At 45.3% G+C, this 144,179-nt stretch overlaps 1 protein-coding gene across 1 annotated transcript; it reads left to right on the top strand.

The window, feature by feature from the left end:
- The first annotated feature begins 29,116 nt into the window (after nt 1-29,116).
- LOC138246355 (dentin sialophosphoprotein-like) lies at nt 29,117-116,412 on the top strand. The gene is made up of 6 exons (XM_069200876.1): nt 29,117-30,205; nt 80,162-80,232; nt 85,505-85,573; nt 89,160-89,214; nt 98,833-98,869; nt 114,916-116,412. The coding sequence occupies exons 1-6, from the start codon at nt 29,440-29,442 to the stop codon at nt 114,950-114,952; spliced, it is 1,035 nt and encodes a 344-aa protein (XP_069056977.1). The 5' UTR covers nt 29,117-29,439; the 3' UTR covers nt 114,953-116,412.
- The last annotated feature ends 27,767 nt before the right edge of the window (nt 116,413-144,179 follow it).

The following is a 144,179-nucleotide window of genomic DNA, read 5'->3' as shown; positions in this document are numbered from 1 at the left end:
TGCAATGTCAACACCGTTGGCGGAGAGGACAGACACAGGAGCCTCATGCACTAAGCCGCGCATTCGGGGTACACTACTCAGTACTACTGACTAGGACAACAGGCCAAGAGACGTCATACGCGCACATGGGTGATGCTGGACCATCAATGGCTGTACTTGTCACCCTACAGAGGTGGGGGCCGGGGGCACAGGGCCATGCCTAAGGGAGAGGACTACACTACAGAAAGCGCCCTGGCCTAATGTCACCCACAGCCCTCCTCCCCCACCCAGACGCCTCCACTGCGCAGAAAGATAGGAGAATGTGCTGATACTCACCCCCTTGTGTCTGCTGTGATGTCTTAAAGCGCCCATCCAATTCAGGGTAGGCCACCGCCAGGATCCGGGACATCAGGGGGGTCATGGTGCGACTGGCACCCCTCCTAGGTTGGGAGGCCATCCCCAGCAGTGTTTCTGCGGTCTTCCTTGTTCCGCGGCGGATGTCCTCCCACCTCTTGCGGCAGTGGGAGCCCCGTCTGTTGTGGACCCCCAAGTTCCGGACTTCCTTGGCGATGGCACGCCAAATCTCGATCTTCTGATGGGCGCTGACCTATTTGACATGTACAGGGTGGAAAGGAGGAAATCATCAATGACCTGCATGTTAAATGTGATTGGCCCCCCCCCACCAACTTTGCCATATGGCACATGCTCTCATCTGTCGTGCGTTGCACTCCTCATTCGCCCCCCACCCCACCAACTTACATCCACCCCAATCCACACAGGCATAGCCCATTCCATGTGCACCCGGTGTACTCACTTGTTGGTCTGGAGGACCGTAGAGTAGCGCATACTGGGGGAGGACCCCATCCACGAGCTTCTCCAACTCTTCAGACGTGAAGGCAGGGGCCCTTTCCCCAGTCGCAGCAGCCATTGTCACTTCCAGACCGAGGTCACAGCAGCACTTGCAGTATAGGTCCTCTCCTGTGGATGATCAGGTCTCGAGTGATCAATCAGCTAGGAAATGGCGGTCACGCCCGCGGCGGTGCGTACCGCGGCGGTGCGTACCGCGACCGCCGGCGCACATCGTCATTGGCTCCTGAAACCCATAGGGTTCAATGTTAACCAATGCGGCTTTGCGCCGCGGTCTTCGACCGCCTACCGCCACGGTGTGCCCCGCCAGCGCATTGACCTCACATCCCATTGTCCCACTTCACAGGTCAGGCAGCCGCCATTTCAAGGGCCTACATGGCTTAATTTTGACTGCGACACACAGGCCTAGGCCTTGCATTGCCACACATACACGCCTTTCAACCCATTGCCATTCTTTAACTGTGCAAGCTGTCTGTACGTACCTGTGGTTTGCCTGACTCTGTGCTCCATGTTGTCCTTCCTAGGCACCGTCCGCTGGGACTTGCGAGGAGAAGGACGAATCCTCGCGTGTACCGACCGCTGGTGGACCTGTCGACAATGGAAGAACGCCATATAATACTTCGATACAGACTTGACCGTGCCACTATCCATGAACTGTGTGCCCAGCTGGAGCCAGCCCTGATGTCCCCCATCCGCCAACCCACAGGGATTCCCCCTCTGGTGCAGGTTTTGTCAGTCCTCCATTTTTTGGCAAGTGGGTCATTCCAGACAACAGTGGCCATGTCATCTGGAATGTCTCAGCCTATGTTTTCAAAGATTTTGAGCAGAGTGTTGTCTGCCCTGATGAAACTCATGCGGAGCTACATCATTTTCCCAGAGGAGGGTGACTTGCCTACAGTGAAGGGTGATTTCTATGCCCTTGGACATATCCCCAACATCATTGGTGCCATTGATGGGACCCATGTGGCTTTGGTACCCCCAAAAGACGATGAGCAGGTGTACAGAAACAGAAAAAGTTATCATTCGATGAATGTCCAGGTAGTCTGTTTGGCTGACCAGTACATCTCCCATGTAAATGCCAAGTTCCCAGGGTCAGTGCATGACGCGTATGTTATGCGAAATAGCAGCATCCCCTATGTGATGGAGCAGCTACAGAGACAACGTGTGTGGCTAATAGGTGACTCTGGTTACCCCAACCTGCCTTGGCTACTGACCCCAGTGAGGAATCCCCGGACCAGGGCAGAGGAACGGTACAATGAGGCCCATGGGCGAACTAGGAGGATCATCGAAAGGACCTTTGGCCTCCTGAAGGCCAGGTTTAGGTGCCTGCATATGACAGGGGGATCCCTGATGTACTCACCAAAGAAGGTGTGCCATATCATCGTGGCCTGCTGTATGCTTCACAATCTGGCATTGCGACGTCAGGTTCCTTTCCTGCAGGAGGATGGTGCAGATGGTGGTGTTGAAGCAGCTGTGGAGCCTGCGGAGAGTGAAGAGGAGGAAGACTCAGAGGACGACACAGACAACAGGGACAGAGTAATAGAACAGTATTTCCAGTAGCACACAGGTAATAATCACCCATGCCATTTTACATTTCCTGAAAGCCTCCAGCATCTCAACTTTGTCGATTTCCCCCCAGAACTATAAACATGATGTTTGATTTTCCCTTCCCTTTTCTGTGCTGCATGAGCCACTGCGTGACCTCGGCTTGGTTGGCCCATGGACTAATGCTAAGTTACCTCGGTATGTGTAATTCACAATGTTAAAAATACGTAATTGATATGTAATGTGTCATACATTTGTAAATAAGACAGGCTGAGTCCTGATTGATTTCAGTGCAATGTGTGATTGATTATTAGTGCATAGATATTGGTACATGATAGTGAAACAGTGATGGGTGGGGGTGGAGTAATGTCCATGGCAGAGTCCAGTTCTCAGTCTCACAGGTGCATTATCCATATGCCTGTGGCAGGATGGAGCAGGGGCAGTTCAAGGTTTGACAGGGTGGCAATGTTGAACAGTGGGAGGACTTCAGGGGGTATGTGATGCTGGCGGGGGTCTTGACATCCTACTCTGTCGTTTTTTTTTATCTCAGGCTCCTTTTGCGGGGTGGTTGTTGTTCAGCAGGAGGTGGGGTTCTGGTGGGCTGTCGTTGTGGTGGGGCCTCCTGTCCACTAGCGCCGGCGGAGGTGGTAGGCTGTTCCTGTTCCTGGCTAGTGACAGGGGCCCTGTGTGATGCCACATGGTCCCGAAACGTGTCCTCTATACGGTTCAGGGCCTGGACTATGCTCCCCATAGCGGTTGAGATGTTGGTGAGTTGGTCGCTGAACCCCATGTAGCGTTGCTCCTGCTGTGCCTGGATCTCCTGGAACCTGGCCAGTACCGTCGCCATCGTCTCTTGTGAGTGGTGGTAGGCTGCCATGATGGTGGTGAGGGCCTCTTGGAGAGTGGGTTCCCTGGGCCTCTCCTCCCCCCCCTGTCGCACAGCAGCCCTCCGACTTGTCCTGTTTCCCTGGGCCTCTGTCCCCTGGACGGTGTGCCCACTCCCACTGCCCCCAGGTCCCTGTTGTTGTTGGGTTGGTGGGTTACCCTGGGGGCCCTGTAGTGGTAGACACACCGCTGCTTGACCTGTCCTAGAGACAGAGGCATGGGCCCGCTGGGTGGGAGCTGTGCTGTTGTTCCCAGAGGGGGTTGGGTCTGCAGTGGCCTGTGTCTGGGTGAGGGGAACCGACTACCCAGAGGTCCCCGATGGTCCGGGCTGGTCATCAGGGTCCAGGTCGACAGAGCTGCTGTCATCACTAGGTGCCTGTTCCGGGGGTGTGATGGACATTTCTGGTCCCTCCTGACCGGTGTGTTGTCGTTCGGGTCCTGCATGGGGTAAGAGGGTATGGTTATTGTTTCTGTGTGTGCATTAGCTTGCGTTTTATGGGTGCCCTTGTCCCCCAGTGCTGGCATTCCCTTGGGGGAGGTATTGTGAGGGTGTTTTGTGGGGGGGGGGGATGGGTATGTGCAGTGGTCATGCTTAGGTGATGGGTGTCCATAGTTTGGGGATGGCATGCAGGGGTTGGTGTTGGGTGGGTTGTGCTGCAGAGACATTCTCAGGGAGGATGTGTGCTGGGGGGTTGGGGGTGAGGGTGGGGGTTAGCATGCTGGGGGGGGGGGGTGAAGTGGTTCGCCTTGTACTTACCAGAGTCCATTCCTCCGTGTACTCCAGCGAGGCCATCAGGATGCAGGATGTTTAGTACCTCTTGCTCCCATGCTGTGAATTCGGGTGGAGTGGGTGGGGGTCCCCCGCCAGTCTTCTGCACTGCGATGTTGTGTCGCGAGACCATCGATCGCACCTTCCCCCGTAGGTCGTTCCATCGTTTGCGGATGTCGTCCCTATTTCTGGGATGCTGTCCCACCGCGTTGACCCTGTCCACGATCCGCTGCCAGAGCTCCGCCTTCCTTGCTATGGTGGTGTGCTGAACCTGTGAGCCGAAGAGCTGGGGTTCCACTCTTATGATTTCCTCCACCATGACCCGGAGTTCTTGGTCCGAAAAGCGTGGGTGCCTTTGTGGTGCCATGGGGTGGTGTGTATGAGGTGTGGGGTGGTGTATGTGATGATGTGTGTGTTGGTGTGTGGTGCTTTGTGCTTCTATGTGGTGTGTGTGATGTTGTGGTGTGCCTCTGTGTGTCTGGCTATCTATTCTCTGATGTGTCTCTCTCTCCTTCGTCTCTGGTTTTTGTTGGTAGGGGTTTGTGGGTGATGTGGGGGTGTGTTTTATATGGTATTGGATGTGTGGGAGTGGTGTGTGTATGTGTTTCAGGTGTGTGCCTTTCAAATTGTCCAATGTGGTAGGGGTTTGTAAAGGTGTGTGTATTTTGACCGCGGCGGTGTGTACCGCCAATGGAATACCGCGGTTGAATGACCGCCGCGTGGATTTGCGGGTCATAATGGGATGGGCGTATTTCTGTTGGCGTGGCGGTGGAGGTTTGGTCTTCTCCAGTTTACCGCTGGCCGCTGATGTGGCGGACTGCAGTGGAGGGCGGATTTTTGGAGGTTTTGCAGTTGTGGGTCAGAATGTCCGTGGCGGCTGGCCGCAGCGGTATTGTGGCGCCCTTCTGACCGGCGGTAAGCGGCTTTTACCGCCGAGGTCAGAATGACCCCCTTTGTGTCCTCATTGAGCCACCCGGTCACACCTCCTGTGTTTTATGATGTTTGCAATGTGTAGGTATGCACCTTGTAGGTCCATGGCACACACCCAATAATTCCTTTTATTAAGGGGTTTATTAGATGTACACCTTGCTGATTATTTTTTTGTTTGGCGATTTTAAAGTTACTGTAAGCCAAAATTCCTGCTTTCACCTTTATTTATCACCAAAAACACTAGTTGTCTATTCACTTGTCAGTCTGCTGTTACCACGCTCATCTATATCTGTATCAAAATCTATACCACCTGCACAGAGCAGTTCTGGTCCCCAAAAATATTCCTGCAGGGCTTAGGTTCCAAGACGAGCTGTCCTCTACTGACCAAGGAGGGTATGTGAGCTGGGAATGGCAGGCCTTACATTCTTCTTTTGTTGAACAGAGTAGGTCCCGAGTTAAAAAGGAGTTCCCGGGATGACTCTGACAGCTAACTTCCCAGCTCAGAGTGCCATTGCTGCCATAAGCATGAACATGAAGGAGAGACACAAAAGGAAAAAGACGTTTGCTCGCAGTCAAAAGTTTTGGCAAATGTCCAATTATCCATATAACAGGGTTGGGGACCAAGGCAGTAACAAAACCGCCCCAAGGAGGGACAAATGTAAAGCATTTACCAATGATAACAAAGGATTTTTGAAAGGTAAGTCCACAAACGAGTGAAAGTGATGGCCGTGCGGTTTGGCGGGATTAAAAGCCCACAATACTTACAACAGGTCAAAGCGCTTGCACGCGCGACCTAAAAATGGTTAGGTATGCTCCTACCTATCAAAGACCTGTAAGGTAGAGGCAGGGTACTGAAGTGACCCTGTGGGTTTTCACAACACTTATAAACTGTTTTTTCGTCTTTGGCAGGTTCTTTTTTGCTCTTGTTGATGGAAGGCAGATCTCTAATGTTGTTACTGCTATTGGTGTTGTTGCCTGTGCCAAAATGTGGCATTTATCTACTTGTGGGAGAAGCCTCTGCTTCAAGTCTTATGTTGGGCCCGGGGAAACCCTACTTCCCTAGTCTAAACAAGTCAAGAGTCTCACCTTTGTTTTTCATTTAATAAATCTCCTTATCTGAATAATATCCAAAGAGCATGTCTGTAGGGAAATGGGGATCATTGTGAAAGTGAGGTGGCATGCAACCATAAAAAATGCCTCCCAGTCACACAGTGTCAATAACCATGTGCTGACAACTCACTCTAGTGCTGCCTCCAAATTCACACAGATCTGCAAACTGATCCATTACATCACAGAGTACCAGGTTTCAGCAGACAAGGAGCCTGTGGAACAACAATGATGTTAGTCTTACAATATATCTACAGAGCCCATATGTCTGCTTTCTTCATCAGTGGTCAGTGATGTGGAGGAAGTACAATGGAATCCTTCTGAACGGTTGACACTATGGAAAAACCTGCAGGTGGACTCTCCTTCGAGAACAAATGGTCTCTGTCTGAAGACTTGACTTTTTTATCCTGCCTCTTCACAGCTCTGATGGAGGAAAGTGTCAGAAACACCTCTGTGGCATGTTACAAGGTATCAAGTATTAGACATACTAGATATCTTACCAGGTATAGGCTACAAACTCTAAAACATCTTGAGACTGGTAGTGGAACCTGTGATACAGAAGTGGCCATATTTACTTTCCTCGTCTCGCCTCTCCGTTGTCGATCTTGTAAAAGACCACAACATCATCAAATAGAGAGATTCTCAAAGGAACAGATTCAGGAATTTGAGAAGCTAGTCGTTATCTGGCCTCAACCAAGAATTAGTGTAAAGCCTCCCTCAATGAGATCTACCTTTTGAATGACCTGTCCCTATATGGTCGTATTTCCTGGAACTGTGGGACCTCTGCCCGAGGGTGTCTGCATGGTTGAAGCAGTGCTATGGGTTGTGGGTGCAGTGTGGCACCACCATTGGCTACAGCTGTAGTTGCTGAGGGGGAGGAGAAAGGTCATCATCTTGGAATTTGTTTATCATGCTATGATGATGGAGACAAAATATGTCTACTGTTAAAAGACTCCTAATGGCAGAGCCCAAATCTACGACAAAGTCTTCACCTTCTAAAGAGAACTTTATGGCGAAAATTGCTTTGATATCAAACAGACTACCAGCAAGGCCTTCAAAGTAAAATACATGAATGTCAAACTCCTCCATGTCGTATGTTTCAGAATCAAACAGAAGCAAATATAATGGCAATGGCACCGTGTTGGACTGGGCCCCTGTTACAGGGTCATCCCCAAACATTTTTCCTTCCTCCTCCTATTTTTCTGACCCTTTGGATTGACGTTAGGATTCTGGGCACTTTACCACTGCTGGTCAGTGTCATAGTGCATGTGCTCTCCCTTCTAAACTTTCTATGATTGGCTTACACCTAATTGGCACATTTAATTTACCTCTAAGTCCCTTGTATAGTGGTATCCCCTAAACCCAGGGCCTGTACATTAAATGCTACTAGAAGGCCTGCAGCTCGACTTGCGTCACCCACAGAAGTAGCCTTTCCAACCTGTCTCAGGATTGCTATCACAGGGCTTGCATGCACAGTTTACTGCCACAGGGACCTGGAATGCAAATTTACTTGCCTTCTATGGTTGGGCACTTGGAAAGTGGTATAGCCTCTTTTAATTTTCCTTTGGAAGCACTGTGGGCATCTGACCAGGAGCATGAGGAGTGCTCCAGTCCTTCAGCCCCTGCGCGGAGGAAGCGCTGTGTTCACCTAACCAGTGCATGAAGAGCACTTTCACCCCTTTTTTGCCTCAGTTCTTGAGAAGCTCTTTATGTGCATCCACCCCCCAGGTGCAGGAAAAATGCCCCTTTGTCCTCGTGGTTGGGCCCTCCCATGAGAAGCCATGAAGCTAGCACGGTCTAGCATGCTCCGTGTCGTGCCCCGGAAGGGGCACAAGCAGGAACTTAATTGTGGGAAGAGTTCACCACCGATACGCCAGGAGACTACTTCAGGAGAGGTCGGTAGAAGTCTCTAATGAGAGCATAGGTGGAGTGCGCTTCCCCTGGTGCCCCTGGAGGGACAACCTGGCTCCCCCTTTGCAGCACTGGAGTCCAGCAGCAAAGCTGCGACTCATCGGATGCCATCACTGCCATCAAGGACATGGCTCCCGGGTCGGAAGATACCCCGGGGCACCCAGAAAGGTCCCAGGCTTGAGGGCTGCACCGCGTGGTTGTGGGCAGCTGTGGTTGAGCCCTTGTGCTGTCCGGTTGGGGTTGGATCTTCAACGGAGATCCCTGCCGTCTCATCACAGAGTTTTCTTTTTGTTACCATAATTACAGGCACAGGAGTGTGGGAGCTCCAGTGCCTGATGGGTGGGAGAAAGGGGGATGTGTGCCTTACTTGAGTGACAGGGGAAGAAACCTTGACAGAAGTCCCAATCACTTGGCAACCCGCTCAGTCCTCACAAAGCTGCTGCAGAAAATTACTGTAAGATGTGTAGAAAGGTACTCTGGTGTTCCTGCAGGCAAGTATCGGTCAAATTACCATATTACCCATTATCTAACATGCACTGTGATTTCACTGTGAGTAATATATGTGATGTGCCTTGTTTAGTAACACTTGTATGGCATGCCCTGATGATGATGATGATGTGTACTGTTTTGTTTTGGTGCTTGACACATGCCGGATGGGAATGTTTCAATGTAGGTACATTCATGATGGTGTCTTGGCATCGCTGATATTGTATTTATGCTGACATGTGCATCGTTGGTGATAATGACAGCCTGATCACTGCTTGTGTTGCAGATACCAGTAACCTATATGTTTACCTGGCTAGTAACCTGTGTAGTGTTCTGACTACTGCTTGTGTAGCAGGGTATTACTGATACATGTCATGTTTGGTCTAATGATTTATAATGCAATATAGTTTATTTTTATATAACTTCTTGTGTTTTCTTTGTGGTATATTTATTGTGACACGTGTTTCTTTTGTGCAAACGCTCTACACATTGCCTCTGGGATAAGCCTGACTGCTTGTACCTAGCTACCAAGGGGTGAGCAGGGGTTATCTTGGGTGTGTAACTCCCTCGCCCTGACTAGAGTGGTCGGTTCTGCCTGGCTGAGGTGCATACCGCAGCCAACCAGAACCCCAATTTCTAACACACTGTTTCTTAGGTGGACACCTCAAGACGTCGGAGTGGTTCCTATTAGTTTTCTGTGTGGAAGTACAGACTGCATTGGCCCTTGGCTCGGGTTGAGACCCAGTGGCAGATGAACCCCTTCCGCAGAAGGTACAACTTAGCTCTCAAATGAGCTCCGTCTGTCTTTCAACTTTTTATAAAGTATCCTTAGGCATAGGTTGCACTCCTTACTGGTCTTAGATTTCGTATCATTCTGTTGCTTGCCAACTAGGGCCACAATACAATACACATAAATACATACAGACCAGAAGACAGCTATAGAAAAGATGTGCTCTCTCTACCAGGATTAATTCCACCTCAGGAAAAGCCATAATAGTGACTTAAAGGTCACTGAGCAGAGACTCTCCTTCGTAAATAAATAAAAATAAATACACAAGTAAATATGATAACAAAGGTGCTTTCTGACCCCCCAAAACGTGAAAACATATACCTTAAACGTTACTCAAGTGAAATAAATCACCTTGAATATATTTTATTAGTGAAATACAGGCCTACTGGGATCCTTTACATGCATTCCGAGAGAGTGGCGGTAGTGGATTCTTTTGAGAATCTATTCAAAATTCTTTAAAGTAACGAATGATGCTTTCATGAGCTATTTCCAGTTTTGTTTTTCTCTTTTTGGAGAACAGAGAAGTATTTTGTAGCATATATTGCTTGATTAATTCCGCTACAGGAAGGTCACTTATCAAAAAGAGCCACCCTAGTGCCTAACAGGTCGCTGTGGAGAGACTCTCCTTGTAAACAAAAACAAATAAAGAAATAAGAGCAAAATGCACTTTATTCCTTACTTTTATTCATTTGAAGTCCCTGCGCCGAAAGCATGGCTATGCATATTGCTGTCCCAGTAACTCCATCGTCTCAAAGTTATTTTAGGAAACATAAGAAAGGCAAAATGCGTAAGCATGTCTGATTGAGTTTTCTAGGGACACTGTAGCTTATGTAACTCTGACACCTTTGAGTCACTTTTTGGGACCCCTAGGAAACCTAATGAATCTCTATCACAGAAATGATCAGTTATGGGCAGTTTCTATTTTGCTGCGAGGTCTTCATTGTCCTGAAGTTCATTCTCCAGAATGCAGGAGATCCTGGTGTTCAGTGAGAGACAGTCAGTGTTCAAAATCACTTGATTTAGTTAGAGGTCTACTGGTTTTGGGGTCTCAATGCCATGATGGGTGGAACCCACAGGGGGTTCTCAAAGGCCTCTGAACAACCTCAGTACACAGATGAGGGAGCTGCAGCCCATGGGACCCAGGAGGCAGAGTCCTCCGACGCCAATAGGACCAGTGGGATGGAGGGGAGCTCCATGGGGGAGACAGGAGCAACTACATCCAGCTCAGATTTCTCCTCCAATGGATGATCCCTAGTGGTGGCGGTCCCCTCTGGGACCACCCCAGATACTGGTTCGACCGCCACCCCCTTACCAGCACCACCCTCCCAGTAGCCCCTCACCGAGTTGCCCGTGCCCCCTCACCCAGGAGGGGGGCGTTTCATCACCCCAGGCACCTCAGGCCCTGCTCCAGTTAGCCCTGCTGCCCTCAGTGAGGAGGCTATTTACCTCCTGAGATCCATCTCTGTAGTGCAGTCAACGATAGTGAATGCCATCAAGGGGCTGGCATCCCAGATGCAGCAATGCAGTGCCTTCCTGGAGGGCATTCACGGTGGCTTGGCGGCCCTACAGAGATCGTTTCATGCTCTGGTCTCCTCCCTGATGGCAGCCAGTGTCCCTGTTTCTTCCGTCCCCCCTCCAACTACCACTTCCTAGTCTCCTCACCCCAAGCCCATCCCATGCACACATTCTGACAAGCATGCACACAAAACAACAGACAAGACTCGCACAAACATAGGCAGCACACTTCACTCTACAAGCACTCACACAGCCAACACACAGATGCTCACACAACATCATCCACTGCCTCCACTGTCTCCCTCTTCTCCTCCTCCCTCACAGTCACATCTACACTCACACCTGCATGCACTGCATGAATAGTCCCTGAACCTGCCACCTGCACAGCCTTGCCCACAGTCAGCACAACAGCAGACCCGCAGACATGCACCCTACACACCACATGCGCAGTCACCATCACCACCACCTCATGCAGCACACCCACCTCACTTGCAGGCACCACCACAACATCCATCCACAAGACCTGTTTGACCTCCCCCACCGTGTCTACCCCACTCCAAAGACACACAAATGTTCGCATTCAGACCCCCAACAGCCATCTACCTAACACACGCACACTGTCCATGCACCTGCACCCAAGTCCAGCACACCTTTACCTCCTACAACCACTCCCTCTACTTCCACTACAATCCCTCCTCCCACAACCCGCCCCATTGGCCCTAAGAAGCTTTTCCTTTCCTGCTTTGACCTCCTCCCGTCCTGCCCGTAAGAGAAAAGTCCCACCCCCCAGCCCAGTACCTCCAGCACCAAGTCTGACCCTGTTCCACCCCCAAAGACTTTGGCTGCCACTAAGGGGCACATGATTGGGACTCCGGCCCCCCACCCCAAGCCCACTCCTCCACCCCCAACACGGAAGGGTAAAGTGCTGCCCCCTCCCAAACCGAAAGCCAAACCCAAGGAGACCCCTCCTAAGGCCAAACCCAAGGAACCCCCTCCCAAACCAAAACCCAAAGAGACACCTCCCAAAAGAAGCCCCCCCCCCACCTCCCTCATCCCCACCCCCTGAGGGCTTGGACTTTGCCCTGTGGGCTTATTTGAACTTTGGGCTGGCCACTGACCCTGCATGCGAATATGCATTGATGTATAAAATTTGGATTTGGGCTCTTCATCCAACAGGATTACAGTGGTTGGAACAGAGGTATGTGCCTTGGCTTTCTTTGCTCCTGGGTTCTGTTACTGTTGTTTAAATCTACAGATGGTTCTAGGTGTGTGTATGGTGTGTGTTGTGCGTGTCACTCTCCCCTCCCTCCCACCTTCACTTGTGTGCTAGGTGGCTGTACTCACCGTCGTCATCTTCGTCAGCGTTGGTGCTCCAGGATGGCCATGGCGTGGTACAGCATCAGGAAGACTTGCAGTTCTGGTTCCATGGCGGCAGCTGACTTCTCTGTGTCCCTGGAGGTGACTGTCTCCTTTTATATGATGTGTTTCTGCCAGGCTTTTGGTGGCGTTGCTACCGCCCCGGAAATCCTGGTGGTGTGCTATGTCATAATATGGTGGGCGGATCCTTGTCTTCTGCCTGCCTGGAGATTGCTACCACCGCGTTCAGTGTTCATACCGCACTGGCAGTTGGTATGGTGCATTGGCTGTCTATGGGAGGGATCACAGCCATGGTCATTATTTGGCAGTAATTACCGCCGGCCTGGAAACGGTACTACAGCCATCACCGGCGTGGCGGTCACCTGTCCGCTAATGTCACAATGACCACCTTAATCCTTAGAAATAAACAGTTGTCTCTTTGTTACACACAGTACCTGGTATGCGTCAAGAATAACAACGAACAGAGACCGCAGAGGAGGAGATGCATGGAAAAATAGGGTGTTGCATTGAATTTCCCAGTGTGACACAGACGATACATTGTTTCTTTCCACGCTGCAAGCGGTTTGACACCTAGGGACAATGCAGGAAAAATCCTTGACGCGCTGGAAGGCGGCACAGGTGCTGCGTCGATCTGGTAGGCAATAGGTCAAATTTTCTGTCGCAAGCCAGGCGCTGCGTCACATTTCCAGTTGGGGCTGCATCGTTCCAGTTGGCTGTGCGGCAATTTCTCAGTAGCAATGCAGGCTTTGCATCAATTTTGGCAGGTGATGCACTGATTTTCAACACACAAGGAGTTTCCTGAAGAGATGAAGTCTTTTTGGACCTCAGACTTCAGAAAACATGAGCCAAGCTCAATCCAAGCCCTTGGAGAGCACTTTTGGGGAAGGCAGAGTCCTTCTCAGCAAAGTCAGAGGCCAGAAGGGCATTAGGGCAACAGTGGGCCAGCAGACCTTCTCAGCAAAACAGTCCAGATGAGTCCTTTAGGCAGCCAGCCAGCTCTTCTGACATGGTGCAAGTGTAGGTCCAGAAGTGTCTGAATTGGTGGGGTAAGAGACCCAGTTTATATACCCAAAAATGCCTTTGAAGTGGGGGAGACTTCAAAGAGTGGTTTTGAAGTGCACAAGTTCCCCATTCAGACCAGTCCTCTCTGCCAGGGTGCCAGTGGGGGGTGACTAGTCTTTTGTGTGAGGACAGGCCACTGGCCTTTGAAACGTGTCAGGCCCTTCACCCTTCCAGCCCAGGAAGACCAATTCAGTGTGTAGATGAATGCAGATGTGACTGAGTGTCCTGTGTTTGTGGTTGTATAGGTGAGATGCTCAAGGGAGATGTCAACCAGCATTTACCAGACATTGATTGGAGACAGGCTGTAAGGCACAGATGGTTTTAAGTGCAGAGAAATGCTCACTTTCTAAAAGTGGCATTTCTAAAATAGTAATATAAAATCCAACCTCACCAATAAGCAGGATTTTCTATTACCGTTCTGGCCATACTAAATATGACCTGGATATCCCTTTCAGATCAGAATCTGCCACTCAAAAAGTATCTGGGGGGGCAGACCTAATGCTCGTCTATGAAAAGAGCAGGCCTCACAGTAGTGGAAAACAAATTTAGGAGTTTTTCACTACCAGAACACATAAAACACATATGTACTTGTCCTGTCTTTTACCTACATATCACCCTGAAGAAAAAGGGGAGTTCAAGGCTTGACAAGTACTTTTAAATGCCAAGCCAAAGTCGCAGTGAAACTGCCCACACAGGCCTTGCAATGGCAAGCCTGAGACATGGTTAAGGGGCTACTTATGTGGGTGGCACAATCAGTGCTGCAAGCCCAGTAGTAGCATTTAATTTACAGGCCCTGGGCACATGTAGTGCACTTTACTGGAACTTACAAGTAAATTAAATATGCCAATTGGGTATGAACCAATTTTACCATGTTTTAGGTAGAGAGCACACATACTTTAGCAAGAGTTAGCAGTGGTAAAGTGTCCAGAGTCCTAAAGCCAGCAAAAATGAGGTCAGAAAAAAAAGAGGAGGAATGCAAAAGGTTTGGGGTGACCCTTCAGAGAGGCCATTTTCAACTGTCTTTTTGTAGAAGTCCCTCTGGGCTTTACTTTCCCCCCTATTCTGCTCTTTGATTGCAGAAAAAAAGAGCAAACCTAGCTTCCTTGCATACTTTATTACACCAGAAAATGTAAGTCCTAATTCCAAAAGACTTATTAGTAGCCACAAAAAAGCAATCCTTTAACTCAGTAAACAAATATTGTGGATGGAGCAAATCTTATCTCAGCCACCCCCCAACTGTGATCCCTTCCCTCGATAAGGAGGTCCTTGATACTGCTTGCTACTGGGGTATACATTTGTCCCAGCAGTGACTGCCAATCCATCAAACTAGCCCATTTCACTCTGCGCCTATTGCTGGTCACTAGCAGTCTACAATTAAATAGTTCTCCAGTGCTAACCTTCATACATAGGGCAGGGCGGTCAACCTCAAGAATCAAAGCATTATGGTCACTGTCTTGTTGTGTCACAACCATCAAATTAATCAAACAGGGCCAAACACTTACATCCACTGGGATATAATCAATAAGGCTAATACAACTGCTTTTTCAATGACTTGCCGATGAATGGTAGGTGAGTGATGGGCCAGTAGTTGGCGAGGTGATCTGGGTACTGCAGATTCCTTTATGAGTGGGAAGATCTGACCAGTCCTGACAGCTTCTGGGAAGATGTCTTGTGTGAGGGAAGTGTTGACAATGGTACGTAGCTTTGATGAAAGACAATGGCAAGACATCATATTTATAAGAAGTGGCTTTGGGGGACTTGAGTATGTCAGCCAGATCTGGGAGGGATAGGGCTTTGAAGGCTGACCATTGCAGGATTCTATGGGTAGAGGTGGGTATGAGAGATGATGCAGGTTGATGGCATTGCACTTTTCTGTGGAGTGAAGAATAGGAGGGCCTGGCAGGGGGTTCATGCAATACTTGTATGTCTTGGACAGCATTGTGCTTCTGTTGGTGGCTTTATTGATGGTATAGTACTTTACTTTAGCCTTCATTATCAAGAGGTCATTTGAAGTTCTGTTTTTCTGCCATTTTTTACTGTCTGTGAATGAATTGTTTATTGCCTGCAAGGTCTTTAAAATGCCAGGGAGCTTAAGATTTTGGCTTGCACCTGTGTGTTGTAAATTGGGTGTTGACGTTCACATACCTTTCCAAACCTTTGTTGAAGTTGTTTAGAAGGACGTTGGTAGCAAACATGGCATTGATAGGATGAGCGATAAGTTTGAGCATTAGGTTGTCTATGGGGAAGTCTTTGAAGGATCTGAAGGTTTGTCTTCTCTTTTATGTTGACGTTAAATTGTTGGTAGTACATTGAGCAGGGAGATAGGTTGGGATGGCAGAGTGGGCAGACCAGTACAAATATATGGGGGGTTTGCATTGGATTGTTGGTGTTGTTGAGAAGACAAGCTCGCAGATATGGCCTATGGAGTGTGTTGGTTGTGTGATATGCTGTTTCACTCTGAGTGTAAAGGGTGAAGAGGGTGTTTTTTTAGCTCGCGCTGTCTGTGAGGTTGAAGTCACCCAAGAGGGTGGTATGCGCATGTTGAATGGATGAGGTGATGAGGAGCTCTGGAAATTCATTAATGAAGTCCTTTTTCTGGCCGTGTGGCCTGTAGAGGAGAAGGAATGTGCCGGTCTGAGTTGCAGAAAGAGAGAAATGGTATGTCAGCAGCTCCAAGGAGTTGAGTGTTACTTGCTTGCCTACTGTGCAGGACCAAGCGGATTTATGGATGACAGAAAGACCTCCTCTCTTCTTATGTGCACCATGGGAGCTGTAGCCCATGGGAAGAACGGTGTTTGGGATGTACATAGAAGTAGAAGTCTACCATGTTTCTGTGATGTGGAGCGCATCAAGCTTGTGACAGGTGATGGTGTCTGATGTGACTGATAAGTGGAGTAATGCAGAGCGAGTATTAATGAGCAAATGAGCTGTGTGTTTTGTAGTCTGAGGGTGCATGATAGTTAGTGGGTTGTGTATGAGGTTGGGTTCATGTATTGTGTGAATGCTATGTCACTGTGGGTTGTCTAGATCTGGATGTGATCATGGGACTGGCAGTGCTGAGTGATAGTGGCCCAATGCAGGACTCTGAAGTGCATGGGGGACCCAACCCTTTAGAGGCCCCAAACTCTTCAGGCGGGTGCCATTCAGTGGAAGCCAATACATACCTGTGAGATAAGGGAGACTCAGAGGCTCCTAATCACATTCTGCTGGGAACCCCATCATTTTGTGTTACACCACTACTGTGTAAGGCACTTGCTTATAACCTTATCTTGTAAGTTTCAGTGGAACAAGTGTTCTGGCTCAAGCGCTTCCAGGCCCTAACAGGACCAAAAACATCTGTGACCTACCTTTTGCTGGGCACACAGGGGTAATGTGATGCCCTGATGTGTTGATTGAAGTAGGGAAATTGGAGAAAGTGATGTCACTTCCTGTGCATATGGATGCTGGGAAATGAAGTCCTCTTGCTTGACTTCTTCATTTAAAGATGGTTTTGGCTGGAAAGCAAGTAATGCCACTTCCTATGTAGATGAGTGGTGGGAATTCCAGTGATTTCACTTCCTCTGTACATGGATGACAGAGAACAAAGTCCTCTTTGCTTGTCTTCATCTTTTAAATGAGGGTTTGGTGGGAAGCCAATGATGTCACTTCCTGTAGAGATGAATTATGGGAAATCTAGTGATGCCACTTCCTCTCTGCGGATGGATGACGGGAAATAACATCCTCTTGCTTAGTTTCTTCTTTTAAAGAAGGTTTTGGTTGAAACAGCGATATCACTTCCTGCACAGGAGGATGATGGAAAATCCAGCGAGGGCATTTCATGTGCAGGTAAATGATGGGAAATGCAGTGATGTCACTTCATGTGCAAACAGATGTCCTCTCATGCATGCACCTTGTTCCTTGTCACAACATCATCCCCATCAAAGCCCTGCCTAGCCCATGACTCTACTGCAACCCATGAACAATTGTATCCATATAACGATGGACTTTATCACCCTACATCCAAGATAGAAGTTCTAACGGAGCAATTACAATCAAGTCTGTCCATCCCCCCAAAAACTGTGACATAAGTACAGGCAAACAACACTCAACATTTTGCATTCTCATCACTCAAAGGAATCGCTGAACCTATGCACTCCACAAGGTATGATGTGATCCTCATGATTAAACCCAGAACCACCTTGCCTGCAGCCTGATCAATGTGAGATCCTTAAGTATGACCAGAACCCCCATATGTGACTTACCATTGGACCTTCACTTCATCATGGAAATGTGGCTTGGAGAGGACGCCTTTTCGTCACAAATACATTCCTAAGGGGTATCTAAACCGATTCAAAAATTACCAAAATAAGAAAACTGTTGGAGCAATTGCAAGATTCCTTAAAATCACTCTATAAATTGTCATCATAAAAGATCACACAGTATAGAGTATGTGTGGTGTTTATCCAATGCAACTTTCTCTGTCTCCTTCTCACTAATCTACCAACAACACTTTTCTAGATGCCCTTCTGGACTCTATCTCAAACATTATCACTGACGACCAAAATCTATGCTTTCCGTAAGCTTAACACCTGGTTTGACAACCCAGAAATGCATAAAACCACATACCTCAAGAAGTTACCGGACCAGCTCATTTGGCAAACACTATTTCTGATTAACTCAAAGTCCTTAAGGGACTTACCTTAGTAACAGAAAGCGTCTCTACCACCTAGAGTGATCATTACATCACTGACATTGACTTCAGCCTTTCCTTCGCAACCCATCCCTACCATTCTTTTACACACATATATTGGTCATGCTATGGAAAACTAAAAGGAACTTTTTTAGAAAACTAAAAGATCACACTAACTACAGTATATCTTGGATGCTCCAAGCTAAAACAAAGAGTTATTCAAAATCATCACTGAGTTCCATAACTAAGATTGCTACTACTCGCAGTAGCTCTGCAGCTCGCTATATGGCTATTTCAATAAAAAGCTAATGACTTGAAATCTAATTTTCAATTAGGAGTTGTCAGTGGCACTTCCTTCATGCATTTACCAAGCCCAAAACTACTCAACCAAAATTCTGCAATTTTAATGCTCTCTACAAAAAAAGATGCTATTGAAGTGATCAAATCCATTTTTAGTGCAGAGCCCCAGCTGATCTATGACCCCCAAAGATATTAAAAGATGTGCTCCTAGAATCACCTGCCAGTAGCCCAATACTTAAGAAACAAGACCTTAAGAAATAGACACAAATTACAGACCAATAGCCAATGAACCCATCCTAGGTCATCGAACAGCCTTCACACAAATCTCTGCTTTCATTAACCAGAGACTGGTTTCCGAGCCAGAAGAGAATTCGAATCAGCACTAATCGCAATTTGGCATGATCTCATGGGTACAGTCAGTTCTCATAGTCCTGCTGCCCTCAACCTGCTGACATTTCTTAAATTTTAGCACAGTAACCCATATGCCATTGCCAGTGGCGTAGCGTGGGTTGTGAGCACCCGGGGCAAAGCAAGTAATTTGCGCCCCCTAACCCATGGATTTTAGCACTCGCGAGCGCGCCCCCCCCCCCCAGATGTTGCGCCCGGTGCGGCCGGCCCCCCCTGCACCCTCCACGCTACGCCACTGGCCATTGCACAAGAGGCTGTTAGATATGGAACTGAAAGCATTGTCCTTAATTGGAATAAGACATACTTCTCAGAAAGTTCACGAATTGTCAAACTTCTCCATTTACTAAGCAGGTTGGCGTTCCCCAAGGCTGAATGACAACCTCTCCTTTTTAAAATATCCCAAGCCCAGAACCTTTGAGTCCTCAACTTTACTTGTTACAACCACGCTGATGACACCCGGATCATCCTCACGCTGTAAACATCATCAGACCCAGCCATGTCAAAATAGCCAATGCCTGAGGACAATAGACACTGGATGTGTGCAGAATCATCTGAAACTAAACTCCTCTGTAACAGACATCCTCACCTGCGGAGCGTGGCATAACTATTAGTGTTGGGCATAACACAGGTAATTTGCTGTAGTGTGATTATGTGAAAATGCAGCAAATTTAAGCAAGATTACAAGGAAACATGCAAGGATCGTAATCCTGCAAAATGCACCTTCACGTCCAAAACGAACCTGAGGATACGTTCTGCACTATGAACATAGTGTTAAATGCTGATGCTGATGCTTCTGCTCTGTTCCTGAGGTCTTGGGTAGGTATTTGCCCCCAAATTACACAAACGGATAGAATCGCATAATTTTCTGTAATTTTGTGACATAACAATAACGCCAAATTACCAAAATTACTCTGATTGCTCAGGTGTGATTCAAATTTCACCTAGGGTTCATAAATATGATCTCTACTGTATCACATAAAGAGATTGGACCGGTCTTATACATTTCAACACAAGTGAAGCATTTAGGAGTGAACTCCAACCTCTCTCTCAACGAAGTTTGAAGAAATAAGAATTTGCCACTAGAATCTTATTCAGGCTCTTCCCTCATGTCTTGGCCTTTACATTTCTAGTGTTGTCATGTATTGCATAGGCTAATTTGCTTTATATTGGACTCGAAAGACACCAAACCAACAAATTAAATCAAATACAAAATGGTTTGTGCATTACAGACAAGTGCTAAATCTAAGCAGGCACAACCACGTCTCATATGCCCTAAGACATTGCACTGGCTACCAGTGGTTAGAAGAATCACTATCAAATCTCTCAGCATTACCTAGTAGGTTTTCTGGCAAACTGGGTACATCTTCCTGAATCAAAACTCAGACTCTCCTGACTCTCAGAGCTAACACTGTACTGCTGTTGTTCCTCCTATTCATTAAAAAACCTCCAATAGGCAAGCAATCCTTCTCTGTACATATGTACATGCTTTGGAACTTGATCCAGGGCAAAATTAGAATAGTCTGCAACAACTTTGTGTTTAGAAGAAATACACCTCAGTATTTGCAAGCGGTGATTCTATCTACAACACCCCCTATATATATATATATACTCATATATAAAGCAAATATGTAGTAAATCCACTAGCAGAAAACAAACAAGCGACTTGTTTCGGCACTTCACCTTAGAAAAAGGCAAAGTGCTGAAACATGTCATCTATTTGTTTGCTGCCCCAATAAATATAGGGATTGATATAACCTTTTTGAAGTGCTGCCTCTCCAGTGTATATTCTGCAGTTTTGTTTTATACTGTTGGGGAAGTCGGGAACCCTATAAGAAATTTGCTGAGCTAAAAGGTGTTTGCGATGCTCCTGTGAAGTTGTGGTCGTGGAGATCTATCTATCTATCTATCTATCTATCTATCTATCTATCTATGAATGTATATATTTCAAATATTTATTGTGAATTATTTCCCATAATTCACAGTTCATATGCAGGATATTTAGCTTCCATAAACAAATATAAATATAAAATGTAAAAGTTAAACAGCATTTTACTAGTGGTAAAAAAAAATGCTTTCACTATGCTAGTGGTGCTCTCAGACCATTAATCAACCTCACAAGCTCACCCTTGCAGCCCCTTCCTTGATGCCATCTCCCAATGAATCCTCCCCTCTGTGTAAAAATAAACACTGTAACCGCAGAACCTGGTCAGCAGAAAATAACATGCCTAACACTGAAACACACTACTTTCATAAATGTCTCATCTTTATGTTGACAATGTACTACAAAAAAGCATATTTTAGAATGCATGTTTAATTTCCTTACAATGTGCTTTACATACAAAAAAAATGATTTACAACAATGCACATTGTTGCATAAAGCACAATATTAGTACATTATCCCAAATAAAAACACGTTTCTAAAACCATTGACAGATATTTCTTTACTCTCCGGCAAACAAAAAATACTAAGCAGGTGACACTCGAATATTCTAAATCTTTCTTAAAGAATACTGAAAGCAATAAATAAATCATGTATTACATTTTTTTTTAAAACAGAACAAGTAATGTGAACATATATTGCAGTCTTGGAGTTCAAGAGATAAGAAAGCTCCAAACAAATACCAATGCAATACATGGCACTATAATTTGTAATATGGCATATCAGAGTTTGCCAGATTGCTATACATAAACAAATTACTGTTTATTCAGAAATAGGTTTCCCTTTGACTAATCATTTAATCAATTATGACAGTACATTTGGGCCCAGTGTCAACTAAGACTACGACTCTGAAAATGCACTCATTTGTGAAGTGAAAACCCAGCACTGAAAATCTGGGGCATGATTGGCAAAGGTATTTTTCATCAGCAAAGTACTTTTAAAACCAACCACAGCTGGATATTTGCCTGTAAGGGCTTTAATGGTGATCTTCCAGGAGAAGATTGTTTTACTTATATGAAAGATTACCCCATTGTTGCATAATATTACTTGGGAGTAAACTTTTCTCAGACCTGTAGGGAGTGGGCAGATCAAGATGTGGTTTGCCATGTAGGTTTGTGAACATCCAAAAGGGCATCAATTTGTGAACATTCACATGCATCAATCTAGCACTCTCCTACTCAAGAGATGAGATTGTGATAGATTTACATTAGTAAAGGCAGAAATAAATCATTGTTCACAGTGGTAAGAGGAAGAGAGCAGAGGAAGGGACTTCTTCACATGTGAAAAGTCTTCCCCTAGTGAAAAAAACAGGAAAAAGAAAAAGCGTGCACTTTCACAGCAGAGCTGGCTGTTCCCGGCGTGGAACTGTACTGTACGGACCATTTTGCATTGTTATAAAGGTAACGCATACATGAATTCACAAGAGTGCACTTGGGCTATTTTTACAGCCTATTGGCCTATTTTGGTGAGCTGACAAAGAATAGGTGCTCAGTTCACTCTGAAAGTGAATGAGCAATAAAGATGTCTTAAAATCTTGTTTTCATCTTGTCACATTTGCTTTGTTTTCAAAGACAGCCATCAAATGTCAGCTTATCTCTTCTTACAGTTTGATGCCTATTTTATCCTGGAGGTTATTATTCACCTTTTTTTCCTCAGGCTGCAGTTAGAGGATTTTGTAAAGTGAACTGTCTGATTTCAGTTTTTTTCTAACACACACAGAAAGAAGTTGTAAATTAACAGTACAGCATTTCAAAATACATTTCAGTAGTTAGGAAAGCATATTTTTTATAAGTTTGGGTGGAGTTGACAGAGTCCTACTCTGCAGAATTCTGCAGAGTTGAAAAAAACTCCGTGCAGTGCACACGGGACAGGCTGGTGCACAAGAGGCCTGAAACGGCAGCTTTCTTTCGCTTCCTACGGCCCTGGTCTGAATTCAGGCTAGGGCCGTAGGCCGTGAAAGCTGCCTGGCCTGTTGTGCACCGGCCTGCCCAGGAGCAACCCGCAAACCCCTAATTTTTTATAATTCTAAGTGATGGAAACGAAGGGCCTGATTCACAAAGGTAAAGTTAGACCAAAAGTCTAACTTAGACCAAAGGTCTAACCTTGTTACCTTTCGGTATTTACAAAGGTAAAGTTAGACCAAAAGTCTAACTTAGACCAAAGGTCTAAACTTGTTACATTTCGGTATTTACAGAGGTAAAGTTAGACCAAAAGTCTAACTTACATCAAATGTCTAACTTTACCAGTTTTCGGTATTCACAAAGGTAAAGTTATACCAAAATTCTAACTTAGACCAAACATCTAACTTTACTACTTTTTAATATTCACAAAGGTCAGCTACTACCAGTAATTGTACTACTAGTACAGTTAGACTTTTGATCAAAGTTTACATTTATGAATTCCAAAAATTATTAAACTTAGACTCTTGGTCTAAGACTTTTGGTCTAACTTTACCTTTGTGAATCGGGCCAAAAGATTTTAATAGGATGAAAACAAAGCTGAACACTTCGCTTGGTGATGTGCAAATGATAAATATTTTTGTTGAAACCCAGTTTCCACATATTATTGTTCATATGCTATATAATTTTATCAGCAGAACTGCATGTTAGAGGGAAAGATTGTGGCCATTTCAATGGAAAATGTAGTCTGCTTCAGTAATATATTTATTAAAAGTGTGCTTTTAAACATGAACTCAGAAACATTTCTGCCCCCTCCCTAATGACAATGCTATTGGTGACCTAAGAGGCAGGTCATGTGTACCATATATATATATAGGCTTGGAGCAAAGGTTTAGTCTATTAAATCAACAAAAGGGGTTTTGTGCAGCAGAAATGCTGAACTCACATATTCGAAGGTGCTTTCATATGTGAGAATGAAGAAAAAGGTGAATATGTAAAATAAAATATCTGCCAAGGATCACACAATTTGAGACTAGTTTACTGGTCAACAATATTACAGGTAGGTCGAGTAGATTTTCTGGTCTGGTAACCTTTTTACAATTTTTTTAGACCTAAAAATATGTGCGGACATTCTTCATGGTTGAATGTTATAGCTGGCTCCACCATTTTTAAATATGCTCCTTTGTGTGCCCCCCAAAAAAAGAATGTTTAAAGATACCACTGGAGATCCGCTATGAGCATAGATAGGAGCCTCCATTCATTCATCGATTTCCTCCTGCAACCCCTGAGGTCAGGTCTGCCATGACCCTGTGATCATACGTGCATGCATTGCCTCTTGCAGTCCCTAAGGAAAGGTGTGTCATGAATCTTTGATCCTGTACTCATTGGTAGCATACTTTATTCCCTGTAGGCAGGCGTGTATTGAATATGTGATCCTGTATTTGTTGATTGCCTCCTGCAACCCCAGTGGAGAGGTCTATAAAGACTCTGACGGCCTCTTGCATCCCATGAAAACAGGTGTGTCATCACGTTTTAATCTGCCATATCACAGGCAGAGGCCTGTAAGAATTGTGTGATCACTGCATTCCTTCAGAGACCATGTTAATTTGATTCTCGAGGCAGAGGTCGGCTGGAGCATTATGATGCCTGCATTTATTGATCACACCCTACCATCCCATGCCTCAGGAAGGGGCCTGGCTGGACTGTAATACATCCCTTCAGTCATCATGCCCTGCATCCCATGTTTTGTGGAAGGTCCATCAAGTCTCTCCCTTCCATTCCAGGCATTGAGGAGAGGTGTTAGGATTTGCTGACTGCATCCACTGATCACACCCTATGGTCCATCCCTCAGGCAGACATCTGTCAGGACTTTTGAACCCTGCATTCAATAACAGGCCAATAATCTTTCATATCTCAAAAGATGCCTGTAGGGACTTTAAGAACCCTGCATCCATTGACCACTCAATATACCCCATGCTTCGAGCACAGGCACGCATCCACATACAGATGCTGCAGCCAGGGTATCTTTGACAGAGCTCTGTTGCGACTTCATGACCCTGCAACCGGTGATCAAACCGTGCACTTTTATAACCGAGGAAAGCATCTGTAATGGCAGAATAATTAATACATTCAATAATAATACCCCGCCCACCCATTCCTCAGGTAGAGGTGTCTGAGGGCTTTGTGATAGTTACATTTGTTAACACACCATGCACCCTATGCACCAAGGAACGATCAGACTAACTTCTGTGACCACTGATCACCCTCTAACCACCCCTGGCTCAGGAAGAGGTCTGTCAGCATTTCATGACCCATGCACTCCATAACACAATACACTCTCATGGCCAGAGCAGTAGTTGGTTAGGATGCGGTATTCTCTGCAAACACTGAAGGCAGTCTTCACCCGTACATGGATCAGATACAGCAGAGGTCTGTCAGCAAAACGTGACCCCTTCATTCGCTGTATGTCCCATGCACCGACACGTCTCAGGCAGAGGTTAGTCAGGATCCCTGCATTTACTACTCCCTGGCTGTACAGCTATGTCTCGGGTAGAAGTCTGACAGCACTCTATGATCCCTTCATTCGCTGCCCTCCCTGAGGTAGAGGTCTGTCAGCACTGTAAGCTCCCTGCGTTCACACATCGCGTCCCGCAATGCCTTGTCTCAGGCTGAGATTTGTCAGCACTCTATGATCCATGAATTCACTGCTTGTGGTTTACACTACCATGTCTCAGGTAGAGGTCTGTCAGCACTCTGTGATCCCTTAATTTGCTGCCCTCCCTGAGGTAGAGGTCTGTCAGCACTGTAAGCTCCCTGCGTTCACACATCCCGTCCCTCATTGCCTTGTCTCAGACTGAGATTTGTCAGCTCTCTATGATCCACGGGTTCACTGCTTGCTGCCCACACCACCATGTCTCAGGTAGAGGGCAGTCAGCACTCCATACCCCCCACCACTGCTCTCCACCAGTCAGCGGTCTGTCAGAACTGTAGGATCACTGCACTCACTACCCGCTGCAAATACAGCCATGCCTCAGGTAGGGATCAGCCAGCACTCTATGATTCCTTCATTCGCTGCTCTTTCCTGGGTAGTGATCTCAGCACCGATCTCCTCCTGCAATGCTGTGTCTCAGACTGAAATCTGTCAGCAGGCTTTGGTCCATGGATTCACTGCTTGCAACCCACCTGCACTGCCATGCATCAGGTAGAGATGTGTTGGCACTCTATGATCTCTGCATTCGTTGTTTGCCCCTGCAACCCCGTGTCTCAGGCAGAGGTCACTCAGCACTCTATGGCCCCTGCATTTGCTGCTCTCCCACAGTTCCTGTCAGAACTATGGGATCATAGCGTCCACTACTCTCTGCCTCCACCACCATGTCTCAGGTAGAGATCTGTCAGCATTCTATGATCCCTGCATTTGCTGCGCTCCCTAAGGTAGAGATCTGTCAGCCTCTTAGGGTCCCTGCATTCACTTATCCCCTCATGCAATGCCTTATCTCAGGCTGAGATTTGGCAGCACACTGGTAGTCATTCCAGGGATTTACTGCTTGCAGTCTACACTACCATGAATCAGGTAGAGGCCAGTCAGCACTCTCTGATCCCTGCATTCGCTGCTCTCCTGCAGGTAATGCTCTGTTAGGACTACAGTATCCCTACATCCACTACTCGCTGCCTGCACCACTATGCCTCAGGTGGGAGGTCTGTCAGCACTTTATGGTCCCTGCATTCACTGCTATCCCTCAGATAGCGGTCTGTCAGCACAGTAGGATCCTGCATTTACTACTCTCCCTCAGGTAGCGGTCTGTCAGCACCGTAGGACCCCTACATGCACTACTCGCTACCTGCACCACCATGCCTCAGGTGGGAGGTCTGTCAGCACCCTATGATCCCTGCATTGGCTGCTCTCCTGCAGGTAATGCTCTGTTAGGACTACAGTATCACAGCATCCACTACTCGCTGCTTGCACCACCATGCCTCGGGTGGGAGGTCTGTCAGCAATCTATAATCCATGCATTCACTACTATACCTCAGATAGCGGTCTGTCAGCACAGTAGGATCCCTGCATTCATTACTCTACCTCAGGTAGCAGTTCTGTCAGCACCGTAGTATCCCTACATCCACTACTCGCTGCCTGCACCACCATGCCTCAGGTAGGAGGTCTGTCAGCACTCTGTGATCCCTGCATTCACTGCTATCTCTCAGATAGCGGGCTGTCAGCACAGTAGGATCCCTGCATTCATTACTCTCCCTCAGGTAGCGGTTCTGTCAGCACCGTAGGATCCCTACATCCACTACTCGCTGCCTGCACCACCATGTCTCAGGTGGGAGATCTGTCAGCACTCTATGATCCCTGCATCCTCTGCTATCCCTCAGATAGGGGTCTGCCAGCACAGTAGGATCCCTGCATTCCCATTCTTCTCTCTCAGGTAGCCGTCTGTCAGCACCATAGGATCCCTACATCCACTACTCGCTGCCTGCACCACCATGCCTCAGGCGGGAGGTCTGTCAGCACTTTATGATCCCTGCATTCACTGCTATCCCTAAGATAGCGGTCTGTCAGCACAGTAGGATCCTGCATTTACTACTCTCCCTCAGGTAGCGGTTCTGTCAGCACCGTAGGATCCCTACATCCACTACTTGCTGCCTGCACCACCATGCCTCAGATGGGAGGTCTGTCAGCACCCTATGATCCCTGCATTCACTTTGTCTGTCAGCACAGTAGGATCCCTGCATTCATTACTCTCCCTCAGGTAGTGGCCTGTCAGCACTGTAGGATTCCTGCATTTAATACTCGTTGCCTGTACAGCCACGCCTCAGTTAGAGATCTGTCAAAAGTCTACCGGGCATTGGCCATCACAGTATGAGAGGCTGGAATGGTGGTGGCCTGCTTTTGTTATTGGGGGCCAGATTTGTAGCAGTGCAGCCCTTTCAAATGCACTGCTGAGTTTCTTCTATATCCAACAGTTTTCATGCAACAATAAAAGTGCCAAGATAACTGCTGATTAATGTACCTGCTGGAGAGAGGTCGTGGTATTGTCTAGTGGCAGTTTTGACTCACCTAAGGTGGAGCAGAAGGTTAGTATTCCTTCTGCAAAGAACGTGTACTATGGAGATCAAAGAACATTGTTTTATGTACATAGCTGAGTGGGATACTGCTTTAGTCACAAAGCTCCTTTTGTTGCTGTGCAATTCATAAGGTACAATCAAAATCTGGCACAGTGAGTTATGAACTGCCATCAAAGAGCTGCAAGCAAACTGCGTAATACAGGTTAGAATGCTATGTTTCTCCCAGTCTTTGATTATCCCAATTTTGCTAAAAAGGGTTTTTTTAGGTAGAAGCAAATTGTAATTAGTAAAATCAACCATAACCATTGTGTTATGTTCTGAATCTTGGGTTTATGCATTTCAAGACCAAGCGCTCTTAAAAGATGCCTACCAGCATGGATGACGTGACTACAACACCTTGTAGTTCCCTTTGTCAACATTTTCTATACATGTATTTACACATGTATGATTCATTGGTTCTGTGTCTGTGTGTGATGTAAAGTGCTCCAACACACAACGCTGGTAAGAGAGGGGATATAAAACAAATTAAATACATGTGAGGGAGCGGTTATGGAGAGATGAGAGGCAGTGCTAGAGGGTGATGGTGAGGGAGTCATTGAAGGACCCCACCAAAGATTGCTGTATCCTGGTGCAGTGTAAGGTAATCATTTTCTATGCTTTAAAAACGAATACAATTTAATATATAATGAATGTGTTGTCGAATACCCCGTTTTTGCTATTTTCCCCCAAATTTCTTTTGGAAGGGGGGGGGAGCGATTGTAGTGGTCAGGCTCGCTATGCACCCCATGGGAGGAGGCCTGACAAAAGTTGTCAGGGCTGCTTTGGGTTCCCACTCCGGCATTGACTCTATGGTTGGTGCATTTGAAGCCCTTCATACCTGCGCCGACGTGTCTCGGGCAGAGGTCTGTCAGCACTCTATGTTCCGTGCCGCTCATCTCTGCAGTGCCACGCCTCGGGCAGAGGTCAACCAGCACTCTATGGTCCTTTGTGTGCCTTCGCGTGAGGTCTGAGAGGTAATAAGTGAACTCAACCCCCACCTTACTCACATGTAAGCCCGTGAAATAACTGACTACGTCCTATAAAGGGGTTTATCATCCCTCGGCTCTTGTTAAATGAACTAGTTGGTCTAGGTAAGCGTTTTCTACTAGATGAAACAATAGCCGACTGTTTTATTCAACAGTTACGTACTTCGCCAGGTTTCCTAACTGCAGCTTGGGCAGCTCTGGCCGGTAGGCCACGCCTCCATCCCGTTCTACATTCGTGCACCTGTCTGGTGGCACATCTTTGAGGTAAGTGCAGAAGGGCAGATTTGGGAAGAGGGACTGTGAATGCACTCGGTAACTTGCTCTTTCTCTGGTTACAATTCAGTGCACTGTACTGGGACCGGCGAGATCTAAATATAGTTATCCAATAGCGACGTGGCGTGCTTACTATTAACGTCTCCGAGGGCTGCCTCCGATAACCTTTCACACAGAGTGAGATTCAAATATGGTCATGCAGGGGTGCGTGTCATCACTGCTTTCTAATTTGGAGATATGGAAAAGTTGGGAAAACTCCCACCCTTGCAGCCATTGGCTGGGAAGAACGGGCTCTCTTGTTCGCAGCTGGCACCATCAATCATAGACAGATCCGTGCATGGGTCTGGCGTTCAGAAGGCTCTTTCATTCCTCACTTTTGTCTGTCTCGGACAACTTTGTCTCCCTCGCTCCCGTGTGCTCCGCACTGCTGGATATTTTCCTGTCAAGAACGCTGGACCGATAGGAAATATACGTATGCTTCTTGGAACTGGTGTACTCTGCTGGATCTAGCTAGACCTTGCCTCGAGGATTTGTCTTCACTGTTTCTGGGCTTTGGAGTGATTGTGCTGAACAGTATTATTTGGAGCAACATAAGTTTTACTTGGTGAAGGGACGCGGGCAGTCCGCACATTTATCCAGGATGGCGTCCCAGAAAGTCTGGCTGATTTGTTTACTTCTCACATTCGTATGTTCACTTCAGGTGAACTTAATCCCTCAAGTTCAAGGACAGGCCACAGGAACACATGATGATGATGATGATGATGACAACAATGAGGAGGGCCATGAAGACCAAGGTGGAGCTGATGATGACGATGATGATGGTGACAACGATGATGATGATGATGATGATGATGATGATGATGATGACGATAATGATGACGATGATAAAGATGATGATGATAAAGATGATGACGATGATGATGATGACAAAGATGATGATGATGACGACGATGATGATGACGATGATGATGATGATGACGACAATGATGATGACGATGATGACGATAACAAAGATGATGACGACAATGATGATGATGATAACAAAGATGATGATGACGATGATGATGACGACGATGATGATAAAAATGATGATGATGACGACGACGATGATGATGATGATGATGATGATGACGACGATGATGATGACGACGATGACGATGATGATGATGACGACGATGATGATGATAAAGATGATGATGATGATGATGAGGACGACGATGATAAAGATGATGACAAAGATGATGATGACGACGACGATGATGACGATGATGACGATGACGAAGATGATGACGACGATGAGGATAAAATTGTAAAGAAACTTGAAGATGATGATGAAGATGAAGATGATGATGATGATGATGATGATGATGATGATGATGATGATGATGATGATGACGACGAAGAAGGTAACGATAGCTAAAACAATGCATACATTTGGAATAGGGATCAGTTCTCCTGAAGGTATTTATTCCTATTTTGAATTAAGGAACTTTGGTGGAAGAACTAGAACTGTTGTTTGTGTTTAAGAAAATGTCAGTCACCGTGTTACCTTGTGCTTACATTAATATCAAACATTTGCTGCTCACAAAAGCATACCAAACCTCTGGCTATTAAAGCAACAGTATGCCGCTGTCAGGAACAAGATGGCTCACAGTATCTCACATCTATCCATAGTGAGCTTTTCAGCAACTAGCCTCTAGACAAAGGTGTGCTGCCTGCTATTGTTGGTTACGATCTAATAAAACAATCTGGAGAAAGAAATGGAGATAACCTTGATATGAACTGGACTGGACTGGATGTCTACTGGAATGAACTGGTTCTGTGATGGCATGTACCAGGAGACTTTGCAACTGAACCTTAAAATGTGTCAAAATCACTGGGGAAAATAAATAGAACTGGAAATAATTCCAAAGGACAACTAGGGGACCAAGGCACAGAAACCAACACAAAAGGGACGGGGTATTCTGGGTCAACTGCAAAAAATAGAAGGCAAAAGAAATGTGGACATTTTCAAAGACTTCTCTGTGTACACGCCAGTTCACAGACAACCACTTCACCAGTAGACCAGTTGGCCAGATCTATCAAGTCTCAAATGATTCCCAGGGTTGCCTAGTCACCCCGTCCCGTGCCTAAGCCTTGTTTGCTGCAGAAGCGCCTTGTGTTTTCTTCACATGCTACCGTGCTTGTTGGTCCCCTGCAAATGTCTGAACCTGCTGGGTCTGCCAAGTAACTTTTCCTTCCATTGGGTTAATGCGTAACTTGCCTTCCATCCAGACTCTGGACTACTTTGTACAAAATGATTTTTACAATATTGAGCCATCCCATCATCTCTCCCGGAAACCTGTGCTAGAACTATAAATCTGGACTTAAGATATCAGGTCCCGCTTACTGGGGCACGTGTTCAAATTCTCAGGGATTTTTCAGCCCTGTGCTCTGGTGCTGATGCCTGAAACTGCCCTTGTGCAGCTGTCTTAGTCAATGTCTACTGACCATTTTAATAAATGCTTCACAAAGCATACCTTCCACCAAATCTGGATTCTCGTGTTTGTGCTTGCAACTGTTTTGGGAAAGCCCAACATAAGTTTTTACTAAAATTGTATCATTTTACTCTTAGCCTGGAGTCAAAGTGTTTTAGTGACACGGACTGCATTCATGGTGCAGTGCTTTACTTCTGCCAGAGTGAGACTTGTTAACATTTTTAGACTCAGCTAGAATGAACACCATGAGATAATCTGGAAATGCGCAGAGTGCTACTGAAGTGAACTAGCTAGAAATGGGGTCTACCTAGGTGACAATTCCAGTTGACCAGTTACAGACTGTTATACTGGCAGCATTTGCAGCATATGGGTTTGTGGACATCTGAAACATCATGTTAAATTCTGCTGATAAAATACAAATAACTAGCAGGCAGCATTGGAACCATGCATCAAGTTGAGCTGCAACAGAAATTGTCTGGAGGTTTCTTCGTAGAATTTCTGCAGATGTCCAAAAGCCAATATGTTGTCAACTGGATCAGGAGGGAACTATGTGGAACTGGTGAACTAGAATGCCGACACAGTTGGGAAATTAGAAAATGCAAGAGAATAGGAGTGTATCAATTTCAGGATTGATGTTCGTGTAAAATCTTGGGGGGGGGGGTGATAGAGGGGGTACAAGTAGTAATATTTAGGATACCTGCAACTTAGAAAGCATGCACAGCACTGCACCTCTCCATTAGATCTGCCTTGTGCCTAATGCTAGTTGCAATGACACTGGTCTGTCCACCACCCGTGGTTGTACAGGGCATTCACTTTAGAAATGCAGTGTAGTGGGACAGGATGGTGAATGTCATGTGTGTATGTGCGCGTGCGGAGCACTGTGCAGGGTCTAAGGCAAGGAAGCAGCCTATGAGTCATTGGGAGGGTGGTTGAGTTCTGGAAGCAGAAGCTCTATTCTTACTACGTCACTATGCTTTGTTGCAGATGCAGATGCCTGGTCAATGAGCGCATATTGTAAACAAAAAAAACTTGTGGTTTTAGGTAAAGCCTGCAGGATTAAGAACGAAAGGGTAGTCCTGCTAGTAGTCTGTAGCCACAGAAAAGTCTGTGTAATATGTACAGTCACGCAGAGCTTCGTGGTATTGTCAAAGTGATGAAAGAGTTACAACATAGAGATGAAGCTGTTGCTGTTTTGGTCTTGTGCTGGCTTGGCTCCAGGTGCCTCCAGGGCTTACTAGGGGCCTACTAGGCAGGAATGGCACTGGGGGGTGCGAGAGGGTGTGCACTGCTGCCACCCTGCGAGGCACATGGGCAATTGTGCTCCAATAATTAGTTAAAGGGACAGTTCCAAGTCAAGGGTACACTCTTTAGTCAGCATATTCTCAAAGAAGAAGTGCATCTAGGCGCTTTAGTGAAATCTGATACAAATGTTAACAACAGTTGACAATATTAAAGGGGCTCAGTTTTGAGGGATAAACCTCCTCTACTCTGGGCGAGGGAGCGAAAAGACGCATATACTGTTACTATTCTTGGGCTAATTTGGTATATCTAATTACTCTCCAGGCTCTGCTGGGGCAGTTATTTTCGTACATTGCTCATGTCGAATTTCCTTTTATTCGTGAGTACTCTGGAGTTCGGGCACCGCGTGGCACCCAGGCCCTGGGGAGGCGTTGAGAACCAACATGCCATTTTCTATTAGTTTTTTAAAAATCGTCAAGCTGGCCAGACGCTGGGCAAGTGCTGCCCCGCTCTGTTCGCAGGTCTCCTTAACTGTAAGGAATGGGTCGCCCTTTAAAAGGCACACCGCCATACCACTGAGAGCCAGTCAGTAAACCGCAGCCCTGCGGTAGTAGACACATATAGCGCCTAGGTCAGCGGCCGGAAGGCCCGGAGACTGCATTTCAGCATTGCACTATATGTTAGGCTAGAACCTTATAACATAGACACGAGGCACGCTCAGCAAAATATAAATCATCACCTCTTAAAAACCGATGCCTGCTGACTCGCACTGGGTGTAAACGCGCTGCTTCAGGGAACTATAATCGCGTTCAGTGCACTTACAGACAACTGAGATGGGAGGACAGCGCCACCAACAGTCGTCTGCAATGTTGTGCCCATTTCTAGAGAGTTCTTTTGGGGTGCTGTGATTACTTCCCGGGACATTATTTTCAGGATTGTGATACTTTCTGGAGATATTATATGCAGCACTGTGTCCCGGCAGCCCCTTGTTTCGTGTGCTCTCTAAGACACCATTTTGTGTCCATTCTTAGGGCCTTCATCCTCAGTATTATGTCTTGTTCTGGAGGCTCTACCTCCAGAATTGTAGCATATTCTAGATACTTGATTTGCAGTATTTTGAAATGATTCCTCTGACGTATGCCTGGGGGCCCCATCTGCAGTACTTTGTATTTCAGGTGACCTCGTTGGCAGAATCGTGTCTATTTCTGGAAGCCTTGTCAGCTTCACTGCCTTAGAACAGTGGGTTACCTCGCTAAACAGAGATGCGTGTCAGTCAAGATGGTGCAGACTCTAAACTACGGTTTGGACGGGAAGACGTTCAGCCACGCATACGTGTATCAATTGGATGGTGGGGATGAGAGAGTTCTACACCCGGATACAAACCAGTAGGCACGGGCAGTGTGTTTCCCCAGATGTGTATCCCAGTAGAGTGTTTGCATATCTGTGGGACGGGACTTTGGTAGAGACATGATGTAAATAGGGGAGTAGAAAACTGGGAGAGGCCCGGTTTACCTGATGTCGATTTAATGTCACTTTTTTTTTTTACCATATCAGGGATGCTATACACTGCTGCGCTTCAGGTAATGAAGGAACATGGTGTTCTGTTAATGAAGGTTCGAGAACTCATGTTTAAGACAGGCTACAAAGAAAGGGCTTGGCATATACGGAGGAGAAGAGGGTAAAGATCGGGGTGGGGGAGCCCTGTAAATTTGGCCTCATTTCCTATATTTCAGTTGGCATGCTGGCTCACAACTTCAAGTCCAGACAGGTACTGAGTGGCAGAATGACTGACTCAGCCTTCCATCTAACCCAGGGTAATAAAATGTGCCCACTCCCCTTTTGACTGATAAACGATGTTATTATTATTCAAGGGCCAAGACATTGGGATCCAAAAAGTAGCACGTTTGCACCCGAATCAGCCGCTGTAGATTTACGTTCTACTTGCAGATTTACTGCATTTTGGGATTCACAAATGTTCCCAAAAGTACACCTAGAAAGCTGCACCAGGAACAGCTTTCCGGGTATACTTCTGGGAATGTTCTATGGCTCTTCGCAAGGGTTCTTGATCCCACTTGGATTGAGTTGTCCACAATAGAGCATGATGCACAGAGGAAAAAACGAAGCCCTCTGCACAAACACACATTTTTCCGCTCCACCACACTGAGGGTGATCCCTTCCCTTTCCCATCCTGGAAATTGAGTTACTCCATCCTCTTGCTGGAGTAAATCTCTGACCATTGCCAGTGTGGCAAGGGGACAGAGAGGAATTTTGAATGCCCCCAGAAATACATGTGTCTAAACTCTCAAGGTAAACCACACCTTCAAACGCTGATTTTCTGCCCCTTCTTAGGATTCACAAGTGCTGATTTCTTAATACTTGTGGTTGAGAATTCCACACCCATAAACTTGTATACTCCTGACACTTCTTTCAGCACTTACTCTGTCCATCCATTCCTACCTCCCTTCTGCCATCCATACCTTACTTTTTGTAGCATGTCAGTGTACCGAAAAATTACAGAGCTCCTAGAACTTTACCAATGACCCTCTTTTAGACCTTGACACTGACAAGCACCTATGTTAGACTCTGTGGTCCACATTATATCCAGGGGCACTGGAATTATGCAGCATGGTTGAGTAAATTATGCAGCAAGAAAAAGGCAAATTATGCGGTGTAATGAGGCCCTTTTTCAGAAAGTATTACTACATTATTTTGTCATTTTTACACTTGTTAACACTGTTTGGGCATTGGTTACACATCATTAGTACAATTTTAACACCCAAATATAGCAACAAGCAATAGAAATGGGACCTGTGAACCTTTCCGAAAGGGCCTTCTACTCTGCAGCAACTCATGTCACTGCATTATTTGTCATTTTTCAACCGTTTGAGCAAGACATTTTTTAATTAAACTCTGCAGATTATGCAACAGGTGATGAATTATGTGGCAAATGCAACAAATATATAATTATGCGAATAACGCCGCAGCCGTACAATCTCATAATTCCAATGGCCCGATTATATCCAATCCTCCCATTTTCTTTAGCTTAATTAGCATCAGATCTCCATGAGAATTAGGGCTGCTGGCACTCAGTTTTCATTCCTGAGAACATTTCTACTTTGTGTTAAACTTAAGTAATTAAATATTTTTTTTTATAAAGTGATGTAGTCCATTTAGACCCAAGAATTAACATGCAAAACAACATCTATTTGCATATTGAGGTGAGCCAGGTTGCCTAAACCTTACAGAACATCCAGTAGCATTACCAAAGATCTTCCTTAGCGCTACAGAACCATGAGGCTCAGATGGCAAAAAACCTGAATTTAGACCCCACTGACTAGAATAGTTATTGTCATCATTTTATTAAATGCGCCCGTTTTGTTTAACATACTGTGAATCAGACTGTGAGATTGTGCAGTCTACCTGCCCTTAGTTTTAATTTTTGTACATATTTTAAACATGTGCCAATTCTGTTTTGTAAATCAATGCTCAACATTTGCGGGGCACCATCAAATATGGCTCGCCTCTGAACAAAACTAAACACAGACATACAATTTAGACAGACCACCATAACTCTAATGAATAAGCATCTCACAATCATAAAGGGCATCCTGATTCAAAAAGTCATGCAAGACAACACAAATGGTTGGAATTAGTTATACAAATGCATGCAATGTTGCATAATATTTTTTTCAAGGCCGATTTAGCTCAATTTATAGGAGGTGAGTTCTTCAAACCTTATCCTCCAAGACGTGGAACACTCTTCCCACCCACCTGCAACAGACACAGGACCTACTTACCTTCAGGAGACATCTCAAGACATGGCTGTTCCAGCAGTAGCAGCCCCCCCTCCCTTCAGCGCCTTGAGACCCTAATGGGTGAGTAGTGCGCTTTACAAATACTCTGATTGATTGGTTGGTTGATAGAACCTTACCAAACTACAGGGCGTCCAAATTTGTCAGCACATTTCAAAATATCTACAGATAGTCTTTCTTCAGTTGGCAGAAATAGTTCAAATCTGCAGCCAAATTCAGAAAATCTGCATAATCGAATGTGGATAAATGTAGATCCCAATTTTTCTATTTAATAGAGAAATGAAGAATTGAAACAGAATACCTTAGACAGCAGTCACTGTAGTTCTTTATTTTCTACACTTGCTTACAAAGAAAGAAACATAATATAAATATTTCTGATTCAAGCTAGCTTTGAGGCAGGCAAAACACGTTTGCACGTCATGGGTGCTTTCAGCCAAACCTCATTTCCCAGCTTACTCCACTGAGCATGCTGGGATTGTAGTTTCACTTTATATATAAATATAGGCATGCAACTCACAATATACTGAGTGCAACTGGCCGATTTTAACCTGCTGATTAGAAGTATATATACCTACCTCGTGGCAATCCTCTAAATTAACATACCTTTTCAAAATAAATGTATTTTTTTAATGTCACATTGTTTTCCGCAGTGCTTAATTTGAAAAAAAAAATGCTGGCGCCTAAATTTTGCCTAGTAGCCCGCGCGCAGAATAACGAGGCCGCATAGTCTTGATTCCACCTCATGCCTCTTTAATTCAACACTAAATGGTCCCTATTTCCCTATCTTACTCTTGAAGTTTGTTTTCGTTCCTGCTTCCCCCCTTATCAATGCTTTTCCATCTTTTTCCCCTTCTTTCTTCTTTTGTGTTTTTCTCTCTCTTGATGTGGGCCAGAGCCTGTTGAGAAAATATAAGTCCTGGTCCCCAAAAATGAGTAGTAGCGTGTCCCACTTGCAACCACCGGCTCAAGTTAAGTACTGGTTTGGCGTCTTTAGGGTCTAAGGGCCAGATGTAGTAAGCTGTTTGCATGGTGCAAACTGCGAAAATCGCAGTTTGCGCCATGCAAACAGCCTTCTGCGATGCACATTCACAATTTGTGAGTCGTACCGACTCGCAAATTGTGAATGCGACTCACAAATAGGAAGGGGTGTTCCCTTCCTATTGCGACTCGCCTCGCAATGCAGAATTGCTTTGTGACCACGAATGCGGTCGTAAAGCAATTCGCAGTTACCACCAGGTTCACACTGGTGGTAACTCATTCTTAAAAGGGAAGGGGTCCCAAGCAATGTTCCCTGTAAGGCGCACGCGCGAGCGCGCGCGCACCTTTCCTTCCCCCATCGCGCAGGCCCCTTTGGCAAGCGCGCACGTTGTGCTGTTATCCAATGTTCCACCATTCCTATACTTTGTGGTAGTTTATATGCGTTATCACTTTCTAAGCCTAAATAAGCCTTTTAGAGCGATATACGTGCTCCCCTAAGGCAGATAATGCTCATATTTGAATCTGGATTGAAGTCAATGAAAATAGCGTTTAAATGCCGCGGGGAGTGTTTCAAACATCTTTTGGCGTGCTTTAGCATACAAGCGAGCAAGTGATATTTGTCTTGGAAATGAATGGTTAATGAGCTAGGAAATGCTTCAGAACAGTAGAAAATGTGCTGTTATCAAATGTTCCACCATTCCTATAGTTTGTGGTAGTTTATATGCGTTATCACGTTCTAAGCCTAAATAAGCCCTTTAGAGCGATATACGTGCTCCCCTAAGGCAGATAATGCTTATATTTGAATCTGGATTAAAGTCAATGAAAACAGCTTTTAAATACCGCGGGGAGTGTTTTAAACATCATTTGGCGTGCTTTAGCATACAAGCGAGAAAGTGATATATGTCTTGGAAATGAATGGTTAATGAGCTAGGAAATGCTTCAGAAAAGTAGAAAATGTGCTGTTATCAAATGTTCCATCATTCCTATACTTTGTGGTAGTTTATATGCATTATAACTTTCTAAGCCTAAATAAGCCTTTTAGAGCAATATACGTGCTCCCCTAAACAGGTCATGTCCTTGGGGTGTGCAACCAGGTCACAAAACTGCCTTGATGCCCTATTGCATGGAGCAATGATATCCGTTTTTTGCTTTAGTGGTATGGAGAGGCTAATGCCAAAGATCTTGGCTAGTTATGCGCTGCGCGCGCGTGAATGGTCAGTTTCTTGGCGCACGTATCCTTGGCTGCAGCGCACAGAGACCACACACTGCCGCACACAGTGGAAAAAAATTAGAGGGAACATTGGTCCCAAGGGGACCCCTTCCCCTTTGTGAATGTTGCCCAAAAGGTTTTTTCAGAGCAGGGAGTGGTCTACTCTGAAAAAACGAAACCAAATGGTTTAGTTATTTTTTTTATTTTGCAACTCGTTTTCCTTTAAGGAAAACGGGCTGCAAAATAAAAATAAAAAAAATGCTTTATTTAAAAAGCAGTCACAGACATGGAGGTCTGCTGACTTCAGCAGGCCACCATCCCTGTGAGTGCAGGGACTCGCTATGGGGTCGCAAAATGCGACCCACCTCATTAATATTTATGAGGTGGGTCTTTGCGACCCCATAGCGAGTCGCAGACGGTGTCTGAGACACCGTTCTGCATCCGCATTTGCGATTCGGAAATTGCGAGTCGCACAGACTCGCAATTTCCGAATCGCAAATGCGGAAGTTGCTACATCTGGCCCTAAGTGCTTTAGAAAGCAGATTTTAATTTAAGGAAGCTCTGTTCTGGAGCCACTAAAAAGGCACAATTGTTTGAAAGTGGAGTTTAACAGCATGCACCCAATGGTAAATCGACCATGCAGCTTTAGGGCACTAGACTGAACAGACAGGACATTTACCTTTATTGATTTAGTAAAATATTTCAATTTTTAGGGACGTTCCAAGTCCCATCATCACAGGCTGCTGCTCTGTTAAAGTGTTATTTCTGGCCCAAATCAGCAATAAATCTTCAATAATTTGTTTGAAAAAATAATGCTAGGTAGGAAATGCTAGCTGGGATCAGCAACCCACAAACTCTTTGTGAGTGGAGAAAATCTAGGAGTATTTGGAGCTGTAACAGCAAATAAAGGAAACGTTTCAGAGAGGCCTTTATGTGTATGTGCAGTAGTACTCCGGCAGCACCACTTCATGGACTCATAAATGCCTTTGAGAATTGGCGCCAACTGTTCTAAAACTGGAATAAAATGGGAAGATTCAGGGATTATTCATATACAATAAGTACACATAGAAAGGCGCGTGCAATCCTTGCACTTTAACACACAGGGAGTTAGACATTTTGGAGCTGCCCCATAGGCTCCAACGTATAGGTGAAGATCAGTTCTCTTTTTGTCCAGTGGGCGCATGTGCACACCTTAGTGTGTCTTAGAACATGAAGACATTTGTGTCTACCGGAAACTAGTTTTCTTCTCTGTATCTACCTCATGCCAGCTCTGATCTACCAACAGGGGCAGTGAAAAGGCAGCAACTGTTTCTATAGTGACTTATGTCAAAGTCACAGAACCTGTACAGCAGTGATACTCAAAGTACAGCCCGGGCAGTTTGTGCCCCTCCTGACTTTTACATGTGGCCCTCTGGTCAACAGCACCATTGGGCTGCTGTTTACTTGATTTAGCACTAACTTTCAGTAAAATGTTAAATACAGGGGCAAGCATTTATTTACTGGTTAACTGAAGTTAGAGAAAGGAAGTAACTAAGGTGTCCTGCACCAGTTAACTTTAAGAACACCTTCATTTTAAAAGACATCTTGCAAACACTTGTGTAAAAATATGATAAAGTCTCTTCAAAATTCAAAAAGTGCATTTCATTAACATGCACAGGTGTTTCACCTTAGTGCATCACATCAGTGCATTGAGACATATTTTTTAAAGAGGTAGGTTTCAAACAGGAATTTAGAAACTTTCATGCCCCCCGCCCCTCTGACAACAATACAAATGGTGAACTAAGGGGGATGTAAGTTGTTATGTGCACCCTCTGAGTGGTCTGTGTTTCTATTATAGATGGAAAATATTTTAGTTTATTAAATCAAAAACAAGAGGTTTTGTATAGCTACTTCCTGACACCATGTATTTCAAGGGCCTCTTGTATATGTTAATGAAGAAAAAGGAGGCAAATTGAAATAAAACAATTTGTCACACAATTTGGTCAAGTGGGAAAGCCGGGATTGAGCTCAGATTTTCTGGCTTCACATTGTGCCATTCACCCTCTACACGTGCATGCTTCGCTTTCACTACGCCTGCCTAACACACCTCGCCGGTCCTCCACCCTGCGGCCCTCAGTCACACCACAGACCAACGTTTTTTGCGCCTAGGAAATTGTTTGTGAGTGCCCATGCTGCAGGGCTTCAAAAAAGAACTGTTATGCATGGATGCAAAAAGAAAAATATAGCCTCTACTGCCTAGCATAGTTTTTCTCCTGAATTGTCTAGTGCCCCACATAATCTCCTACTGACTCCAATCTTTTTAGAGGGTCACATTTGAGAGACAGGAATTTATCATGCAAGTTCAAGCCTGTTTTTCACGTATTAGATGATAAGTCACAGGAAGCGCATAGATGCCATGACCACACAAAGGACTTGGGGAACAGCCCCTACCACTTTCTCACACCATCCAGTTCAGCAGAAGGTTATAAGGAGAATCATTGCTGCCCCTCTTTGGAGCAGCCTCCACTAAAACTATCCACAGCACAAAACAAACCTAATGGGACATATCAACAGAGGCCATCGAAGGCTCGAGACAATTTTTACCAAAGAAGTATGCTTCAATGTTCAGACTTACTACTCGCAGAAATTACTTACAAAAAGGCCATTAGCAGTGCCAAGAGGCCGAGTCATTTGCGAATGCCGGGCTATTCAGAAACAAATTGAGCAATATGGCATACAACAAGGGGAAACTAAATATGATGTGTTTTGTTTGGGCATGATGGATGTTCACAGTAAGACGATTTGTACTCTATCAATAATTTTTAGGTCTTGCTTGCAAGTTCTGTCATCGAAAGTCCTCTTGTGGGCCACTGGAAAAGCCAACACTTTCCTAATGCTTATTTATATAGAGCTTAAGGTCAGCATTTATCCATTTTGCTTTGGTAGGTAAGGGAAGTGATGATACACAACACAAGATGTCCAGCATCACACAGTGTCGTTGATTGGGGCTATGGCCATAGAGGTTACTATGCTCAAAGTTTCTCAGTTCTCCAACTTAGCTCCTAATACACGTCTTTGCCATTTCAACGAAATGTGTGTAAAGCAGCAGAATCCCACATCTGCAGATGGTGTGCACGAACAGCTACATCATCTGACAGGCTGTTTGTATTTTGCCTGATGCATAGGAGCATGACATACAAAGCACATACATAGACTTATGCAGAAAGAGCTTCCGTGAACACAAACACCAAAGCCCCTACTGTCGCGTATGCATACTGACAACATAGGGGCATGCACACCGGTGCAAGCAAAGATGCAGACACAACTCATATACATGAACACACGCCCACTTGCAAAGCTGCCATGTGGCCCAATACCGTGTTTTTAAGCTAAGTCTTATAATGTATTGGCCTACCTGGCTGATGTTTTCACATTTGACATGGGTTTCGTGGCACCTATGTCCATGCATAAATGCATACTTGAATGGCAAAACAAATTGGCTGTTAATGAGAACTGTCAGGTTCAATTTTCTACTCAAAACATATGTTTAGAGTTTGTTATGTAGGCAATCAATCAATCAATCAGTCAATTTATAAAGCACGCTACTCACCCGTCAGGGTCTCAAGGCGCTGGGGGGGTGGGGAGGGAGCTACTGGTCAAATAGCCATGTCTTGAGTCATTTTCTGAAGGTCAGGAGGTCTTCAGTCTGGCGTAGTTGGAGCGGTAGGGAGTTCCAGGTCTTGGAGGCGAGGTGAGAGAAGGATCTTCCTCCGGTGGTGGTGCAGTGAATGCGGGGGACGGAGGCGAGGGCGAGGCTGGCAGAGTGGAGCTGGCGGACGGGGGTGTGGAAGGTGAGTCTGTCGTTGAGGTAGGCCAGACCTGTGTTGTGGAGGGCTTAGTGTGCAAAGGTGAGTAATCTGAAGGTAATCCTCTTCGATACAGGTAGCCAGTGTAGTTCTCTGAGGTGGGCAGAGATGTGGTTGCGGCATGGGCCGTCAAGGATGAGTCGGGCGGAGGCGTTTTGGATACGTTGCATTTTCTTTTGTAGTTTGTAGTTTTGTAGTTTGTAGGCACGACAGGGGGCACAGGAGAAGGAAACCTCTCACCCCCATAACCTCATCCTCTTTCTTGCAGACACCCAGCAGGTCTCGGTCCATCCCTCAGCCACTATTGCCTCCCACCCACCAAAAGTTTTCCACCCTCTGCTTATTTCTGCCTTCATCGCCCTATGTTCTATGCCCCAGATAATCATGTGATTTATATTCTTCTTAATTGGTTAGTGTTGCAGCCAGGTTCACAATGTGCAAATCTCTAATTACACATTTTGGCAATTTCACTTATTTCTGTTAGCTTCTTTCCTAGAAATTACATGTGTTTTGCATCTTGAAACAAAGTAGACGAAGAGCAAGCTTCCCAAGCTGTCATTAAGAGTGGCCTGGTTGGAGGAGTTATGTATCAGTTGGAATGAAAAAAAACCATTGGCATAGCCAATACGTCTCGCCTTTGGAACCATAGAAGTGTTCAGCCATGCAGCACATTATCCTGGTTAGTTCTATTATAGCTTAATTCCTGAATATGTGTAAGGCCATATTAAGCCAAAATTGAATCCACTTACATATAAAAGTAAACTGCACACAAAATAATACGTATATGCCAAATTACAGGCACGTGACATGTACCCCTCAGTTTGCACTACTGTCAGTAGCCCCTGGGACAGCAGAGCTATTCTTAGTTTACATACATCCTGGTAGTGCGAGAGTCAGCAGAGCTACCCCACAGTCAATGCAGATCCGCATCAGGTTATACTGCTCTTATCAAGGCCTTAGACAGAAGAGCTACCTCCTTGGTTGCACTCCTCCCAGTAACATTTCATACAACAGAGCTATCAATTGGGTTACATCGATCTCATCGATGCCTGAGCCAGCAGACACTGGAAGTCCTTCCAGAGCTCTCATGAACATCTGGGTCAGCAAAGCTTCCTCTTAGGTTACACAGATGTGGGCAAAGCCATGGGCTGCACAGCTGTTTCTTAGTATATATACATATCTCAGTAGCAATTATGATAGCAGAGCCGTCGCTCAGGTGACACACCTAAGGCCTGTGACAACAGAGCTACCCCTGGGGTTACAATGCACTCTGTGACTGCCAAGACTGAAGATCTGTCCCTCAGCTTCCATTGTCATCACAAACAACTGAGAGAGCAGAGCAATACTTAATTTCCAGGTAGGTAGTACGAGAGTCAGCAAGACTACCCTAAATGCGTCACAGCTCTCATTAATGTCTGCGTCGGCACAGATCTACCTGAGGCTACACTGCTCTCATCAGGACCTTCAATAAAAGTTCCTTCTCTGGTTGGTAATCTCTCAGTAATGCTTAAAACAGCAGAGCTATCGACTGGGTCACGTCACTCTCATTAATGTATGAGACAGGAGAGTTCTATCAGAGACCCCAAAGCTTGTGTCAACAGTTGGGACAGCAAAGCTATCCCCCAGGTTACATGGATTTTATGATTCCAGCAACAGCTGTCCCTCGCAGGTAGGCGTCAGGGTACACAGCTGTCACTAGGCCGTAAAACAGCAGTGCTATACCACTGGATACTCTCGGGCTACACATCTATGAGTAAGGGTTGAGATTTCAGAGAGGTCCCTCAAGCGAAACAGCCCTCATAATGTCATGTCCTCATTTGTAAAGCGCTCAGAAGCACCTAAAGTGGAGTGTTCCTTCAGGTTACATATCCTGCGCTCAATGGTTAGATTCTAGAAAGATCCGCAAAGGGACCCAGTTGCCAGTAACACTTGAAACAGCAGAGCTGCTTGTTAACCAATGCCAAGGCCACTGAAAGTAATAAATTTTGTGTCCACAAAGTTTTCCACATAATTATGTAATTGGCCATTCCCACATGATCCAGCAACCGCTGCATAATCTGCAGATTTTTACAAAACATGTTTGTAGCTCAAAAGGATGAAAAGTCTCTAAAACGACAGGACACCAGGTGTGACGCAGTGGATGGCCCTTCACAAAGGTTGAATGGTCACATTTCAAATTCTTGTTGTATTGTTGTGTTAAACTACTACAAATGAGGTGAAGCCTGCACCCGGACACTGATGGTAATGTGCAGACATGACAAAATAATTAAGGTAAGCTATCAAAAAATTGTCGCACAAATGACACATTATCTGGTCTCATATGTCACAGCTAGCCTGTGTTAGATTAACAATCTCTCTCTAGCAAGCCTGTCTGTGCCCGTCCGCGCCCTGCCAAGACCAGAGTCCAGGAATGCAAAGCAGGTAACTCCCAAAAGGCTAGTTTATTCAGCCCCTCAACTTTCAGCCTTAAGAAAAAATATTTTGCATCCCTGTAAGCACACTTTAAATTTGGATACCCCCACTATATCCTGTAATATGTGTCACTGGACTCCTCAGCTTCATTCCCTACCTAAGCTACGGAATAGTTTAGAACAGGTTGGCAAACTTCTGTTAGTCAACTGCTGCTCCTTCCCTGCTCATAAATTCCATATTCACTCACTATTACCTGACTTTGCCCCTGAGGCTATATTTTGAACATAAGCCTGGATATCTGAGGAGTCTTCTCCCAACATAGCCATGGCTCTACCCCAGGACTATCTAATCCTTCGATTAGATAGACCCCAGGACTATCTAATCCTTCGATTAGATAGACCCCAGGACTATCTAATCCTTCGATTAGATAGACCCCACTCCAAGGGAGGGAGAATTGCAATTATTTATAAAAACACTATCAAATACTTCACTCAAACTCTGGCTATTTCCGATTGTGAAAGTCTATTCTTCTCTTTAGCAATTAATACCATCTTTACTTTTTCTGGAATACTGATTTATCGACCTCCGGGTCCTGACAGGAAGTTCCCAGGAAGTTCCTTCAGGCTTTACCAGAAGTGATAGACGATTTTGCTTGTAGGAATTCTAATTTCACCATGTTGGTTGTTTTTAATATTCATGTAGACGATGAACACATAATTCATGGAAAACTTTGCTTATGGATCTGGCAGCCTTAGATTTGGCACAGCTGATTCTTGGACCCACTCACATTAAGGGCCACACTATTGACCTAGTGTTCAGTAATCTTTTAAATCTATCAGCCCTGCCCCTTCTTCCCTTGGTGTGGTCTGATCATTTTTTAATTTCGTTCACACTTCCCACAATCTCTGCACCTTTACAACCTCTATCTAGCAACTCAACCAGGTGTTACTGGTCCAAGTTAAGTCGTAAAGACTGGACAGACACTCTAGAACTTTATCGCCCTTCCCTCTCTAACAATGAGCCTCGGTCAGCAAAGCTATCTAATAAATGGATATCAAACTCCGTTTACACCATATTAGCGGCTAAGACTGTTCATAAAACCGTCCGCACTAAGAAACCTTCCTGGTTCTCCCCAAGCTGCAGCAGTTAAAAAAGGAGTGCAAGCAGCTAGAAAGGAAATGGAGGAAAACCTATGACGATGTCTCTAAATGCGAATATAGAAGAGCGATCAGATCTGATCATGCGGAAATCAAAGCCGTACAGGGAACATTCTATTCCTCTAGAATAGTACAATCTTCTAACTCCCCTGAAGAGATCTTTTTAATTTTTAAAGAACTGACTTAGGATCCCTCTCTAAGCATTTCAGTTCAAGCCTCTATAGAGCATAGCAACAACTTAGCAGGCTTCTTTCAAGAGAGAATTCTTGATATTCTACAAACTTTTCCCCATAACCTTTCCCAAGAGGCCAAATTGATTCCCCAAGATGCATTCTATCCTCTGAGAGCCACTCTTTCAGTCCCTGATGAAGGATCAAGTAATGAACCATCTAAGTACTATAAAATCAGGCTCTCCCCTTGATCCTGCTCCACTGTCTATATTGGCTTTAGGCTCGGACGTCATAGTGTCTGTCCTAACCAAGGTTCTTAATAACTCTCTTACATCTGGTCAGCTTCCACAGTGTTGCAAACATGCTGTTATTAAACACCCTACTCAAGAAGCCTCGGCTTGATCCGACTTTATTGAGTCATTATAGACCAATTTGCTCTCCTTCCGATAGAATCCAAAATCATTGAAAAACATGTCAATAAACAAGTTACAGGTTTTCTTGAGGATTATAATCTTTTGGACCATACACAGATGGGCTTTAGACCTTTACACAGCACTGAAACTGCTGTTTTGGCTGTCAGAAAAGATTTCTGTCAATGCCTGGATTCAGGCGGATGCGCAGTAATCATTCTATTCGATCTGAGTGCCGCATTTGACACTGTAGATCACAAGATACTGCTACATAGAATATCTAAGGAGGGATTTCTAGGGACCTCCTTTGAGTGGCTTTCCTCCTTCCTGAAGGATAGGACCTTTCAAGTATTGGATCGGTCTTTCTTCTCCAACTCTTTGCCCCTTAGTTGTGGAGTGCCGCAGGGCTTCTCCTTAAGTCCCACTCTTTTTAATATCTATATGTCCCTTTTGACAAAAATCATTGAACCCTATGGACTATCCTTGGTATCCTATGTTGATGACACTCAGCTGGTCTTTTCCTTTTCTACCAAGGCTAACTTAGAACAAGCCACTTTATCCTCCTGTCTTCTATATGTTGCCAGATGGATGGCAGATAGCAAACTCAAGCTCAACCATGGAAAGACAGAGGTTATGATGGCTGGGAATACCTCCTTACTCAAGTCTTCTCCTCTAGTTACGGATTGGTTTAAAGAACTTCCCCCACCAAAAGAAAGTATAAAGAGCTTGGCTTTCTGGCTAGACTCACATCTCACAATGGAATGTCATTCTAAAAAACTTGCAGCCACCTGCTTTAGTCTTCTAAAAACTCTTAGAAAAATGTTCAAGCTTCCTTCTTTGTCCGCCAAAAGACTCTTTATCTAGGTCCTCATACTGTCACTTTATGACTATGGGAATGTTTTGTTCCTGAGTTCCCCTTCTTATGTCCTAAAGAGACTGCAGGTGGCGCAGAATGCTGCTGCTCGCCTACTTACGGACACCCCTAGACATCTGTGTGCTTAACCCGCCTTGGCCACTCTTCACTGCCTTCCTATTGAACAGCGCACCATCTTTAAAGCCATGTGTTTTGTGCACCGAGCCCTTCAAAACAAGGGCCTGGTCTTTCTCAGACGAATTGTTACACCCTACATCCCTCTGAGAACACTCAGATCTTCATCAGCTTTTTTAATCGACTCTTCCTGTGCTAAGAAATCCAGGTGGGGAGGTAGATCCTTTGCCTGTAGAGCAGCCAATTTATGGAACTCCCTCCTCCTTAGAGCTTCGCCAAGACACTTCCAAATTCTCCTTTCGTAGGAAATTGAAAACTGCACTGTTCTATAGCCTTGATCCCATCATCTAGTAATCCCTCATCAGCACTGGGAGGCTTTCTGGTAGCCATGCGCTTTAGAAATTCCATAAACTAAACTAAACTAAACTAACAAGTGAACAGCAAACCCATCCACAGCACTAACGCCTTAGACAGCAGAGCAGAGCTATCTCTAATGTTTGATGGCTCTCACTGACATCATCTTTGCCTTAACACTCAATTCCATTCAAATCAATCAGACCTGCTTTGTTGACACTTAGGCCTTCTTCTGACCAGCAGGGCCACGGTGGCGGTTTCACCGCCAACGGGCTGGCGGTGAAGGCTGCCACATAATGAGTATGGCAGGTTGGCATCTGCCAACCCGCCACATCCTCGCCTGTACCGCCAGGGCGGTTGGACCCGCCGGGCGGGCCAATGAAGACTGCCAGTGGTATTTGGAGCCGACTTTCCACCAGGGTTTCCACCATGAAAATCCTGGCAGAAAGGCTACCGGTGACAGAAAATTTCTTTCCTGTCACCGGCAGACGACTCGCCCACCACCACCCTGCAAGCCCAATATCCCTCCACTCCCCTCCATACCAGAACACCCCCCATCAGAACAGCATCCCCACCACCCTTCTAGTGCAGTTCCCACACCCCCCTTCTACGGCAGCACCCCCCACCACCCACTCCGCATACACTCATTCACACAACTCACACTCACAAGCATCCATACATGCATACACTGACAAGCATCCATACACGCATACACCGACAAGCATCCTTACACGCACTCACCTCAACATTCATACATGCACTCGCTTCAATATTCATACTTGCACTCACTTCAACATTTATACATGCATTCAACCACGCATACACACATACATTCACACACCCATACACACACACACACACACATGCATACACACATGCATACAGGCTCACATGCAGACAACACCCACGCACACACAACACTCCCCACCTGCCCACCCCCTTCCCCAGTTGGACACCCGACTTACCTTGTCCGGCGAGGAGGTCGTCCGGCAGGAAATGGGCGCTTCCACCGCCGGCAGTGCCCCGCCATCAGGACACTGCCAGGCCCTATTACTGCTCGTAATACGGCTGGTGTAGTCCTTTTGGCGGGCGAGTGGTAGAACCGCCTATACGCCTCCAACTGCCAGCACGACTACTGGAGGATTTCCGCCCAAAATGTGGCGGAAATCCTTCAGTACTCGTGATCTGGTGGGCGGAAGACCGCCACCACTGGCGCTCTTCTGGCGCCCGAGGCTTTGGCGGTCTTGGAAAAAGACCTCCAAAGTCAAAATGAGGGCCTTAATTCTGTTTCTAACCTCTCCCACTTCTTGAAGGAAGGTGGATCTGAGCATTTCGAAAAAAGCCCTATGCTGCTGCCTCTGGGAGCCTCCCGTCTCTGGAGCATCAACGCTCCTGAAGCATGCTATGCTACTTCAGGAGTTCAAGCCTATCTGAAGTATGTTAATCCCTTTCTTACACATACCAGTGTAGTGATGTCCAACTCTGGAAACAGTAAGCACACGCGCACACAACTTTAAACAATCAGACACACACGAAAGGGTGCACACAAAACCCACACAGGCACACGCAAACATAAAAGACCCCCTACGCAACCGACACAATACAACTCCACCCAAAGCATACATAATTTATTCAGATTTTAACCCTTAAGATATTAACCTTTAAGAGCACATCTGTAAAGGAAGTCAACAGACAAAACTATTTAGAGACAAGAGCTGGGAAATGCCAACTCTTCTGTCTCCTGCCTGGTCTAACATGTAAAGTGTGTTCATGTCATTCCTACAGCAAAACTACCTGCTATCAAAGTCAAGCCTGCATTGTATCACTGCAGAGGACGCAATTAACTGAAAAACACACTTACTTCATACTTGGGAGTGCAGTAAACCCACACAGAGAAATCAGTTACTAAAATGCGTTAAAGGAAGGTACATTTTGTCGTTGCGTCACTTCGGCAAATACTTTTATAGTTGGCCTTGATTTCAATAAGGCCTCAGCCCAAAAATATATATTTTATAACGCAGTTAAAATGTGTTCACTTTTCATACTTTTTTCTTGACTCTCACTTCACAAAACGCAAATTTGCATTTCAAGACCACTTCAAAACTACACACTGCCACATCAACACTGCATCGACTAAGTACATTCTTTGCATGATGTCAACATTACCCAAAAGATTAGCTTTAAACTATGATGTCATGTTAAGGCACTTATATTGTCAGAAAAATAATAGTTTAACAACATTTATTGAAACAATTAACCGTCTAGTTCTTTATACAACGTTGTCACGTCCTACAAATACTGCAAACAGACATACAAATGTAACATATGTCAGTGTGAGGCCAAGGCTGAACGAACTCATAAAACTTGTTGATGTTTTGGCAGGACGCAACTTTGCCACAACTCATAAAAACATGTGTTGGCTTTGTCACGACATGCACATCTCCTTACATCAGACACATGAAGTTTGCGCCTTTAATGACACAGAAAGCATGACCACAAAAAGTCATTTGGATTCTTTCACATCAGTAATACTGAGCAATAAAAATAGGTTTATTACATAATCACCCTTCCCTCACCTCACTCACCAGAGTAAACACTTGGGCGTTGCACCAACCCGCCTCCTCTAAATATACATTGTATGGTTTAATGTGACTTAGAAAGAAGTCTCACATTTCTAAAGGTTTTGAAAAAAACATTTTGTATCCATATAGCGCCTGTAATCACCATTAACTCGCAGTAACGCTTCTTTGCGTTTCACCTTGCCTCTGAAGGAACACAGAACTGTCCCAACTGTTTGATTCGACTTTCTGGCAATGTTTGCATCAAATGCTTCCAATTTAGGTCACCAAAATATTAATTTATTCTGACTGTGGCAAAGGGCTCCTCCGGGGAATGGAACGGAATGGGCCCCTGTATAATACAGATCCTGATTACCATGAAGCGTGTCTGGGGGGAGCTGGGACTCCCCCACCCCCTTCCCATGGCAATTGCTGCGTTTGACATAAAGGTGTAGGGTAGGCTGGGGCGGGGTCACATTGCACTTCATGGAATCCAACCTACATACCACTTCTGTGCGAGCAGCTCGCACGGGCAGGCAGACGTCAATACTCTGTTGCATTCAAGTCATTTCCTCCCAGGAAAAGTGTCTGTGTTTCATGATTAGAGCCAAGATCCATGGCTGTTTTAATTATATTTAGAAGAAAGGCCATGAAGTGAAGAAGAGCTCTTTTTAAATACCATACAGCGTGGCATAACGCACATTCAGCATTTCTAAGACTGCGAACAGCAGAAGTTTCTGAGTGGGCCAGATGTATCAAAGGGTTTTACCCATTCTATTTCTATGGGAAAATGTGTTGGTACATATGGCCCACTGTTACCCGGGTTAAGGGCGCGTTATGTTTTCTAAATGTGCAGTGAGATTAGAATGAAATACACCGAAGTGCAGTTTAAAAACCCAGGGGAGCGAGACCCAGCACCGTGGACGGAAAGCAACACTGTCACCTTAGAATACACCCAGCTGGCGATTCAAACAAGCACTGTCAAAACCAGTGAGCGGCACCTGAAAATCATGAAAACTGGGTCAAACTTTATTGGGTCTGATAAATAATTGTAATCACACGTTTTCCCATTGAAAAGGGTCATAATATGCGCATTCTGGCACAAAGATCCGCAATTAGGAAATTGCAAACATGAAGGGCCATATGTACAAACACATTTTCCCATAGACACAGAATGGGCAAAACTGCTTGCTACATCTGGCCCCAAGATAGGTACATCCGGCCCTTGGTTTCTAATCTGCTAATAATTTATAACTTTGTTGTGAATGATAGTCTCGTCTCCCCAGTGAGATGCTAAAGTAGATGCGCCGCTCACTGCAGGTTGTACCATGAGGACCTGGCTGTTGATGTGAGGCGGTCTACTGAAAGGCCTACAAGGGGGGGCAGAAGGGGCATTATCCCTAATCTCGAACTCTTTGAAGGCTCTATGCTGATACTGCAAAAGTTATCCATAGATTCTGAACCAGGCCTGCCCTGTTTATTAATGATGTGGCTGCTAACAGAGGTTATGTCACCAGATGACACCAGATACTGGAATTTCTCTGTTTTCTTTTTTCCTTTGAGGATACTGTTTTGATAAGTGCTAGTGATATGCGAGCACCCCGTGAAATTTGTGACACGAGCCCCACCCTCACCGTTTGAGCTAAGAGAACCCGAGTTTGAATCCAAGATTGCTATTAGAGAATAGTGTGTGATCTTGGGCGAATCTCTTAGTTCACCTCTACCTGTGTTCTCTCACAGAGCAGCGCTGGCATGAGAAAGCCTCCTTAGTATGAATATGAACCAGGAGGATTAGGTGCTTGAAGCCTATTTGCTGAAATGGCCGCACCTCCCATGAGGTTCACCTCTGCACTTTTAGTAAGACAGCAATCTCTAAAACTGCTCCTAAGATCCTATTGTTTGGTAATTCTAAATAAATGCATTTTCCAAGGCTGAATGAGTTGTCTCTAAGCATTTTCAATAAATCACAGTCGGAGCTTGTTGCTTTGTTTTCTTTCATGGACAGGAGCCCTAAAGATGGAATGCATTTGTTACATTTACGATTTTTCTCTAAATCATTGGGTAAACACATTTCCCTTTACAAATAGAAAGAAAAGTCTTGAAAGCAATCTAAACAGAGTCAACAACTTGTCGAATAGTAACTTTCATAATCATTATTGAAGTACCGAATATTACAATTGGTCACTTATGTAGACCATGTGAAACCTTACTTTTGAACAAGCTTTCAATTGTCTATTCTGCCCACTTCCCCTTGATATCCGCACTGCCTCGAACAGCTGACCGACCATGAATCCCCACAGTGGGAGGCTGCGGGCATGACTTTTCAGATTAACACGTGCCTGGTCAGCAGGGATGGGTGCTGGATATAATCCTGGATATGCCACCCTCCCACCTAGGAGTGGGAGCAGGGCAGTCAGGTTGAAGAGGAGGAGGCTGAAAGGTTCACCTAACCCACCAGAACTCATGCCTTTGGGTCCCAAGCGTCACAACCCGGGATTAGCCTTCAACTCCATTTGCTACACTGACGTGGGTATATCATCAGTCAATAAAGAGTACCGCTGTGACGTTCACTTCCTTGGGAGTAACAGATGTTTGAAAGGATGAAGGCAGAGGAGATACAGAGAACAACCTCCTTCCATCCAAAGTTGTGGCTGTAAAATCAGGCCAGGATTTACATACAGGGATGGTTTATTGGTCAGACAGAGTGGTGCAGAATGAAGGATCTACTCTCAATGCTCATAGATATTTGTGGTGGAGGAGGAGCATTTGCTTACTTCCTAGTATGGGTGGCGCAGGCCACATCTGCAGGGCCTACTGCTACTGCTCGGAGATTCTTGGAGGGGACGAGGACTTGAGGAAAAGTGGGAATAATGTGCAAGCAGCACACCTGGGAGTCAGCAGAGTTGGTGCTGTGTGGGTTGGAAACACAAAGTTTATTTCGATAGAATAAAAACAAAAAAAACAAGTGTGAGAGACGAAGTTTAGGGAGGCTGAGGTATCAATTTCTGGCAACCTCTTTTTATAACACCATTTAAACACAGTGAAGGCTGCTATAATCCCTGGTATATCTGGTGTTATGGAGTGAGTGCATCTGTAAAATGTGTTCAAAAACTGTAAAAAGTTTATGTGTTTAAAGTCCTTCAAGTACATAAACCACGAGGAAGGCGGTACTTGGGTTTACAGTGGCAGAGGTCGGCTTTGTGGCGCAGCTCAAAAATGTTGGAAAGAGATGCTCACCAGTGCTCTGTTGGAGTGAAAAGGGAGCCAGGTCATGGCAGTAGATAAAAAAACAAAAGAAAGAGCCGCTGACAGGCTCATGGGTGTCGATAAGGGGTAGCAGAGACCGCTTTCCATTTGGTAGCGCGGGGCCTGGCCTTGCTGTCTCTGGTCACAGAGCACCACCCAGCAACAAGAAGGCACTGCTATGAGCAATGGTCAAAGGGTCTGCAATGTTGCTTCCACTGCTTCTGGATTTTTGGTAACAACGTCCATGACCAGGCGAATCGCTCTGGCTATTCTGCAGCGAAAAGTTTTTTTTTTGTACTTACAGTGTACACCAAGGACACCATTATGAGGCCCCAAGTTTTAGGAGCAGGAATACTAGAGGGCCAGACTCTCCAATGACAGCCGGAATCCCCACACCTAAATCCAGGGATCAGTTATTTACAACAGAATGGGGAATAATGTCCAGATATGGAAATTTCAGGCCTAAAACCTAATTTTTCCAACTTAATAACTGCATTGAGTAGGCGGTAAATGTGTGCGAAGCTGTCTGCAGGCCCATGTAGGCCCATGTGGCCCCTGTGGCCATAGCAGGCGAGAAGCAAGTGTTTTCTACTTCTGCATGTTGTCTTTTGAGTGGGACCAGGCCAGAGGTGGAACTAGGAGAGGTCTGAGTGGCATGACATGCCCATACTTTTTTAATTTGACAGAAACAGTTTCTCTGTTTTATGTTAAAAGGAACCTGTGTTGGGACGGTTAATTCCGGCATTTGAGTTGTTTCATCTGAAGTGGATGGAGAATAAGGGCCTAATTACGATCTGGGCGGTGTAACCGCCAGACCACTAATACGCTGATGGAGAGGCGACCACCAAGCCGCCAGCCTCCCCACTCCGTATTATGGCTTCCCTGCCGCGCTGGCTGGCACAGACAGTGCAGCAGCATTGGCCTCGGCTCTCCCTGAGAACCGAGGCCAATGATGCTGCACTGTTGGTGCCGGCAGCACACACGGAATGTGCAACGTCTGCCATGACAGTCAGTGCGCATTTCTTTTGTGCTGACAGGGGAGCCCTGCACTACCCTCAACATGGTCACGGGCAGTGCAGGTGCCCCCCTCTGGCCCCTGTTTCTGCCTTTTCAAGGCAATAACCCTGCCATGAATAGGCTGGCATAAAGGCAAGCCGTGATCAACTCAGCGGTGCCGACATCAGCACCGCTGTGCTTGACTGTGACTTCCACCGCCGCCAGCGGCAGTGGCGGCAGTCTCCTGGTAGTCTAACTGCCAGCATCATGATCTGGTGCTCAGACCGCCAAGATTACGGCGTTGGAACTGCCACCACGAGTACGGAGTCCTTAAGACCGCCGTACTCGTAATTGGGCCCTAAGTCTCCTGTGATGTGAAGCCGAGGGAATCACAGACAGTTGAACAAGAAGCAAGCTGTCTTGCCATGGTGTCTGTTGCTGGAATGAAATGCAAATGTGCACTTTTGGTTAATCCGCAAATGTAAAGGCTGCTTGCTTTAAATGCTGGAGTCACCTGAAGAGTATTCTTTTTGGGAAGTTTTGTAAGGGGACCTAATGAGCTGTGGAGTGTGTGCTTTTAATGGACAGTTATGAAAAATGTTTGCACTAGGTACAGTCTACATATTACTCAGATCTATATTTTAGAAGTTTATCTTAAACCTAAATATTTTTGTGCACTTTGTAGAAGCCTATTTTGTGCTGTGTTTAATGGAAGTTTAAAATAATGACATGCATACCTCACTTTTCTCTACTGCACAACCCGAATTCAGTCGGTGGCTCTCTGGTTACACACACAGATATCAGAATTTCTGCATTACCAATAGAGGTTTCACAGCGTAAAGTAGTGCATCTCTCCCTGATTAGTTTAACTTGCATTTAGTTTTCATTTAAGGTGTGTGTTATTTTATATGCAGTTACTTGAAGGTGAACAACTAACAAAAGACTTCCAGAATATTTTATTAATTTTAGCCATACCTTTCATCCCCCCAATAAGTTCACTGACCCCACCCCCACTGGACTCAGGATAACAGTTCTCATACTTTCTTTTAACGCACTTCGCCCTCTGGACTGGGCGCGGCAGCTGTCTGCATCCCACGCAGCTCTACTCTACTGTCTGGGCCCAGGGACTCTGTGTAACAGGTCAGAAGTTTGCAGACCTGATAATTCAGGACCGGAGACATTGGAAAACTAAAGTGCTTATATAAAGTTTGGCAGACAGGTCACTCCACCACAAAGCTAACAGATATCCCATCCACTTTATTACAAGTGCATTTTATCCTATGATACCTGTAATAAAGCAGATGGGATATGTGCCAAGTTTGTGATGGTGTAAGCCCTCTGCCAGGCTCTAAATCAGGCCCTAAGATTCACCAGAGGGATAACTGCTCCAGGCCCACAGATGCTTAAGTTGCTAACGTGGGATAAAGGCAGGCAAGCTCTGAACATTACATGCCAGACGAGTCACAAGCACAATGAATTCTATAGGACATGCTTCAGAAAATGTTAGGATGCATCAGCATTATGATGCAAATAGTTTGCCTCTACCTCTCTTTGTGTTCTATTGCAGAACTTAGCAAATAGCAAGAGAATGATAAATGGATCAGGAAAGAAAACCAAGAACAAATCGGAAAAAAGACAAATAATTGGAGAAGGAATAAAATAAGAAAATGATCTGAGAAAATATAACTATTTGTGTTTTCGGAAATTGTTCAAAACAACTACAACTCATGTGCCTAAGTAACTATTTCATTCGCTAGTTTGTTTTGCAAAATATAAAAACAAAGCACATAAAAAAAAAGACCAACATAAAATCAAACGGCAAAGAGGGTAAACAATCCAGAAAGTTAATATCAAAAGGTAGAATGCATATTTTCGACCCTCTGTTGGAGCTGACCAGGAGATTCTGGGTTTTGCAGCAGGGGACGGAGTAGAAGGGTCAGTGAAACAGAGCCTGTCATTGACCCTCTGTATAAGAAGCATGCTCTTAAAAGGTGGTGGAAGCAGACAAACAAGTCTTTCGCTACCAGCCTCAGTTATGCTGTCAGGTAACCTGTACAAAATCAGGCCATTACATTGGCTCTGCTTTGCTGTTTTTCAGCAACAGCAGAGGTTCCTTAAAATGACATACCATCGGTATGCGCATAAAACTCTGCAGCAATGGCTGTTTGGGACAGAAGCAGTGGCGGCCGGCAGCTTCAGGAGGGAGGGGGGCGGGCAGTAAGCACACACACACACACACTCATTCTTTCACACACAGACACACACGCACGTTCATTAACAACACTCATAACATTCAAACATGCACGCACGCACCAAACATTCATTTGAAAACATCACACACACACTTACCTTCAGCCTCGAGGTTCCAGGAGGGTTGGGAATGCTGCCTTCCCTCATTGGCTGACCCTAGTCAGCCAATGAGGGAAGGCAGCAGTCCCAGCCTCGTCACAGAGTGGGATGGGGTTAGTGAGGCTGCTGACTCCACCCCACTCTGTGACGAAGTGTCACTGATTGACACTCGCCCTGGGTGCTTTAGGGCTTAAACCTGAAGCATCCAGGTCGAAGTCAATGGGTGACGCTTTCCTCATCACCCAGGGGAGGGCCTCCGGCACCTTTGCTGAGCTGAGGAGGTCACGCTGATTGACACTCACCCTGGGCGCTTTAGGGCTTAAACCTGAAGCGTCCAGGTCGAAGTCAATGGGTGACGCTTTCCTCATCACCCAGGGGAGGGCCTCCGACACCTTTGCTGAGCTGAGGAGGTCACGCTGATTGACACTCACCCTGGGCGCTTTAGGGCTTAAACCTGAAGCGTCCAGGTCGAAGTCAATGGGTGACGCTTTCCTCATCACCCAGGGGAGGGCCTCCGGCACCTTTGCTGAGCTGAGGAGGTCACGCCCATAGGAGCTGTGACCTCTTCAGCCCAGCAAAGTTCAGCTCAGGCAGCCAGGAGTCTGCGCAAATCACGCATGTCTCACTCCTGGCTGTCTGAGCTGAAAATGAAGAGTGTCTGTCAGGCTGATCTTTGTTCAGCCTGACAGACACTCTTCATGAAGGGCAAAAGGTGGGGGAAGGGTGTGGCCCCTCCGCCCTAAAGGAAGGTGGCCACAAATTAAAAGTACCCTTCACTTTGATGTATAGAGCCAGTAAGCAACTATAGCCTAAAATGGCCTAGAAAGGTACTCTTACATTCTTAAATATTTACATTCTTCCTTCTGTACAGCTATCCATCCATCCTTTCAACTTCCTATCAATCCTTTCACGAAACCGTCTTTTACACTTTCATCCACCCATCTTTTCACCCATGTATTCGTTCTCCTTTTGAATTGTGCACCCTTTTATTATACCATAATTTCCATCTTCCTTTTATCCTTTTTTTGGTTTTACCTACTAGACAGAGCATGCCCTGTCTGTTGCGAGGCATATGCTGGGCTTACGAAGAACATACAGGGACTCTCCTCTGCCTGCTTCTTATTCATATCCCCAGGTGCTCCTCCCCGCCTGCTCCACACTGCTCTCCCCACCCATGTCCTCTGTGCTGCTTCTGCCTCTGTGTTGCTTCGCCCAACTGCTTTAAAAAACAAACACTCTTGCACACTTCCTCTCTTTTTAATTACCAATCTAATACGGATTGGTGATTGAACAGAAAAAAAGCACCTTCGTCATTTTTTTAGGCTTGCGCATGTGTGGTGCACGCAATGATGCAGGTGGCTGCATCAGAACTTTTTTTTTAATTCTTTAACCATTTTGACAGCATCAAGGATGGTGTGCAGCACAATTATAAAAACAATTGGCGAAGCCAATAGGTCCCAAAGACAAAATCTATTGGCTTTGCCAATGCGTGTTTATTTTCAGCCTTCTCCCCTTCAATCTTACTTTCACTCACTGTTCTTTGCTCCCCCTTCCTTCCACACTTTCCTCAAGCATTTCATGATTACTTCTTTTCACAATGCCTTCCTTGCAGGCTTCCTGGATACCTCCCTTCCCCCTTCTCTTTTTTTGACAGGCATTGTTGTTTGTCTTCTGACTTTTTGTTGCCTCTCTCTCTGCAGCTCACTCCTTCTATTTGCTGCTCTCAATCTCTGTCTCTTTTTTCCATTTTCATAGTTTTTCTTTCTCTGTCCCAGCACTGTCTTGTCCCATTTGGCAGACACTGCCCAGAGCAATGTCATGCTTTCCCATAAGGTGTTATAAATGAGCTTCCTTCTGCTCATGCACACAGAGGTGCCCTGCACAAACAATGAATCTTTTAGAAGGACCCAGCTCACCACCGCATCAGGTACCATGACAACCCCACTTTACCTGCTAAAATTGGGGCTCCCGCGCCGATGGTTTTAGCTGTGTTTTCAACCAGTAAAAGATGTTCTTGTAAAAAGAGAACCTTTACCCTTGACTCTGGTCACACCATCTCACTGTCCTTTTTAATGTGATTAAAGGTAACAGCTGCATCGCCAAGCTTATGAAATCATCCACACTTTACAGTCTGTCCCTAAGGCCATGAACATAGCCATGTTCAATTTGGAAAATACATAACTGGAAACTGTTTCTAGATTTTTTGTCTAAAGATGATTTGTTATTACCTACAAAATGAATGACATGCCTAGGCTTTCAGAGGCCGCAGCCTGATAAGGATCCTCCTGTGTCCTCATGGACCACTTTGCAGTGCTTGTGTAGAACAGCCCTTTGGAGAAACATTGAGATGGGACAGAAGCCTACCTTGCGCTACTTCCACTGCTTTGCATAGTACTCCGGTAGAGACTGCTGACACTAGCAGAGTAAGGAATTATCCAACACTGTGTGGGTCTGGTACCAAATCCGGACTGAGAAAGGGAGGTCCAACTTGTAACTGATTCCAGAAGGACACTTCAAGTAGAGACAGAGACAGACCTATTCCTGCTGTCCACGGTGATGGGCCCTAATTACTTAAAACAGCTAATACTCCAGAAGCATCTCAGTTGTCCTAAGACTCCTAGCGAAGGGAGATGATAAATGCATACATGCTGTCTAGCTGGCAGGATCCTTACCAATCATTGAGTTGACTTGGACCAGGAAGTGGCTCCCGACAACTATCGGACTGACCAGAGATCAAATATTTACAAATGTTGAATGTACTACCTCTATACATGAGGTTTACAGTGGCTTTGGAGGGATTGCTGGTGTTGATTACATTATGAGAAGGTTACTGATTGCATAAGCCATGGAAAAGTGTACGTACATTTATGATTGTGTCACCTCCATTCCTGTCCAAGGAATGAGTCCGCACAAGAGCATGAGGGGTGAGAAAGGCCAAGGGGGCGTGCAGTCCAGATTATGATAGTCCTAGGGCTGTACTGCAGATTTGCACTGGACCAGTGACCACTGCAGAACTGTAGGCAGATCTCAAGAGACCTCAGTTGGCCGATCCATTGGACTTCAGAAAGATTTGTAAGCTCGTGACGTGATAGCAAAGCAGAGAGTTTCAGCACATGATTACATAAAGACGAGCAAAGTATCTCAGCAGCATGGGATTGAAAAACTAAAGAGAGTCAAAGCACTTCAGCTTCCCAGTAGGGGTAGTAAGCACTATATAAATGCTGTTACAATGCAGTACAATACAGTGTGAACATCAGGCAAGCAGGAAGGAGCGGAAAGCCCAAACACATTTCAAGCGCTAACCTTTTGGCGCGTGGCAGCGTCTATTTCTCTGTGTGGTTATTATTCCAGAAGTCAGTCACTCCTGAAAATCACATTCATTCTGTAAGTACAGTGGTTCGAGAAGTACAACGATGCTTTAAGGTGCTTGGCTGGCCAAGCAGGTGACAAAGCCAGGAAGCGATATTACAGGAGAAACATACACTATAAGAATGCAGAATCTAGCCAGGCGTTAAGTTTGATCAAACTGGCATTTGGTTGAAATGATGCTACACATTTTGCAAGATTATCTTGTCAGAAGACCATGGACCAGAACATTTAAATTAGACTAGTGCGGCTGCTGTGCAGTGTTTTCAACGCCCTTGAAGTGGCATTTGTATCAACTAACAGGCACAAAAAGTTGTTTTGCACTGGTCAGTTTAAGTAAATAGATTTTTTCACCGGTCACCAGTTAAGTTGTCAAAGCTAAATTGCCAGGCCCCGTGCCATATTGTCCTGAACCGGTTCAGATTGCATGACCGTGCCTCACCCTTCTTAATAAAACTGTATGATTTCAATACATTTGCTAAAGGTATAATGTTCGAAAGATGCAGCTCAGTAATAAATGTATGCCTTTTAAATGTCAACAATGCATCCAGCTTAACACCCGGGTTATCACAGACATACAGAGATCCATACATATTAAAAGTCACATTGAGAGCTTTCTCTGTACGCTTCTGCCCTTCCCCCGCCTTTCTGTTTTGCGTTTCTTGGGCACTTCTATTCTTAAACCGCTAGAACTCTAGGGTTTGAGAAGCGCAGAGAAGCCAGCCTCTGTATGTGGAATGTAATGTGACGTGGTGTAAGGCATTGGGTATTATCAGAGGCAGAGCCTGCCTGAAATCACGTTTCATGAGGGCTCGTTAAGCCTGGAAGAGGTTAGGGACAATCAGTTAGTTTCACAAGTGACTGACTCTAATCCAGCTCCGCCATACTTCCTGAAGCACACTCCTATGGTGCAGGAGTGTCGCTATCCTTAGTGCAGCAAGTACAATGGAACACTAAGGCCCAATGTAGGGCAGCGAATCCCCATTGTGGGCCTCAAGAAAACGACAGCCACTGGCACTTTAGTGGAGTTTCTATTAGGGCTGCCATCACCCCATTGTAAAGTGGGCACAACGCATGAGTCCATTTAAAGATCCTGCGAAATAAGCTGCTATGCTATCATACCAGAGTAACCAATTGTGGTGTGCAGGGCTGGCGTTAGGGTGTGCGACTGGGCGCTGGGCGGGGGGCAGGGAGTTGTGTCTTGAAATAGCTTATGGGATTTAAAGCACATGCTGTACAGTTCCTTGTGTGTCCAGCAATTTTCAGACAACAATAAAAATGTCAAGATAACTTTGGTAAATAATGTACTTGCTGGAGAGGGATTGGTATTTTGTCTAGTAATGTTTTGATTCATAATAAAGTAGTGCAGAGGGTTAATATGCCTGCTGCAAAGAAGGTCTACCATGCAGATCACAGAATTGTATTTGCTGGCCTCCTGATCTGAGTCTCAGGGACATTAAAGGCTTCCCAATCAGCTCCTGGACCCAGCTGCAGCGATTTCCTGACCCCCAAGTGGTGCCCTTCAGATCCTGGTCTTATGGGGTGGCTCAGCAAGCTTAAATCAAACTTTTTTGACTTCACGTCTGCAAACTGGCCCATTTGCACTGAGACTGCACAGTTCGTACGGTCAATCACTGCCAGCTGCCGCCAGTCCACCTCTTCCGAATGCAGCATCGACCGCCCACGAGGGACCACCAATGCGAAGCTCCACCCTGCCCTTCCACAATGCCCAATTGCAAAACATTTATGAGATTACCAGTAAACCTAGGACCTGGTTAAGGCAATTGTCAAAAACACAAATGGTCATGTAGGGTGAAGTATAGCCCTAGACTTCCATGGCAATCATTATCAACACACCTTCAATAGATAGGTTACATTTAAACAAATGTCTTAATTAGAAAAAATGCGCTTCAACAAATGGATTAGTTAGACAAATATTTTCAACACATCAGAAACTTAGGGCCTGATTACGAGACTCGTGGTGGCGGTCAGACTGCTGCGTCTGTGCGGTCTGACCACCACATTACCATCCCGGCGGTTGGACCGCCAGGGGACCGTCGTCCCCGCCAGGATCTCTGATCCCGATGGGCTGATGGCGGTGTTGGTTGTGATAAGCCAGGGCGGCGCTGAAGTCAGCGGCGCCCTTCTGATTACAACCATAGTCTCCGCCAGCCTTTCCATGGCAGTTTAACCACCATGAAAAGGCTAGTGGAGAACAAGTGCTGAGGTCCCCCTCCACAGCACCATCTGAATGTGCACTGTCTGCTCACCAGACAGTGCACATTGCAAGGGTGCTGGTCAACCCCTCTATGTGATGGCATTGGACTCAACTCCATGTGTGTGTATGTATATATATATATATATATATATATATATATATATATATATATATTTGATTATAGTACACTGTATATATGTATATATACATAAACACACAAACATATATATATATATATATATATATATATATGTTTGTGTGTTTATATAAGTATATTTTTATATAATCAGTATTAAATATTACTGGGATTTATATAATTTACATTATATTAAATGCATATATTGACATATTTAGCATTTACTACTTTAATCTCTATATTACAAAACCAAAATGTTTGTATTTTTGGATAATATTCGTGTCAACAATATTTATTTTCCAATATTTTGGTACTTACCATTATAAGTATAGGTGCACCATATTGTGGTAAACCATATTTTTGACACAATATTTTTGTCAATGACATTGTTTAGCATGATTTGTGTCAGTGATCCACTTTGGCACATTTTAAGCTGCCTCATATTAATGCACAAGCTCTTGGACCATAGTGCAAAGGTGTGTGCGTGATATCAAGCATTGGCCCTCTGCGCCTCACCTTTGGCTACCTCATCTCTCTCTCTCAATATTACGGAATATACCTTACTTTAATTACCTTACCTTTCTAGCACTCTATGGGTATCCATCTATATCTATCATTCTCAATCCCCTCTCGGTATCTCATCCTTCTTTCTGTGCTTCACTGCTCTTCCATCTGAAGTCCTATATCTGTCCTCGAGCTGCTTAAATTGTCCCACAACCCCATCTCTCTCTTTGCTGTCATCTGTCTGACTCTCTCTCTGCATGTGTCTACTACCTTACCTCTCCCTGCATCTTTCTCAGCCATTAGCTCACCACTGCCACTCACCTCCCTGCCTTGTCTCTCTCTCTAGACTACTCCATCTCTCAGTTTACCACATCATTATTTCACTTCCTGACCTTTTCACCCTCTGGCTACCTCCCGCATTTTTTCTCTATTGTCAGCTCCTCTCTCTCTAGACCTCCTTCTCCATGTCAACGCACCCTCGCCGCATACATTATCTCTCTCTACCTCTTTCTTCATATATCTCTCTGCCTGCCTTTTCCACTTTCTCTATCCAACAACTCTCTCTGTCTCTGTATCACCTCTCTTGCTCTAGTTAACATTAGCCTTTCTACTTCCTGTTTTTCGCTCTGCGCCATGTCCTTTCTACTCTTCACACGCCCTACCCTTCACTCTTCTCCACTACTCTCTTTATCTGTTACCTATTCTAAACATTTCCCCATTTTGCTCTTCTCTACCTTGAATCTTTTTGTTTTTCCTCAAGTCTCTATCTACCTCTCGCTGCTTTTACCTCTCTCTGATTTACCTCTTGTTCTACATTACCTCTTTCTTAAACTTGCCCTTTGGAGTACTATACTACTCTACCACTCTCCCTTTCATTCTCCCTATCTCTGTCTCGCTTTATCTCACTCTAAAACTATACCTATTTCCCTTCCTACATCTTCCTCTCTTGATGTATCCTTTGACTTCCTCACCTTTCCCTATGTACTTTATTCTCTCCCTACCTCAAATCTCTGTCTACATCATCTACACAACCTTCTCCCTTCACTTTGTGTCTTTTACTTAACTGTTCACTTAACTTTATGCCTCTGTTTATCTCCTACATCATTCCTTGTTCCAATGCTCCTACTCAGAAGGGTCACTCCCTAGTCAGATAAGTGCACACATATGAAGGGAAGAGAGGGACAAAACATGGGAAGAGAAATTGGAAGAAAATTATCAGATTTTAACCAAAGGAATGGTGAAAATCGTCAGAGCATTGCTTTTAATGTCATTGTTGCAGCAAGATCCCTAGTAGTGAAGGTAGGTCTTCTTGTGTTTCCAAATATTCGGCAAATGGGGCTACAATTTCAAGTGCCAATTGTATGTTTTATTTTAGTATTGTGCACTAACCATCTAGCAAGTCACTCTCAGAATACGTTCCCCACACTGAGAGTAACATGGCTGATTATGCACTGAATTCCACATAAAATGTGATTGTTGCAAGCAAACAAAATCTCAAACCGATCCCCGTTCAAGCTTCCTTTAGGTACTATTTGGCCAGGCAGCTTGATATTTTGGATGTTTTTGCATATCCACTTTACTAAAGGTTTAACACATAATTTAAAATGGTTTGGTATCACAAGGGCTTAAATAAACTAAACAGAGGTAATGAAGCCAAAGTTGTTCTAAACAGGTGGCCCCGAAATATCTCTTGCCCGGGGGCCCACAAATCTAAAGATATCATCGGTAATAGGCCCGAGCCACAAGCTTCCAACATTCCAACGTTCTAATTAAAGTTATTTAATACACTGGTAATCAATCAGTGGCGGCCCATCCTTTAGGGCGAAGGGGCCACCCCCCCACCTTTTGCCCCTCATGAAGGGTGTCTGCCAGGCTGAACAAAGGTCAGCCTGACAGACACTCTTCATGTTCAGCTCAGGCAGCCAGGAGCAGACATGCGCGATTTGCGCACACTCCTGGCTGCCTGATCTGAACTTTGCTGGGCTGAGGAGGTCACAGCTCCTATGGGCATGACCTTCTCTGCCCAGTAAAGGTGCCTCGAGGCCCTCCCCTGGGTGACGAGGAAAGCGTCACCCACTGACACTCACCCTGGGCGCTTCAGGTTTAAGCCCTGAAGTGCCCAGGGCGAGTGTCAATCAGTGGCACTTCGTCACAGAGTAGGGTGGGGTCAGCAGTCTCACTGACCCCATCCCACTCTGTCACGAGGCTGGGACTGCTGCCTTCCCTCATTGGCTGACCTAAGCTCGAAAAGGAGTAACCATTGCATGGGAGGAATGGCAAGAACAGCTCTGTTATTATTATAGAGTCACCTGAATATGGTGAAAAGTTTAGTGCTGCTGCAGGTTGTAATGTTGGTTGGTGCCACGGATAAAGCTGACACGTAAAATATAGTTTTATTAAATACAGAAAAATGAAAATCTACAGTGATTGTGTATTTCCCAGAACTGTTTCTCAAAGCAGACAAACTTATCAATTTTTTTTTTTTTAAATGCACTACCTAGTAAAAACAACGTCTAATTATTATTGTTATCATTTACTGGAACATATATAAGTATAACAAGTAATAGAACTAAATTGCTGACTAGCCCTTTTTATTTGTCCTCTTTCAACCGAGGCAAAGTGACAGAGAAGGGTATCCTATGCACCTACAACCCCACATAAAGAAACAATGCCCATTTGCTATCAAGCAGCCAATGTGCTCCATGGCCACATAATGCAGTGTGGGAGCAGCTGGTTCTTCTGTTCGTTTGATGGTCCCTTTGTCTACTCTTGACTAAAAACTTCCTTATATAGTATTGGCTGTTTTGGTGAGGCATTAGGGTCATTCAAAAATGTACTGATGGTGCCTATAATAGAGAAAGGGTGTTAAGCAACATTTCCTTTTTTCATCTGCAATTATGAGCTTTGAACAGAATAGCAAGTTCATCCCTTCTCAAAGGAAGTGGTAGAGTCGTACAAAATGGAAGCAAGAGAAACACATGGAAACATGACACGTATTTGCACAAAAGGCTTAAACTCCCTGGGACCTAGACTAGACGCAGGGATCACAAAGCAAGAGTAGACCTACCATTCAGACTAAACTCCAGTCTGCCTTTTTTCTACGGGTACAGAGACCTTCCTAAAACAAAGGAAGGTAAAGCTGTATGTGTGGACTTGTGGAATTCAGTGATATTCTGGGGCATCCTAAGGTATCTTGACCCTGTAGTGCATGCAGCGCATTTAGTGACACTGTGTAGAATGCCTTATATTAATGTCCTACTGACTTACTGATGTATGGAAGGAATTATACATAGCCCAATCCGCCGTCGGCTATTCGGATGCTGCCTTGATGATGATCACAGTGTCATAGGTCACTAATACTCCTATTTGAACATAAGAGCATTTCTCATTTAGCCTGAGGCTGAGATGTCATTCCCACTGTAAATGAGAGAAAAGATGTGTGAAAGAGTAGACCATGAAAAACCAACACACAACCAATGCTAAACCTTGGAATAAGGTACACATTTAGGAAGGCCGGCAGAGTGGGTTGGTCTGGGGAATTTGCTGTTATGACCCATAGTTTTCTGCATTATAGTTCAGTCCTCTGCCCAACCTTAAGGGCCTCAAACACAACTCTTGTAGGGTTGGATTTCCCTGGCATGCTGTAACGCAGCAGGTATTGTTGCCACAACATTATTAGGTTGGGTATCAGCAGTCACACATATCTTGCTTCTTAATCATGTGTAGGTTAGGTGTCACACTTGATCCTCACGAATTGCCTGAGATCCGGTTGGACCACGCAAGCCAAGAAACATGTTGAGCCTGATTCACATTTTGTGAGCTGTGAGGTTCACTGTATCCTAGCAAGGCCACTCCCTGTTTTAGATCATGTCAAGGAGACCATCATATTAAGTTACAGAGTGTTACCCTTAAATATTTTTAACGCACTGATTTCACCACCCTCCTCACTCAATTCTCTCACTAGCATTCGTCATCACAGCAGTTTCAAACTGAGGATCGCTGGCAAAGAAACGCCCCTTCCACCAAGAGCTGCGTTGTCCATTGCAACGCTGGACTTACAAGGAGCAGCCCGATGATGAAGCATGACACCCATCTGGTTGTGTTAGGGACCTTGCTTCTGATCTATAGGATCCTCTGATCCGATTGATCAGGCTCCCCCACTTTTCCGACTGACAGCCTCTTTTGAATTCCTTATTACAAGAGACATATGACAGGATACTTGTCATGTTTGTGACAGTGTTACACGTCTGTCAAACTCTATTCAGGTTTTAGTTTTATCAGTCCTTAAAACCTATACACAGAAACTCTACTGACATCACAAATGATTCCTTGCAGGACTTCAGCTATGTGTCTCTCTTTCAGCCTGGAAACAACCGCACCGTACTGTATTGCAGCATTTACATAGCACTTACTACCAATATGTAGGGTGCCAAAGTGCTTGCCTACATGAGTAGAACGCTACACTGTGTTGGGTGTGTGGTGGGAAGGATGTTGTCTGTGTTTTGATCCCATGTGGGAAGTGTTTCCATGTTGTACGTGATGACCCCCCCCGAAGTGCAGTTATCGCGTGATAGGACGCAGTGCATAATAGTGTGTTGGATGACGAAGTGTGAGGGACAGAAGTGTAGTGCTATGGTTTTCAGTTTGCTGGTACCTTTGAGCAGCTCTACAGGGCCCTTTATGGTATTTCATATTATATAGTCTGCTTAGCTGGTTACTGCACTGGGTTGTCGAATCTGAGGTTTTGAGTATAGCTGTGATCCTGAGCTGGCATGGTTGGTGGGAGACAGAAGTGGAGAGATCTTCTGGGTGGACATTTTTATTATCCGCCTATATCTGAGTGTCTTTGTGAAGTGTAAAGAAGTAGTCATATTATATAGCTATTTGGGAACTACAGCAATAAAGTCCTCCAAATTGTCCAGCAATGTGCAACAGATCTCTTCAATTATACCATGCCTGTTCATTTGATGATGGCAGTTTTTTTGGCTGTACAGTGCTGGTGATGAACAACTCTCTCAGCAGATATGTCTTATGTGAATTTAAGAGACATAAGTTACAATTTATAGCTCATGTATCTTTAGCATTATTGTGGCCAGAACTGTTATATATTGAAGGACGTCTCTATAAAGAGAACCATATGGAGTGCCCTTTTTTGCTTACCTGAATATTAAGAGCAGGTTGCTTTTGAGTTCTTTTCAATTCATGGATTGTAAGCCAAGGCTTGTGGTTGGGGAAGCAAATGTTTCCTATGCTCTGTTCCTGTCATACGAGAGGTGCGGTTGTATAGGAAATAGCCATGTTTTCAACTGTCTTCAGAAGTTTATAGGCTCCTGGGTGCTTCTAATGCTGGCTGGAAGTGAGTTCCGGAGCTTGGGGGCTTGTACTGAGAAAGCAGCATCCTTCAGATTTGTTGTGGTAAGGTGGTATGATGATAAGCTGTGCAAGCCTGGAGAGCAGTGTGTTACTTGATATGTATTGCTTGTATTTAACTTGTAATTACGGCTGTACTTTCCCTTGGGAGGCTCTGTGGACAATGCAGAGTGCCTTAAACATTACCCTTCTAGCTATAGTAGCCAGTGGCGCTATTGCAGGATTGGAGTCATGTGTTCTCTTAGGTGAAGGCAGAGCAGAATCTTTGTGGCAGTATTTTGAATGAGTTGTATTTTGTGTCTAATGAATGTGGGTGCTCCAAGATACAGGCTGATGGGATAGTCAAGCTTGGAGATTACAGGTGTGAGGATGGCTTGCAGTTAATGTTGGTGTACAAGGTATAGGAAGATGTGACCTACAGTTTTCATTGTGTAGAATGCACTTTTGTGACACTGTTAGCATGCATTATCAAGGATTGGTCTGAGCCCATTGTTAATCTAGGTTTCCAACTTCTTTCTCTGATGTTGTTGGAGGGGCTGGAAGTTTTGTCATCATCCACAGGTCATATTCCCTGTCTTTGCAGTATTGAGCTTTAGACAGTTATCCATCATCCGTGTTTATGTCACTAAGGCAGTCACTGAGTTGTGAATTGCAGAGGTCTTCGGGCTATCCATTTTAATTTCTCCTGCGTAGTTATAACAGGTGGGGTTGTATGATTTAATCATATTTTGGGGGGGGGGTAGATAAATATTGAGTAATAGGGAGCATATGAAGGACCCTCTGAGAAACATCACAGTGTTGTGGTGATGATGTGCAAGGCTGTAGGTAGACTACACTTTGTCTGTCTGTTAGATATGAAACAACCATTTAAAGCATTTGCACATATTCCAATGTTGTGTAATCTTTGCAGTAGTGTGTGGTGGTGGACATTGTCAAATGCAGCTGATAAATCAAACACTAATAGGGCAGTTACTCTGTTTTCATCCACTGTGAGCTTTAGATCATGCCAGATTGACATAATGTGCCTTTGACTGATCTGAAACTGGACTGCTGGACTGACAGTAAACCTTAATGTTCAGTAAAGTTAGAGAGCTGAGTAAAGATTTATTTCTCAAAAGATTTCCTAAGAATGGTTTCCTTGCTATGGGCCTGTAGTTTGCTGGGTCAGATGGGTGAAGATTTTTCTTATAGAGGATAGCTCAGATTTAGGAGCTCTTGCGCTCAGGCGTGAATGAACTTAGTTCCACAGACTTATTCTACTACCTCCCCTGCACAGGTGGTGAGAAGGATATCTTTGAAGATTTTTAGCGATGTTGGGCCTGATGGTGATCCTGATGGCCTGACTACAATGATAATATTGAGGAAATCTTTTTGTGACAGGGTATTGGAGGTATGAATTGATGATTATTGATGTTTCTTTCTGTGTTGTCTGCCATCATCTTCAGGTAATTTTTAATATTTGTAATTATTTAGATATTTTCATGGGAGACTTTATCACAATAGTCTTGTGATTGTGGTGTTTCTGTGTTTAGGCACTCTGGATTGCAGAAGTGTTTTTAGAATTTTATGGAGTTCTTTAGAGGAGCAATATGCTTCAGTTATGAGCGTGGAGTCATGGTGTCTTTTTGTGTCTCTTATGGTTCTTTCACAGGTTCTGTTATAGTGTAATAGTGTACTTTTCTCTTTCATCTCCTGATTGTCTTCATTTGTGTTGTATTATGTTGAGTTATGTTTTAATTTTTTTTGGTGTTGTCATTAACTCAGGTTGTGCTCTTTTTGTGGTCAACACTGTATGTGGATTTTGTTGGTGTTTGTTTGTCCAGTGCAGTGGCGATCCAATTGTAGAAGGTGTGTATGTCTTTCAGCCTCATGTTTATTGGGCTTTTTTTTAGGTAGACGTTGAGTTGCTGGATATCTAGTCCTTTCTGTTGTCTGTACAAGCATTTGATGTTGATGGTCTTTCTATTCTTCAAAGTGTTGTTATTGTTAGGTGTGTAGATCTTTAAGGTGATACTGTTGTGGGCGTTTCAGCTTACAGGGATGTTGTTTTGTAACTGTGGCTTGTCCTGGGGGTGACAATATGACACCTGGCATGTGTCCTTCACAGTTAGTTGGGCAAGAAATGATTTGTTGTAGGTTGAAGGCTTTAAAGTTAGTTGTGACAGATGTGCTTGTAGTTAGAGTCTTCAAACCATACGTTTAGGTATCCTAGAATGTATAGGTTTGATTGGTCCAGATGGATGTTGGTTACTATATCAAGTAGGACATCTTTAAAGTAGGTATTGTTAGGTGATGGTCTGTATATTAGGAGCAAGGAATACGTGATATTTGGAGTGGGGTGACATCTTAATGTCAAGGATTCACAGCCGTTCATGGTGAGGTTTTCAATAATTGTTATTGGTAGTGATTTTTATGGATGACAACTAGACCTCCCCCACAGTTGCCGATACAATCTTTTGTTAACAGTGTGAAAAACAGGAAGGATGACTTTGTTGCATGTGGGTGAAGAATGTTCGCTAAGCCATGTTTCTGTAATGAAAGTGAGGTCTGGTGTTGTTTCTGAGAGTAAGTCAAAGATGTTAAAGCGATTTTTGTTCATGTATCTTGCTTTGAAGAGTAAGCATTTTAGCTAGTGTGCTTCTGTCTTCTTCATGCCCTGTAGTAAGAGTGGAGGTGAAGGGGCCAGGGTGTTTTGAGGTGGATGGTATGAGGGAGTATTGTGCTTTTGGTGGAGGTGTAAGCAAGGTTGTTTGGTTACAGAAATGAGGACTTTGAGAAATGTATGTATTGTATTGCAACATTTATATAGCGCTTACTACCCCTATTGTGTGGGGGGATTAAACGCTTGCCAACTTGGGTGGCACACTACAATGTGGAGGATGTGTGTGGCTGGAAGGATGTTTCATTGTTTTAATCCTATGTAGGAAGTCTTTCCACGTTGTGAGTGAGGACCACAAAGGTGCGGTTATAGTGTTTGCAGTGTGAAAGATAAAGAAGTGTGAGAGAGAGGCATATGGTTTGTGTTTTTTTTGTAAGCCTGCAGCTTTGAGCAGCTTCTTAGGTTCATAGACCACGTTGGGCTGTCCATTCAGTGATACTTTGTTTAATGTTTATGATTCTGGGCAGCCATAAATTACAAGGAGAAGTGATGGAGAGATCTGCAGGGATGGACTTTGTTAATATCACCACAAATCTGACTAATATTGAGGGCTCTTTGTGGTGGGTCATGGTGTTGTAACTTCGGTGTTGTCTGGTGATTTGTGTAGAGTGTGGGGAGTTGTGATGGTAAGGTACGATTAGGGAAACTTGTGTTCATAGGTTTGACCCTTCCCTTGATTTTTAGCTTTCATGTGGCAAGTGACATACTGTTTGTAGGTTATTCGGGTTGTGGTTATTAAATTTGTGTATTGTTTGTGATATGTTGTGTGGTGTTGTGGTTGTTTTTGTTTGGTAAAATGTTGATGGGGAAATGTATTAGTAGTTAAATTACTCAGTGTTTGTATAAGAGGAGTTTGTGATTAGTATAGGTGGAATTTTAGGGATTATTAGTTTATAAAGTTTTTGGTTGCATACCTGAAATTCTTATGGTAGAGATGCAGAGTTTCTGGCTCTAGGCCCTTTTCAAGCCCAAACAGGCAGCCCCCTTAACCTGTCATCTCTTACCATGATGCCGGGGCTTCAAGTCCTGAGCCCTAGGGTTAAAAATCCTAGTGATCAGGTGACCTTGCGTGAATCAGTACCCTAGCTCTAGACCCTAGGACCAATTGGAGCCCCAAGAACCAATCACAGCCCTAGCCCTGTCAATCAATCAGAACCCAAGCCATAAGCCCTAGCGTCAACATAAACCCTAGCCCTTGGAGGCAATCAGAACCTAGCACTATCAACCAATCAGAACCCTAAGCCCTAGGTCTAATAAATAACTCAGCCCTGGGAGTCAATCAGAAACATAGCCCTATCAACCAATCAGGACCCAAACACCAAGTCCTAGATCCAATAGGACCCCTAGCCGTAGGGGGCAGGATGGGGGAAATAAAACACAGGTTCAACAACCAATATAAACCTTATTCTAAGAGTATGTGACCTTAAACTTAAGGGACTATGCAATGTGTGAAGGATGGAAGAAGGTCTGCACAGGTGACTTTTGCCCAATCACTTAACCAGAAACATGGTGTGCATAGGGGAAGGGGGAGGGAGCTGCTATTCAGCTGCTATCTCCTTGAATGCGGATTGGCCCCAAAACACTCTGCAGTTCCTGTTTAAGACTGCAGGAAAGGCCCAGTGTAAAGCCACTAAATAATGATTTTCATGCACTTAAATCAAATTTCTCCTACAACCCCAAAACAAATGCTAAACACACTCCTAAACACAATTCAAACCACAGAAAACAGGTTAAACGGGCTCTACACACTGAGGCCTTTTTTGTTCGAATTTCATTTTGTGGGGGTGGTCCTTTGCCTTTATTAACTGTAGAACAGTTTAGGGAAAACAAGAAAATAAATGTAAGCAGTCACGCATACACAAAACAGCAGATTCAGAGCGAAATTGTACAGCATAAAGTGCCCAAATTTATCACCTTTCCCTTGGGCTTGCTCTCTGAGGTGCTCAGGGCTCACAGAAGCCAGGGTGTACAAAATGGAGATGGCTACCTTGGAGCTCCTGCCCCAAACTTAAGGGCTTGTGCAAGGTGTGAGGGGACTAGGAAGGCCTCCTCAGATGACGGTGGCCCAATCACTTAACCAGAAACTGGTATGCAGAAGTGGGAGGGAGTTGCTGTTCAGCTCACAATCTCTTTGGATGCAGACTGACCCAATACACACTTTGCAGTTCCTGTTCAACTCTGCACGTAAGCCCCAATGTAAAGCCACCAAATAATGCTTTTGAGAGCCTTACAATCCTTCTCTTACCACCCCAAAATGAGTGCTAAACACATTACCAAACATATATGAAACCACAGAAAACAGATTAAGCAGTCTCTAAATACTCAGGTTAGGGTTAGTTATCTTTTGTTTTGCCTTTTTTGATTGTATTTTGGGGGCGGGGTGGTGTTTAGTAACCTTAGTGCACTTTATGGAAAACAAGGAAAGAAATATAAGTAGTCACACATACACAAAACAGCAGATTGAGTGAAACTACACAGCACAAAGTGTCTGCTCTTACTACTTTTTCTTTGGCCTTATACTCTGGGCTGCTCCTTGTAATTTTATAATGAGGGGAATAACCACAACCAAAGGGAAAATTCTCTTAATAACTAAGGTCTTTGGGCCTCATGGTGGCAGTCAGGACCGCCGCTTCTGTGGCGGTCCAACCACCACATTAAGACCATGTTGGTCAGACCATCAGGGTTCAGCTGTCAACTCGCCACCCGCCATCAACCCGGCGGGATCACCGATTCCGGCAGGTTGATGGCGGGTGCCGGTCGTAAGCCTTGTTTTAAAAGGTGGACACTGCACAGTTCATTTACCGTGTATAAGACACCAAGGGGCCTATTTGTACTTTTTGATGCAAAACTGCACTAACGCAGTTTTGCATCAAAAAGTTTAGCACCAGCTTGCGCCGTTCCTGAGCATCAGCCAGGAGCCATACTTATAGAATGGTGCAAGCTGGTGCAAAGGGTGGGCTAGCGTAAAAATAAATGACGTTAGCCGGGTGGGGGTGGTGGTATGGGAGAAGGGGGTTTTGCACCAAAAAATGACGTTCGGCTGGTTAGAGGCAACAAAAAAAAGCTTCTAACCAGCCTAGTGTCATTTTCTGATGCAAAACCATCAATAACACATGACTTCTGTCTTAGAAAAGACAGGAGTCATGCCCACCACCCCAATGGCCAGCATAGGGGACCAGTGTCCCCTGGGCATGGCAATTGCACCCTCAGCCATGCAGGGAGCCCCAAGTTGGGCCCCCGATGGCACGTTAATTAAAAACAAACTTACCTATACTTACCCTACTTAACTGGGATGGGTCCCCCATCCTCCGGTGTCCCTCTGGTGGTGCTGTTCCTGATGCTTGGGGAAGGCACCTGTGGACCCATTCCATGGTGTTTAACCATGGAAATGGGTCCACAGGTCCCCTAACGCCTGGTCAGACCCAGGCGTTAAATAATGCTGCAAAGCATGCTTTTTACCAATATTTAGCCCATCCTCCCACCTGTGCATCACTTTAGCACAGGGGATAAATATGGGGCTATGGGGTTAGCACCATTTTTTAGCTGGGAACACCTACCTTGCATCTCATTGACGCAAGGTAGGTTCACGCATCTAAAAAATGATGCAAACTCCAATATTTTTACGTTAGACGTGTCTAATGTCAAAATATAAATATGGAGTTAGTTTTGCACCAAATTTGCTTAAAAAACATGACGCAAATTCGGCACAAATGGAGTATATATATGCCTCCAATTGTGAGGCTTATCAACAGTAAAAAGGCCAAAACCAGCTGGTCCAAAAGCAAAATATTAGACCCTCTCATTCTTGTTAGATTCCAACTGATCTCATGCTAAGGTAAATGACCTCCCCCATGCTTCAGTATAAGAACTAAGGTATAGATTTAAATGCAACCTGGCAAAAACAACTATGCTTGCAGAATAATTGATCAGAAATGTAGGATGCTTAACTTCTGGAAGTAACAAAAATGTTATTCTTTCCAAGCGTGGCTTGCAAAGGAGTCATACTCACGATTTCAGAACTTGGAACATGCTGGGAAAAAGGGCATCCATTACTGAACACACCTAGACTCAAATAAGAATGTGGAAAAACACAACTGTTGGCACAGAAGTGAGAACTGTACCTCATTTACTCAAACATATTTACAATCATCCAGATAAGGAGTGACTTGAATTTCTGATTTGACTTTTCTGAGCTACGACAGAAGAGGAAGGTAGAACTTTCACCTTTCAGAATTCTCTTCCAACTGCTAGAAAACTCAGTGGTGTGCACAATTTCTTACGTCAGTAGTTCAGATGTGCGATTCAGGAGATCATTCATAGCAAGGAGATGTTTGTCTGTATTCACATAAGGGCATTATGACAGGCCTCCGAAGAAGACTGCCAGACTTAGATGTGCTTGACCAATGTTATTTCACTGAGGAAATGTTAAAGAAAATCACTTGATTTTCCAACCAAGAGATGGCTAAAATGGAATAAGTCGGACAATGACACTTGGGAAAGAAAAGTCAGAATGGAGAACAGATATTAAGTTGTCGGCTAGGATAGGCATATGTGAGTCTGTAGCCTCTGTGTTGGAAGGCAAGGTCTTCTATAGATTAGGGAACTTTCTTCTCGTGGCTTAACTTCCGATGTTAATCCTCAAAGCAGGATGTGGCTGAATCACGTTTAAGACCTTTCATTGAGGAAAGTCTTCTGCTCCACGGTCTTTGCTGAAGTACTCCTATAAGGCATACGTAATTGTAGACTCAAACATTCTTTGAAATGTTTCTTCTATCTAGTAGCCAGATCGATAGTCTGAGAGACGCTTGGCAATGGAAGAGGCCAATCGATTCCCTTTCAGAACTGACCAGATTGCTGACTCACATTCCTGCTCAGATTATATGCTCTATAGCTAGGGAATGGGGTGCTAGGCATATTACTATTCCTTCAAGACCTGTTATAAGGCCTACATATACAGTGTCTTGATCGTTGATTGCATCAAGATTCTTATGAGTTCAAAGACGTCTCTACATTTATGTCATTTAAATTTGTTTTTCTTATTCAGTAGACGTCATGTTATGGCACTCACGGTGGCATGGGTAAACCAAGTTCATGACTTGCAGAGTTGCAAGAACGACCTTAGTGCTATAGTGTCAAACATCATTGGATTCCTCATCACTATGGCCCCACTTTTTGCTATATCGTTTGTTGACGTTTCAGTCTCTCTTGATGGCTGTGGCACGTGTTCACACTATGGCATTCTTGGAATCCTTTGTTGAAGTCCCAAGCGATCTCGTGAGTTTGTGGTCTCTCATGATCTTGAGGAGGATTTTATGATGTCATAGGCTCACATAACTGCTTGGAGCACTTCAACATTATCGAGTTTCATCACACTGCTGTTATTCTGTCATCATCATGTCATGAGATATCAGACAAACTCAAGCACTCTGGTGTAATTTTCATCTGTATTATGGTAATCTGGTGTTTACCCAACTCACCTCGCGTTTCTCCTGTTTCGTGGCCAATGGGCAGTATGGCCCTCTAGCAGTCTGGTCCTCTAAGGCAACACTTTCAATATTATTGAATTGTAATTTTGAGTTTCTCTTGGATGTCACTCCCCTTCAGCTTCAAGAGTCTTTCAAATTCATGATCCTTCTCAGCATCGAAACCCCTGCCAAGAGTGATGGCTCTCTCACGATATAGAGTCAACACTCTGTCATAGACCTCCTCTCATTGTCATGCGTTTCCAATCTATGACATGTTGAGGCTCAAATCCTTGGCCTCTCTAGACTTAGAAGACCCCTCTCGATGTTGACAGTCAATGTACACTTTTGACTCACAAGCCCTGGATTAGCTATCCCTTTGTATCTTTAGTCCAGCCGAAAAAAACATTTTCTCCACCTAGGAAACCTATTGCACAGCACAAATTTGTTGTTAAAATCTAAATGAAAATAAAAGTGATTCCCGTTGTGGCTGGATTTCTGTCAGAAATAAAGTCTTTAATGGACTGAGGAAAACACACACCGGTTTTAATCCCTACCGCCAGAAAAAAAAAGGTTTAAATTCAATATAATAGAAATAATATTAATAATTGTGTAAAGATGCACACTGGGTCATAAAAAGCAATGAAGAAATTGCTGAGGGCACATTACTGTGTAAACGGACCCTACTCAAGGATATTGTAAACAAACTGAACGACAGACTACCACTGTGTTGCATTCGGTTGGGTGGAGATTCTTAGATGCATTATTAAGACGGGATTGCAATTTTTCCTCTGTACAAGTAGGTGCATGCCTATGTAACCAGTTCATTTGACCTTTTCTCATTTTTATGACAGGGAAAACAAAAAGGATGTGTTCACTAATGCTCTCTAATGTGCTTTTAAACCCGTTGTTGATTTTTCACTGGGAGTTTTATAATAATTTACGTTTAAAAAAAATAGGATGATGTTTCCTTTAAGTAGCGATTGTGTTTTGATAAAGCGTTACAATTAATTGAAGGGCATGTTATGTATTTGTGAATATTAACAATGAAGCGGAATGTAGGTCACAGAGGAAGGCGTGCGTTAATGCTAATTTTATGCCTTACATTACAACACTGGCTTTATTCTGGTAACTGTTCCGTTGCATCAACATCATATATAATATCTAATATGATTTGCTTGCTACACGTCACTATACATCACTATATAGAAAGTGATCCACTGCTAGCTCCCTGCTCTGCAAATTTTCAGGAAAGTGCCATGCTATCTGAGAACTATAGCCAGGGCCACTGGAATTATGCAGCAGAAAGGACCAAATTATGCAGAGTCGTTTATTAAATTATGTGCAAGAAAACGCAAATTATGCAGTGTAATGCAGCATAATATGTGATAGTATATGTCATTATTTTGTAACGTTTACACATAGTAACACCATGTTAGTACCACTTTAACACCCAAATATAGCAATAAGCGCCTGAAAGATGTCCGGTGAACCTTTGCGGAGGAAACCAGTGCATATGAACACGTGTTGTCATGCTTTTAGTAACTTTTGATCCATTTGAGCTAGAACCTTTTTTTTTTGTCAAAATATGGTGATGATGCAGCAGATGATGGATTAGGTGGCAAATGTGGAACATCTAGAAATATGGAATAAAAGCAGAGGCCAAAGAATTCACATAATTCCAGTGGCCCTGGCTTTTAACCAATAAGATAGCTGGTTGTTTACATCTGTGTGCAGCATATAGGTCATGTTTGGGGGATTTATTGATAATTGTATAGCCCTTTCACCAGACGTTTTGCACACAACAACAAGCATAATATGCAAACTTTAACAATAAAAGTTTTCAACATGGAGGTACAATGGTAAGGATTGGTGTTTTTAACAGTGTGACAAACGTAAACATAGATATTATAATGAAGTACATTTAGGAATGCTTTAACTATAGTAAAATATTGACAACTTGTTTTATATAGGATCTTACACGGCAGTTCTTCCATTAAGAGGCACCATACTTAATAGTTGTACCTTTACTCATCTGCATAGTACTCAATATGCCAACCTTGGATGATAGAAGGCTGGGTCAGTACTCACCTAGAATCGAGCTTGTGACTTGTGAATTACAGAAGGAGGGGTGTAGCTTGGTCAGTAAGGTCAGTAAGATTGGGTCGCGTTAGCTTCAAATTTCCAAACAATCACACTGGCATATCATGATAAAATACATTTTTGGAGAAGCTGAGCATTAAGGGGCAGTTGAAGGGAAAACAGTGTGAAGTGTTAGGGTTACTTAAAAGGCAATATGTTGTAAAATAACCAAATGTTTTAAGGAATTGAAACAGAGAGAAATGAGACCTGGATACCCTCACAGGTGACTAGTCGAGTTCTACAAATCGGAGATGACTGATTAATTGAGAGAGTGTGAGTGTATGTTTTTGTCTGTGTGTGCATGTAAAACTCCTAGGTGAAATCCGACAGCCACCTCACTATATCCAACTGAAAGCACCTGTACCCAACTTTTTATTAGAGGATATATTTATTAGGGCGAATCAACCCCCCTGAAGTTATACCCCTGTACAGAAGCTGTAAGCAGTGCAAAATAATTCATGACCACCAGGCCATGGAGTACATATTTGTACTACGCGGGATGGTGATAGATGTGGAATACACAATTTTGTTTAAAGTGAAAAAGAATGGCTCTAAGTTGAGGTGGGAGGGTTTTCAGGGCAGAAAATGAATATCTCAAATGCTTAAATGCCAGCAAGCCGATTTAGGCTGGAGACTCAGAATTTTTTATCCAAAATTGGCTTCATTTTAGCTATCTCCTGCCTAAAATTGCCTTTGCTTTAACCATCAATAAAGAAAATAAAGTTCCCCAATTTTTTTTCACAAAATCTTTCTATTTCTAATTTCAAATGTAGGCATGTATGCAAATGATCTGAGCCAGGCTGTGTGCACAAGACTGTGGGTGAAAGCAAAGAGATAAAGATTGACAGAATGTAGGGAACATGATAGAATACTGTGTAGGAGTAGCTAAGACTAGCTGGGAGAATAATGTGGGCCCAGAGAAGCCGACTGAACATTTTGTTTTTCCACAATTGATGAAAAGAGTGCACTTGTGTTGGATAATAGTAACACTTATTCTCAAGTCATTTGCAAGACTGTGGCAGCACATGCCATGTTAAAACACAAGCTATTGCTAGCATTATTAAAAGCATCTTGCAAACCTATGAGTGAGAATATTATTTTAGAGTCTTTATTAACAACTATGATAAACGGCAAACTCAGTCGGAAACATGCACGCTTGGGCAGGTCAAAAGTCGCCCACTCCCAGATATATTACTTGGTTAAGCTTCTTTTGCATGGTAGGGTCTTCATTGATAGTCATAAAGAATTGAGTAGTCTGGCCAGTTTGCTTAGATAAACTACCTTTTGGTTCTTTTTCAATCCAGATGACGATGATGATGATGACGATGAAGAATACAAAACAGGTTCACTCTGCAACTACTGTGCCTTCTGCAAGGTAGGACCACATTTCCCAAACCTATTTCCCATTTTTTAGTGCCAGGCTCTATGCATGAGAAATGCTGTGAGTCCCGCTCAAGGACACGTACCCTCGGTGGTGGGGCTGTGTTTTGCCACACGGAACCAGTCTGTTGAAGGTAACCCACTGCAGGCCAGCCCTGACACGCTGCTTCAAGTTTTCATTCCCTAGGCCATGATGATCAGGATGTTAGGCAGAGTTGCCAGAATAACTGAGGGTGCAAATCATGTTGGTTTCACAGATTACATTGGTACATTTCTGTCCTAATTGGAGTGCCCGGCATCAGTCTGATATTTTTGGCAATGTTTCCAAATCTGAATGAATAATAAGCCCACTTGTGGAACAGTGCCACAAGTGTGTGGTAGGACTGAAGCATCTCTCTTTACAACCATCATGTCTGACACCACAAGCTAAGAGCCCACTCCTATGCCAAACGGTATCCTACATTTTTCAACAAGACAAGGCTGCGCTCCTTTTGATCATAAACCACACACTACATCGATATAATCTGCATAAGACTTCCAAAAAGTAACACACCTGAATCTGAAAAAAGAACTGAACTGGTCTAAACACTGGTCTAGCAAAAACGTGTAGTCCGTCAGAGCGACATTTAGAATAATCCAGCTGAACTGAATGAGACAGAAACCCTTCTACATAATGCAAAAAGGCATTTACGGGAAGCCTTTTATACCTACATACCAGATTCCAGATATCCCCGATCCATCATGGAGGACAAGTCACCTATCACTCACTAGCAGTCTCACCTGCAAGGGATGCCCTTGAAGCACGCAGGCCCTACTTTCTGGACTCTCAAGATAAATGTTTGCAAGAAAGAAAAGCATCCCTGTTTCCGTAAGGCCCCCCAAACCGTTTTATGTCTGCCGTAGGTAAGGCCTTTTGATTTTACTAAAATTACACATCTGAAATACCTGCTGATAGGTGCTTTCAGCCAACACTCTTCTCGCATTATCTGTTGTGTCGTTCACATTTCCTTCTGCCTATGACTTTATACAGCATGGAGCAGTGGGTCAGCCCACTTCAGCCATAACCTAACCTCATTGTGACTGGATTCTGCTCTTTATCAAGGAGCAGATTCCCAAACAAAGTACTTCTTTTCAGTGAAGGGGCTAGTACAGCAACACGTGCTTTTTAAGACCAAAATGTTTTTGCCTTCAGCCAATGCAGTTCCTGTGTTGGTGATGGCCTGACATCTTCCTTAATAATAGAGTTTTGCAAAAACTGTGACATAACAAGCAAAACGTCAAAGGCAAAAGGCTGGTTGAAGTTAGGCAAGACCTTTTTGTCTAATTTTACATATTATCATTGTACTTACTTATAAGGACTGCAAGCCAACTGTCCAAATACAACAGTTATTTTCCCTTAGTACCCTTTTACATACAGTCCTAAACATTCCTCACATATGCAACGAATTATACAAAAGCCACATTTCATCTGAGCAAAGGAAAGCTAATAAAAGACCAAGTGCCGAGAAAAATAATAATTTTAATCTTACTAAAAACACATATTACGAAGCATAAATTAATTCACATGAATACTCAAGAAAAGTTCACCTTTATCCTAAGACAAATAATCTGTTTTGAGGCCCATGTACCTCCACCTTATAAATCACTGGACAATAGTAAAATTCACCAATCGTAAATAAATGCAGAGGGAAGGTTATTGTGACACAATTATTCGTTGACATGTTTCAGTGGGATTAAAGTATAATCTTCACCTTCTTCAGCAGAGAAGCAATGTGTTCTCTTCCTTAAAAATAAAAATAGTTATTTTTAATAAAAACGTCTGTAGACAAAAAAGACAACAATCAATACTACTTATAAAACATACTTTTAAAACACATATGATAAATAAAACGAATATCTCCTACATAGTAATCAAAAACAGAACACAACATAAAATACAAGAAAGACATTACATAAAATAATATTTAATAAACATGATGTAATTTTCACAAAAATCATCCTCCATCAATTCACATGATAACATATAAAAATTATTAATTTTCATTATTCCACTGCTCACAAGTTCCATACATACCACATTCTAAACAGGAATCCAACACTTTGGGGGTCATTCCAGCCTTGGCGGGAGGCGGGAGCCGCCCGCCAAGCGGGAACCGCCAGAAGACCGTACCGCGGTCAAAAGACCGCGGCGGTCATTCTGGGTTTCCCACTGGGCTGGCGGGCGACCGCCAAAAGGCCACCCGCCAGCCCAGTGGGAAACACCCTTCCACGATGAAGCCGGCTCCGAATGGAGCCGGCGGAGTGGAAGGGGTGCGACGGGTGCAGTAGCACCCGTCGCGAATTTTACTGTCTGAAATGCAGACAGTGAAATTCAAAGTGGGGCCCCCAGGGGCCCCACGACACCCCATACCGCCATCCTGTTCCTGGCGGCCGAAACCGCCAGGAACAGGATGGCGGTATGGGGGTCGGAATCCCCATGGCGGCGCAGCAAGCTGCGCCGCCCTGGTGGATTCCCATGGGCAGCGGAAAGTCGGCGGTACACCGCCGACTTTCCGTTTCTGGCCGCGGCGTCAGAATGCCCAAAGGAGCACCGCCAGCCTGTTGGCGGTGCTCCCGCGGACCCCGACCCTGGCGGTTTTTACCGGCAGGGTCGGAATGACCCCCTTTATGTGCCCATTCACAGATCATTATGTTCATGATATATTTTGTTCTGTTTGAGAGGACTGTGTTTGGTCTCACGACTCCGACCCAATTCAAGAGTCTTGTGGACATTTCTCATCTCCCCAACAACGGGAACAAATTAGTGTCTCCACCCCAAGCACACTCCACTCACCTCTGCTTATTCCAATAATGTTTTCAACTACTGTGTGCCAAAATACAGACACAACTGGGGCCACACACAGCTCTGCAAAACACACTGTATATAGAAACGTTATGTACTTTGAAACACAGTACTTAACTTTAATACTTAGAAATTAGATGTATGTTGATCTTTATATTTTCAAGAGCAGGCTCTGATTTTATATATAAATGTTATAGAGCAGTATGTGGCCCCACGTGTGTCTGTATTTAATAACAGTAGTATTTGGTTTATGGCCCTGGCCCCTCACACTTAACTGGTTGCTCTTTGTGACTGATTTAAGCCTACTGTCTTCATCCATTGTTCCTTTGTTGTGACATTCACATTTTTATTCCACCCACTACAGTATACAGCAACGGGTATCCCTCTCCAGCCATTGGCTAACAGGCCTCGCGCAAAGAGCACATCCACACAAAAGTAGCCCCTTCAGTGCCCTGTGGCAATGTGTGCTTTTTGAAAACAAAAAGTGGTGCACCTATGTGTAGCAGTCTACGTAAGTCTTTTTGTAAAACTTTATTATAAAAAGAAGTTTTTAGATGGCCACCCATGCCTGTGCATGCACGTGCAGGCAAGTACATCCATTTTGATAATGGTTTTGTAATACAGTTTAAAAAACATATCACAAAAGAAAATAGAAGACAATATAATCAGAACGAGCAATTCCAAAAGGTTAACAGCGAACGCCAGATCTATTGGCTTTGTCAATGACTTTACCCATAGCTGACAGGACAGAGATTAAATTCAGATTGTGTTACGTCCTTTATATACTTTCAGCTCACTCTGCTGTACAAAGGAAGAGAAGGTCTCAGTAAAAACAATAGTGATCACAACACTGAATTTCGTCAAGGATGCTGGCATTGTGTTAGAATGGACCAGATTCGAGTTCTGACAGATTTACCCTGCCAGGAACAGCACTGCAGAACAGGAGGGAGTAAAAGGGACTGGTCTGGGCAGTATTGCAATACTCACATATCTGCTGGTGCACACAGCACTGACTTCACAGTCTCCCTATCGGCCTGTGGTACCCGAGCAATGCATGTAGGGGTAGTGCAGGCACATACAGAGTGCTAAGGAGAGGATATCGCTGCTCTTATTTCCATCTCCCCTGACAGCGGCCCTGCTGTGGTTCGGTCACAGGACTTCAACGGCAGTCATCAAGAACCCAGAGACTTTATCGTGGATCCAAACTAAGGTCCAAATCTACAATAAAGTGGCGCATAGGCTTTGATGTGCCACTTTTTTTGCAATCCCCTGCCCCCAACAATGACACCATGTGTGCGCCGTATTTGCAACACGGCACACCATGACGCACATGAGGACAATAGTTTCATAATTTATGGCGCTATTGTAGTACTTCCAGGATTAGCACCATAAATTGTGGTGCTAATCCTGCAAAGTAAAGGGAGATCCATTGAAAGTAATGGGTGCGTCATTTCAACACCTGCCTTAGGCAGGCGTTAAAAATGAAATTTAAAATGATGCAGTGAAATGTAAATTTCAATGCACCAGTTTTACGGGCCTCCCTACTTAGGAACGCCCCCCTTGCATACATTATGGCTGGCACAGGCATAATGTGACGTGAAGGGTTACAAACTGGCACAATACGTACATTGCACCACTTTGTAAATATGGCGAAGGAGAATGGCCACCTTAATGCCACGTTAGTGTACAAAAAATGACTATAGTGTGGCGGTAAGAGGCGCAAGAGCCTTGTAAATCTAGCCTAACTATCTCCAGTCAGACTTGAACATCCCCTCAGACAGAGCAATATGAGGGTCCCAAGGAGGGCTATGCACATACAAAGGTTGAATGTCTTTTTGGGCGGCCGTGTTCCGCTGGCCAAAAAGACATGCGCACTTTGCATGTTCGCTACCTGGCTGTACAGCACAGTTGGGTAGAGAACATGCACAGGCTCTCACTGTCAGTCTGAGCGGCGAAGCAGGCCGCTCAGACCAATCACGAGCTGCGTCATGATTGGCTGGGAGCCTGTGCAGCCAGAAGAGGATGGGGGAGACGAACGCATCTCCCCAGAAGGTAAGTGTTTTTAGTGTTTTTTTACATTTATTTTTTTAACACCCCCCCTCATCCCTGCCCCCCCACAGTCCCCGTCCCTTTGCGCCCTGTCCTGCCACTCCTATTTAGTGGAAGCCACCACTGCCTATGCGACTTATTCGCTGCCTGCCATAACCTATTAAAGACACTAGAACTGTGCACGCTTCCCTTAAGGTGTCGCCTACCTCCAAGCACTGGTCCCCCAGACGTGCCACTCGTGTTTAGCCCCATCAGTTTCTGCCCCATCAAGGGTGAGGGGAGTCAGGCGTCTGCACCAGACAGTGAAAAGGCCTGGGGGCGAGGAAGGAATGCCATGTGTCTCATGAGCTTAAACCACATTTTCCTCTGTCCACAGCACTGCGACGACTGTGACAAGTGCCCGTGCAAAGAAGGCGACGAGAGTGAACACTGCGCCGACTGCGAGGTAAGTCCAGCCTGCGCACGCCTGGTGGAGTAACGAGAACGGGCAGTGCCAGTCTCCTCGCTGAAGTACCCTGCCAGTGATAGAGGGCTGAGCTTCCTCCGGCAGGACCCTATGTTTGCAGGCAACGGGGCCCCTAGATGTGCCAGTTCACTGCTAAAGGAGGTTTCCTTCACCAGCAGTGCCTATCAGTGCTATAAGCCACCTCTTTAGGTGTGGCAATTTAGTTCTGCAGGACTCAAACTTCATGTGCCCTTTTAGTAAAAGAGGCTTCTTCTCCAGCTTTTTATTGTAGTGCCTTAGGATTTCTTCCCCAGCTGTGTTCCTTTCAGTGCTCTAAGAGCCCACCTTCAGATATGCCACTTTTACTGTGCAACAACCCCTCATCCAGCTGTGTCTTTACAGTACATTTGGACTGCTTCTCCAGCGGTGCCCATTTACTGCTAGAGTGCCACATCCCTGGCTGCGTGTGTGTTTATTGCTAGAGTGCCACATCCCTGGCTGCGTGTCTGTTTAGTGCTAGAGTGCCACATCCCTGGCTGCGTGTGTGTTTATTGCTAGAGTGCCACATCCCTGGCTGCGTGTGTGTTTAGTGCTAGAGTGCCACATCCCTGGATGCGTGTGTGTTTAGTGCTAGAGTGCCACATCCCTGGCTGCGTGTGTGTTTAGTGCTAGAGTGCCACATCCCTGGCTGCATGTGTGTTTTTTAGTGCTAGAGTGCCACATCCGTGGCTGAGTGTGTGTTTAGTGCTAGAGTGCCACATCCCTGGCTGCGTGTGTTTTTTACTGCTAGAGTGCCACATCCCTGGCTGCATGTGTGTTTTTTACTGCTAGAGTGCCACATCCCTGGCTGCGTGTGTGTTTAGTGCTAGAGTGCCACATCACTGGCTGCGTGTGTGTTTAGTGCTAGAGTGCCACATCCCTGGCTGCGTGTGTGTTTTTTAGTGCTAGAGTGCCACATCCCTGGCTGCGTGTGTGCTTAGTGCTAGAGTGCCACATCCCTGGCTGCATGTGTGTTTTTTAGTGCTAGAGTGCCACATCCTTGGCTGCGTGTGTGTTTAGTGCTAGAGTGCCACATCCCTGGCTGCGTGTGTGTTTATTGCTAGAGTGCCACATCCCTGGCTGCGTGTGTGTTTAGTGCTAGAGTGCCACATCCCTGGCTGCGTGTGTGTTTTTTATTGCTGGAGTGACACATCCCTGGCTGCGTGTGTGCTTTTAGTGCTGGAGTGCCACATCTCTAGCTGTTCCCGTTTACTATTAGAGTCCCAAATGCCAGCTGTGCCCTTTTAGTGCTAGAGTGACAAATCCCCAGTTGTGCCCTTTTAGTACTATTGTGCCGAAGACCCCAATTGGCCATTTTAGTGCTAGACTGCCACATCCCCAGCTATGCTCTTTCAGTGCTAGATTACCACATCCGCAGATGTGTCCTTTTAGTGCCACATTCTCAGCTGTGTCCTCTTAATGCTAGCGTGTCACAACCCCAGCTTTGCCCTTTCAGTACTAGATTGTCACATACCCAACTGTACCCTTTCAATCCTACAATGCTGCGTCCTAAGCTGTGCCCTTTTAGTGCTAGAGTGCTACATCCCCTGCTGTGCCAGTTTTAGTCCTGGAGTGCCACATTTCCAGCGGTGGCCTTTAAGTGCTAGAGTGCCACATCACCAGCTGTGTCCTTTTCTGCTAGAGTGCCAAGTCCCCAGCTATGTCCTTTTAGTGCTAGAGTGCCAAGTCCCCAGCTATGTCCTTTTAGTGCTCGAGTGCCAAGTCCCTAGCTATGCCCTTTTAGTGCTAGAGTGGCAAGTCCCTAGCTGTGTTTTACAGTACTATCCTCGCCCATCCGCAGCTGTGCCCTTTTAGTGCTACAGTTCCACATCCACAGCTATGTCCTTTCAGTTCTCGAGTGCCACATCTCCAACTGTGCCCTTTTAGTACTTACGTGGCACATTGTCAGCGGTGCCCTTTCAATGTTAGAGTCGCACACCCCCAGCCATGCCCTTTGATATCTAGGATGCCACATTCCCAGCTTTTCCCTTTTAGTCCAGAGTGCAACATCTCCACCTGGTTCCTTTTAGTGCTACAGTGCCACACCCCCAGCCGTGCCCTTTTAGTGCTAGAGTGCCACATCTACAGCAGTGCCCCTTTAATGGTAGAGTGCCGCATCCCAGCTATGCCCTTAAATTACTAGAGTGCCACGTCCCCAGCTGTGTCCTTTTAGTCCCAGAGTGCCACGTCCCCCAGCTGTGTCCTTTTAGTGCTAAAGTGCCACAATCCCAGCCGTGCCCTTTTAGTGCTAGTGTGCGACATTCCCAGCTGTGCCCTTTTAGTCTCAAAGTGCTACGTCCCCAGCTGTGTCCTTTTAGTCTCAGAGTTCCACATCCCAGCTGTGTCCTTGTAGAGCTAGAGTACCACATTCCAGCCATGCCCTTGAAGTGCTGGTGTGCCACATTCCCAGCTTCACCCTTTTAGTCCCAGAGTGCTACGTCCCCAGCTGTGTCCTTGTAGAGCTAAAGTACTACATTCCCAGTCGTGCCCTTTTAATCCCAGAGTTCCACATCCCCAGCTATGCCCTTTTAGTGCTAGAGTGCTACAACCCCAGCCGTGCCCTTTCAGTGCTAGTGTGCCACATTCCCAGCTTTTCTCTTTTAGTCCCAGAGTGGTACGTCCCCAGCTGTGTCCTTTTAGTCCCAGAGTTCCACATTTCAGCTGTGTCCTTGTAGAGCTAGCGTGCCACATTCCAGCCATGCCCTTGTAGTGCTAGAGTGCCACATCCCAACTGTGCACTTTTATTACCAGAGTGGCTCATTCCCAGCTGTGGCCTTGAAGAGCTACAGTACTACATCCCTAGTCGTGCCCTTTTAGTTCCAGAGTTCGACATTTCCAGCTATGGCCTTGTAATCCTAGAATGCCACAACCCCAGCCGTGCCCCTTTGGTACTAGAGTGCCACATTTCCAGCTTTGCCCTTGTAGTGCTAGAGTGCCACTTTCCCAGCTTTGCCCATTTAGTACTAGAGTGTCACATCCCAGCTGTGTCCTTGAAGAGCTAGAGTGCCATATCCTTAGCCCTGCCCTTGTAGTGCTAGAGAACCAAATCCCTAGTCTTACTCTTGTAGTGCTGGAGTGCCACATCCCCAGCTATGCCCTTGTAGTGCTGGAGTGCCATATCCCCAGCTATGCCCTTGTAGTGCTAGAGTGCCACATCCCCAGCTCGCCCTTGTAGTGTTAGAGTGCCAGATCACCAGCTATGCCCATGTGGTGCAACAGTGCCACATTCCAGCTGTGCCCTTAACATGTTAGAGTGCATATCCCAGCTGTGTCCTTGTAGAGCTAGATTGCCACATCCCTAGCCCGCCCTTGTAGTGCTAGAGTGCCACATTCCAGCTGTGCTCTTGTAGTGCTAGAGTGCCACATCCCCAGCTATGCCCTTGTAGTGCTAGAGTGCCAGATCCCCAGCTGTGTCCTTTTAGATCTATTTGGCCAGAACAGCGAGCTTACTTCAAGCAGCTCCATGGACGAGGTGCTGGCAGTTCGACTATCTTTTGTGGTAATGACTAATGCATATGTTTTTTGTCCCTTCTTTCTTGCTCTCCAGTATTGCCACTTCTGTTACGTCTGCCCGGTGATATGTGAGACAGCTTGTAAACCAGGTAAGTGCTTCTTCCTCTCCACGTAGCAGCTTTCTTTGAGTAAGATGAATGTTTTGATAATAAAGAGACTAGGCCTGGGCGGAGTTAGCAGTGTTGCGCTCCGCAGAGCTCAGCAAAGTGACCAAAAAAACTCCACCATGCTACGTGGAGTTTAACAAACAGCACAGTGCGTTAGATCGCCCCATTCGCATTGGTTTTTAGCGCCAGCTGCTTGTCCTGCGCTGACAAATCAGCACGAATGACCCCCTGCACAGCACAAGAGGGCGCTGCTTCTTTTCTGATGCACGAGTTGATTTTCAATGCGAGCGGCAGCTACCTCAACGCGAACGTAAGGTTTCTCAAAGCAAGCGGTCACAACCATACTGTTACCGCTCACATTAAGAAACATCTCAGGGAAATGGTCTCGAGTAAGATTTTCCTTGCTTACGCTCACCAATTCCTGTTGACGAGTGCGAGCAAGGAAAGAACTCCGCTCCCCTACGCAGAGTTTTTCGGAACTCCATGCTCTACGCGGAGAACGGAGTCGGAAAAACTCTGTAAACTCTGCGAGCTCTGCGGAGTTCACTGCCCACCCCTAAAAGAGACACAGAACAATCAAAGGCATCTGCAGAGCTGGGGGAAGACTAAAGCTGTGCTACAGGGCAGTACTCCGACGCCACTGACTGCAGCCTGATCTTGAGAGGGCTGAACAATCACACGTTTGTCTAATGCCCTTTTTAGTCCGATAAGAGAGCCACAAGTGTAGAACCCTACAAACGCTACAGCCCCCACACCAGCCTACAGTGTTCATGACCACCAGGGGCTGTGAGTACATAGGGTCCCTCTTAAATGCTGACATAAGCCTGGATTTGTGTGTGTTTTTTGATGCTAAAAGCCTTCACAACCACCTCATATAATTTGAGTTGTAGGACTTACACATGGATGTAGAGCACTGACAGATAGATATCCTTCCCAGGTAATCAGGGGTGTCTTTGTCACCTCCCTCACTATTTTATACTATGGTGTCAGTTCTGCCAGTGTCTGTTCTAGGCCTAAAGGACAACTTGAGCCCGTATCTGGATGCAAATCTGTTCCACACCTGCACATGGTACCTCCTGTGCAAGTTTTGCCTAGACAGTCTGGCCCCAATTTACCAACTATATCTAAACTGTCGTGTCTTATTCCTGTTATACATGTCAACCTCACCTAAATATTCGCCTTGATTCACAAATCTGTGCCTTGATTTGTCTTGCTCCAGGTTTAAGTGCAATGTATTCATTTCCAGTTTAAACATGCTTATTCAACAGCAAAATTGATTTGTATTTTTTTGGGGGTGTTATAGTATCTTAGTCCCGGAGTAAGGCATTCCAAAGCACAGAAAATGCTTGATTGATCAGGGCTAGACCTTTAGGTGTAACTCACCTTTAAGATAGAAGTGAGGCAGGTGTGTTCACAGAACATCTGCCTATCTGTGTGAGGAAGAGCCTGTCCGACTTACCAGAGAATGCTCATTAGCTCATCCTCCCATCCCTTGCTCCCCGCATTCATCCCACGCCAGCAATGTGTGGTTCTGCGGCTGCACCTGAGGAACTGGTTCGGCAAGTTTCTTATTTTAATTTAAAAAAAGGTTTTTTGAGTCTGATGGAAGCACGTCGGGCACTGCGGAGCCGGCCTGATATGCTTTTTCAGCCAGGTGCGCTGCTGAAGGGGCCGCAGTGTGGTCCTGGGCGCTGTGTTCCTTGCGCGATGGAATAAAGGGGCTGTACAGGCTCAGGGTGGCTGTGGTTGTCCTTCCACGGTTACGGAAGGTTGTAGCAGGCTGGCAGTAGTCAGGGGGGGATGCAGGGCTCCCCTCGACACCAGTTTAGAAAGTCTGTAACAACCACGTTTGGAGCAATATTATTATATTTGTTAAGTAAATTTGCACATGTGCTGGGATACTGTCATTGTTAGGTTTGTGAACCCCATTTTCATTGGTTTGGATAACATAGGCCCATATTTATACTTTTTTTTGCGCCACAGTTGCGTCATTTTTCGACGTAAATGCGGCGCAAACTTACAAAGTATATTAGTATTTTGTAGGTTTGCGCCACTTTTGCATCAAAAAATGACACAAATGCTGCGCAAAAAAGTATAAATATGGGCCATAGTGTTTTAAAGGGATCAGGGGGACTGGCTCCTGGCTAATACACAATGTACTATTTAAGGGGCAATTTCAGTATTTGCAAGAATGTTGGGGAAGCAAGCATCGGAAAGGAGGCATGTCTCGTCTTCTTCAGAGGGTGATGATCCAGTCAGGTGAAGCAGGTTCATGGATGATATTGAACCTCCAGCATCGATCTCTGCGGCAGCGGTTCAGCTATGATTGAAGCAGCTTTGTCCAGGGTCCTGGATGAGAGAGCAAAAACCAAGCCCAGGAAAAGAGGCATGCTGGGGGGAGTTGCTGTTTTCCCCTTATTGGACTCATCGGCTTCAGAGGCAGTTGTCCCTTCATCTTCAAAAAATGTGTGCGGGGTGGGAGATGCCGGATATTTTGCAGAACATTCAGCAGAATTTAGGTCTTTCTCTCTCTCCTACTCAAGAGGCTGCAGAAAGCCTCTTTCCTCAATATGTTAAATCACCAGTTTTTGCTCTGTAATTTCATGGGAAGATTAAAGATCTAATTACTGGAGAATGGCATGAGGTGGATCACTCCATTGTTCCACGATTTTACAAAAACTGTACTGGTCGGAGGAAGGCAAGCACTAACTTCCTCATAATGTTAAGGCGGAATCCATTCTAGCCAACCTTAGTGGAAGAACAGCCATTAACCCGGAAGATCTGTTCACCTTCTGATGTTGCAGACAAGATGGTGGGGGTGCATTAAAGAAGGCGCTTTTCCACATAGAATCTGGCTTTAAGAGCTGGAATCTATTTAGCCTCTGCAGCTCTGAGAAAAGGCCTCTTTTGTCATGGTTAGCCCCCACCTTTTGCCTAGTATTTGAAGTAGTCTCAGATTTGTTAGTGCCTAAGGCCCCTGCAAACCAGGTTATCTGGGCCAGATCTCTTTCCCTAAATCTGTTGGGAGGCTATGGCACAATTGACAACACTGTTTAGCTGCCACTATAAGTCCCTAGTAAATGGTACTTAGCTTGGAAGGAAAATAGCCAGTCATGTTTAGGGAAGTGACCTCTGCCCACAGAAAATGGTCACTTAGTGGGTGTAGCCACCCTATGGTAGATGACACATTGGCCAGTACTAGGTACTCCCCTAAATGCCCACTAAATTCAGTATTTAGTGGGAATCCCTAGACGACCAAGGAATATGATTCCAAGGACAAAAGAAGACCATCACCAAAGAAGACCCAAAGCTTGAGAGCTGCAGCCCTGCTGCACAAAGAAAAAGCACCAAACCCTGCCTGCTGCAACCAGGACTCGACAATCGGCAATGAGGGGTCGCTTGGACACTGGACAGACTCTACAAACACCCAGAGGACCTCCACTCTTCAAAAATCACCAAAGATCTCCCTCCAGAGTGAAGGCACCACTCTCCTGCAACCCAAGACCAAGGATCCAGTGAAGGCCATTTCACTGACCAGCTGCTGACCAAGGAACCAGATGCCGCAGCCAGACCAAACTCCACCTGATGGACCGTGAGGACAAACCCTTCAAGTGTGTCAAGTTTGGTGGCACTGCACTCTCCAGTGGCCAGACCATGCAATAACCCGAGGTACTGCTCACTTCATGTCAGACACCAAGAAGGACAGTCCCTACTGGACTGTAAAAGGACCAGGAGGAAGCCCCCTGGAGGGACTTCAGAAACCACCAGGACCTTCCACCAGAGTGTCCCTGCTGACCAGCAAGAAACCCTCAAAGAGACCTACCTTTTGCTTCCAAAGGCACCTTTGTGCACAGCTCCTGGCTCAACGATTCTGCACCCAGCCGCCCTATGCCCTGCACCAAAGATCCAGCTGTGCCCTAAGGGTCCCTCACCCCTTGCAACTGCAACACTCCAATGGGACCCACCAGATGTACCTTTAAGTCTACCTGTGCAGTGTTTTTTCACGTGTTCTCCCACAGTAGTCTGGCACCAGCTCCAACGACTTTCTGCAGCTGCTTCCACCACAGCCGCTCAAACTTCTCTAGCTGGTCCATAGTGCCCACCGATAACCTCGACATACCTGCAAAAGGAGACATTGGCAAACGCATTGCCTGATTTCATATGCATTTTCAAAGTATTTTCTACATTCATTCCTATGGTGCATAATTACGCACAAAAAGACTATTGTTTTATTAAAACTTCAAAAATTCATAACTTTAAAAGTACTCATCCAATTTTGATGATATTGGTCTTAAAAGGTTTGTGGTCTAATTTATTGATACTGTGAGTACAACAAATGCTTTGCTCTTCTCCAAGATTAGCCTAACTGCTCGACCAATCTACTATAAAATTTAGAGCATTAGGTGGTCTAGATTTTACTTCTGTAAACCAACGTGTGGCTGTCTGGAGCCCGTACACAGTGTGCCTAATTTTGCACACTGCATAGAGGGCCATCCTCCTACAGCAGCTCAATCTCTTGTCTCGGGCTTTGAGATGCTTTCCGTAGCACTTCAGGAGGAAACTGTTGACAATTGGTCATGGATATGGAACAAGAGATGACATTTCTAGCTGATGTTTCCTCTGATGTTTTCAAAGCTTCTGCAATGGCAACAAAGTCTATAGCCTTGGCAAGAAGGAATTTATGGATGAGAGATTGGAGGGAAGTCTATCCCCAGGTCAGGAAGGATTTACATTGGGGACTAAAGGAAAGAGCATGTCCCAAAAGAAAGCCCTTTCTACCTTCCAACACCCAGAATTATCACAACTGACACCAGTTTGTTGGGTTGGGGGGCTTGGACGAGGGTAGGCCAGATCAAGGTTCTTGGTTCCCTTCCCAGAATACAAGATATTGGAGGGAACTGGAGGTGTATGATTGGCACCGAGAACCTTTTCTTGGTACCTAAAGGGAGCTGTTGTCCTGATCAGAACAGACAATGTGACAGCAAAAACGTATGTCAGCAGGCAGGGGAGAACCAGGTTTTGAACTCTGGCAAAGACTGTGAACAAGCTACTTCATTGGGCAGAACCCAGACTTATGTCCATTTTCTGCTATTCACATCCAGGGGGTATCCTATACTCTAACAGAGGTATCAAATACTCTAGCAAACAAACTGAGCAGGGACATTCCTCCTTGAGTGGATTTTTGTCTCCATCACAGTGTTTTTGTGGAGATGTCAGGAAAATGGGGAAACCCAGTGGCAGATCTTTTTGGGACCTTCATGAACACCAAGGTGCCAAATTTTGTTCAAGGTCCAAGGAGGTTGAAGTTTGGGCAGTGGCTTGGCTCTCTCATGCAAGTGGCCTCGGGTCTTCTTTATGCTTTCCCTCCCTTTCCTCTGATCTCCAGGTTTCTTCTCAGGGTGAGGAAGGAGAGAGTGTCAGTCATTCTAATAGCCACAGCATGGCCCACTCCTATTGGTATCCTCTCTTAATGCAGATGAAACAGTCAGGTGAATAGAGATTACCTCTGAATTCTTCCTTGCTTCTTGTCCCAGTGTTACAACAGAAAAATCGTATCCAGAATGAAGTTAGTGACCTGGAGGTTGAAAGGCTAGGTTTACAGCATAAAGGAGTTCCTATTAATTTGACTAAGATTCTTCAAGCTTTTATGTGCTCTTCAACTAATAAATCTTATTTATTTAAGACACTGACATTCCTTCAGTAAATGGTGTCAGTCTAAAGAGTTAGATCTCACTTCTTCAGATCTACTTGATGTGATGGTCTTTCTTCAGGATATGGCTTCATTGGGTTTGAAGGTGGCTACCCTTAAACGTCAATGGGCAGCAATTTAGGCTTTTAGAAGCTCTGGGAATAACCTACCAGATAAGGAAGGTTTGGTGGGTTGTCTTTTCAGAGGCTTGAGAAATGTTCTTCCTTCTTCTAACAAAGCACTTCCCTTCTTTGGATCTCTCACTGGTTTTGGAGGCTTTGATGGGTCCACCATTTGAACCCTTGGAATACATTGACCTCAGGATCTTGACTCTCAAGACTTACTTTTTCTTGGATGTGACTTCAAGTAGGCATTTGGGAGAACTGGGCACATTATCTTGCAAGCATCCATATTGTAGGATCTTTGGAGACCGAGTTATTTTGAAACATTTTTTATCTTTTTGTCCCAGTGTTGATTTTCCATTTTCACAGAAATCAGGAGTTGATATCGCCGTCCTTCTGCAATTCACCTTCCACTGATGAAAAGGTGAGGCTACATTATCTGGATGTCAGGAGGGCTCTTCTGATTTATTTGGATAGGGTGGCTTCCTTTAGAGTTTTTTGATTGTTTGTAGACTTTGGTCCTCTGAATAAAGGGTTAAAGCCATCCACTTCTTCTTTGAGTTAGTGGGTTAGTTCTTTGATTTTCCTGGCTTGCAAATCATCAGGCCAGGTCTCTCCTCTCTGGGTTCAGGGTAGATATACCAGATCAATATCTATCTTGCGGGGTGAGAAACAGGGGGCTTCCATTGCTGAAATCTGCAGGGAAGGCACCAGGTCATCTCCTTTTACCTTTGCCTCTCATTGTAGAATTGTTCAGGAAATTTAACTTACTGATGTATTTGGTTCTAGAGTTTTGGCCATTATAAAAATAAAATAGTGGGCCTTTACTGTGTTTGTATTCAACAAATATGAGTTTTAATGCGTTAACTCTTTGGTTGTCTTGTGTGGCTTTGTACATCTCATGTAGTAATGAAGGGAAGGGAGGGAGGAGCTGATGCGGTAATGCAGCAGGTACTTACCTGTAAGTACATTACCCTAAGTCCTCTCCCCTCGCTTCTATTCACTACATTCCTCCCACCCTCCTGATAATTCCAGGCCAACCAAAGTTCAGGTTATGTCAGGATGAAACGTACATACAGGAGGAGTGTAGGGTCCTTTTATATTTAATTAAGCATGTGGTATGAGTGTCTGGTGAGGCAGGATGGCCTCATGTAGTAATGAATAAAAGCGAGGGAAGAGGACTCAGAGTTATGCACTTACTAATATGTAATTGGGGCATTAAAATCTTCTTCAAGCTGTATTAGGCTCATGGGTGAAATTATGCTAATACATTATATTTGCGGTTCCCCTGCAACACCATCCATCAACTGAAATTAATCCAGGATGCTGCAATTTATCTTCTGCTCAAGCTGCCATTAAGGCCTCCGCATGCAGGACATCTGTGGAGACTGCAGTGGCTTCACCATTACTATGTTTAAGGACCATCTTGTTGCTTCTACTAAAGATAAAAAAGTGTCGCCAAGGAGGTCCTGACTTTTCCTACCAAGTTGCCTACAACTGGAACTCTCCTCCCCTGGAGCTCCGCCAGATTTCCAGCTCTGTGAGTGCAGAAATCTGTTCCAGACATTTCTGTTCAAGTTATAATTTTTCAGTATGGCAGGTGTTTTAAGCACTAGAGTGCCTTTTTGGCGGTCACGCACTTTGCAAATACTAAATAAATAAATGCAAAAATAAAAAGCTGGAAAATAAAGGTGTATTCAGAATTTAAGACAGAAGTAAGACACAAGTACTCGTGAAAAAGCTTTGTCAATTGCGTCCTCAGTCGCACTTTGTATGGAGGGATGATCTCTTTTTTGTTACTCAAAATTATGCTTCCTGTGGACCCGAACGTGACAATGAAAATACTTGCAAGCCTTGTGTAAGCCTTGTGTTGAACAGTACAGTGGCACCACAAGGCATTACAACTCGAGTGGACCACAGAGATCACATCCAACTTCAAGAACACGTTCACATACCGTCCGTTGGAGAGCAATTGAAGCGGACAGAAAGGGCGCGGCCGCCCTCCTCAGGTTCACCCATACAAATAAGACACAAAAGACCAGTCACGTGGACATGTCTGAGCTTGTAATGTGATAACAAAGACACTTCCTCATGCTCACCTCCAAACATGGGAGTCAAGTGACACATGAGTGCAGGCTTCTGCACATAACGCACTGTTTGCATTAAACACCGCCAGGACACAGCCCCAAAACACAAAGTAGAAGGAACCAGTATGCAAACGTTTGTCAATGTATTTTGCATTTGTTTTATTTTCATTTTTTTTCTTTTTTTCTTACTCCATTGGCCTGTGGTTGGCATGTGTTCTCCCCGGGATATGTATATCAGATAGCATGCGCAGTCCTGCTGCGAATGTCTCCACCACCAACTACTGCCTCACGTTGCCTTAACAATATTCTAATCCCTAAATAAGAGATGCCTGGTCTGCTGCTCTGTGGAGGAGTTGAGCGTGTCCAGGGCAGTTTCAGCATTATAAGTGGGTGGATTGTTCTCGGATGGGTCTTCAATGAAAGAAGATCACATCAGTGTGAGCGGGACAGGTGAGCCTCTCCAGCAGCCTACACAGAGATCATCCACCACGAGATGAGGCACTACAAACTGAAAGGGAATTAATTCATAATCTCATTCACGAACCCAAATATCATGTAATCATCAAGGATGAGACAAAAAACAAAATTAGATCGTTAATTAAGAGGGATTTTAATTCTAAAGTTATACCAAGAAATTTGAGCAGCTATATTATTTAGGAAGTATTGTGTGCTTTTTGAATACCAATATCATGACAAGTATACTCGAGAGAAAACATTCCTAGCCATCTGACTAGAAGATAAACAGTGAGAAAAACAACTATGTGACAGAGGATCTTGTTTTATTTCTCTATCTCGAACACATTTATATACGTTTAGATGAATATGAGACCAGAAAGTGATTGCTGTCTTTTCGGTTTCAGATGGATAATGAACTAACAAAATAATTGAAACTATGTTTCTAAGAGGTGGCGCCTTTTTAAATGCTCGATTTCATGTAGTCCTAGAAGTACTATCTGTGACTTACAAATATATGATAAAAAATTGTTGCATCTATCCAGAAACTCTTCACGTAGTAGGCGGCGAACAAGTAAACCTTTGTGGCGATATATATAGTAAACCACAAGGTCCATAAAAGAGGAAGTGCTCATTATTAGTGTTATCAATCTGTGCTTGAGTAAGGCAAACCAACAATTAGATAATTCACCCGTAAAGCCCTACACAGAAATATACAACGAACAAGATTCCATGCAAATCAATGTCTACAAGTCCTTGTAAAAATGGATTTGCATCAAAATCCACTAGTGGATGAACGGGTATGCCTATGCACCACCCATGGAACGCCTCCTTGACCAAAAGTAACGCAAGGCAGCGCATTTCGCTGTGCTGGTTATTTTTGGATACAAACCACCGCAAATCACTATTGGATTTTGCATTGGGTTTCTGTTAAAAAATGTAACACATCCCAGATACAAACTCTTTGTAAATCTGGGCTTTAGTGTTTTTAGTAGCATAGAAGGTCTCGTCAGTGTTCTGAAGTCACAGTTTGTCTACTCCCTGTGTTTGTGGCTACTCATAGAAGTCCAGCTATTATCTTCCGTCTCTTTGTAAATGCATGTCACCTCCTGTCCTTGACTGTGTATTACTCTGCCTACATACTGTATGTCCAGCACTTTCTTAAATTTTCTTGCTTCTTAATTTACCGTTTCATTTCAAAGCAATACCAGCAGCTGTGCGCCTCAACTTTGCTTTTTTTCTGTTTCAGGGAGCTATGTAGATGAACTCACAGGAGCCGTTTACCAGTAAGTAGACCTCGCCACACCAATCGTTACCTTCGCCACTGGGCGGGTTTCTTGTGGGAACATGCACAGCGCTCCATTGCTGAAGGCAGCTGCGGGCTCACAGCCAACAGCAGATGATTGAAACGGAGACCAGAGACCCTGCTTCCTTGTTTGAAGAACGAGGAATGAGAAATGGGACCAAGAGTTTTCAAGGAGAAGACACAGTCTATCGCAGAATTATATTTTCCTTCTGTGGGAGGGTTTGCTCTGACATCTTTTATAGCAAAGACTTAAAAGCTGACCCTGAAAGGGCCGCCCTAAGAAAGAAGGCAGATTGATGAACTGAGCATCATCAATTCATATTAAAATAACACACAACGCGGAAATCTGCTTCCCTTCTTACCCGCTGGTATGGACACCCAAATATCACTTAGACCCTCATTATGCGTTGCCCACCCGCATGTCAAAACTGACTAAATTTATAAAAAAAGGCACAATAAATTTTTATGGGGATTTTGATACCTTAAGCACCAAAATCTGAATGTTATTCTCCATTATTGGGGACAAACTCATAATTGGGGGCTGTTGATTGCATCAGATGAATTTGATGCAGTGGTGTTCAATGTCATCAAGTGCGATATTTAGGGCCCCAAACACTAGGCAGTGAGGGTCGGGACCGACAGGGCCTGTCAGCCTGTGCTTCTAAGAGTAACACTGACAGGTACTTACATGTGGCTGGCCACTACCGGCCCAGCAAGCTTTTAGAGGACGAAATCATCCAAGAAATCTATGTTTTTGGGTAAACTCCCCCCAACTCTCCTAAAGGGTCCACTACAGCTGCGAAATACATCTGAGGTTTGTCGATCTGATCCAAACAATGTGTTTAATATGCAGATTACCTGGAACAGATGTGTACCATATATATATATATATATATATGGTATGTAGAGACTTCACTTAATTAAACTGACCTTGCATGGTAAAGGCATATGCGTTGTAAAGTCATGCAACCTGTACCAGGTGCCCGTAGGAAATGAGAAAGGAATTACACTGCCAGGATTCAGGGTGGGTCCCCAACAAAATCTAAATCATAAACTTATATGAATAGAGAGAAACGACTGGTGAGCAATGAAGGTGGGAAAATAACCTTTCTTATGAAGTATGAGATTATGGCATATTTAAATGTAGATGAGAAACCTCTCTGTTCCAACAACTCCCCCCACACACACCCTTCCCTTCAAGGTCATGCTGGGCCGCATCTCTACATCTAGGTGATGGGTGGTGAAATCTGACTGCCACTGCTGGTGCAGTAACAACTAGAACCCAGGATTATGTTACCACGCGGGTCTGTAGATAGGTCACTGGATAGTGAACAAGTATTTAAGGAAACCCTGGAAGCATTAATATAGCAGAGAAAGCAGTGCTTTAACTCGTGGCATTAGCAGACTATGCTGTGTGTGGAGATCTGCACTGGAATATCTGGCAATAGAGCAATGGACTTATGAGTTACACAAATACCAATGTGTGTTCTGTTTTGTGCCAATATGGGATGGTTTGTGAGCAAGGCAGGATGCTATTTGTAATAGATAGTGAACTGTTATAGAAGGAGATGAAACAACTAAAATCGTTGCACACATCTCTTGGACAGTGCGAACTCACTGGTGTGCAGCGCCTTTAAATATACCATCTGTATTACTACTATTAATTCCGAAAACCCCTCTAAAGAAACCCTCTAATGTTATTAAGTATTAAACAACGTTACTGACTAAAAAGGCTTTAAAATAAATGCACCACTTAACAGATATTTTCTAAAACAGCGTAATCCAGGTACCACTAAAACAATAAAGAATGACATGATATAACATGCATATTTATACATCCACCCCTCAGAAGACCCCTTGTCTCCTCTGACCGATTAGGGATGGTTATTGCTGCCCTACTCGTGAAACGTGTTGTGTCAGAATTTGGAAATGTGGGCTACTTCGCTTTAAGGTTTTGGGCCTTTTTTTTGCCCAGACTCACTACAGGGTTGAAGTTAAGTTGGAGTAAGTGAGGGCTAAGACATCAGACTCAACACAAAGCAACAGGTCAGTAGACACATCATTGCAAAGAAACAGCCAGAGAGACAGACCAGATTTCCGTATCACATTAGTCCCGAAGACTCCTGTACGGTACTGATAAAACCCAGAGATATCATATCGGGTGTGAGTAGTTCAGGCCATTTCCTGTGCCTGTTGGTAGGCCCACTTTATGGTCTGATGGTGAAACAAACATTGCCCTCAGCAAGCTCAAATCCATGCAGTCTTCCATACCCCGTTAAACACTTCCACCGCATGTCAAGTTCATAACGGGCCCAGTTTGCAAACTTGGGCCACTTTTATAGCTGTCTGAATCTCTAATGGGGCTGTCCCTGTCCTACCCTGGTTTTAGTAATTAGATTCTGGAATGTATAGCCCTGCCAAATTCTCAGTTTAAGATATTTACTTTTCACTAGCTCAGCAAAATCCGTTTAATACAAATACTCAAGGAAAATAAGCTTTATATATTAAAAAAGAAACACAACCTTTTCATCTGTTGGACCAAATGAAGTGGCTATCTATATGTCTCTAACAGGTGCTGGCGGTGTCTTACGTTTGTTTCTCTGCTAGGAATGGTTTATGTATGTCAGTGGTTTTACAAAAACGTGCACTTAAAACAAAACGTCTGGAACCTTAGAGCTGTACATATATTATGCAAAATTATATAAAGAACTCTGGGCAAGTTTCTATTTTAATCTGAGATCATTACAAGTGAGACACATTAATCCATCAGTGGAGCCCACTCAAATATAATGCATTTTAGATTAAATCCCCCCTAAACCCATCTGTAATCGACGATGAGCAATCCTGGAATTATATTTTCTTATCATCAGAGTTCATAGGAGGAGTTTTTGCCCAGGGATCAGCAAGCAGCCAAGGAGAGTAAAGAGGAACAACATGAAGGGAGCTTCATTAAAACAATCAATCCACAAACCTACTGTATTTTAGCCTGCTGAACCCTCTGTAATTTAGCAAAGTCTTTACAAGTTCCATTCATAAAATACTAACCATACTGGAAGCAATTTCAACAAGCTGGAGAAGAGTGTCCTTAATGGGTTGCTGTGCTTTTTAAATCTTTGAATGCCTTCTGCCTAAAACGGGAACTTACACAGAGTTCCTTCTTTGATTTTGCTCAGAATTTGAACTACAGACGTTTTGGATATGCAGGAGCTCCTTGCCACTCTTAAGGTCTAGCGTTTGTGCACTGGCATCCCAAAACACTGATTGAAGAGTATAGTCCAAATAGCCTCCAGAGGTAGTCATTTAGCGCGCCCTTTGTATTGATTGGGCACCTGAAGCTGTTTCTCATCTATTTTTGATTATCCTCACGACCGTCCATACTTAGAAATTATCACTGATGTTGCTCAAGTGAGCTGAACAATTATCTGAACATGTTCTTTGTAGCAGTGAAGCCCCAGCTGATTTTGGGCGACACCAGAACCTACTTGGGAAGACGAGGTGATATTATTATGAAAGATGAGGTGGCCAGTGAGCAGACAGAGCTGCAACCAGCTTTTCACTTACTGGGTGATGACTATGGGGGTCATTCTGACCCTGGCGGTAAATACCGCCAGGGCCGGGGTCGGCGGTAGCACCGCCAACAGGCTGGCGGTGCTCCGCCGGGCATTCTGACCGCGGCGGTACAGCCGTGGCCAGAAGCGGAAAGCCGGCGGTGTACCGCCGACTTTCCGCTGCCCATGGGAATCCGCCATGGCGGCGCAGCTTGCTGCGCCGCCATGGGGATTCTGACACCCCATACCGCCATCCTGTTCCTGGCGGGTCGCCCGCCAGGAACAGGATGGCGGTATGGGGTGTCGTGGGGCCCCTGGGGGCCCCTGCAGTGCCCATGCCAATGGCATGGGCACTGCAGGGGCCCCCGTAAGAGGGCCCCACAAAGAATTTCAGTGTCTGCTTTGCAGACACTGAAATTCGCGACGGGTGCAACTGCACCCGTCGCACCTTCCCACTCCGCCGGCTCCATTCGGAGCCGGCTTCCTCGTGGGAAGGGTGTTTCCCACTGGCTATGGGGGTCATTCTGACCCTGGCGGTAAATATCGCCAGGGCCGGGGTCGGCGGTAGCACCGGCAACAGGCTGGCGGTGCTCCGCCGGGCATTCTGACCGCGGCGGTACAGCCGTGGCCAGAAGCGGAAAGCCGGCGGTGTACCGCCGACTTTCCGCTGCCCATGGGAATCCGCCATGGCGGCGCAGCTTGCTGCGCCGCCATGGGGATTCTGACACCCCATACCGCCATCCTGTTCCTGGCGGGTCGCCCGCCAGGAACAGGATGGCGGTATGGGGTGTCGTGGGGCCCCTGGGGGCCTCTGCAGTGCCCATGCCAATGGCATGGGCACTGCAGGGGCCCCCGTAAGAGGGCCCCACAAAGAATTTCAGTGTCTGCTTTGCAGACACTGAAATTCGCGACGGGTGCAACTGCACCCGTCGCACCTTCCCACTCCGCCGGCTCCATTCGGAGCCGGCTTCCTCGTGGGAAGGGTGTTTCCAACTGGGCTGGCGGGCGGACTTTTGGCGGTTGCCCGCCTGCCCAGTGGGAAACCCAGAATGACCGCCGCGGTCTTTTGACCGCGGGACGGTCTTCTGGCGGTTCCCGCTTGGCGGGCGGCTCCCGCCGCCCACCAAGCTTAGAATCAGGCCCTATGTCTTTTGACATTCTGCTCATGAAAACAGTGTTACCATTTGTGTCAAACAGCACTGAAAAATGGTCCAGGCTGACAGGCTGACGGGCTGACGGGCTGATGGGCAGAAGCCCACATATCTCGTGTATAAGATGCGGCTGTGTTTACCGTGCTGCTTTTTATTAACATATCACTCCTAGAGCGCAAAGTATACTCCAAAGGGTTTGTTGTCACTTAAGCAGCCCATAACTACCATAAGCCTCACCAAACGCATTCCTGAATGATACACTTTCAGAAGCTATATTTTCAACTTTTTTTCAAAACAGAAGATGTATGCTGATTCGCAGACAAAACAGCTGACATTTACCACCTTAGGGAGCAAGAACTGAAAAAAATGAATCCGACCCTTGGACTTTATAAACAGCAAACTTGAAGTAGCATCTGAACCACGAAGCAAAGGGTACACGAACCTTCTGATTTAATGAAGAAAGTGCTTTGTTCTAGATTGAGCAATGGTCATACATGATAGAAAGGATCCCGCCATGAACGGGCGACCAATGGAGCTTCTTCGGTAAAGGAGATTGCGAAAGCAAAGGGGATGCACCACGTAAAGGTGTACCTGCTTAATTTTTACGATGTTAATGTGTCCCAACGCTGTGATATAAACGAATCTAACAAAAGCTGCCAAGAAAACATGCACTTCTGTACTTTGACAGACACAAACAAAAAGAGGTTGTTGTAATCTACATGGTACATTTCACTTTTTTTGTTTTCCATCCCCCCCTCCATCGTTTATTCCCTTGTAATGTTCCGCTCTCCAATTTATGTGGAGTTGATGATAGAACGTTGGTGAGGTGAGGGAGGACGGAGCGAGGAGCGGTTAGAGGACCCTTGTCAAGTAACAAAGGTTTTCCGTACCTTATTCAGCGTGAAGTTTTCTTAAAAGAGGTGAAAAAAAGAAATCTGTGCGGACCAAGTGACAACTGAATTTTTTTTTTTTGTTTTAAAATGTTATTTATAATTTTAAGATATAAAACCAGTACAACAAGAATAAATAGCTGCATCTCCACATAAAGGATAATCGATAACTTGAATTTCAATGGGTGCTGCGTCAGGGCAGTCAGAAGGCACATATGGTATTATTCAACCATTGCAGAATAAGCAATGTAGTACATTAACCAACATTAACAATGAACTCATATCAGAAGTGCAGGCCTCAACGAAAACAGTCCACACTAGGAGCAAGTTCATAAGTACATTAATGTGTTACAGGAGATGGAAAGGAGGGCTTTGGCTCTGCCAACAACAGTTGGAAGGACTCCCAAATGTGTTTAGGCCTACTAGCAGAAGGAAGCAATGAGTAATGCAATGGTAATTGCTTTTGACAATAAGCCACGTCTAACAGCCACTCTCGGGTGGTGGGAACCCTCCCGATATCCCACGCACATGCCACCCTACACTTGGCAAGCAACAATGTCAGGGCGAGGAGTTTCTTATAATCATCGGCATTTCCCTTGGAAGGCATAGCAGCTCCAAGGATTTAGTCCAGTTGGTCACTATGCCTGACACCACCCGGAATAATGCCAATTCTCAGATAACCAGGTCCAGGTGTACCCTGCGGTTGCTCAGATAGAGAGTGATGTCATCTGCGTATAATAATATGACAATATTTAGAAGGGAGAAAGCCAGACTTCTGTGACCATGGTGCTGATGAATAGCCGAGGCCAGCGGCCCAGTCGCCAACGCATGTAACAATGGTGAAAGAGGGTGACCCTGACGGATGCCCCCGCCAATGGGGATAGACTCTGATAACAGAACATTAATCCGGGTCCATGAAGAGGGGGCCATATAGAGGAGTTGTATCAAATGCAAGAAACTGTCTGGGATCCCGAGCTGATGCAGAAACACACATAATTATGGCTGCTCAAGAGAATAAAAAGCTTTAGTGCTCTTGAAGAAGGCAGTTGATGGAGCAGGACAAACAAGGTCCTGAGATTGTGGGAGGTGGAACAATGAGGAATTAATCTAGCCTGACTGGACAGGAGAAGGCCTCTTGGTAAGCCCATTAGCAAGGATTTTAGCGTTACTATTTAGGAGTCTGAGCACTCAGGGTACGTCTGGTTTTAAGAGCGTTATAAGGACTCTTTCCCACAGTGAGGGTGGCAGGACACCTGTACATAGGGATCCTTCATAGACCTGCAAAAGGGAGGGCAAGAAGAGGCGAGAATGCTTTGTAGAGTTCGGAGGGGTAGACCATTGCTTCCTGGGATTTGCAAGTAGGTAATTCCTCTACTGCTGAAGTGATCTTCTCCAAGGTTATGGGCTCTGCCAGAAGTGCCCCACAGGATCCCTTCGGGCAAGCCAGGGTGAGGTGATCCAGATAGGCGGCATAGTCTACTGAGTCATGTGAATACCAGAGGGTGTATAGATGAGTGTAAAAGTGTGCAAACCCTGTTCTAATATCATCAGCACCAATAACTACTGCGCATCATTGCGAGTCAAGCAAGTAACAATGGGAGACCCTCGCCTCTGCTTCAGCATGTGTGCTAGTGTTTGGCCAGGCCTATCACCCTTCCCATAAGCATGCATAATTTCATATTGATGTGAATGCCGGCACTTGCGGTCGGCCACAGCAGTGTATTCTGTTAATGCCGCTTGAGGTTCTGCCACCAAGCTCGGCTGATAGGCAGCTTCTAAGTCACGTTTTAATTGATGAAGGTGGAGCTCCAAGAGCTCCAGTTGGCATCGGAAATCTTTCTGGATCAAGAACTGCTTGGATATCCACATCCCCCTGAGGTACACTTTAACTGTTTCCTGCATTGTACCCACAGACTCCACTGAGCCCTCATTAATCTCAAAGAAGTCACTAATGTAATGCTGAATAACAGACCAAAAGACTGGATCTTATGGTGCCTGGGGAGAGGGCTTCCATGCAAAGGCGATATGCGCAGAGGCCGGGAGAGCAAGGGTAAGAATCACTTGTAAGTGATCAGAGAAAGTGTGACGTAAGTGTTTGATTCACGCAACCCAGCCATAAGTATCAGAGGTTCCCAGCCAGTAATCTAGCCTAGCCCAGGATACGTGCACACTGAAAGTATGTGTGTCTTCTTTAAGCTCAAGATGATGGGCTCTCCAAAAACCAAGCAGGCCAGAGATTTCGATAATGTCACGCATAGCGCTGTCCGGAAGCCCAATGGGTGCGAGATGCAGGATTAGAACAGTCCATATCCCTGTCTAGTACAAAGTTAAAATCCCTGCCCGAAAGAATGCTACCAGGGTACAAGGTCAAACAGCGTCTCCAAATAGTCCAGACAAATTCTAGATGGTCAATGTTGGGCCTATATTTATTAGTTATGGTAAGATGCTTACCATTAATGACCAGCTGCAGAATAACAAATCTGTCCCGCAGATCAGAGAGCTCTGCTAGCAAACAAGCAGGGAGACCTTTCCTGACCAGCAAGGCCACCCCCAGGGCATAGACTGAAGAGTTTGCATATACCCGATGAGCTGCCCAGTTAGCAGCAAACAGTGCCTGCGCTTGGAACTGAAGATGCATTTCTTGCAACAATGCAATATGAATCTTAAGACACGTCAAATAGGCAAGTACTCTGCACTTTTTCCTTGGGTCACTGAAGCTGTGAACATTCCAGGTACTAAGGTTTATCTCAAATGTCTTAGGGGAGATCATGGCATGCAGGCCTATAAACAGGAACATACACAAGCGCCATGTACATAGTAGGGCCCAGAGAGGTCCGGGTAGTGCCAATCTACCCGGCCCAGGAAAACATCCATAGAGCCAATGAACAATATAGGATCATCAGCAGCCATTTCACAAAAACATAAAGTTAACAAAGTCAAAAACATAAACCCTCCTTCCCTCTCCCCCCACATTAACCATCCCCAACATCAGTGCATCCCCTAAAAACAAAGGAAGAATCATGAATACATGAACAGAAAACAGTGCACACTCAAGGATCAAATCTGAACAAATGAAACATGCAGGGCAATAGGGGAAACTCAGTGCAGTCAACCCCCCCCCAAATGACAACTATAAAGGACTGGCTACCCCATGAACTGCCATCATGTTGTCTGTGGCTCTCCAGGGTGAAAAGGCACTAAACTTGTAAGTAAGAGATAGCAAGGGAACCAAAACTACAATTGCATCAGGCCACTAGGGGAAATTAGTTATAGGGTTCAAGCATAGCAACGAGGCACCAAGTATAGAGAATCTACATGTGGTGCATAAGCGGCTCCTCAAGCCAGAGGCTTGTAAGGAAGGCAGAGTCCTGCAGTCTCCAGTGTCGGGACCTGTGATATCTGATAGGCCAGTGTCACTGCGAGGAGATGAGAAGTGAGCATTACGGCAATGGCGCCTTGCCTTTGAAGGGCAGCTTTGATGCAGCGAAGGAACTCTGCCAGTGATGTCAATATGGCAGGCTTCCCATTTAATTTACAGTGGAGGCGTGCTGGATATAACATGGCATAGGGATCATTGTGGTCTTGAAGAAGTGGCTAAACCTCTCAGAAGGCACACTGTGCTTCCTGTATATCAGACAATGGTCTGAGAAAATTGAGAGCCTAGAGCCTTGGTACGTAAGCTTGCCCTTCTCTTGATCCAATCGAAGCACTGCAACTCAGTCATGATAGTTTAGCAATTTGGCTATAATATGACACGGAGGCGCACTGTAAACCGAATGAGGGCCCAGCGAACGATGAGCGTGTTCCACCACACAGGATTTGGCAAGGGATGCTGCATCAAACAGTTCACACAGCAATTTTCCAACAAACATCCTCATCTGGCCAGTATTAGTGGATTCGGTAATATCCACCAGGTGCAGGTTGTTCCACGTAGAACAAGCTTACAGGTCCTCATCTTTGGCAGCCACACTGAGTAATTTGTCACAAAGTTTGCGATAGTCAGCCGCAAAAGTTGCTTGATCAATTTCTACTGAAGAAAGGTGCTGCTCTGTGTAAGTGGTACCTGTCTTCTGCTTCGTGAGGTGAGCCTGCAGCCTGTCCAGCTGGCCCATGAAGTTACCAGTTTTAGAGTCTATGTGCTGAAGGCCAGCGCTCATCTGAAGCAGCAGAGCATGTATATCTGCCTCGGAAAGCAGGAGATCTGTGGTCACCTGTGTAGTGCCTCCTTCATCGGCTTTGCGAAAGGCATCTTTGTGAGGTTCAAATCCGAGCTTAGGTTACCTTGGATCTGTCTTGCCCATGATGGCAGGAGTTGTACGGCCCACAGTCTGACAAGACAAACCCTCCCTATGCAGCAAGGCGGACAACATTAATGAACAGGCGGGAGGCCCTCTCCAGGCCGGGCTTGCACCCTCCACCATAGTCAGAGTGGTCCCCGTCAATGCTGGCAGGCGAACACATCTGTCAGTAGCTACCACTTCACCCATAGGCCAATACCAGGAGTAGGCACAACACCCCAGAGTAGGGTCACAGTTCAATTTAAAAGGAAGCCACAGCGAACCACAGGAGGGGAGGACAGACAACAGGCTCTAGATAGGTGGGACAGCACCAATCTTGGTTGCCCTCACCAGTCCCACCTTCAGCAATGGGGGCATTGGATCCCCAGGACAGCTGATGCCAACCGAGTCCTAGAAGTGGTGGAAAAAAACCGATGGCAGAAACCAAACATGCAGGAAACTGTTATTTATTGAAGTATGTTGCAGCAGCAAAAATCAATGCTGTCCCGCAGTCTTCCAATGTTGTGGAACGCTGGCTGGCTGCAAAAGTGTATGGGGCCCTGACCAAGGACTGCGAAGAGTGAGGGCCAGACGATTCGCTGAATGTTCCAAAGGAGAGCACCAAAGTGGGATGCAACTAAGTGAAGATTCCCAGCGTCAAGAAGCCTATCAGTGTCTTCAGGGAAGGTGCACCCATAGGCCTACCCCAAAAGCCAGCCGCAAACCTACCTATCACCCGCAGGGGTTGCTCGAGGCCACATACCTGGCCCAGGAAAACACAGTGCCCACCCCAGGGGGCTACACTCTTGTCAGCAGCTCAGGGCTCCTGCCGGCCTCCATCAAGGCAGACCTCCAGTTGTTCGCCACCTCCCACCCGGCAGGAAGCAAAGGCAAGCACTGCTAGCCGGGTCCCCTCTCCTGGTGCAGCGTGGGCAGAGGCCCCATTAATATTCCCGACCAGCTTCTCGCTCCCCACATATCGGCTCAAATGGCCCTGCTGTGCCACTCTGCCTGCCCTGCCAGCTGTGGGGCCAGTCCTCGGCATCTCTGATATCAGCAATTTCACCTCCAGATGGCTTCAGGGGCAAGGCCTCTAGTGATGTAGGTGACGCAGGCCACTCCAGAGCCATCCTCGATATCGGTGCCACACCAGTACCCGCTCCAGGCCGGAGGCTGACACACAGGTTTCCAGCCATGAGGCGCAGGTCACGACAATCACTCACCCATGATCAGCAGCTCCAGGGGGCAAATCAGCAGCGATTGCAGTTACAAAAGACCAGCGATCAGCGACCATCTTAAGATGGGCAGCAGCAAGCAGGTGTGGGGCCTTGTTTAAGGAAAGATGGTGAAGGATTTTGTGGGCAATAGACTAGCGCTCCCACTTTAAGCAGCCATCTTGGTCGGTTGCAGGTCACACTCCCAAATTAAAATCAGTTTTGAAATCCAGAGTATGAACTGTGGGCCCCGCTTAAGACATCAGCCCAAATCATTGGGTCAATGCAACAGTGTTCAATTCTTTACTTGCCACTTCCAACCCCAGAGCCTCTGTCTTTGATTAATTTCATTTGAGCCAGTGTCTCCTGTTCAATGACTTATGTCTCTCACACAGTCACAGACAGGGCCGCTTTCTCTGTTAGGGCTCGGGGGCTGCACCCCACTGAAATTCCTACACATTCCTGCCGAAGTATTAAGTAGATCAATTTATTTAGAGATGCAATCGTATCTCTAAACAAATCAATGTATTTAAATCTGGGATGGCATTCCCAGGCTGGCTGCCCTGCCTCTCTCTGAAGCAATAAATAGAAGAAGGGAGTAAATCAACTTTCTGAACTATGACGCACATTGCAGGGCTTACTGTTCTAAATACCTTCTTTGCCATTGTAGTTTATGACAGTATCCACTGTAGGCCAGTGACACTTTCAGCATCATAGTTTTGGGAGTGGGAATATCCGTCCCTGCATGAGGGCAGCCGTACATCATTCATAGGCATAGATCCCACCCTTTCCCATTCATCACACATAGGAGTGAATGCAAGCACTTGTGATCTGGTGCCTTGTCTTCGGTAATAGTAATCTTGTGTTGTGTATATTGTGCTGAGACCCCGGTCACAGTAACGTCCCTCACTGTGACACCCCAGGCCCTGGCTGCACATAGCTGGCGCATTAAGAAATAGACCAGCTCTATTTGTTCCCCCGCGAAATTGATCCAAAAGACGAGCAGGGTTTTTGTTCCCAATGCAAAGTTGATCCAAATATCTGAGTCAAGAGCAAAGGGAGAAACATGTGGTTGTAGTAAAGGCAGTTATCTGCAGTATGGCGATAAAACTGTCCTTATCTTCATGCCCTTAACATTAACACCAAAAACATGGATTGATTTGCGAACAGTGAATGTTAAAAACATTAAGACAATGGATGTCAGTGACTTAATTTCCCTCTTATTTCACGTGTTTTACTTAATCTTGCATTCCCCAAGAGTGTTAACTATTTTATCAGTTGTGTTTCTGTATTTGTTCCCGTGCATCTTATTACTCTTGCATAGAGCATACTTTGAGCCAAGTCAGGTGTTTATGAGGGGTTTGATTGAGAGCTCTGGCGCAGAGGCTGAAGCCAAAGCAAAGTGCCTATCAGTGGGTTGGCCTCTCTGCAGAGCACACAGAACAATGGTCATGTATTCCAGTTGCAATTAAAATTGTTTGTAAATGTGTGTGAAGGGGGTACACCAATGTCAATATTTTAACAAGGCAAAAGCAAAGGGAAATACATTGTTTAAATGTGGGTGAGTGCAGTGTATATTTGGAAGTGGAGAAGCGAGGGTGATGAGAGGAAATGCATTCAGGGAAGAGTGAAAAGAGGGCGCTGAAGAGGAATGAGAGGTGGTTGAAGATGTGCAGATGGATGAGATATGCAAAGAAAAAGGGCATACATATCTAACAAAAAGCTCACATAACTGAAATCCAAAACTCCTTCCATAGACCTCAATACTGTTTAATTCACAGACTCACAATTTCAGAACTGAAACATTTCCAATGTTTATTATTTTTAGCAAATCATTGTTGTTACTCATTTATCTTAAACAGCTAACAACCATTGACAAAGCTAATTGTACAGACAGATTTTAGGTGTATGTCAGTTGTTGTGCTATATATCTGGATGCAATTACATCTCAGAGAGAAACCAAAATACCAGCTGGGTGTCACACTATGGGCATCATATAAATTTATTTTACATGTTCCCTTTTAGAGAGCTCCCACTTTTTTCCATCCTACTTAAAAAGCTTTCTGCACATATGCCTATATGGCTTATAGCAGTCTGCAGCCATGGGAGCTTCCTGAAGTCTGATTAGAGCACTTTTTTCTAAAGTTGATGACACATGCAGTGCAAGACACTGGGCAAGCACACACTTTAAAGGGCTGAAGTTGTTGTGCTCTACAATTTGCACATCACAGTAACTCTTGAACTTATCAATGAAGTAAATATAGAACAGAAGCACATTACAGTAACTGTTGAACATATTACTGCAGTAAGATATGGAACAGTTTTTAATGTGTTTGATATTTCAAGACTTTGCGTTCCCACTGTTTTATAAGCCTTGCTTTATCAGTAAATTAATTTGCTTTAAAACGCACCATTTGTCAATCTCTTTTCAATTTTGTCTTGGGATGAGGACCCGCCCCGGACTCCACATTTGTCCATTAAGATTGCTTGCGTTGTTTGCTACTTAAAAGCCATACCCAACGTTTATGCCTCACCACTTTCAAATGTCACCAGCTACCACTGGTCACAGATGCTGCTTATGAGTACTATCAGGATGACCTCAAAATGAAGAATAATCTGGATGGATGAGTCCATGTAAGTTATGTAAGTGAGGGGCGAGGACAGAGCTCTGTGGAATGTCCAAGATGTTTTATTTTTCATTGAGGAATGGGGTAGAGGAGAACTTGTGATGTGCATGTAATGAAAGACTTAAACAAGAGGAGCAACATGCTACAAATGCCCATTGACTGAGTGATGATTGAAATTTGTAATATTCTGAATAAGTGAATATTTGATTCATGGTCAGGAGAATACCAAGGAGTATAGAGAAGTGTTGGCAGGAGTAGAGTAAATAATTAATATTTAAGTACCTGTGGGTGGGTCTGTGTCAAAAGTGCATTACAGAAGCTTAGCCCTGGGACATATTCTTTATTGTGATGGCATAGGCTGACCAGAAGAGGTGCATGGTTTAATTTAATTTTAAAGAGAGAAGCAAAAAAGAGAAGAGTGACATTCTTACATTAATTTCAGTCACTGATTATTACTCTGGACCATAGTACAGTCCATTGTTTCTAGCCTATTATGTCTCTACAGACATTGGCAAACCATTTACAAACCTGTTTTGGTATTGCTCACATATGAACTGCCCAGCTTGCAGGGCTAGGTTATGTCCCTTTTGAATGGGAACACAAGCAACCACAGTCCAGTGTTGTCCTTATTGGGCCTCATCAGTAAGGTGCAGATTGAGTCCCAGGCACAGTCCACTATGGTATGCACTGTTGTGCATATGTAGGTATTGTAGGCTATTGTTTGAACACGCAGACATAGGCCCTCATTACAACATTGGCGGTATTGACCACCTACCGCCATGGTGACGGCCGGCAACATACCGTCGCCGTGGCTACCAGCCCGCAATGCGTATTATGACCGCGTACGGTATTCCGTCAGAAATCTGGCGGAACCCCGCAGACGGTCATGGCGGTGGACGGCAGTAAGGTGGCGCTGCTGACAGCAGCACCGCCACGCCAGCCAATCACCGCCATCCGTATCATGAGCAATGATACGTCCTGGTGGTGTTTTGCTGGCGGACGCTGCTGCTGACAGCAGTGCTGCGGACTGTCTCCAGCTGGAGATCCCCCTGCAAACAGGTAAGTGAGGTTCTCTGACCGCACAGGGGGTTGGTGGGTGCTGTCTGTATGTGGGGGGAGGGTGGGCATATGTTTTGGGATGCATGCATGCAGGAGTCGTGTTGGATGCATGCATGAATGAGTGATTGTGAGTGTTGTGTGTTGTGGATGCATGTGTGTGACAAGGTATGTTGGTGTGTGTTGTGGTGTGTGGGTATGTATGTGTGCATGCGTGGGTGGAGGTGGGTATGTGTGTGTGCATGTGTGTATATGGGTGCGCGTGTGTATATGTGTTGCAGGGGCAGGGGCAGGAGCGGGTGAGGGAGGACTCTGGGGAGGGGGTGGGAGGTGGTGGAGACACCCATCAGTGCCAGGGAAGGGGTTCCCTGGCACTGATCGTGCCTACAGCCATGGTTTTCATGGCGGTACAAAAACCATGAAAACCATGGCAGTAGGCCGGGTCGTAATCCCGAGGGTGGGAATGTGATGGCCGCCGGGCCGGCTGGTGGTCGGTGTGTTAAAGTGGCAGTGTTGGATGGCGGTAACTGCCAGGGTCCAAATCCCATTTTTTTACCCCCAGCCGGTTGGCAGTATTACGGCCACTTTAACATCGATCGCCATGGTTGTAATGAGGGCCATAGTGATCGTCTGAGGGCTGGTTAGGTATAAATTAAATCCTCAACATGTGATGTGTTGTTTCCCAATGCCCTATACAGTAAATTACTAAGTGGTTTACTTAGAGTTTGGCAGATGTAAGACGTCCACCAGAAATTGGTGGTGGAGACAGCACAGGCAAATTTGCGGTGAGTGGCCCACACCTGCCACTCTTCAAATAATCCCCCAAGTATGTTAAACAGGTTATGCTTTTGTAATGGTTTAAATGTGTATAAGTAGGACAAATCAAGGTTTAAAGCACACTGAAGGACACTGTTAAGTATTCCCTGTATGCATCCTAGGCCTTTTTAACATTGTTCACCTTGTTTTCCCCATTCTTCCAATCTAGGTTGTATAATGCATTCATCATCTTGTAGTACAATAATTGCCTCCCTTGTTCCAAAGTTTGCTGTCACAGTGTAGTACAAAACCGAGCTCTTCCACAGGCAAATATGTAAGTGATTTCATGCTTAGTAAAGGTCCTTCAAAAGAATAAAGTGTAGGTGACAACATTTATAGGATGAGTCAATTGATAGGACAATGTACAAGCCCCAACATTCAGAAGGGGCTAAGACCCTAAATAGGATATTGTCTTTAACCTACTGACATGTTTATTCTTCTCCCCAGATCTATTGCCAACATTTTCGAGCAGCGTGCGAACTGAGACCCTCTCAAACATCCTACCTCAGACGCAGGAAGATGAGCCCCGTGTCTGACAAACATGAGTATCAAGGGATTCATTTTCTGTTAGTGTTCTCGACTCCCCTGACAACATTTTATACAATACAGAACTTATTGAAGTGCTCTGCACTCTACGGCAAGTTACCAAGCTACCTACTTACAGATGAGCGATGAACCTGAGCAAGTTCTGAACTCCTTATGAAGATCTACAACTCCAGCCCTTAAAGACTTCAGGGCTACATCCACCCTGGTCCATGCCCATGAGATCTTGTGGCACACATGGCAGTGAAAGATTCTGAAACATTATTCTGACTGCCCTCACCTGCAACTCCTGCCAATTATCCACTCTGCGTGTACAAGTGGCCACTGGAAACAAATAGTGGACTTGGGTTTATGCTGCAAATGGCCTCAAAGACACCAACCAGCAATGTCTTACTCCTACCAGCATATCACGCCTCTGACCATGCTCCAATGATAAATATTTATTAAGAAAGATAGATCCCTCCTTCCTGGGCTAGATCTATCCTGAAAATTAGCAGATCTCTCCTGCTGGTCGTCATCCTGAAGTGAGCATTTGATGAGCCTTAGAGAGATGCATGAAAAATGTCCAAATTGTAATATATAAATCTACTTTGCCGTCTCCCTTTGGACAGATGCCTAGTTTGTATATATGTTCTGCATTATAGACATAAATGCTGTGAACATTAAGTTATACCTCTGTTATAGCGGGGTTAATCTACCACTTAATGTGATCAGATATCTCCCCTACAAAATGTTGCATGTCTCTTCTGTAAGCAGGAGTACATTTTCCCTACAGGCGTGAATCATCATCAAAACAATACCTGCATAGCCGTAGAGCATATTTCTCCTACTAACAGATATGTGCACTTCGTAAGACCTGACATCCATTTACATCCCACCACAGGGTCCTTCAAACGTTCGACGTGGCAGGTATGCACAATAATGTCCTTAGTGAGGATCCCATCTTCAGTGTCCAGGTCTAAACCACAGACCTGTTAATGTCACTGCACTAAAGGCAAGGCCCTGGTACCTTTTGACAGGAGATATGTAAGTGCTTGGGTCTAATGAGACAGAGGTATCTGTTCACTATCAGAGTGCACCATCCTCAAATCGCAAGCGCACATTAAAAACCCAACAATGACTCTGCCGTTGGTCAGTAGTGCTAAAATATATATTTATTTATTATCCATTGGTTCATATTTATATAGCAGCCCAGGGGAAACTTCATCCAATCTATGTGATTCAACAACTTCTGGGAAAATTGAATTTCCCAGTGCAAATATTTCCTTTCTTCCTTTTTATTTGTGTTTTCCCAAGCATAAGAATAATACCACGAAAAGTGAACTGCAGATACGTCGTTATATTTTTTCAGGCAGTGCAAAGCCCGACCCTTGAAATAAACTGAATTTTGAACCCTGGGAATTCTCCTTGTCTGTTCCGATTTGTTCAGAGTGGTTTAATAGGGTACTCCAGCTAATGGGATTTGGCAGGTAAGCATGAGTGCAGAAAAAGGACTGATGGATTTCTGGAAGCGGTGAGTTGGATAGATATGAAGTACGTGACTGTACCCTAGAACACAATGGGCCATGTATCACCCATGTGGGCTCCTGAGAGTATGATCAAAATTCAAACGGATTGTGAAAATCATTTGTTGTAAAGGCATTCCTGGTAAAGGCATGCGTGGAATTGCATGTGTGGTTCCAGCATGCGACTCCCCCACCCGTCCCTCCACCCCTAAAACAACTGTACCCCAAACCCCCCACCCATACCCCTAAAAACAATTCTACCACTACCCCAACCCCTAAAACTTAAACTACCCCTGCCCCTTAAACTACCCCGACCCCCCACCCCAATCCTAAAAACTAAAAATACCCCGACCCCCCACCCCACCTGTAAAACTACTGTGACCCCCACACCCCCTAAAACCTAAACTACCCCGACCCCACACCCCTGCCCCTAAGAACTAAAAATAGCTCACTCCCCACCCCTGCCCCTAAAACTACCATGCCCCCTTAAACCTAAACTACCTCCACCCCCACCCCGCCCCTAAAAACTAAAAATACCCTGATCCCGACCCTAAAATAACTGCGACCCGCCCCTAAAACTACCGTGACCCCCACCACCCTTAAACCTAAACTACCCCGACCCCACCCCTAAAACTACCGTGACCCCCCCACCCCAAAACCTAAACTACCCCGAACCCCACCCCTAAAAACTAAAAATACTGCGACTCTAAACCTACAGCGAACCCCCGCCCCTAAAACTAGCACAACCCCCCACCCCCTAAAACCTAAACTAACCCGACCCCACACACCTGCCCCTAAAAACAAAAAATACGCCAACCCCCGCCCGCCCCTAAAACTACCCCGACCCCCCACCCCCTAAAACCTAAACTACCCTGACCCCCTATCCTGCCCCTAAAACTACAGTGACCCCCCACCCCTCCCCTAAAACTAACGCAACCCCCGCCCCCCTAAAACCTAAACTACCCCAACCCCCGCCCCTAAAAACTAAAAATACCCTGACTCCCACACGCCGCCCCTAAAAACTAAAATTTCCCCTATCTCCATCCCCGCTCCTAAAACGGCCCCAGCCCCACTTACCTGATTGCGTCCTCCAACGAAGCCGACTCCCTTCTTCTGTGCCTTAACCACGCATGTGCGTTGTTCAGCACATGCATGGTTAACGCACAGAACAACAAAGTTGTGGTTAACAAAAGCGTTGTTCCACTTTCGTTGTTCACAACTTCGTTGGTCGGTTTTTGCGGAAGTTCGGCACAAGATAGACCGTTCCTTTCAAAGCAATATCAACCCTTACATTTTTTTCCCGCAACCACAATGTACAGCATGGCAGTATCGAACATGGTAAACTCCCTGAGTTCAGGAATATTGAGGCCCATATTTATGGAACCATCGCATCGCCTTAGTATAATTTATTTTGACGCTAAAGCGGCGCTAACATATCTCCATATTTATATTTTGATGCTAGATCCGTTTAGCATCAAAATATTGGAGTTAGCGCCATTTCTAGGATTCGCGAACCCACCTTGCGTCAATGAGATGCAAGGTAGGCGTTTCCATCCTAAAAATGATGCCAGCACCCCTGTACCATATTTAACTCTTGGCGCAGAAACAATGTGCGGGTGGGCCTAAATAATTACGCTACGCCCGCTTAGCGCCATTATTTAATGCCTGGGCCAGACCAGGCGTTAGAGTGCAGGTAGGCCCATTCCATGGCTAAACACAAAGGAATGTGCACACAGATGCCCACCCCAAGCCCCAGCAACACCACCACCCACACCACAGGGACACTATAGGAGGAGGGAGCCTATCCCAGGTAAGTTGCAGGTAAGTGTTTGTGTATGTGTATGGTGTGCCACTGAAGGCCCCTTACATGGGGCCCCTTGCCTGGCACTCCGTATGTAGGTAGGGCTTACCCAGGGGACACTGCTCCCCTGTGGTGGGCATTGGGGTAGTGGACATGACTCCTGTCTATACTTAGATAGGAGTCATGTTTTTGGCTGTTTGTGCTTCAAAAAATGACACTAGACTGATTAGCGGCAGACATTTTGCCACTAACCAGCCTAAGGTAATTTCTGACCCACTAACGCAATTCCCCCTAACGCCATGAATCGCACTCCCCTCCCTCCCGGCGCACAGATGGCTTTAAGGAATGGTGTTAGCCGCTGTTAATAAAAATGACACACAACCCATTAGCGCAGCTGTGTGCCATTTTTCATAAATATGGGCCTGATTTTTGTATTTTCCAAAAACAAACCGGTGTTAACCGGCCCCTTATGCCCCCATACAACCATGGCATGGCAAGCCTTTCAGCTTTGTTTGTTATTGCTGAAGCTGCTCCCACCATGGTGCAGCGGCTGTTTTGGTAAAAGTAGAAGTCTCCAACATAGTGGTTAAACCTCGTTTTGTTGTGGGGGCTAGGGCTGTAGCTTGGGCAGCAAGCACATTACTCTCCTGTTTGGCATCTTGCTGGTCAAAAGCTAATTGAGGCCCTTACAGTTATGTGAGTGGGGGGTTGCTGAGTCGTACAAGCATCAATAGTACAAGTGAATAGTATGAAAAATAAAATATGTAAGGTCTAAACCATGTTTAAGTAAACATGTATGTCATATTATCAGTATTTGTACACCACACATCTCCCATTTGCATGACAACATAATGCTTTCGGAGTATGGGCTACCTTTCCACACAGTTCTGGGATTTTCATTGTCCAAGGAGAGAGAGAATGTATAAGTAAATATGGACATATGCACTACTGTGTGGTACGATCTCTCTGTAAACAGTGGGTGATTTATTGGTATTAGGCGTTGTTGGTAGCATTATGATAGCCGACTGCATAATATAGCTTTGCAGGTTTGTGTGTATGCAAAATGTTCTTTCTAATATGTTCTGTGCTATGCTTCCAGGTGAGAGAAAATAAAATAAATGGTTACTTACCTGCATCACAGGAACCTTCATTGAAGTCATAAATGCTAGAATAATTATCTGCTGTATGTGGAGACACCAGAACACTTCAACACAATAGATAACATATAAGACCAGTAGAAAGGGTGAAGTGCCCAACATATTCATATGTAATGGAGCACCCTCCAAAAGCCTTTCACAGTCCTGATTTTAGACTGCTTGTAATTCCAAAAAGCCCTTTCTTAAAACTAAGTTACAGCACAAACCATGCGGTCACCGGTCGCCGCCCGCCATGCGGTCACCGGTCGCCGCCCGCCATGCGGTCACTGCCAAATGGCCGCTCCGCGGTCAGTAGACCGCGGATGCCATTCTGGCTTTCCCGCTGGGCCGGTGGGCGACCGCCAAAAGGGCGCCCGCCGGCCCAGCGGGAAAGCCCCTGCAACATAGAATGGAGCCGGCGGTGTTGCAGGGGTGCGACGGGTGCAGTAGCACCTGTCGCGATTTTCACTGTCTGCGAAATCTTCATGGGGCCCTGTTAGGGGGCCCCTGCACTGCCCATGCCAGTGGCATGGGCAGTGCAGGGGCCCCCAGGGGCCCCACGACACCCGTTCCCGCCATCCTGTTCCTGGCGGTAAAAACCGCCAGAAACAGGGTGGCGGGAAGGGGGTCGGAATCCCCATGGCGGCGCTGCAAGCAGGGGAAAACCGTCGGGAAACCGCCGGTTCCCCTTTTCTGACTGCGGCTTTACCGACCGCCAGAATGGCCCTGGAAGCACCGCCAGCCTGTTGGCGGTGCTTCCGTGACCCCCTATGTCCCTTAGAGGCTACAGGATCTTCCACTACCCATGATACCCTGGATTAGCAGTGCCTCACCGAATCAATTTTTCAAGCTAATAGTGGAGATTTGGGAAAAATCTCAGAAGCTATGATTCTGGGACCCCAAAAAAAGACGCCAATATGGAGGAAGGGTCGTTTTCGTTTATGAGTTTGATTAAGATTGTGGAGATGCAGTACCAATGGTATAGGTAAGTAACTATTTCTTCTTCATTGTAGGGTGCTCATTGGTAGTCATAAGTGTTAGAATAGAAAAGCAAGCTAAAAGAAGTTACAGTCCTCGCAACTTTTGGACATAAGGAATAAGAACTGCAATCAAAATGAGAAACCGAAGGAAACTCAAACAAAATGTTAACCAGAGGGGTTCCTCACAGCACCTTGAGCCCTACTACACTAACTAGCAGGCTTACATATGTCTAAAAAAGGAATGTTTCTCAGGCAGGCTATGGTGGCTGCTTTCCCTGTCATGGAATGGGCTCTGCATCTCCAGGGTGGGGGCTTATTATTTAATTGATAATGTAGGGTCATGCAGCCTACAATCCAATGAAAGATGGACTGTTTTGATTTGGCCTGCAAATATGACTGCAGCTAATAAAGGGTTGGTTAGAATTGCATAAGTTCTTAGGAGCAGAATTACAGAACTCTAAGTGAGGGGAAGGGGTGTATAATATAATGTAATTGTGGTATCGTATAATACACTACGTACCCCTTTAGAACCAGTTAGGTTTTGTTTGTTAAAACTTTAGCTCAACCCTGGGTAGCTGTGGCTCTGAGCAGTCAGGCTTACACTGAACACTGAAGTCTGGTTAGCAGGCCTAGGTGCACTCTCAGAGCTGATAAACCAGCAGCATCTGTCCAAAATGTTTCGGGGTGACCACACAAAAAAGAGGCATTTACTTACAGTTTATAAGAAAAGTAACTCTATAACTCTTTAACAATCATGGCTCGATAACAAACCAACGATCCATCCGCTCTGCCAATAGAAACCTTATACTGATGCCCAATGGACTTAGGCTGTTGGTGTAAGTACAGAGTATGCTCCCTGTTCAGAGCAGACTTTTTTCTCTTTTTTCTTTTTTCCAGCAAAAACCCTGTTGGCTCTGAAGACAATATGAAAGAAAATTAGAGCCCCCACACCCTGAGAAAAAACATCAAGGGTGTCAGATTTAGTTTTCTTTAACTTCACAAAAACAAACTCCCACTTTGTAAAACAAAAAGGTTTCCCAAGTACTACATGAAATATGTTGGCATCTCATCATACTTTGAATGTCTTCGGAGAAGCCACTATGGAGGTGGCTCCTGTGAAGGCACAGAGAACTCTGCCTGGCAGGCAGAGATCTCTAAATATGGTGGGGGTTTGTCTTTAATGGCAAGAAGGTTATTACCTCTGCTCTCTTGGTGGATGGCGTGCTGGCTGCCAAACCCTTAAATGAAGGCCATACTTTTATCTGGGTAAAAACAAAGAACTCTCCTAACATACAGGAAATGTAAGGAAAGTTCTGCTGGGATGAATGAGTTGGCAAAGAACACTGGAAGATTAATTACGTGATTAATGTGGAGTTCTGATACTACGTTTGGTAGAAAAGAAGGATGAGTTTCCATCACCACACTATTTTAATGAAACACTGTATAAGGCTCAACAGGTGAGAGGGCTTGAATTTGACTATCCATACGAGCTGAGGAGATAGCTATTAGTCAGTCAGCCTTTTAAGAAAAATGCTGCAATGAAGCCTTGTGAACAGCTTTAAAGGGCAGATCCATTTATTTTGATGTAAGCTCCCAAGGAGAAGGTGGTGCCCTTATGAGAGGAAATACATTTTGTAGGCATTCTAAAAAGCCTTTAGTGAGAGGAATTTCTAAAAGGATGGCCAATTTGGCCATTTTCTGTAAGGTGTAACTGCAGCAAGATTGACTTTAATGGAAGAAAACTGCAAATTTGATTGAGCCAGATGTTACAAGTACAGAAGACTGACAACCTCCTGGCAGCTGATAGGATTCTAGCCTCCCTGCTGGCACCATAACAACAATATTCCATTAGTCGATGGACATTTGGCTTCCTTTGGAATATTCATGCATGACTGTGGGGGATTGAAATGTCTGTATTGTTTGATCTCAGGAGCAATGCTTCCAAATTCAAAGATGTCAGGTTTGAGTGGAATAACTCATCTTGCAATCGGATTAGCATATTCGGTTTATACGGCAACCTCTTGATGGTTTGACAGACATTTATAATAGGTACTGATGCTGTCTTGCCAGTCTGGAGCAATGAAGGCCTTTGTATACTGGCGATCCTGTAAGACTGTGGATATCAATGGAATTGAAGGAAAAATATAATGTAATGTTCTTGGCCAGTTTATCAAAAGGAAATTGGCCAATGATCCTGGCACCAACAGTCTGGAGTCAAAGTCTTGGCATTTTGTGATTTGTTGCAAAGACAGCTATCATTGGATAGCCCCAATCAGCGATGATTAGGTGAACAATGCAGTCATCAAGGAACCATTTGTGATTTTCCTTGTATAATCTTCTTGGGAAATCTGCTTGTTGACTTGAGATTTCAAATGTATTGTGTTCACAGGTAGATCCACGACCAAGACCAGTAATCTGATCTTATACAACTCCAACAATAGAGGGCATGATCTCGTGCCCCTTGCTTGTAAGGTAGTGCATGGTCGTTGTGTTGTCCATGTGGATAAAAATCTTGCTTGTCGTCAGAGATGATAGCAAGGCTTTGAGAGCTAGGTAGACTGCCCTGAGTTCTTTAGTCTTGCACAGACAGAACTTCTAGAAAAGCTTCCCATCCTGAAAGATATTTATTTGTCACAACTGAGTTGGAGGTTCCTGCTAGAAAGGTACTCTTTGGATTATATAATAGCAGGGAAAAGTAGGATGGCCACTGCCATTAAAAGTTGGGGCACACTCTACGTGAAAAGTAGTGGCGTCCACATCCCTTTTTTTATAGTGTCTCTACCGAACATTTGCAGAGTGGCAACATAGACTAATGTCCATACATTCACAAAGCATTACTGTCTGGACTTGTCATGGAAGGCGGATGCTGCAGTTGGTCAGGCAGTATTACTGCACCTCTTTCAGTTAGGTACAAAAATCTTATTAACCCCTTCTATGCGTCGGACGGGTGGGAGCCATCTGATGCCACAGTGCTCGTGTGCGTCGGATGGCTCCCAGCCCTCCATGCACACAGCACAGGAAATCCATCTGGTTTGGGTACCAGAGGGATTTCCTTCTGCCACAAAACAGTGTTGGGAGCTGGGGAATTGCTTCCACAGCTCCCAAAGATGTTTTGGGTTTTCAGTGAAATGACGTCCGCGCTCATGGTGCGCTGACATCATTTAACTGAAAACAAAAGTGAAATGAGCCAATGGGCTCATTTCACTTTCTCTGCATCGGTGCTTGTGGGGCTATCTCAGCCCCCCTAGCACCGATCCAGACAGCAAAAGTATCATTGGAAAGGGGAGAATCTCCCATTTCAAATGGTACCCTTCCCTAGTGGATCCATGCTTGGGGATTGCTTCGGGAGGGTGATTACCAAGCAGGGATCCACCCCACTAGGTCCCAGGGAGGCGCGAGTGGCCCCTTGGGCAAGGGCTTTTGCCCCCCCAAATTATTTTGGCCAGTTCAGTCTTTCAACACAATGCCTCCACCTGCCTCAAACATGATAAACAGTCTTTCTGCCTCCCAGATGGGGGAAACAGTCCCCGATCTCACCCCTGCCAGGGGAGGGCAGAAAACCCACTAAGCACCAGAGAAACCAGGGGAACACTCTCTCACAGCCTTTGGGTGCACGCGCAGCAGCACCCGCAGGTCTTGGTGTAGTGGTCCACAGACAAACCATGTGTCATCTACCTGTGACAGACACCAAATGGTTTTTAATCCAGCAGGCTTCTTTTGGGACATCCTGTCACACTAGGAGAAAAAAAATCCTCAGAACAAAAAAAAAGTTGAGAAAAAGACAGTCAAAAACCGATTCAGGATAGAGCGCTATCTGGTGCGGAAAGTAAAGAATTGTTGTCAGGGAGCCGAGGTGGCACCCAAATAGGCACCATGCATTTCATTTCTGGTGCAGGCAACACGGACGCGAAGCCGAACAATGCCTGAATCTTCCCATGGTGGGAGCCCTATAGTATTTAGAAAATAAGCAGTAAGACGTAAGTACATTAAAAGACATTGAGAAAGCAATTGACATTGTTAACCAATTTACATCTTTCTAACAGACCCAAACTTCAGCCAGTCAGAGACAAGACCCTGAACCGCTCTTCCCCTGCAGAGCCACCATACCTCTGATTTTGTGCACAAGTGTAATAAATATATAAACCAATTAGGTATAATAGTGGTGAGCCTAAACGGGTAGCTGGGCGGGTCACATGTAAATCTATGAAAGATATCAATACTGGAGAACCACAGTGTATATTTAAGTAACCTGTCTTTTCTCTAGTATTGAATCTTTCATAGATTCACATGCTTGAATCAGAGTAGCTAGCAGTAAGTCAAACATAAATGGTAGAGGGTTAGACAAAACCAATCTCCAAAGAGGTACTAAAGAAGTAACACATGAACCACCAGGAAATAAACTCAATAGATGAAACAGCGGTGATACAAACAACAACAATACATCCTTATAAGTATATAGCAATGAAATAAGGAAAATGCAATTTGTACTTTAATGAGAAAGGTGACATAAAACTGCCTATACAACAGCAGCATCTGCTTTCCATGCTGAATCCAAACAATAATGTTTGGCAAAAGTATATGCATTTCACCGCGTTGCCACTCTAAAAATGTCTGGAAGAGATACTGAGGCAAACAAGGTTGTAGATGTAGCCATCTTTCTGGTTGAATGTGCAGTGACTTTCATAGACAGTGGTCTTCCTTGCTTTGTTGTGGCAAAATGCAATTGCCGTGGACACCCAACAGGTTATAATACTTCTTGAAATTGCATAAACCTTCCTGGGAGGTGCAAAAGAGATGAGAAGCTGATCCGATTTCCTGAAAGCTTTCATTCTGTGAATATAGAATTTCAAGCAACATTTGACACCCAGAGAATGGACAGCCCTCTCCGGGGCAGAAGAAGGGTTCTCAAAGTACATTGGCAGAACGACTGGTTCATTCAAGTGAAAAGAGGTTGGAACGTTCAGGATGAACTTAGGGTTGGTTCTTAACAACAGTATACCCTCTCTACATTGTAGAAAAGGCTCCATAACTGTAAAGGCTTGTCTTTCGCTGAAACCTCTGGCCGACGTGAGGGTCAATAGAAGGGGTGTCTTCCATGAGACATACTTCATATCTGCTTTATGGATCGGGTCAAATGGTGCTTTCATGAGTTGGGAAAGAATCGTATTTAGCTGCCAGGATATTACAGGAGGTTTTACTGGTGGGAAGGCCTTGAATAAGCCCTCCTTGAATTCTTTCACAAGTCTAGTGAACCACCGCAAGATTTCACCTGTTTCCTCCTAAACCTGGAAATTGCTGCTAAATGCACTTTTATTGAAGAGTGTGCCAAGCCTGCCTTTGCCAGGTAAATATGCCAATAGCTGTTCTAGAAAAGAATTAAAAGGATGCCAAACATTTTTGACACACCAGTAGCAGAATCTCTTCCATTTTGCCAGATGAGACTTGTTTGTGGAAAAGGCATGTGACTGTTCCAGGATACACTTGCATTCCACTGGTGTACTCAGAGATCCAAATTTGTTGTTGTGAGGTGCCATGCCGACAAATTGAGAGATTTTATTTGAGGGTGCAATACCTGATCGGTGCTCATGGAAATCAGGTTCTCTGTTGGCTGAAACTGGATGTGTGGACACACCAATAGGAGGAGGAGGTCTGTGTAATAATATTGTTTCAGCCATGCAGTGGCTAGAAGAATTACATGGCAAGGTTCCCACTTCATCTTACCCATCACCCTGGGAATGAGAGGAAATGGAGGAAATGCATAGGTGAACATTCCTGTCTATCGTATCTGAAGAGAATTCTCCCAAGACCCTCTCTGAGGGAACCTTCTTGCAAACATTCTGCATTTTTTTATTGAGTAGATTTGCAAAGATATCCAGATATGGGGTATCCCATTTTTGGAAGATCTGAGACAATTGTTTCTGATTCTTTTCTCTTTCGTGGCAGTGACCCATTGTTCTGCTTAGAGAGTTCACTTGTTTTTTATGCCTGGGATATGTTTGACTTGCAAAGAAATGGCGTGCACCAGTACCACTTACAAATTTGCTGGGCTTGAGGCTTTTTGATCTTGTTCCTCCTTGCCTGGCGGGATAGAACATAGTGGTGTTATTGTCCGTTCTCACCAGAACAGAGAAATTGTGAATTCTGGGCAAAAATGCTTGCAGCCCCAGGAATACAGCCTTCAGTTCTAGAAGATTGACGTGCACATGTGTTTCTTGTACTGACCGTATTCTGTGGATTTCCAGCTCTTGAAGATGCGCTCCTGACCACTGCAAGGAAGTGTCTGTTGTCATTATGAAGCATGGTTGTGCTGCCTTGAAAGAGAGACCTGGAGAGATATTGGGCCTGATTCTAACTTTGGAGGACGGTGTTAAACCGTCCCAAAAGTGGCAGATATACCACCTACCGTATTACGAGTTCCATAGGATATAATGGACTCGTAATACGGTAGGTGGTATATCCGCCACTTTTGGGACGGTTTAACACCGTCCTCCAAAGTTAGAATCAGGCCCATTGTCTTTCCTTCTCCACCGTGACAAATATTGCTTCATTGTAGGGGTGATGTCTATCATGTCTTCGAACAAACCATGAATCTGTATCCACTGTGCATCCAGTTACTCCTGTAATGGACTCATGTGCAGACAGCAGTTTGGAATTATTGGAATGCATGAAGACAGCATCCCCAACATTGACTTGAACATTCCCACTGAAGTGGACTTTCTTTTTAAAATTGAAGTAGCTGTCTCCATTATTTTCAGAACTCTTTTTGGAGTTGCGTAGGCTTTGGTGGCTTTGGTGCCCTGAACAGCCCTTGGAAACACCAACGATTGGGATGGAATCAGCGAAACGTTTTGGGCATTCAAGTACAGCCCCAAAGACTTGAACAGCTGCTGCTGACAGGTCAAGGTGGATCTTTTTGCAGAGAGGAACGTTGGTCCCTTGATCAACCAGTCATCCAGGTAGGGAAATACCAGCTGCCCGTTTCTTCTTAGGAAAGCAGCTACAGGTGCCATGCACTTTGTGAAGACCCTGGGACCCAATTGTTCATAAGCCAAAAGGCAGGACCGTGAACTGGAAGTGGCACCCTGCCACCTCAGGAACTGCCGATATTTCACCTGAATGGTAATATGAAAATATGCGCCCCAGGGATCGAGAGACGTCATAAAATCCCCTTTGTTGAGCAGCAATAAAATTTCTTGCAGAGATAGCACACAGAAAGGTTGTTTCTTTAAATACTTGTTTAGCTGCCTGAGAGCCATGACTTGTCTCCCTTACCAGATTTTTTCTTGATGAGGAAGAAGTTTAAATAGAATCCTTTGCCGCAAGGTTGGAAAGGAACTTCCTCTATAGCTCCTTTTGAGAGAAGTAGACATATCTTGTTTTAAGAGAGTGCGATGTTGATGCATTCTCTTTGGGAGGGGGATGGTTAGGGGATGGTTCAACAAATTCCAGGGTGTGACCATTATGGATGATGTCTAATACCAATTTGTCTGAAGAGATGCTCTCCCAATGAACGTAAAAGGAGGAGAGATAGTGGTTCAAAGGTTGGTTTTGGAGTTGCAAGCCGAATGGTGCCCTAAAAATGTCACTGTTTTTTATAGCTCCCTGGGCTTTTCCTCCAGCCAGGGGTCATCTTTGTGCTGTCTGTTTTGAGTATGTAGTGTTGGAGGGCCTGTATGACTGTTGCCCAGTGTATTGGGATGATTCCCTTGCTGTGTATACAGCTGATATCTGTAGAACGGATAGAAAGGCCTTTGAGTGAATTGTCCTCTTCCTCCACGAAAGGACTGAAAGTCCCTCTGCTGTAACATTCCAATTGAACGGGCTATTCTAGTATCAGCCTTGATGTCCTGAGGAGTGTCATCTACATGTTTACCAAATACCTTTACCCCATCGAAGGGCATATCCAGAATCTTTGCTTGAACCCCGGGGCAGAAAGAGGTGGCTTTTATCAGCCCTGTTGGCACAATACTTCCGCACCTACCATCTGCCTAAATGCGTTGGAGGGTATGTCCATGGTAGTGTCTATAATTTTGGAGGACGCCCTAGCGCCTTCCAGTAAGATCTCAGTCACTTCCTTTTTCTTATCTTCCGGACGAAAATCTAAGAAAGCTGCTAGATCGTATACATTTGGCAGTTGTGGCAACCCAGAATGGCCAGCATATTTAGGGTGTGATGGAAGTAGCTGGACACTGCTTTGAAATGCTGGCCCATGTTATCTAGCCTCCTGCCTTCCTTAACTGGGGGGTGCAGATTCGGGGGCAGAAGGATTTCTGGAGAATTGCTGTGCAGCTTCCATAACCACTGAATCTGAGTGAGGATGCCCTATCAAACAGGCCGATGAAGAATTTGGTGCATTATATTTCTGTTCAAGCCGGGGTGCAACAGCAGTGACCGAAGCTGGGTTCTTCATCAGTTGAAGGCCTTCTTCCCAAATATAGTTGACATGGGGATGGATCTGGTGGATTTTCTTGCTGAGTCCTTTAAACCATACAGAAAGCATTCTGTTTGGTTCACTGGGAGAGACAGACCAAGCCTCTTGGAAGCACGTTCCACTAATTCCTGAAACCCACCTATGTCCGCAGGAAGGGAACTTGCTGGCGGTGGTGAAGGTGATGGTGATGAAGGGGCAACATAATCATCCCACTCCTACCCGATGCAGCTGGGTCTCTAAGTAGTTCCCCTTCCTCAGGACGATCGTTTGGATCACTCTCGATGTAATCATCCCTGATGATGATGGGCGGTAATACTGTCCTGTCCTCCTGCGTGCGAACAGGTGTCACGCCAGGTACATCTGAGGGACCAAGAGTGAGAGGTATTGACACATTTGCTACTGGAAAGTGCTTGTAATAGTCATTAAGCATGTGTCTCAAGTCAGTGATCAAAGAAATAGGCACTGAGATGGTATCCTCCCTTGAGCCCTGGTGTTCCTCATAGGGCTCCTCATCCAGCTCTTTGAAAGAGTTATAACACTGTGACACGGCCTGCTGGGGAGAAGTGAAAGAGTAGTCTCCTTCTAGGTAGGTGGAAGTGTCTCTGTTAGTGTATTCTTCTTTGTCTGTCTCCTGGCACTTCACCCTTAGTTGAGAAGGGCTTTATGCTGGACCGAACATTCGTTCATCTCTTGATTGCTCCTTGCAAAGAACATGAGTTGGAGGCAATGGGAAGACTTTATTTGGTGATGTCTGGTCTGGTCGTAGTTGAATGGAAGCCCCTTCAGCAGAAAAGTGCAGCTTTTTTCTGCCTCATTGATGGACTTGTTGATGATAGCGCTGACACGAAGGGGAAATCTTCTTTCGAATGGGTATCACCACCAATGAAGGTCTCGGCAATTGATATTTAAAAAACGCCGTAGACAGGATGGCCATCGACAACATTGTCGATGAGGTGGTGGTCGTAACTGATGTTGCCAACGAAGCCGTCATCATCAATGTTGTTGGAGTGACCGTCATCACTGTGGTGACAGGAAGAGACAGGAAACATACCATCGACAAATGTCTTGTTAATGCAGCTGACATCGACGATGAGTCAGTCAACGATCCAATTTTTGTCAACGCTGACTGTTTCTGAAGAGTGACAGACACAAAAGAAGAGGTGGAAGACCTCTTCTAAATGGAACCTGAAGAGGAGTCCTTGGTGACGATTTTCCAGACCCACAGTCTTTGTCAGTAGCTTTTGGTCTTTTTGGGTCTTTGACACTTGAGATAAAACTCTAATTTTGGTGTTTACGCTCAGGTGGAGAGTGACTTGGAGCCTCCTCCTCATCAGAACCAGACTCCAACCAGGACTTTGTCTTTTGGACCCACAGAAGTAGTCTGGCTTCCCTGTTGCTCAAAGTATTGGCAGAAAAGGTTCTGCAGTTTTTACCTTCTTTCGGCTTGTAATGAGGATGCAAACTGTAGAAACACTCCTTATGGGGATATTCCTGAAAAAAGCCTCTGCTTTCCACAAGACATGCTCTGAAAAGCCTTTTCTTAGATCCCTCTGACATGTAAAAATATACGGAGTAAAAACACTGAGTAGTAACTCAGTAGTACCTCAGAGCAGTAACAGTCTAATGTTTCCTTGTTTGAGAGAAGAGAATGGTCAAAAGTTGACAAATCTGTAACAAGTGAGCAGAGCTCAGAGAGAATCCCTCACATACAATGTTTGGTTGGAAATCTGAGGTATGGTGGCTCTGCAGGGGAAGAGTGGTTCAGGGTCTTGTCTTTGATTGACTGAAGGTTGGGTCTATTAAAACAATGTGGATTGGTTAACAATGTCAATTGATTTCTCTAAGTCTTTTAATGTTCTTACACAGTACAGCTTATTTTCTACATACTATGAGGCTCCCACCATGACGACGGGGGAGATTAGAGCATGTAAGTCTATGAAAGATTCAATACTGAAGAACAAATTTTCTGCCATTATTGGTCCAAGAACTGTGGAAAGCCCTAACGATATGACATTTTCATTGTGCCTATCATCCCAAGTCCTCAGAGAAAGTATCATTGTTTAATACAATCCTGAAAAACTGACACTTTATCCTTAGCCCTTATGTCAATGAGAACCATTCCAAATCAAGAGACTAACGTGCGCATCATGGGATTATCATGGGTAGATCTGTGATTCTGCCGTACCCTCCACCAGGACATTCAGCTTTAAAAGATTAGCATCTATGTGCTAACGTGACTGTAGTTTATTATAATGAATTCATTCACTGTCTCATCATCTTCCAGTCTCAGATACAAGCAGTTCGGCCCACAAGCTAGTCTGAAGTTCACCACAATCTACAGCCTGGATTACTTAGGAGTATTCACCAGGAAACCTCGTTGCTTCAACCCAACAGTGAGGCCCTTTCCAAGCCCAGGTCATCACCAACATCACTGTGAACTCTTGAGTAGGTAGTGTCTGCAACACATTGCAAGGGACGACAATGTTGGAAGACACCAAACTTACTGACAAAATAGCTCCTGACCATGCATAACCAGCTCCAAGATAAAACATTGATACAGTCTTTCCTCCTATGCATGGGTATAGCTTGCATACACAGTAGTCAGAATTCTCCTAGCTATCATTTCCTTAACTGGGTCTGGTCTCCCCTCTTCCCTGCAAGCTTGTTTTTTTGGTTGCAGGTGGTAGGGGATGGAAAAAGTCAACCCACAGAGCTCGCTGCACTCTTCAAGAACAATGAGGACATATAAGGACATTTTCCTGCAGGTTGTGGATCAATACAAGCAAGCTTTGAACCTTTCTTGATGTTGGCTGTGTTCCCATGTGTCTACTGACTCTAACGGGGAAGTGTCCATTATTCCAACTATCTTTGATTGGGAAGAACAATGTGCAGTTGTGCATCTGTATAGGCACATTATTCCTGAAAGCAATAACTACACCACTTGTCCTGCTTGTGATAAACTGCCTTTAACTTAGTGAAGAGATTTTGCCCCCAGTGTCAATCTGTATGTTGCTGACAAGAGACTCATTTGTGAGAAGCAGAATAGCAGCATCTTCATGGGGTGCAGCAAATGCAATGTGAGTATACACCAACATGCACGCCCTATCTCACAACCAATTTCCAACAAGGTTTAGATTCCAAGAACTGTCTTCCCCTTTGGTGTACTCTTCACCCAAAGTAGTATCTGTAATCATACAGGGATGTATCATGTTTGTGTCAACAGCGCTACCCAAAGACTGGGCCAGCGCTTGTTTTCCTGGGTATGTAGTACCCACAACTGACAGTCGGCCATACCTCCTTCTGCTTTTTGTTGAATATTAAACACCTATATCTGAAACAGCTTGATTCTTTGCCTTTTTGTTTCTGAACTACGGGATGTCTATTAATTAAGGAGATTTGAAGAGTTGGGGTGCTGGAGAAGTGACCAGTTTGGGGGCAGGTGCTCTTAAGCTTGTAACTATCCAACTGGTGAACTGGTATTTGGCCAAGGCCTTCGAGATCTATAAGAACAGATTAGCAAAATAAAAATAGAGTTAAAGATTTACTTACTGTTTTTTATGAAGCTGAGAGGTGCGCCTGTTGATCCAGATTGTAAAGTGTATTTGGGGTTTGGGGCGTGAAGATATTGAAGGTTATCTTAATGACTGACGTTCTTCTCTTAATGATCTGTGTCCTCATCCGAGTCGTTATTGCCTTTGATAAAGAGTATTACAGTAGGCAAGGGAACTTCCCAAAACTTCTTATAATTATAAAGAACATGGTGGTGATGTTTCAAAGGGAAGAGAAGATGGAAAGAGACAGTAACTCTTCCATTTGATAAGCATTGAATTATTTGATAATGTATTTGGTGGAACTGACAAGAGCAAGAGGGAGGAGTTGTAAAATTTTAATCTATTTATTTCATAGAAAGCACTTAACTATAGTTACCACTATCTGCCATGTTTTCGGCATCTGCACACCAAAAGGTCCCATGTCCTAGTCCATAAATGAAGCGCCTTGGCTGTCGCAGCAAGAATTTAGGAAACCACTTGCTAGTCTGAACATTGTACATTGCTGTTATTTTTTAACGATGTCTAGTTTAACCTCACATGATCTCACTCCGGCATCTGTATCCTCGTGGGCAAACAGTCAGGTGATGATACTAGAAACATCTGTAACAGGGTGTACCTATAGGCCTCCTATTGGGGCTCAGGCAATTGTCTCTATATCAGGTATTGTGGGGGGTCTCCTTGTTGGTTTACTTTGTGCCTCACCGACTCTTATTTTTGCAATAAATACTTTTCATACTCATGGACAGTATGAAGTTGGAGCTTGTTTCCACAATGGAGAAATCATATGGACCAGGTACAAGCAACTGAGCAACTCACAGCTTTCAGAAGGGCACACAAGGCATTCCTGTTTAGATTGTCCACGAGTCTTTTCTACCCCACTTCTCTAAACAAAGTGCTTGGATACATTTGTACTTCAAGAGCTATAACTATCTCATGATGGTGATGATGATGACGACATAAAGCTTAGGCTGAAATTCTTTCTCTGACTCTGCTCCCAAAGTCTAAAATTCAATTCCATTTGCTGTCCAGCCAATTAACTCCTTTACTGCATTCAAAAGAAAATGTAAGCAATTGCTAAGACACACCCATTTTTCTCCTCTCCTAATTTCATCCTCTCTCTGTACAGCCCTAAATGTATCTCCTCTAACTGAATCATTTTGTAATTTCTTGATTTGAGCTGTATTTGTAACTCCCCCGCTACTTACACGTTTCATGTTGTACACACCGTGTTTGAAATTACTTAATTCACCAGTACCTATAACGTGTTCATTTTATCTTTGATTCTCACTGCTTCACTGTTCCGTTAGCCTTTGGACCTTATTTGAAGCACTCTGTTGTTCTCTGGTTTTGTACACGCTGTGTAAAACACTCAATAAATATAACTCTCCTGGCCTTTTTTGGACATTATGGACGTTCCTCAACAGTAGAACAGTCAAGGAGGCTGAGGAAAAAGAGGACCTTTGAATCTTTCTCCCAATGGCCCATTGTTCTGTGTGCCATAGTGAATCTAAAATGTGGTGATAAGAGAGCAGACATTACATGTACTGGTGCAGTGCCGCTGTCAGAACAAGCATTGGCAAAGCCAGCAGGTCTCGGCAATACGAGAGCTATAGGCATTGGCAATATAAATGCAGTTGTGAATGGCTCTGGGACTGTTTTTATTGATATACAAAAATGCATTAACATTGCCAACACCTATAGCTCTCACGTTGCTTAGACTTATTTGTTTTGCAAATGGCAATAGGCCAATAGGTCTAGCTTCTGCTACAGTTTTGTGTATTATTTTTCTAGTTGAGTTGTTTAATAACTTGGTTGTCATCTATGTGAATTTACTGTTGGCACTAAAATGGAATGAAATAGAAAGTGTGTGTTAAATAAGTAAGCATTTCCTCTAAGGTGCATAGTAGATTTCTTAAATACAGTTTGTCAGCATGCGGCGTAAAAAGCAATACACCCCACAGTAATATAATGCTCCCCTTGATTCGTAATGTAGGCAGGTTTTAACTATAAAAGGCTGTTACGCGTGTGACTAAGTCAGTAATGCATCAATTAGTTCAGTGCCTTACAATTGGAAACCCACTCCCACCTGAAGTTTATTCTAAAAAATAAGCTCACTTTGACACATTTTTAAAAGTCAGAAAGGTGGACTTCTAAATCAAAAAACCATTGTAGTAAAGGCTGTTTCACAACTCCCCTGTCCGTCTGAAGTAGCAAATAATTAAAATAATTGTTTGTTTGGATTTGACAGCTAGAGTGCTGCTTTTAGCCTTTAGCCAAACTTTATGTATGTCCAAACTTATAACAGACTCACTCCTTTTGGCACGAAATCGGCGCCAGGTTGGAGTAACATGTGGCGTGGGAATGAAAAATCTTGCAGGGCCTGCTCGCCTATCTGAGCAAATACATTAGCATCTGGTAAGATTGTTATTGGTTCTACAGGCTGCATTTGAGATGTTGAAAAATACAGAGCAATTGAGTCAACTGTCATAAATTACAGGATCTTCCCCCATCCACCAAGCACAAACACAGCTCCCCGAAAGCCAACAAGAAATAAATCTTAAAATCTGTGCACAAATGACAACTTTTTAGAGCATGCTGCAACATGCCATCAACATTTTGTAAATGTGAGAAATTGTATTCTGTCTCAGGGATAAAAGCCCACAAACGAAACTGAAAACTACTGCAGTGAAATGTGCTCCAAGCGTATAGCAACAGAGTATGGTGTTTTGGTTTAAATTCTATAATCTCCCCGTATTGAAACCAAAATGTATATTAATGATGTTAACTATGTAGTACTGAATTGAAATTGATAAATTGCACAAAACAATACCATGCATGCGCAATTGGCATGTTTCCAAGCGAAGAAATCACATAAAAGAGTAGTAAAACTAAAATTCTGATGTACAGTTTTAGAGATGGAGCGCTGAATTCAAATGGAGAAAATGAAGTAAAGCTCACTGTGCAATGCACATGAAAATGAATGTGACAAATGGCTCAAAAACACACAGTGCAAGAACAACTGCTGTGTCTTTAAACAATCAACAACATGGACATATTAAGGAAAAGCTGTAAAGAACGCAAGCCCCGTTAAAAGAAGCGTGTTTGCTTTACGACACTGAGACGCAAAACTGCGCTAACGCAGTTTTGCGTCAAAAAAAAATAGCGCCGGCTAACGCCATTCTGAAGCACCATGCGGGCGCCGTATTTATTGAATGGCGTTAGCCGACCGGCGCTGCCTGGTGTGCGTAAAAAAAAACGACGTACACCAGGCAGCGCCGGCGTAGGGGAAAATGGCGTTTGGGCGTCCAAAAATGGGGCAAGTCAGGCTGAGGCAAAAAAATCGCCTTAACCCGATTTGCGCCATTTTTTTACGACGCCCAACCCCCATCAACATGACTCCTGTCTTAGCAAAGACAGGAGTCATGCCCCCTTGCCCAATGGCCATGCCCAGGGGACTTATGTCCCCTGGGCATGGTCATTGGGCATAGTGGCATGTAGGGGGGCACAATTCAGGCCCCCCTATGCCACAAAAAAAAATATATATATACTTACCTGAACTTACCTTAATGTCCCTGGGGTGGGTCCCTCCATCCTTGGGTGTCCTCCTGGGGTGGGCAAGGGTGGCAGGGGGTGTCCCTGGGGGCAGGGGAGGGCACCTCTGGGCTCATTCTGAGCCCACAGGTCCCTTAACGCCTGCCCTGACCCAGGCGTTAAAATCCGGCGCAAATGCGGGTTTTTTTGCCCCGCCCACTCCCAGGCGTCATTTTTGCCCGGGAGTATAAATACCACGCACATGCCTGGGAGTCATTTTTTAAGACGGGAACGCCTACCTTGCATATCATTAACGCAAGGAAGGTGTTCACGCAAAAAAATGACGCTAACTCCATGAACTTTGGCGCTAGACGCATCTAACGCCAAAGTATAAATATGGAGTTAGTTTTGCGTCGAATTTGCGTCGAAAAAAACGACGCAAATTCGGCGCAAACGGAGTATAAATATGCCCCTGAAAACTCACATACACTTAAGTGCTGTTGGTTCGCCACCCCTAAAAGACATCTACACAAAATCCTTTAGCAAGCCAAATTAAGATGTCCGTTGAAAACAAAATACATGCACACAGGAGAAAGAAGACGTGACAGGGACGGTGGCCATGGGCGGGATGAATGAGAACACAGAAGGATGGATAATTGGGACAGGTTCACCACCCAAAAGATACAGATTTTAAAAGATACACAAAGGCACTAATAAAAAGTGAGGGGCGTGTGAGGGTCGTAATGTAAACCCACGATGTAGAATCAGTACAGCATGTCTCGGTTCGAGTCAGCGCATGTGCGCCGTCCAGAGCCGAGACCTAAAAAGCAGCGGAGTATTTGCCTGCTTGCAACACCCATCAGACAGGCAACCGAAAACCTTAAAGTGCAACGATGGAAAGTTTCATAAAATCACATGTGGTTTGGCATCACTTTTAAACCGACAATGACTAACAATGAAGTCTTATTGTGTGACCTGATGCAACAAGGGGCTGCTTTTCCTACTCTCCTAATCTGTCATGACCCCCCCCCCCCCCCCCACCAAGATTCTTTTTTGCAGGTTGTTAAAGCAAATGCGATACCGATAACTATCCAGCAGATGGCAATGTTGCTTTAGTCCGGATCGCTCTACTGCAGTTATATGAGACATGACATACGGCCAACTGTTTCCACCAGATGAGGACGGTATTTCCTACCACGATTTTTGCTTTTAAGTGGACTGCATTTCCATACCTGCTACCCCTTTTATGAAAGCGCCCCTGAAGTCTGCTGGTAAAAAATATCACAGAATTAAGGCTCACATTGATACTTTTTTAGCGCCGTATTTGCGCCGCTTTTTGAGGCAAAAACGGCGCAAACCTACAAAATACAATGGTATTTTGCAAGTTTGCGCCGTTTTTGCGTCAAAAAACGACGCAAATGCGGCGCAAAAAAAGTATAAATACGGGCCTTGTATTTTGCAAGTTAGCGCCGCTTTTGCGTCAAAAAATGACGCAAATGCAGTGCTAAAAAAGTATAAATATGGGCCTAAGATCAGTAAAGCTCCGCTGACAGCATCGATATATCTCCCATTCACCGAAATGCTAACCCACAACCAGTAATTAGTTTGTTTAAAAAAAAAAAAAGAAAAGTGCAAAGGCCTCATCTGTTGCTAATGACAGGATAAATTGTAACCATCACTCACATCCGCAACCCTAGGCCGGGCTTGGCCTGCGCACGCAAAAAGATTCACAAAGAAAAATCTCGAACATAAACAGGCACCAAAAGGTGAAATGAGGGAAAACACCATACTAACTCCAATGTGTTGTATAACTGTTTTAGGAGGGAACTTTCAGAGAACTCTTACTTCTGTTTGAATCAATGATAACATTTACTTGCACAGTTTTGTTAATCCAACGTCTCTACGTCATATCTGTGGTGCGAGTAGCTAGAGGTGCCACGGCCACATGCAAGGCCTGGTTGCGCAGTACAGGAATGAAGGTGACACACACACACACACATAGCATACTGTGCGGCGAAGGCCACGAGTGGCCCTCTGTATCTTTCCCTTTTTTTAGTGAACTTTCGCACCAGCGCCACAATGCTTCACACTTGACAGACAAAGGCCCTCATTATGACTTTGGCGGTCTTTCCTTAAGACCGCCGAAGCCACAGACGGTCGGAGGCACCTGGGCGGTGCTACCACCTGCACCGCCCCATCAGAAGGATGCCACCAGCCTTCTTAAGACCATTAATATGGCCTGGTGATGTCCTGCTGGCGGGGAGCTGCCGGCGGTAGCAGCGCCCTTCCCTGCCGGACAACCTCCTCACTGGACAAGGTAAGTCGGACGTCCCAAAGGGGAAGGGGGGTGGAAGGGTGGGGGGGTGTTGTGTGTGAGTGTGTGGTGTCTGCGTGTGTGTGTGTGTGCGCGTGTGAATGCATCTGTGAGTGTTGTGGTGTATGCGTGGTTGTATGCATGTGAGTGAATGTGTGTATGAATGTTGCAGTGAGTGTGTGTCTGCATGTCAGTGTGTATGCATGTGAGCATGTTGGTGTGGATGCATGCCTGAATGCATGTGAGTATGTGAGAGTAAATGCGTGTATGAATGTGTGTGAGTGGATGAGTGCCTTGAAGTGGAGGTGAATGGGTGTATGCATGGTGCATGTGGGTGTGTGTGCGCATGTATGCGGGGGTGGTGGGGGTGCTGTGACTGTAGGGGTGTGGGGGGCACTGTGACCAAAGGGGGGGTGGGAGGGTTAGGTGATTGCTGGGAAGGGGGCGAGCCGTCTACCGGTGACAGGGAAGGAATTCCCTGTCACCAGTATCCCTACCACCATGGTTTTCCTGGAGGTGCTACCGTTGCAGAAACCATGGAGGTAGGCCGGCTCATAATGCCGCCGGTGGGCTTGTGTGAACCGCCAGGCCGGAGATGAACATCTCCGGCCTGGCAGTTCATACCGGCATGGCGGTATGAGTGGTGATGTGGCGAGTTGGCAACGGCCAACACACCACACTCATAATGTGGTGGTATACACAGCCAGCCTGTTGGCGGTGATACCGCCACATTAAACCTGGAGGTCAAAAGACCGCCAGGGTCAAAATAAGGGTCAAAGTATCTTATCCTCTGACTAGGAGCCGGGTTGGGACGAAGGCCATACTTCTGACTGCGGTATGCCTGCCCAACCTGGTCATCACTGGAACCGCTGCCTACTGGGCAGAGGTGTGGAGGTCGTAGCGAGTCAGAGCTATTGTCAAATGACAGAACCCCATCATGTCTGGAGCACCTGGCTCGTTCACTAGGTGTAGAATTCTCTGCCGCCTCCGTCACATCTGCCAAATGGCTTCCGTCTCTGTTTTACCACTAATAGGCCAGGCACTCTCCACCAATGCTGTCAGCCGGGACAACCCTTTTGAACCATGACACATTGCGCACCACAGTCTGTCCTACTCTCTGAACGGTAACCATGGTGCCATCTACATTGGTTATCTCCCATACCTCAGGCTCATAGGGAGTTCTAAACTTCAACCTGGGATGTCGATCTTTCATAGCCATCCAGTCTCCCACGCGAAGGCCAGGACTCCGCGCATGTCTTCTCAGGCTTGCCTTCTTATTGGTTGTCCGCCGCTTCTCCTGAGCCCCTTCCTTACACAGCTCTGCCGGGAACCAGCTGACACCCGTGGGAATGTAGTCCCTTGGAGGCTGTCTAAATAAAAGGACCTGAGGGCAAGCAGCTAGTGGTGCTGTGAGGCGTTTTACGGTAAGCCCGTAGGAACTTGTGCAGACACCACGCTACAAGTTCCCCTTGGTCAACACCAATCCTCAGGGCTCTGTTCAGGGTCCGCATACATTTTTCCACATCTCCATTGTCAAGCAGCCACTGCGGGGTGATTCTTTGGTGTCAGATTGATAGGAAAGTCAGATACTCTTGAAATTCCTGGCCGTTGAACGGCAGTCAATTGTCAGTTCTGACTTTGTCAGGCAGACCCAGAAGGGGGAATGTTTTCTTGAGCACAGATTTAACATGTGCAAACGCCGTGGATGCTACCAACTCCACCCCGGAAAACTGGGTGCATGAGTCAATGAGCAAAGCAGTCAGTCGGCCGTTGGAAAAAATCCCCAAATCCATGCTCAACTATGCCCACGGCTGAATGCTTGGTTCTTCTGTCAACACCGGAGCGGGAGGCGGGTCCCCTGCTGTTATCGTGCATTAGTGGTATCCTCTCACTTGTTCGTCCACCAGGACATCCGTTCCTGGGAACCGCAACTTACTGCACAGAGGAGCCTTGGTTTTCACTGCCTGTTGGTGCCCTACATGGGCTAGATCGACATTCCAGTTCCAGAGACTGCTGGGTATGACTATTTTGCACCCCCTCAACAATAGACCACCTTGGCTCTCTGACAATTCACTCATTACTCTCCACAGAATCTGTTTCGTCGTTCGTTCCTCCTTGGTGAGTGTCTTGGCTCCATCGAGAAAATGTTGCCACTGCCTTGGGCCCAGCACCTCTTTTACCTTTTGGAGACTGGGGTCTTCCCGTATAGTCTCTTCAATTTCTGCTATAGTGAGTGCTGTGGGACAGGCCAATTGTATTAGCATTTGCACGAAGCACTCGGTGCTTTGTTCCTCCTCCTCAGCCCTATTATATCTCTCTTGTTGAAGGTGCTTCTACAGGTAATCAGCCAGGTTATTGACACCCCGGCGATACACAACTTGAAATTAGTAGGGTTGCAGTTGTACAGCCCACCCCCAAATCTGAGGTGTGCAAGCCGAACAGTGCCATTAAAGAGATGGACCAGCGGTTTATGATTGGTGACCACACGAAACTCATGTCCTCAAAGGTACAGATGAAACTGTTCACAAGCCCACCTAATAGTGAGAGCCTCTCTTTCGATCTGGGCGTAGTGAGTCTCTGTTGCTGAAAGCGCATGGCTTGCGTACGCTAACAGCATTCATTCACCATTTGGTCGCTCCTGAAGTAGCACCACTCCTAGCCCAACTGGGCTGGCATCTACCATTAACTCAGTCTTCCCCTGACGATGAAAGTAGGCAATGTTGGCCTTGTTCAGCAGTGCTTCTTTGATGGACCTGAAAGCCTTCTCGGCTTCTGAGCTCCACTCCCACAGCATACCAGTCCTCATAAGGTGCCTGAGAGGCTCCGCCATTGTTGCCAGGTTTGGGATGAATCTCCTACAGTAGGTGGGCATTCCTAGGAAGCTCTGCACTTTGGTGCGATTTCGAGGCATGGGAGCACTGCGGATAGCCTCAACCTTCTTGGGGTCGACTTGTAGCCCTTTGCTAGAGAAGATGTATCCAAAACAGTCCACCTAGTTCTGGTAGGAGCATTTTTTTGGTTAAGGGTCAGCCCTGACAAACTTTGAAGTTATTGCCCTGAGCCTGACGTGATGGTCTTCCAGGCTTTCCAAGATAATGAGAATGTCATCACTGAGGTTGATGACGCCCACTAGGCCAGACAGTGTTTCGCGTATGACATTCTGGAACACTTCGGTGGCCGAAGAGATATCAAAGCTGAGACTTTTGTAGTGTCGGAGGCCAACGTGCGTGGAGAATGTGGTGATGTTTGAGCTTTCTGGCGCTAACGGCAGTTGATGGTAGCCAGAGTTGATATCTAACTTTGAAAATCATTTGGCTCCATTCAAGTCGGCTACAATGTCATCCATCGTAGGGGTTATGTGTTGTTGGCCTGATTTGGAAGCCCCATGTCCACGCACAGGTGAATGGCACCCGGCTGTTTTGACTTCGGAGCTATGACGAAGGGAGAGACCCATGGGGTGGGGCTGGTGACCTTCTCAATCACGTCTAGCTCTTCCAACGCCCTTAGCTCATTTTCCATCAGCGGCCGCAGGTGGAAGGGCACCCGCCGGTGCCGTAAAGCAGTTGGTTTGACTGACCGATCAACGTGAAGTTGGAGTTGCTTCCCCTTTAGTATCCCTAGTCCAGTGAAGAGCTGTTGGAATTCTTGCACCAGCGTGGCTGGCGCGTGAGTAAGGGACTTATCTGACAAAGATAACCAGCTCCAAACCTTCCGTGATGTGACACCCAAGGAGTGTTCCTTTGCCAGCCTCCGTCAAGTGAAATTTTGCATTCATTTATTGGTCCTCACAGGCTATTTTCACTTCTATTACTCCTCGAAGAGATAGTGGTTCCATTCCGCCATATGTGTGGATTCTGGCTCTACTTAGGAATAGCCTTAGGGAAGGTGTCAGCTTTTCAAACTGTTCCAAGTCCATGACATTGAAAAAGGCATCTGTGTCGATGAGAGCTGACACTGGGACGCCATGGACTTCTATCGTGCACATGGAAGGTGGTCTCTTCTTTGGCCCCAGTCGCCTGGCAAAAGAGATGACGAAGATATCCTCTGCTTCTTCCTCGCCATATTGGGCTCCTGCCAGGTTGGTTTCCAGGACAGTGGTTGCTGATTCGTTGATGAGCAACAGCTGCCATAGGGCAGTGGCCGTCTTTCTCTGCAGTCTGGAGCTGGTTCGAGACTTCACGCCCGCATAGTGGTTGATTTTTCCACACTGCGAGCATGTCCTCTATTTTGACGGCACGCATCTTACGTCCTGCAATTTCCACAGCTGCCATTTCCTGGTCACGGGGTTGCAGCTGGATGTTTGAGAGGAGGGGGCCCCTGGATGGCATCCATATGTTCTTCTTCCACTGCAGCCTCCTTCAACGATTCGGTCGCCACAGCGGATCAGCCCAGAGTCGCAGCCATTGTTTCTAAACAACTGTTCAACAGTTTGTATGACCTGGCAAGAATTAGAATGTCTTCTAAGGATATACCGGGCTGCCTGAGGATGAGCTTTCGAAGTAGGTTGGATCAACATCCTTGAATTTCCTTGTGCTGGTTTAGGCCGGTACATGTGCTCGCCAACTTTCGCAGCCTTGCATAGAGCATGCTGACAGATTCGATGGTGATCTGCTGGACTTGGTGTAGTGTGAAGTGCTCGTAGTTGGGATTTAGTTGCGGGTCAAAGTACCTGTTGAGATCAGCCACCGTAGCGTCAAAGTCATCATCATTGCCTGTGTCTGGCAGTGTCTCAGAGAGTTTGTACAGTTAATCGCCTCCAAAGTGCATCATCAGCGACCTCATCACCGCGCCGCCTGTCTCTCTTGTTCTGCGAAAGTAATGGCACAGTCTCCTCAATCAATGGCGCCATTGCAGCACTGCCATGATGGGGTCCGCCAATTGAGTGAAGGGGTAGAGGCGTGACCGGTGCCTGGGATCCAAGGGCGTGAGCAGGAGCTACCCCGTCCTGTTGCGGCAGTGAGCTCAAGGTGGCAGACGTTGATGTCTGAGATCACTCTGTTGATCCTGCCGCAGACGCGTGGTGTGATTTTTGGGCGCAAGGCCACCTGCTGTGCTCAGCCAGTTTGAAGATTGAGGGGGGAAGGTGATGTGAGTGAGGGCAGATACACTCCTATTGTGTCTTTTTATTTTGTCTTTGGTTCTTTTGAACAAGGGGCCACTCCACGTGTGTGTTCCTACACACAGCAACAAGGATCTCAAGTCCTTTCAGGCATGTGTTTCTCTGGAGCAGTGCTGGGGAAGCGTGCTGGCTGACTGAGGCCGAGTTCCAGGCCTGTCTGGGGATAAAGCACACACCTGTCAGGGGGACTGCTGCAGCGAGGCCACTGCTTGAGAGGAGGGAGACGCGTGGGTCCTGTGCCCTTACCGGGTGTAGCAGCACAGCACTCAGGCAGCTCCTCATGCCTCCCAGAGGTCGTAGGCAGACTTACCTCAAGCAGTTGCAGGTGTGTGGCGCACAGCGCTCCGGCAATCTCTTGGGCCCCCTGTTGGCCAGAAGCAGATATGCCTCGATCATTACCCAGTGCCCAGCAGCGGGCGTCTTTGCGGCCTCTTCCAGCCTGTTGTGAAGGCGCCATGGGGGAGATGCACCAGAACGGCCGCAGGGTGTAGCAGCGGATTGGGCACCACAGGCTTCTGACAGCCTCTGCAGCTTGCAGACAGTGCAGGCACAGCACCGAACTGTACATGCAGCTCTTTCTTGCCGAGCAATGTTGGAGGGCAGGCAGCAAATTGAATCACACGACGGGTCGCGCCCATCCTCCGTCGCCAATGTGGTGTGCACCACTAAAGATGCCACATGCAAGACCTGGTCATGAAGTGCGAATTAAGCTCGCACACACACACACACACACACACACACACACACACACACACAGGCATACTGTGCTACAAAGGCCACGAGCGACCTGATGCCCATTT

This window comes from Pleurodeles waltl, chromosome 7 (genome assembly GCF_031143425.1).
Source record: "Pleurodeles waltl isolate 20211129_DDA chromosome 7, aPleWal1.hap1.20221129, whole genome shotgun sequence".
Taxonomy (NCBI): Eukaryota; Metazoa; Chordata; class Amphibia; order Caudata; family Salamandridae; genus Pleurodeles; species Pleurodeles waltl.
This window is presented reverse-complemented; position numbering and strand designations above follow the sequence as displayed.

Excerpts from the sequence above, each read along its gene's own strand:
- LOC138246355 (XM_069200876.1), top strand. The coding sequence starts at position 29,440 with ATGGCGTCCCAGAAAGTCTGGCTGATTTGTTTACTTCTCACATTCGTA. Across the intron at positions 85,574-89,159 it reads AACACTGCGCCGACTGCGAG|TATTGCCACTTCTGTTACGT; the intron begins GTAAGTCCAGCC and ends CTTGCTCTCCAG. Across the intron at positions 98,870-114,915 it reads CTCACAGGAGCCGTTTACCA|ATCTATTGCCAACATTTTCG; the intron begins GTAAGTAGACCT and ends TCTTCTCCCCAG.